Here is a 142,862-nt window from a genome sequence, read left to right as displayed (position 1 = left end):
CTGACCCCAGCTGATGAAAATAAAGGACATTTAAACATCAAACTCACAGCCCTGTTTTGTTCAAATAATGGCTCTGTTTAGTATTCCAGCCCTGGCTGAGGGAGAGTGTTTATTTTATTCTGGAGTTTAATTGAATCCCCACAAGGCTGTCCATGGGCAAAATCATTGGAGAGCAGGGCTCTAAATATAGGAAGTGTGGGGACACGTCTGGGACAAGCATTGAGAGAAGGTGACTTTTCAGAGCCATAAACTCTCCCTCACACCCACTCGAGCTCCAGGCTCTGCCAGCTCCCTGTGAGTCAGAGCAGGATCCTCGTGTGCCTCTCTCCACACTGCCAGGCAGGCATAGCCTGAGCCAGAACCAGCTCCCACTGCCTGCCCACGGTCAGTAACCCAGACTTGGCAGGGTTTGGTCTGGGTTGTATGAGCAGAAAAGAAGAATTGTTCCCACAGTGCTGGTCAGGATCAGGATCATTTTGGGGGAAAATCATTATCATGGTGTCATAATTATAATGATCTCATAATCATTGGCATGATTTCATAATCATTGTCATGATTATTCCATGTGAGGGAATCATTGTCATGATATCATAATTGTTATCATGGTGTCATAATCATTGTCATGATGTCATAACATTATAATGAATATTCCATGTGAGGGAATGATTGTCATGATATCATAATCATTATCATGATCTCATAATCAATACCATGATATCATAATTATTATCATGAGATAATAATCATGATTATTGTACAGGGAGGAATCATTGTCATGATGTCAAGATCATTATCATGATCTCATAATCATTACCATTATGTCATAATTATTATAATTAGATCATAATTGTGATTATTTCATAGGGAGGAATCATTGCCATGATGTCTTAACCATTGTCATGATCTCATAATCATTACCAATAATCATAGTCGTGATTATTCCATGTGAAGGAATCATTACCATTATATCATAATTGGTATCATGATGTAATAATCATTATAATGATATCAAAATCACTATTAGTCCATATGGAGGAATCATTGCCATGATGTCATAATCATTGTCATGATGTCATAATTGTTACAATGATGCATAATCATTATAATGCTATCACAATAATGATTAGTCCATATGGAGGAATAATAGCCATGATGCCATAATCATTGTCATGATCTCATAATTGTTACCATCATGCCATAATCATTATCATGATCTCATAATAATGATTAGTCCATATGGAGTAATCATTGCCATGATATCATAATCATTACCGCGATGTCATAATAATTGCCATGATGTCAAAATCATTGCCATGATCTCATAACCCTTACCATGATGTCATAATCATTATCATGAGATCATAATCATGATTAGTCCATATGGAGGAATCATTGCCATGATGTCATAATCATTGTCATGATTATTCCATGTGAGGGAATCATTGTCATGATATGATAATTGTTATCATGGTGTCATAATCATTTTCATGATGTCATAATCATTATCAGGAATATTCCATGTGACGGAATCATTACCATGATAACATCAGCAGCATCAGCAGCATCTCATAATCATTACCATGATTTCATAATTATCATGAGATAATAATTGTGATTATTCCATAGGGAGGAATCATTGTCATGATGTCATAATCATTGCCATGATGTCATAATCATGGTCATGATCTCATAATCATTGCCATGATGTCAAATCATGGTCATGATCTCATAATCGTTACCATGATGTCATAATCATTATCATGAGATAATAATCATTATCATGATGTCATAATCCTTACCATGATGTCATAATCATAATCATGATTATTCCATTTGAGGGAATCATTGTCGTGATATCATAATTGTTATCATGGTGTCATAATCATTGTCATGATGTCATAATCATTATAATGAATACTCAATGTGACGGAATCATTACCATGATATCATCAACAGCAGCAGCAGCAGCATCTCATAATCATTACCATGATTTCATAATTATCATGAGATAATAATTGTAATTATTCCATAGGGAGGAATCAGTGTCATGATGTCATAATTATTGCCATGATGTCATAATCATTATCATGAATATTCCATGTGAGACAATCATAGTCATGATATCATAATTGTTATCATGGTGTCATAATCATTCTCATGATCTCATAATCATTGCCATGATGTCAAATCATGGTCATGATCTCATAATTGTTACCATGATGTCATAATCATTATCATGAGATCATAATCATTATCATGATATCATAATCCTTAGCATGATGTCATAATCATTATCATAATTATTCCATGTGCGGGAATAATCATTATCAAGATTATTCCATGTGAGGGATTCATTACCATGATGTCATAATCATTAGCATAATTATTCCATTTGAGGGAATCATTGTCATGATATCATAATTGTTATCATGGTGTCATAATCATTGTCATGATGTCATGATCGTTGCCATGATGTCCTAATCATTGTCGTGCTCTCATAATCAATACTGTGATGTCATAATCATTATCAAGATTAATCCATGTGAGGGATTCATTACCATGATATCATAATCATTATCATGATGCCATAATCATTATAATGATATCACAATAATGATTAGTCTGTATGGAGGAATCAATACCATGATGTCATAATCATTGCCCCAATGTCATAATCATTACCATGATATCATAATAATGATTAGTCTTTATGGAGGAATCATTGCCATGATATCATAATCATTACTGTGATGTCATAAAAATTACCATGATTTCATAATCATTGCCATGATCTCATAAACCTTACCATGATGTCATAATCATTATCAAGAGATCAAAATCATGATTATTCCATGTGAGGGAATCATTGTCCTGATACCATAATGGTTATCATGGTGTCGTAATCATTTTCATGATATCATAATCATTATAATGAATATTCCATGTGAGGGAATCATTACCATGATGTCATAATCATTATCATAATCTCATAATCATTTTCATGATATCATAATAAAGATTAGTTTGTATGGAGGAGTCATTGCCATGATGCCATAATCATTACTGTGATGTCATAATCATTGCCATCCTTACCATGATGTCATAATCATTATCATGTGATCATAATCATGATTATTCCATTGGGAGGAATCATTGCCATAATGTCATAATAATTATCATAAATATTCCATTTGAGGGAATCATTACCATGATATCATATTTGTTATCATGATGTCATAATCATTACTATGATGTCATAATTATTATCATGTGATCATAATCATGATTATTCCATAGGGAGGAATCATTGTCATGGTGCCATAATCAATATCATGATGTCATAATCATTACAATGATATCACAATAATGATTGGTGTGTATGGAAGAATCATTGCTATGATGTCATAATCATTGTCATGATGTCATAATTGTTACAATGATGTCATAATCATTATAATGATATCACAATAATGATTAGTCCATATGGAGGAATAATTGCCATGGTGCCATAATCATTGTCATGATCTCATAATAATGATTAGCCCATATAGAGGAATAGTCGCCATGATATCAAAATCATTACTGCAATGTCATAATCATTGCCATGATCTCCTAAGCCTTACCATGATGTCATAATCATTATCATGTGATCATAATCATGCATATTCCATAGAGAGGAATCATTGTCATGATGTCATAATTGTTATCATGGTGTCATAATCACTGTCATTATATCATGACATTATAATGAATATTCCATGTGAGGGAATGATTGTTATGATATCATAATCGTTATCATGATCACATAATCATTACCATAATGGCATAATTATTACCATAATGAGATCATAATCATGATTATTCCATATGGAGGAATCATTGCCATGATGCCATAATCATTGTCATGATCTCATAATTGCTACCATGATGTCATAATCATTATCAAGATTATTCCATGTGAGGGAATCATTACCATTATATCATAATTGTTATCATGATGTCATAATCATTATCAGGATATCACAATAATGATTAGTCCATATGGAGGAATCATTCCCATGATGCCATAGTCACTATCATGATCTCATAGTCACAGTCATGATCTCATAATCGTTACCATGATCTCATAATCATTTAAATGAGATCATAATCATGATTATTCCATAGGGAGGAATCATTGCCATGATGTCATAACCATTGTCATGATGTCATAACCATTGTCATGATGTCATAATCATTGTCATGATCTCATAATTGTTATGATGACCTCATAATCCTTATAATGATATCACAATAATGATTAGTTTATATGGAGGAATCATTACCATAATGTCATAATTACTGTCATGATATCATAATAATGATTAGTCCATATGGAGTAATCATTGCCATGATATCATAATCTTTGCCGTGATGTCATAATCATTGCCATGATGTCATAATCATTGCCATGATCTCATAACCCTTACCATGATGATCATAATCATGATTATTCCATATGGAGGAATCATTGCCATGATGTCATAATCATTGTCATGATTATTCCATGTGAGGGAATCATTGTCATGATATCATAATTGTTATCATGGTGTCATAATCATTGTCATGATGTCATAATCATTATAATGAATATTCCATGTGACGGAAATATTACCATGATAACATCAGCAGCAGCAGCATCTCATAATCATTACCACGACTTCATAATTATCATGATATAATAATTGTGATTATTCCATAGGGAGGAATCATTGCCATGATGTCATAATCATTATCATGAATATTCCATGTGAAAGAATCATAGTCATGATATCATAATTGTTATCATGGTGTCATAATCATTGTCATGATCTCATAATCATTGCCATGATGTCAAATCATGGTCATGATCTCATAATTGTTACCATGATGTCATAATCATTATCATAATTATTCCATGTGAGGGATTCACTACCATGATATCATAATCATTATCATGATGCCATAATCACTATAATGATATCACAATAATGATTAGTCTGTATGGAGGAATCAATACCATGATGTCATAATCATTGCCCCAATGTCATAATCATTACCATGATATCATAATAATGATTAGTCTTTATGGAGGAATCATTGCCATGATATCATAATCATTACTGTGATGTCATAAAAATTACCATGATTTCATAATCATTGCCATGATCTCATAACCTTACCATGATGTCATAATCATTATCAAGAGATCATAATCATGATTATTCCATGTGAGGGAATCATTACCATGATGTCATAATCATTATCATGATCTCATAATCATTACCATAATGGCATAATCATTATCATGAATATTCCATGTGAGAGCATGACTGTCATGATATCATAATTGTTGTCATGGTGTCATAATTATTATCATGATTTCACAATCATTGTCATGATGTCATAATCTTATAATCATTACCTTGCATCATAATCATTACCATGAGATCATAATCATGATTATTTCATAGGGAGGAATCATTGCCATGATGTCAAAATCATTATCATGAATATTCCATGTGAGGGAATGATTGTCATGAAATCATAATTGTTATCATGGTGTCATACCCATTGTTATGATGTCATAATTTTTGTCATGAATATTCCATGTGAGGGAATCATTATCATGATATCATAATTGCTATAATGATATCATAATTATTGCCATGATGTCGTAATCATTATCATGAATATTCCATGTGAGGGAGTCATTACCGTGATATCATCATTGTTATCATGATGGCTTAATTATTATCATAATGAGATCATAATTATGATTATTCCATACGGAGGAATATATAATGATTATGACATCATGGTTCTGACTCTGATTTCAGAAGGTTGAACAATGCTTTATTGAGCTATTTTATATTACACTAATACTATACCATACTAAAGAGATACTATAGAAAAACCTGTGACTGTCTGTGACAGTCACAACATAGCTTTGACTTAATTGGCCAATCAATCTAAACAACTATTAGTAGAGTCTAATTTACAAATCACTCTCAGTAAACAATCTCCAGAACACCTTCCACGTGTGCCAAACAAGAGCAGTGAATAGAGATAAGAATTGTTTTCTCTTCTCTGAGCTTCCTATTGCCTTCCCCAAGAAAAATCCTAGGAGAGAGAATTTTGTCTCTCTCTGTTCAGAGAATGTGAATTCCACATCCTGAGGGCACCCAAAGCTCAGCTCAGCACTTGGGTCAGCTCCTGGCACACCAGGCTGGGCTTTCCCAGGAGAACAGAGGGGTTTGGGGGTTCACAGGCAGCACCTCAGCCCCAAAATTCCCAAGGACAGGTGCCAGGCATGGGGAGGGTTTGGAACAGGCACAGAAACAGGAGAGTCACTGGTGTAGTTGGGATGAGTTTAGTGGGTTTTTTGGAGAGGAGTTTAGCCCCACAGCAGATTTTGTTTGGTTTGGCCCAGCTGAGACAGGGGTTGGGTTGATTTTGTTATTTGTTTTTAGGTTGGAAGAAAAAAGAGGAAGCTTTTGGTTGTTTTTTTTTCCTTTAACATGTGTTTCTCACAGAGGCATGTCTAGTTTTTTAGTGGTTGGAAGCTTTTTATTACTTCTTTAAATGTTTCTTATGTAAAACTATGATATTTTGCTTTTTGCCTCTGTGAAATACACATGTTCTCTCATGTCTCCTCAGTCCTGAGGATCTGAGGGGTTTTCCATTCCCAGTGGGAGCTCTTGCTGACATAAGGAGTGGGAAGAAAGGCTCCATCCACCTTTCCCTTGAAGTCACCTCTGACTCCAGCCTGAAGCCCTGACATGGCAGTGCCTGTGGTCCCTCTGTGACTCAGGGCTGAGCTCAAATTTCCTGCCTGGGGTGAACTCCCCAATGAGCTGGATTGATGCCAGGGACCCCAAATGTCCCTGTGTGCCCAGCACGAGGTGACACAGGTGTCCCAGGAGCAGGGACGGAAGGCGGGAGCTGTGCAGGACTCATCCCCAGGCAGGATCTGAGTGGTCACAGCTCCCCACAGCCACACCTGTCCAGGGCCCCCAACTCCAGGGGCTGCTGTGCCCTGGGAGTGGGGGCCCTGCTGCCACCCAGGGCTGTGCCACCACCCAGGGCTCGGACCTAGTGCCATCCAGGGCTCTGCCACCATGCAGGGGCCTGCTGCCACCACCAAGGGCTCTGTCACCATGCAGGGGACCTTCTGCCACCACCCAGGGGCTGTGCTGTCACCCAGGGGACCTGCTGCCACCACCCAGGGGATCTACTGCCACCCAGGGATCTGCCACCACCCAGGGCTGTGCCACCATCCAGGGGACTTGCTGCCACCACCCAGGGGACTTGCTGCCACCACCCAGGGCTCTGCTGCCACCATCCAGAGGCCCTGCTGCCACCCGGCTCTGCCAGCACCCCGGGCTCTGCAGAGCTCCCAGCACTCTCCATCCTCCTCAGGGAAGCTGTCAGACACGAGTGAAAAGCCAATCAATTAAAATGCTGCCTGTTTCAGTCTCCTCTAATTGTTCTCATCGGCTGAGGTGACGGGTGGTGATTCATCTCCCTGGCAGCGAGAGGGATGCTGGGGATGCAGGAGGAGGTTTTGGATGAGTGATGGCTGCTGGGGCCGTGCTGCTCCTGCACCAGCACAGGGACATTCAGCCTGAACTGATTCCTGAGCTGATTCCTGAGCTCATGGGATCAGCTCAGTGCTGGGCTGTGCCCAGGAGCTGCTGCACAGCCACATCCAGGCTGGGCTCAGGGTTCAGCCACATTCCCATGTCCTGGGCTGTACCAGGGTTAGAATTGACATTACATGAGGACCCAGCAGGGTCAAAGCTGCCTGTGCCAAATTCTCTCTGCATTGACACCCTGGGGCTGAATAATCCCCACCTGAAGGGTGGAGAGGACAGTGGGATCATAAAAAGGACATTCCTGCATGTGAGGTACCTGTGAGGAGCACAGCTGGAAGAAAAACTGGAGAGGAAGGAACATGTCAGTCCATGGGTGAAAAATGGAGAATTCTCCAGGATGAATGGAAATGGAGAAAGGCCAGGGCAGAGAGAGACCTGGGAAGTGCTCGGGATAATCTCAGTGACTGTGTGAAGGCAGTGCAGCCCCGTTTCAGAGAGGAAACAGTCCTGGGGGGAGGAGGCATCATCCACCTGCTGTGCTGTCCAAGGGTCCTGCCAAGGCCTCCTGGAAACACTCACAGGGAAACTCAGTGGGATAAAACCCAGGCCATGGATGGACACCTGGCTAAAGGTGGGAAAGAGCAGGACAAGGGCTCTGCTCCTGCAAAGAACCCAGCCCTGGGGAGTTCCTACAGCTCCCAGAGGGTTTGCTGCCTTCCTGATGATCAGGAATCACCCTGAGCCAGGGGATCCTGGTGTCCCACCAGGCTGGGCAGGGCTGTGTCACATCCCAGGACAGGGCTGTGTCACACCAGACTGGCAGGGCTGTGTCACATCTCCAGGCTGGGCAGGGCTGTGCCACACCTCTGGGCAGGGCTGTGTCACAGAAGGCGCCGCAGAATGTGACAATTGTGCCCAGGCAGTGCCAGCCAAGCCCTGTCTGAGTGAGAACTTCCCAAACATGAGGAGCTGGTTGGAAGCAGAGGCCCTTCCTCGCCTGTCTGGGAATTGTCCTGTCCTGGCACTGCCAGGGGGGATCCCCTTTCCCATATGGAGAAGTGTCCCTGGAAGCTGCAGGAAGGCCCCACCATCCCCATCGTGCAGCTCAGAGCTCCTGCCCCGGGGCAGGGGTGCAGAGCACTGGGAAAATCCCCCAGGACTGGGGTTGAGGGAAGAGGAGCCCCTGCTCCCTTTCCTTCTGCATCCCACAGGAAGGTGGAGATGGCCTGGCAAAGGATGGGCCTGTTCTGGTGGGCTGGGAGCAGCGTCTGTGCCTGTGGGAGGGCTGGGCCTGTCCATGGCTGTCACTGCCACCCCCACATCCCCGGAGCTCGGATCGCTGAGGAGTTGAGAGTTCAGCCGAGCACAGATTGACTGCGGGGATCAGCAGTTCCTGAGCTCCATTCGTGCCTCATTACCTCAGATCTCCCTCTGCAGCCTCGGGGTGCAGCGAGCCCGGGGTGACCGCGCTGGGAATGTGCAGGACAGGGAGGAGAAGAGCAGCAAAGGGCCGAGGGGAGGGAGGGCTTTAATTAGCTTAATTAGCTTAATTTGCGGTGCAGCACCTGCCCCAGCCTCCAGCCTACGCTTCCCTGGCCCGGGGCCGGGTTTATCTGGGAGTAAATTCAGGATTTAGTGATGATCTGGGCGCTGCCATGATGCTGATGGGGAGCAGCGCCCGGAGCACCTCCTTTCCCTGGGCATCTCCCGACAGCTCCATGTGGCCGTGTCACGAACTGCCAGGCGGTGACAGCGCCATCTCTCCCTCCTGGAGCCTCCCCTCATTCCCATCCCTCCCTCCCGGGGCTTCCCCTCATTCCCATCCTTCCCTCCCGGGCCTTCCCCTCACTCCCATCCTTCCCTCCCGGGCCTTCCCCTCACTCCCATCCCTCCCTCCTGGGCCTTCCCCTCACTCCCATCCCTCCCTCCTGGAGCTTCCCCTCATTCCCATCCCTCCCTCCCTCCCTCCCAAGCCTCCCCTCACTCCCATCCCTCCCTCCCGGGCCTTCCCCTCACTCCCATCCCTCCCTCCCGGGCCTTCCCCTCATTCCCATCCCTCCCTCCCGGGCCTTCCCCTCACTCCCATCCCTCCCTCCCGGGCCTTCCCCTCATTCCCATCCCTCCCTCCCGGGCCTTCCCCTCATTCCCATCCCTCCCTCCCGGGGCTTCCCCTCTTTCCCATCCTTCCCTCCCGGGGCCTTCCCTCCCTCCCTCCCCTCATTCCCCTCCCCTCATTCCCCTCCCCTCCGCTCCCCTCCCCTCACTCCCCTCACTCCCTTTCATCCCTCCATCCCCTCCCCTCACTCCCATCCCTCCCTTCCTCACTCCCATCCCTTCCTCTCGGGGTCTCCCCTCACTCCCGTCCCTCCATCCCCTCTCCTGGGGCTCCCCGAGTGAGGAGGGGGAGCTCCCCAGCCTGGGGGGGACAGGGATGTGTTCTTCATTAGCGTGGTGCTCTTACTCAGAAAATGGGTTTGTGTATTTCCTCCTCGTTTCAATTAAAAAAAAAAAAAAAAAAAAAAAAAGAAAAAAAAAGAAAAACAACAAGTTGTGGAAGGCTGGTTTGGAATAAAAGAGGCAGCAGCGAATCTTGGAAATGATTCTGGAGGAGCTGAAGCCCTCCCTGGCCAGGAGGCATCAGTGTCCCCTGGTTTGCAGGGATTCCCATTCCCTGTCTGTTGGTTTTTGATGTGAAGACGGCGCTTTGAGGCGCCCAGAAAAGCTGAAATATTTGCTAGATTTTGAGGGAAGATGTGAAATATCCCTGCAATCCTAGCGCCAGCCAGCAGCAGGGAAGGGAACATTCCCGAAGCGCTCCTGGGCTGAAGCTGTCCCGGTGCTGATGCTGCCTCAGGCCAGGTGGGAGCTCTGGATTTGGGATCCTGGGAAGGAAGACACAACCCTGCTGTGCAGAGGTGCTGGGCAAGCATGGAAATGTCACCAAGAATGTCCCCCCGAGCTCGTGAGACCCCCAGCCCAGTGGCTTTGTGTGACCCAGCTCATCCCTGGGCCCTTTGTGTGGCCCAGCTCATCCTTGGCTGGGCTGGTTCAGAGCCCGTGTCCTGAGCACCAGCAGAGCACTGAGGGTTTTACCCAGAGCAAAACCTAAATGTGTAACTGAGATTTTGCCTCTTGGGAATTCTGCTGAGTGGTTTTTGGCTGGGTTTCATGAACACTTTTTCTTTTAGGGCTACAAAGCCCCCAGGGTGATGTTGTGGCTGTCCAGGCTGGAGCTGTCCCTCAGTGTGGTGGGACACTGATCCCTGCCCTGCCCTGGCAGCACCAAGAACGGCCTCATCTGGCAGAGCCAGGAGTGCAGCAGAGCCCTGGTTCCAGCAGCAATCAAAAAAGGGGGAGAAGGAAGGGAAAAAGCCAATTACGTGTAATTGGATTCAGTAAACTGAATTATCTCCCCATTAAAGCCGGGCTTGTTTTTAGATAGTGGGACATTCAAACTATCAAAGGCATTAATTGATTCATCCCCCTTTTCAAGTGCTTTCTCAACAGTGCCTCTATTCAGGAGCTGCAACCTTTTGTTCCCGGGGGGAATGGGAATTATCCAGCCCGTGTTTATATCTTGGGAGCTCTATTCACTCTGGCTTTTTCGTCCTGGTGCTGTTTTAACTCAAAAAACCGAGGCGAGACTTCTGCAAAACATAATGGAAGGTTTATTTCTTCTTTTGTGCTGCCTTCAGTGCTGCTGGAAGTGTAATTTAACCGGGGAGACAGGCAGAGGGGAATTTGGGGGCTGGTTTGGAGGCAGAGGAGTGTTTAGAGGCTGGTTTGGAGGCAGAGGGGAGTTTGGAGGCTGGTTTGGAGGCAGAGGGGAGTTTGGAGGCTGGTTTGGAGGCAGGCAGAGGTTGGGGGCTGGTTTGGAGGCAGAGGGGAATTTGGGGGCTGGTTTGGAGGCAGAGGGGAGTTTGGAGGATGGTTTGGAGGCAGAGGAGTGTTTAGAGGCTGGTTTGGAGGCAGGCAGAGGGGAGTTTGGAGGCTGGTTTGGAGGCAGAGGGGAGTTTGGGGGCTGGTTTGGAGGCAGAGGGGTGTTTGAAGGCTGGTTTGGAGGCAGAGGGGAGTTTGGGGGCTGGTTTGGAGGCAGAGGGGAGTTTGGGGGCTGGTTTGGAGGCAGGCAGAGGGGAGTTTGGAGGCTGGTTTGGAGGCAGGCAGATCCCAGACGTGGGATGAGAAGGAAGCCAAGGAGCACCAGGAGCTCCTGGTGGTGCTGGGCTGGACGTTCTCCACAGCTCCAGGCTGCACCAAGGCACTTCCTCAATTCCTGTGCCCTCTGCAGCTGCAGGAAACACTGAATGAAGGATGTTCCACACCCAGAGAGCATCCCAAAGGATTCCTGGGCCGCTGCTGACCCCAAGGCTCGTGCAGTGCCATAAATAAACATTTCTGCACTGCTGCCAGGGCGTTTCCAAAGGCAGGAGTGGCCAGGAATTGTCCTGTGCCTCTGCCCCTGTGCAGGACTGGGGATGAGGCCCCTCCTGTCCCTGTGCCTGCCCAAGTGGCTGCTGGGTGCTGGGAGAGCCTGGGGAATCAGTCAGCTCCCAGGAGTTATTTAGGCAAATTGAAGCATTATGTCAATTCGATGGGCAACATTTCAGGCCCGAATGGTCCTATTGGCATTTCCCTCCTTTGTAATCAATAACTCCTAAAGGATTACAATTTAATTTTTAAAGGGTAATTCAATCAAGAATTTGAAAACAGAGGACATTCTTAAAATTAAACTTTAATCCAATTTAGTTCTTTTAAAAAATTATACTTGCAGAAGAAAGGAGAGCAATTTCCAAACTACCCCTCACCTTGGACTGAAAGGGGAAACTTCTTCTGTACTCCTGGTAGGAATCTGTCCTTTGCTTACCTTGAGTTGCTCTTGCCTTTAATTCTTCAAGGAACTAGTGTTTCCATTAATTCCTTGAAGAAACATCTTCCCAAAATCCCAAGGACCAGGCTGAGTTTGTCACTGGTGACACCACCAGCACCCACTGATTCCTGTGAGGCTCCCCACAGCAGAGGCTGACAGGGAAAAGCTGATTTTTTCCGTGAAAATATTCCTGCTCTTTTCCATCTTTTTGCCTCTTTGGGCCAGTCCCAGGCAGCTCTGAAGGGGTTAAAAGAATGGATGGCACAGAAATGACACAGAAATGGCAAAGAGCAACTCTGAAACTTCCCCGATTAACTTGCTCATCTTTTCTCCAAGAAGAGAAACTTCATTACTATTTCTTCTCCTGTTTTTCATCCCTTGTTTCCGAGGCCCCAGTCCTGCTGCCCTTTGGGATGAGGAACCTCTGTCCAGTTGGGGACAGCAAATCCTAAATCAAACCATGGGTGACCACAGCAGATCCCACTCTGCAGCACCACAGTGGCACTGCAGAAAGCAGAGGGTGACAAAGGGTGACAGAGGGTGACAAAGAGCTGCTGCAGCCCAGGAGAGCAAGAGGGGTGATCCAAACCCCACAATTCCTTTGGATTTCCTTAGGAAAACCCATTAAGCAAAGCCTCCCCTAAATAACCCTGGCTGTCGAGGACACTCCAGGTGGAGCAAGTGACACCTGGCCCAGGCTGACAAGAGTGAGGATGATGATGATGATCAGGACAAAGCCCCACTGTGCTCAGAGCTTCCCAAAGCTGTCCCAGCAGAGCTGTCGCCATGAGGACACTGCTCTGGAAGAAGTTCTCCCCCTCCAGAACGCTGAGGTCAAAACATTTCCTGCTCATTATTGAAGATAATGCTTTTCTGTAGAGCTCTGGTTTCTGATCCCAGCTGGGTGTGTTGGTTTGAACAGCCAGGTGTCTGCTGAGGAGGGCAGGAACCTCCCTTGAAATGGGAAATGCAAATCCCCTATGCAAACCCTGGCAGAGTGAGAGCAGGCCTGGCACGCTGTGGGTCAGGGGGTGGCACAGCCCCATCCCATGGGGGCTCAGCCCTCCTGCAGTGCCAGCTGTGCTTCTGCTGGAGCAGGGATCCTGCACAAGGGGGGAGTTTTCCTCTGCAGCTCCAGGGCTGCTGCAGATGGGCCTGGGCTCCCTCTGGCCATGCAGGGCAGCAGAAGCTGCTCCTCTGGCAATGCCCTGGGCAAAGGCTGCTGGGCTGTGCCAGGCTCCCATTGGATCCAGGTAGGAATGCTTGGCTCCTGCCCTGGGCAATGCAGCATCTCCCCATGGGATGCTGGAATTGGATCAGCCCTGCAGGGACACTCAGTGGCCATGGACAGCAGAGATCTCCTGCAGGGAGGATTGGCTGGGGCAGAGATCAAGAAAACTGCCCCAAGAACAGCACAGAACTGCCCCAGCTCTGACACATGGGGACAGGACACACAGCCCCATTTCCAGCCTAAAGCACAGCTGGCCATGGATGCTCTGAGGGAATTGTGAAGGAAAATGCACAAGAAGCCCCAAAGAGCTGGGAGGGAAACGGCCAGTGAGGGGTTTGTGGAGGTGCCATCTCAAGCCTGATGAATTAATTGCTGTAATTAACCATGGAGGGAATCAAACACAAGGACCCTGCAGAGATTTTGTGTAGGATCTGAAGCTCCTGCAGCCTGAATTAAAGCAGAGCACAAGAAATGGAGGGGAGGGAGTTCTGCTGAACCAGGGGGTGAGAGGGGCCAAGAGAGGATTTGCCATGATGAAGAAATTTAAGGAAATATCATCATATCCATAGGGGCGATAAAACCTTGAAGCAAAATCCAAGGAGAGAGGCACAAGTTTAGGTGGAAAACAGTCTGGGACAGTGAGCAGGTGATGCCCATCCCTCAGTCCTTCATCCCTGAATATTTCCTTGCTCTCCACTGAGCTGAGTGCTCTTCAGTCAGAGGGGTTTGGGTGTCTGCACCTCCTTGTGTGAATATATCCAGAATTGCTGTTTTAAATGTAAAAATAATTAACTAAATCATTAATTAGTTAAAAACTATATGTATAAAAGAGTGAGAGAAGGGGTAGAGAGAGATGGGTTTGTGGTTTTCTCAAATTATCAAGAAATGAATTTTTATAGTTCTCTTTTTTCTTTATGCGCCTGGCACTATTCATCTACCAAAAACACCCCCCAAACCCAAAAAACTACTTAAATTTTTTATACATTTCTCTTTCTTGCTGATTATCTGAGTGTGCTGTCAGTTCTTGGCTGCAAACACAGTTTTGTCATAATCCCTTCAGAATAAAAACCACCCAAAAAGCCCCAGGAAAGCACAATATGAATTCCAATGATTTCTTCTTTACAATTCATGGCTCAAACAAGCATTTGATTTACAGTCATGGAGACACTTGCTGCAGGCTAATTAAAACCAACGTATTGTTGGCAGATCATTTATTGAGGGAAAACAAATTGACAAAGGATAAATTAAGTTGCCACGCAATTAACTGGGAAAAAAAAATAAAAATATGCCCAGCTGAAATAGGAAATGAATCCAAACATTTATCAATATCTCAGCCAGGGCTGAATGAAGTTTCAAGTTCCCTGGAGAGAAAAGGAAGAAGATGGTGCTGAAATAATCTTGGAAGAATTCTGGGACTTGAATTTGCAGGGATGGTGGTGAGGGACACCAGAGCAGGGTGAGGTTCCATGAACTTGGCTGTCCAGGGATTTTGTTGGTCCAAGGACAAGAAGGAATTCCTGCCTGAGAGGGTGGGGAGGGGCTGGGCTGTAATTGCCAGAGCAGCTGTGGCTGCTCCTGGAGCCCTGGCAGTGCCCAAGGCCAGGCTGGAGCAGCCTGGGACAGTGGAGGTGTCCCTGGGGTGGCACTGGATGGGCTTTGAGGTCCCTCCTCAAAATACAGTAAAACAGGTGACCCCCAGCTTGGGGAATCATTGGCATCTGACTCCATTGATTCAGAAGGCTGAACAATTGCTTTGTTAAACTCTACTCTTACATTATACTATACTATATTAAAGAGATGCTATACTACAAAGAGTACTTAAGAATACTAAAAGATACTAAAGAAAATTGTGACAGACAGCCAGGACACAACTTTGAGTGATTGGCCAAGGAAACAAAACAATCCTCAGCAGAATCCAATTGGCAAATCCCTTCAGATAAACAATCTCCATAACACATTCCACACGTGCAACAGGAGCAGCAAGTAGAGATAAGAATTGTTTTTCTCTTCTTCTTTCTGTGCTTCTCCAGAAAAAAACTCTGAGAGAAAGAATTATGTCTCTCATGTGAATGCCACATCCCAACCCATGGTTCCATGATCTGTGTGATCCCAAGCCATTAAAATCACAGATTTGACCAGGGAACCTGTCCCAGGCTCTGAATTGTCCTGAAATTTCACTCTCGGACACATTCCCAGCAGAAATCCTCAGTGTAGGGTTGCTCTGGGCAGGGGAAGGAGGAGCTGCCCGGGCAAGGACTCCTGTGGAACACCAGAAATCCCTTCCAGGTGAAAGCTCTCCTCCCTCTGCAGATTTGAGCTCAGCTGGTGGGAGCTCCTGGGAATGGCAGCCCCATTTCCCCTTCCTGATCCCCAGCCCTGGGGGGAATTTGTGTTCAACACCTGCTGGGAGGAGCTGCTGGAGCTCCATGAACAACCTGGAATTCCCTGGCTCCAAAAGCAGAAAATGTTCTCTGCACCAGGAAGGGACCAGCATTGGGTTTGGGTGGGACACACTGGTTTGTGGTGGGATGCATGGGTTTAGGGTGGGATGCACTTGTTTTGGGGTGGGTTACACTGGTTGTGGGTGGGACACACTGGTTTTGGGTGAGATACACTGGGTTTTGTGTGGAATACACTGGGTTTGGGTGGGACACACTAGTTTTGTTTGGGATGCATTGGGGTGGGATGCACTGGGTTTGGGGTAGGACACACTGATTTTTGGGTGGGATGCACTGGTTTTGTTTAGGATACACTGGGTTTGGGGTGGGATGCACTGGTTTGGGGTGGGATGCACTGATTTTTGGGTGGGACACACTGATTTTGTTTAAGATGCACTGGGTTTGGGGTGGGATGCACTGGTTTTGTTTAGGATACACTTGGTTTTGGGTGGGATTCACTGATTTTTGGGTGGGACACGCTGGTTTTGTTTAGGATGCACTGGATTTGGGTGGGATACACAGGGTTTTGGGTGAGTCACGCTGGGTTTTGGGTGGAATATTCTCCCACCTTGCCCAGAGAGCAGAACCTGAGCTGTGACTTCTGAATCCAACCTTTCCTCCAAATCCAACCTTTTCTGCCTTGCTGAGCTGCTCTTTCCTGCTCTGCTGCTTTCCCTTGGCTTTTTCAGGTGTGACCATGAATGAAATAACAAAACCAGCACCAGGATCGTGCAGCTGCAGCCACACTGCAATGCTGTGGGCAATTCTGGATCATTTGGGAAAAACAACTTCAAAAAAAGAAGAAGAAAATTTCAAAAAAAAATTTGTTTTATTTCACCAGGAAAATGAGAATGCCTGAATGAGAGTGGCTTCCAAAGATGGAAACTCCTCAGGAAGCCACCTGGGATGTTGTGTGCTGACCTCAGCCCTGCAGCTGGCAGAACAGTATCCTGAACTCAGTGGGAATGGAAATGATACTGCAAATTATGGAATTGCAGCCAGCAGAGCCCCTCTGCATCAGCAGCCCAGCTCTGGAATAATTTGGGTGGGAATTCGAGGAGTTCCATGGGAGCACCAAGCTCATTCCTGCTTTCAGCTGCAAATGAGAAGGAAATTCAGGGAAACAGTAAAAATATGTGAGTGCAAGGAGGGTGTGAAGGGAGATGGAGCTCTCTGAGATTCTGCCCTGCATTAAAAATTCATCCAGGACGTGACCTGAGAGCAAAGCCCTGAGCCCCCCACACACCTGCAAGGGGAGGTTTGGAGTTCTCTCTCCCACCTGGGACACCCAAAACGCCCCCAAATCCCAGCACCCCCCTGGCATCTGCCCCAGGAGAGTGTGGAGTTTGCTCTGCCTCTGCTCCTCATGCATTTTTTCTGAGGATGAAACAATTTTGAATTATTCTTTCCCTTCTGCTTTTGATCTTTGGAGGTCTTGGTGGAGCTTTTTGCTCAGGCTGGGAGGGCTCACCAGGGGCTGAGTGATTGCAATGATCTGGAGGAGGAGAAGTGGTTGAATATTGCAAAAACCCCGAGTCTGAAGGATTTTTTAACAAGAAGAGTCCTGGTTTTAATGGATTCAACAAGAAAATACCTGATTCTGCAAGTCTGACATCATTTTTTTCCATCAGAACTCCTCCACCATCTCCACTGGAACTGTCTCTGCACGTGAGAGGAAAATTAAAGCCCAGATTACCTGAGAGACAGAACCTGAGCCCACAGGTGAGATGTTCCCTAGGTGGGTTTCTTGGTTAGTTGAATTTCTCTATTTGTGCCTTCAGCCTCTGTTGAAAACTGCAAACAGAATTTGGGGCAGAAAGGTTTGGGTTTATCAGAAAGAAAAAATGGATTTTATCATTTCAAAGCAGCTTTTCTACTAAAAAATAAAAAGTTTGGAGTAGTGAAAGAAAAGTTTTTTTGTTTAGTTTTTTCAGGACTAAAGGTGCTTCAGAAAAATGGCTGTTCTGCATGAAAATGCAATTCTTATCAAAATAAAGAGATTCTGTAAAGAATGACAAAAAGAGATTCAATAAAGAATTAAAACCAGAGACTCAATAAAGAATTAAAACCAGAGATTCAATAAAGAATTAAAACCAGAGATTCAAGGGGGTCCCTTTGCCCTGATCCTGGCTGGCAAGGGGTGACAGACCCAGGGTTTGCTTCCCTCTATTCCCAACCTCTGCACCTGGACTTTCCTTCTGGCCATGCCTATGTGAAGGTTGAGAAACACCAAAAATCAGACAGCTCAAACCAGATCTGAGCCTTGCAGCTCCGATCTAATGGTGCCAGGAGTCCCTGGGAATTTAAATCATCTTTATTCCCTCCCATGACTCATTCCTGGGCCTGACTCAGCGTCCTCATTAGGATTTTTTCCCCTGTGGAAAACCCAGCCGGGTTTGATCCAGAGCTCTGCCTTCCATTTGATTTAAGGTCACTATCAGGGTTTTTCTCTGCAGCTGCTCTGGCAGCTGTCCCTGCCCTGGCACAGCTGTGCCACTGCCCTGGGCGCAGCTGGAGCCAAATGTCACCAAGCCCTGCACTGTGTCCCCAGGCCCTTCCCCTTCCCGAGCCCTGCCACCATTCCTGCAGCTCCTGCTGCTCAGAGCCTTCATCCACACCCACAGGGACGTTTGGGAGCAGAGAGGGGAGAGAGGAGAGCCCAGCCAGGGGACAGCAGAGCCTGGGCTGCTCCTGTGCCCTGCTGGTGACACACTGGTGGCCACAGCCTGGGCATGCTGGACACTGTGCTGGGATCAGACTGACCAGAGGGGTCATTCCCTGGACACTGTGCTGGGATCAGACTGACCAGAGGGGTCATTCCAGGGCCTGGACACTGTGCTGGGATCAGACTGACCAGAGGGGTCATTCCCTGGACACTGTGCTGGGATCAGACTGACCAGAGCCTGGACACTGTGCTGGGATCTGACTGACCAGAGGGGTCATTCCAGGGCCTGGACACTGTGCTGGGATCAGACTGACCAGAGAGGGTCCCAGAGCCTGGACACTGTGCTGGGATCAGACTGACCAGAGAGGGTCCCAGAGCCTGGACACTGTGCTGGGATCAGACTGACCAGAGGGGTCATTCCAGGGCCTGGACACTGTGCTGGGATCAGACTGACCAGAGGGGTCATTCCAGGGCCTGGACACTGTGCTGGGATCAGACTGACCAGAGGGGTCATCCCAGAGCCTGGACACTGTGCTGGGATCAGACTGACCAGAGGGGTCATTCCACAGCCCCGGACACTGTGCTGGGATCAGACTGACCAGAGAGGGTCCCAGAGCCTGGACACTGTGCTGGGATCAGACTGACCAGAGGGGTCATTCCCTGGACACTGTGCTGGGATCAGACTGACCAGAGAGGGTCCCAGAGCCTGGACACTGTGCTGGGATCAGACTGACCAGAGAGGGTCCCAGAGCCTGGACACTGTGCTGGGATCAGACTGACCAGAGGGGTCATTCCCTGGACACTGTGCTGGGATCAGACTGACCAGAGAGGGTCCCACAGCCAGGTGGGCTCTGAGGCCACCAGGAAAAGGAAAGGATCAATGGCAGTCCTGTCAGGGTCATTCAGGCTGGAAAAGCCTCTGAGATCAGTGAGTGCAGCCACCCCCAGCACTGCCAGGGCCACCTCTGGCCATGTCCCCAGTGCCAGGGCTGGGGACTCCCCACTGCCCTGGGCAGCTGTGCCAGGGCTGGATCAACCTTTCAGTGAAGGAATTGTCCCCAGTATCCAACCTGAGCCTCCTTTCCTCCAGGCTGAGCCCCTTTCCCAGCTCCCTCTGGAGCTCTCCAGCCCCTTCCCAGCCCTGCTGCCCAAGGAACAATGAGGATGAATCCCCTGAGCCCAAAAATTCACCAAAATTTGACTCTGCTGCTCAGAGCTGAGAGCGGCATCCCTGAGTCACACAGGTGAGCGAGGCTGGAGCCACCCCCAGGTTCACCTGCAGGGAACCTCCCCCAGGAATTTCTGACCTCTGGGATGGCACTGGCAGCCATCAGGGAAACCCAGTGACCCAACACCAATGGAAAACCTGCTGGCTTCTAATTGGAATATTCCCAATATTGGGGAGAGGATGTGCCTTGGCTTGTCTGGCCCTTGGTGCTGAACCAAACAGCAGCACTGTGGTGTTTCACCCACAGACACTTTTGGCTGGCTGGGTGTGTGGTGTTTCACCCCACAGACACTTTTGGCTGCCTGGGTGTGTGGTGTTTCACCCCACAGACACTTTTGCCTGGCTGGGTGTGTGGTGTTTCACCCCACAGACACTTTTGGCTGCCTGGGTGTGTGGTGTTTCACCCCATGGACACTTTTGGCTGCCTGGGTGTGTGGTGTTTCACCCCACAGACACTTTTGGCTGCCTGGGTGTGTGGTGTTTCACCCCACAGACACTTTTGGCTGGCTGGGTGTGTGGTGTTTCACCCACAGACACTTTTGGCTGCCTGGGTGTGTGGTGTTTCACCCCAGAGACACTTTTGGCTGGCTGGGTGTGTGGTGTTTCACCCCACAGACACTTTTGCCTGGCTGGGTGTGTGGTGTTTCACCCCACAGACACTTTTGGCTGCCTGGGTGCTGCAGCTGGGCCCTGCAGACAAGTCCAGGCCTGCAGGAGCTCTGGTGGTGCTGGGATGGAGCTTCCCCCCATAACAGGGGCTGCTCCTGGGGTTTCCCTCTGGCAGAGAAGCTTTAAGGGGATGGTGAAGGAAAGGAGTCGGTTCTGATGGAGGCTTTGGATCCAGAGCTTTATTCTGGCCCTCAGGCCTCTGAATGCAGCACCAGCTCCCACAGAACTCCCTGAGCCCGTGGCTGCTGCTCCTTTAACCCCGGGGAGAGGGGCAGGGAAGGGGCAGGGAGGCACCAAGCAGGGACAGGAGGGGAGGGACAAAGGGACAAAGGACACCTGGATGGCCCAATGCCCCCCAGGGGTAGAGGGCATCCTTTGGATCTGCCAATCACTCGAGGCCCTTCTGGAATGCCAGGAGTGCCAGACAGTGCTGGGAGGGGAGAGGAGAGGGGACTGACACAGCTGGGAGGGAATTATCAGGGGAGGGACCCGTGGTTCTGAGGTAAACCCTGGAATCACACTGCAACAGGCTTTGGTACTGATAATATTTATTCCTTACTTCATCCTGGCAAACTTCTCTCCTGGAGTATTTCGGGGGAGAAAAGAACCCGTGGCTTCGAGCAGAGTGGTGAGCATCAGGACAGCGTTTCATTAGCATGGTGATCAGATCTGAGCCCTGATAAACCCGAGCAGAGAACAGCTCCAAATGAAATCCCCGCAGCAGTTCGGGAGTGCGAGCGTTTGAGGAGAGCAAGCAGCTCCAGGCAGCACAGGCCTGGCTCTGATGAATTTAATCAGCAGTGGGAACTTTGTGTGAGACAGAAGGAACTGCCCAGAGCCAGTTGCTGGAGCATATTGTGCTGGAACATATTTTATTTATTACCGAGTGCTGTATCAGAAAGAATTTTCATCAGATCCTCCCTTTGCTCCTTGTTTTTATTTTGTTTCTCTCATCTGTTCATCTCTCCTCAATGTTTGATGCATTTTTCATCCTCTGCCTTCACTGAGCTTTGCCTCTCTCACTCTTTCCCAAAGTTTTCCTGTGTGGCTGTGGTGCCCGGAATTTGGGGCTCTCACGGGGGCTTTTTTAGGGAAAATTCTTCATCAGGAAATTCCTCTCAGAGCAGACCAGTGGGACCAGTGGGACTCTGAGGGTGCACCTGCCTTGAGCTGCATTTCCATGAGAGAGCAGCTCCACCCAGCCCAGAGCTCCATGGACACTCCAGGCACTGGTTCCATGAGGCAGAAGAAGCGGTGAAGGAGACACGAGGGGAGCTCAGCTGCAGCACAACTCGAGCCAGGTCCAGCCATTCCTCCTCAGGACCCCAGGAGGGCAGAGGAAACATTTGGGCTTTAGGATGGGTGTTTCTAGAATCAGTTCTGTGGCTGTGTTGGGAAACCCCCAGAAATTGTGGATATTTCCCTTCACTCCAGGCACTTCTAGGGAGCACAGGCACCTGCTGAGCCCTGTTTGTGTTTTATCCCAAGGCTGTGGAGGCCTCCTGAGCCCTGGATTTTGGAAAAGCATCTCCTGCTCAGGCTGGGCTGCCCGTGGTGAGCTGAGCACCCTGGAGAAGTTTTTCCTTCCACCATGGATGGCCAGAGATTTGGAGATGTTAAAATATCACAACAATTCAACACCAAAAAAAAAAATCTTCATGATGAAGCAGCCAAAGTCTTTATCCAAGTCACTCCAAAGTCTGTGAGAGAATCTGTGCACAGGAAAAGTCCAGCCTGGATCTCCTGGGGATGGTCTGGGACTGAATTTCCTGTGCTCAGGTTGGGAAAAGTCCAGCCTGGATCTCCTGGGGAGGGTCTGGGTCTGCCCTTCCCATGCTGAGCCTGGCTGGAGCTGCACAAGCAGCACCTTTGGGTGGCCTCAGCTCTGCCCTCCCCAGGCTCCTTCCCGGGGCTCCCCAGCCTGAGGCAGCTCCAGAGCAGGTCTGTGAAGGAGCAGGGGCTGAATTAACTGGGGGTTGAGTGGGTTTGGCTTGCACTCAATTAGCACTGTTAATGAGTGTGACCAGCTCATGGCCTCCCTCCATCCCGGGGTTTCCCTGCACAGGAGCCTCAGGTGCTGGACCAGGCACCCCTGGAGGGTTCCATGGAGCCTCTGGAGCAGGAGGTGCTCAGGCTGTGGCTGTTCCTGATCCAGCTGCAGCATTCCCAGAGCTGGGAGGGAAGCAGAGGAGGCTGCAGCATTCCCAGGAAATGAGGGGGAAGGAGAGGAGGGTGCAGCATTCCCAGGAAATGAGGGGGAAGGAGAGGAGGGTGCAGCATTCCCAGGATTGAGAGGGAAGGAGAGGAGGGTGCAGCATTCCCAAGACTGAGAGGGAAGCAAAGGAGGCTGCAGCATTCCCAGGATTGAGAGGGAAGGGGAGGAGGGTGCAGCATTCCCCGAGCTGGGTAGGAAGCAGAGGAGGGTGCAGCATTCCCCGAGCTGGTAGGAAGCAGAGGAGCCCAGCCCCAGAGCCCAGCCCCAGAGGTCACACCAGGCTGGGTCCAGCCCCTGGGGCTGACTCAGGCTCAGGGAACAAACCCCGGAGCACTGGGGATCCTGACCTGAACCCTCCTGCACAGGGCAGCTGCCTGAGGAGAGGAAGGAAGAGCAGAGGAGATTTGTTCTTGTTTTGAAAGCGTTTGTTCCGAGGGCACAGCAGCTGCTGAGCTGCTCCTGCCCTGCTGGAGGATATAAATAGGGGCAGTGCCGAGCCTGGGGCTGCTCCTCAGCTCCTGACAGGACCCAGCGCTGCCGCCTCTTCCTCCTCAGGCCTGGCCACCGCAGAGATGAGGTGACTCTGCCTGGCTTTCATCCTCTTTCTGTTTCATTTCTCTGTTCAGACATTGACTCTGCATCCACGGGGGTCCGGCTTTAGTTGCTTAAATCTTGGTTTTGGTACAGGGATGGTCCTGCATCCCTCGAGAGTCCTTCTGATTGGATTTCTTCATCCAAGTCCTTCCCCACCCCAGATTTCCATCCCAATCCCTGCTTTCCCTCAGCCAGGGGGGAATGAAGGTCATTTGGGTGGAATTTTAAAATCTTGGTGTGATGTGGGGAGAAATGACTGGCAGGGAATCAGCTCTGAAGGCTCAGAGTGCTTTATGGGAGCAAAGCTTGCTCTCATTAGGAAAATCCAGATTTGTTGTGGCACTGCAAGGCTGAGCTGGGATGCACACAATATTTCCTTGGGATATCTGGCAGCTGGATCAGTGTTTAATATATCCATTAAATGCTACATCGAGATGTAAGAGCAGCCAATAAAACTTGTTTATTTACCTCTGAAACCTCTGGCAGAGCAGAGCCCATCACTCCCTGGATATATTTCCCCGTTCCCATCTCCCAGCTATTGGGAATGACAGCAATAAAAGGAAGAGCCATAGATTTTCTCTCCTAGCCTGCATTTACTGTGGACAAAACAAATCCTATCAAAATGCATTTATTTATTTATCTCTCCCTGGAACGCACCCAGAGTGCAACTCCTGATGTGTTTCTACAATTGTCTGGAATATCCAGGAGGGACCAATCACCCCCATCCTCACAAGTCCTTCCCTGGGATCCATCTCCAGGAAAAATGGAGCATTTTGGCTTTATTGACGTTTATGGCCGTGTTTATTGTCCCCGTGCTGGGACAGCCAAGGGTTTCCTTGGCTGGCACCTGCACAGTCCCCCACTTCCAGCACCTCCCAACTATCAATTCCCCAAAATTGCCTCCAATTCCAAACCTGTAACATTTCAAACAGGGGGGAGGGGGAATAAAACCGAGAACTAAATCAGGCTGGTGGGTTCAGACAAGTGCACAGCCAGCAGGAAAATCTGGAATAAAAATATTTCTCTACTTTCCCTCTTGGTGAAGGTGTTAAGAAAATTAATCCACAAACACCAGAGGTTTATGTCCAAAAAGGAGACAGAGGAGTCCTTTTACTTTATTCCAATAAAGAGAGAGGCCATGGGGCATCCCCTGGGGTCTCTCCAGTTTTTGGAGGGTGCAGCCTCCTTTTTATCCCAATTTCCAGCTGCATTTCCCTTCTCTCTTTCCCCATTTCTGAGGTACTTGAGAGGTTCAGACTTCCCAGAACACCTGATACCAAAGATTCCCTCTAATGTAGAACCCTCCCTTTTCATTTTTAATTCTTATGGAATTTAGGGGTTTTCCCCATTGTTTCTTTCATCTTTCAATGTCTAATTTCATTTCTCAGCAAACCTAAAGTTTATTTGTAAAAGCAAATATCTTTTTCCATTCACCAATCAGTGGAATCCTTCCCATTGTTTCTTTTATTTCCCAGTGCTGGTTTTATCCACCAGCAGACCCACAGCTGGTTTGGAAAGACAAATCTGACATTCCTCTCAAAGGTGACAGTCTGCCAGTGCCTTGTTTCAGAGTTTTAACACCTTCTGATATTTTCCCAGTGCTGTCTCAGGCTCTGGACACAGGGAATGGGCTGTGGGTGAGGAGGAGCAGAGGGCAGCTCGACCTTGGTGTAAAATCCCCAAATCCCCACAATTTGTAGGGAGCTGGATCCTGCTGGGGGCTGGCAGAGGGAATGCGGGCAGGGGCTCCTGGTGATTGCCTCCATCTCTCCCAAGAACTGAAGTGCAGTAATTACAGATCCTGTGAACAGAGAGAGACGTGGTTCTCCCAGGAAAATCCTGGGAAGCTGTGTGGAAGCTGTGGGAAACTTAGGTGAAAGAATTCAAACAATTATTAACTCTCTTTCTGTAACCATTGTTTGCAGCTATGGTTCTCCAGAGTGTGCTATTCATTGTCACCAATAGTGTGAGAGGTTTCTACTTTGAGACCAATCAAGTCTCACCTTAGTGAGTCACATTATAAAAAACCTGCTGCTTTCATTAAACAAAAACCTGCTACTTTCATTAAATGCCTTTGCCTTCTGATCCTCCTCAAGACTGGAGCCTTCTCTCCATCCCTGACTCAACAGCATCACTGAAGGAACACTGGGACAAGGGGATTTTTGTCAGTTTTTTCCATGGCAGAGGGACAGAGCTGTGATCTTCCCTGGCTGATGCTGCTGATCCAGAGCCCAGCTGGGCTGAGCTGGGCCCATTCTGATCTGAACCACTGACAAAACAGATTTTATGAAGACCTGAAACGGTTCCTCCTTTATTTTCCCTGCTCCTGTTTGTTTGTGTGGCTTTACAGGGTCACTGCTCACCCAGGGAAGGAGGGGGACAGGACAAGGTGCTGATCACCCTCCCGGTTTCTCTCCAGCTAATTAGACAGGTGTTAATCACCAGCTCAGGGCTTGGAGCTGCTAAATGTGCTTATGAAAATGAGGGCAGGGTAAACGCAGACTGGCTCTGCACAGGGGTTCTGTCAGGGGGAGGGAGTGAGGGAGGGAGGGGGATTTGGGTGGGTGCTGGAGGCAGGGAATGTCCTTTCCATGTGTTCCCTGGGGTGCTCAGCACGGAGTTCCCAGTGTGGGAACATTTTCCATTTCACAGCTCCTGACATTGCAGGATCCATACCTGGGCAGCATTTGGCAAAGCTTTGGGATGGTTCCTGCTCTGCAATTTCCTGATGGGAATGGTGGTGGAGACAAAGGCATGGAGGGAGTGAGGCTGAGGGGACACCGAGATGAGCAAACTCCAAAGGTTTGTCCATAACCAGGCCAGGCCAGAGCCAGGGATGAGCCAATAAAACCCATGGTCAGGAGAACTGGAAACATTCCTGTCCCCCTGTTCCTCTAAGTTCTTCAAAGCCTTCTGATGTTTACTCTCTTGTAATGGAGTTTCTCATGCACTTTTATGTAAATAATTATTGGTTTTATTCTGTAAATAACTATTGTTTTAAAATAATTATTGTTTTTTCTTTATGTAAATAATTATTGTTTTATTGTTTTTCTTCCCCTCTCTGGAGGAGAAGACATTTGATGGGCTGTTGGTTTGTCCAGTGTCATTGGAGAGGTGGCACTTTCATCCTCTAATCCACTGTCACTTTTGAAAGCATATAAATATTGGAGTCAGGAAATAAACTTCCCTTCTTCTTACCTTGGAATTTCAGTGTCCCTGTTGTTTTATTTCGTGTCCTATTGTGACACATTCCCTGCAGGAGCATCCATTGTTCAGGAATGGGGAATGCATTCCACCAGCCCCAGGTATTCCAGTGGTTATCCCAGGATTCTCAGTCCTGCTGGAGCTGCACATCTGGACATTTGTCCCTGTGGGAGCCCTCAGATCCCACTGAGCCCCTGGAAAATCCAGCTGCTGATTGTGCTGCAGAAATAACAATTCTGGGATGGTGCCGTTTGAAGGAGAAGGATGTTCCTGACTCCTGGGCCTGACAGTGGATTTATCACCTCTCCACATCCCCTGTGAGGCCGCATCCACATGGGAAAATCCTTGGGAACAATTATCCCACCCAAAGCGTGCCTCCCTTCCCTGGTTCCCAGCTCACCTGGGGGCTCCTTTTCCATGTAAAACATTCCCGGTGCTGACAAGGCTTCTGTCACTGATGAGGTGGAAAATGGCCCCTGCCAGCAGCAGGGAATCATCAGAGGGATGAAAAATGAGCCGCGGAGAGCAGGGCCCGGCCAGGACTGTGCTAATTGCTGTGCTAATTACAGCCACAGCACGTGGAGGTGAATTCCTGGTGGGAAGGGGATGCTCTGAGCGTTCCTCGCTGCAGGGAGGGAGGGATCAGCTCTGGCTGCTCTCCTGGAGCAGCTGGGTGAGTGAACAGGCAGGAGGAACCACCTGCCACGCTTCAACCATCGCCTTCCACCCTGCCAGGAGCTCAAAGAGCTGAGAGGGGCAAACTGGAGGAAAATCCCTCTTTTGAACCACCCTGTGTCCATCCTGCTGCTGTTCCAAGGCTCGAATTCCACATGGCTCCAAGCCCTGAGGAGATGGGGGATGAGGGCAGCTCTGCTCTCTCTGTTCCTGCCCAGGTTATAAATAACTATACATATAATTAACTATATAAATATAGTTATTTGTAACTATATATAGTATATTAGTATCTATACATAGTATGTACAGTATATATATAATTATATCAATAACTATAAATAACTATTTATGAGTCTGAGGTTTCCAAGCAGAAAGGAGAGAAAGAGGCAAAGAGAGACAACAACACATAAAAATGTGAAAAGTCCCTTTCTACCCTGGCAAAATGAACACTTGGCCTTGGTGTGGTGCAAGGGGGTTTGGCTTTGATAGTGACCTAAATTTAACTTTTCTAAAGGTTCAAAGAAGCCTCAACCCTGAACTGATTCCTCTCAGTTTAAACCCAGAGTGCTCAGTGATCTCCCAGCTGGCTCTTGATGCTTTTCTCATCCTGGGAGGGGAGCACCAAACCTGGAACTGTCAAACCTGGAATTGTCAAACCTGGAATTGCCACACCTGGAATTGTCAAACCTGGAACTGTCAAACCTGGAATTGCCACACCTGGAATTGTCAAACCTGGAACTGTCAAACCTGGAATTGTCACACCTGGATTGTCAGACCTGGAATTGTCAGACCTGGAATTGTCAAACCTGGAATTGCCACACCTGGAATTGTCACACCTGGAATTCTGGGGGTGCTTTGGGTGAGGGGAGGATTCCTCAGGGCTGACCAAGGAGCCAAACCCTTGATTGATCGTTGTCACTTTTTCCAAGTGGGGTTGGCATTCATTGCACCTCCAGGGAGACTCCCAGGTTCTGCCTGTCTCCCTCCACCTCAAGGAAAAATGGAACCATTAATTCCCTTCAGAGTTAATGGTTAACCAGAATTCCCTTCAGAGGTCTTTCATGAGGATGGGAACAAGGGACAGGAATGGTTTTCCATGGGAATACAGAAAACCTCACTGAGGGCTGAAGGGCTGAGTGCATATCCAATAAGAAATACCCCAAACCCCTGAATTTGACCTCATGAATGACTTTCTAGGGAGTGATAAGAGCAAAGCAGGAGGAGAGAGAGGGAAATGGCACCGAGGAGAGCTGGGGCAGGTTTCCTTCAGCTCCAGGGAACCAGGCCTTCCCTCAGAGGTGTTTCCTCTGGGATGTTCACCTGGAAACGCCTCCCAGCTCGGGACATCCTGCAGGAGCAGAACCATCCCTTCCTCCTCTTCCCCCGGGATGCAGGAATGTGGCTCTGATGGAATGAGGATCTCAACTCCCACCAAAAAAAACCCCAATAAAAACCCAACCTCTCCTCAGTACACGTTTGAGCAGCTCCGGGAGCGCGGCACAAACTCCTCATGAATATTCTGGCAAGCGGCAGAAGGGCGAGATTGCTGCCTCATCAGCCGGGTAATTAACGGGGGCACAGCGCTAATTGGGGGCAAATCCCGAGCACGGAGCAGAGAGGGGAGGGACAGGTCCCTCCTGTCCCAAACTCTCCTGCCTGAGGTGTTCTCTGCTGGGCTGGAGCCAGGGACAGGGTGTGAGGGGTGGGTGAGCCTCCCTCACCCAGCTATGCCCACAGAGCTCCAGGTCCCATCCCCAGGTGTGGAATGAAGACAAAACCCAGCAGGAATTCCCTGCAGACACCTTGGGTCAACCCCAGCCAGGAATCTGCAGGAATATTTGCAGTGAAAGGAAGCAGAGTGACCAAGCCCCTCAGGGATGGAGCGAGAAGGGCAGGACAGGGGTTCCAGGAAGGTTTTGGGGTCACAGTGTGGAACAGGCTCACAGGCTCAGTGTGGGGTGGCCCTGAGGCCCTGCAGGGTTTGGAACTGAGCCATGGAACAAAGGGGTCAGAGGGCAGCGCTTTGGGCCAGTTTCCACTTTTTGTTCTTTTTCTCTTTTTCTTTTCTGCGAACATTTCAGCCCAGTTCTAAGATCTAATCAGGTGATAAAGGTAAAAACTTCGAGGTGAGTTGATCTCAGACTCCTCCACGCTGCTCCAAGCTCTGTCCACCCTGGCCTTGAACACTCCCAGGGGTGGGATGGAATGGAATCCCATGGAATCTCATGGAATCCCCTGTGCCAGGGCCTCCCCACCCTCACAGGGAGCAGTTTGTCCCCAGTATCCCCTCCAAATCCACTTTTGGTCAGTTTAAAACCACCCCCCTCACCCTGTCACTCCATCCATTGTAAAAAGCTCAATTTTTAGCAGTTTCCAATAAAAATATGGCAGATCTGGGGGTTGATGGTCAAACATCTGATGGGTGCCCGTTTTTTGCCCCAGATCAGAGCTGCACAGAGCTCAGAGCTCTCTCCAAGCCTGGGGTGTAAATAAATATTTATGCTTTACATGGCAGGGCTGTGCCCTCACCCTGCCCCTCCCACAAAATCCCCCAAACCTCCCCAGAACCCCCCAGATCCCTGCAAAATCACTGTTCTACAGGTAGAGTCACAAATCCCCCCATTTATACCTTTATACATTTCCCATTTCTCCCCCTTTCCCCCCTTTTCCCCCATTTCTTGTGTTTTCCTTCATTTTTCCTCTTCTCTCCCTGTTTTTCCCTTCCCTCCCATTTTTCTCTCTTCTCTCTTCCCTGTTTTTCTGCTTCAGTTCAGTCTAGCAGGGAACTCTCAGGGGATGCCAGCAGGAAATTCTGAGTGATTTTGGAGACAGGAGCACCTGAAAAAGGGAATAGAGTTGTTCCCCCAGCCCTGCTCCTCCCTCTGGGCTGTCCCTGTGGGGCCCAGGCCTCGTGTCCTGTGCCACCACAGCTGCCAGGTGCCAAATCTGACTCAAGCTCTTGTTGCTCCTCCAAGACAGATTTTCTTTTTTTTTTAGACTCAGTTTTTTTGTTTTATTTTGGTATTTGGGGGTTTTTTGGGTTTTGTTTTTTTCTGGTGGAGCTGCAGCAAATCCCAGGAAACGTGGAGCAGATGTGAACATCTGGGGGCTCCCCCTGAAGGAATCCCAAACTGCTGCATCTGCATTGAAATGTCAGCCCCGTGGTGGGGAGAGGCCTGGCACCATTTGTGTTTAACAATTTTGCAAATGTGTTAGGTTGGCAATCACCCTGTTCTGGGTTTAAATTCTAATTTCACCTTTTTTATTTTTTTTCCTCTTTTCCTGCCGTCTGCTGGATGCAATATTCATGTACTGTTAAATCAAACACTCCATTAACAGCAGCAGAGATAAATATTGAATTAATGGAATTATTCAGGTTGATGGGAGATTCATGGGATGGTGCTGGAGAGCGCTGGGTGTGAGCTCTGCCAGCAGCTGAATCCCTGCCCTGGCTGAGCTCTGCCTGCAGGAGCCACAAAAGCAGACCCAAATGCTGAGATCAAACTGGGGGAGTGTTCCAGATTGCAAAAAAGGCAAGACGTGTTCTATTACCATCTGTATGGCAGATTATCTTTTGTCAAGTGGGCAGTTTGCCTTATCTCTCTCTTTGAGTGACCACAATCACTCCTCCCTCCAGGGACACACCTGCTGATACCAGCTATGGAATGTCCCTGCATGGCTGATAAGAACTACAGCATCCCATTGGCAGATGGGAGCCCAGAGGGAGGAGCCAAGCATTCCTACCCGGATAGAATCTGGAGATTCTGGAACACCAGCACGGCTTCTGCACTGCATTGCCCAGAGGAACAGCAGCTGCTTCTTGCCCTGGATCTGCAGAGGCAGAGACTGCACCTTTCTCCAGGATCCCTGCTCCAGCAGAACCAGCCCTGGCACTGCAGGAGGGCTGAGCCACAATTCCAATGGTTCTGCTGCCAACAGCCTGACCCACAGGGTGTCAGGCTGGGTTCTGACTCTGCCACTGTTGCTTTAGTTCACTGCATTCTTTATTTTATCCTTTTGTTTTCTTCCCTATTAAAGAACTGTTATTCCTGCTCCCATATTTTTGCCTGGGAACCCCTTAATTTAAAATTTACAGCAATTCAGAGGGGTGGGGAGGGTTTACATTTTCCATTTGAGGGGAGGCTCCTGCCTTCCTCAGCAGACACCTGGCTTTCCAAACTGAGACAATGAGATTTCAGCATTCACTGGGAATGCGTTGAGGGTGTGGATGTGAGCAGATGAAGACAGGACAAGCCCTGAGCATTGAATATTTGAGGCTGTCCCATCCTTCTGAGGAGGAGCACAATCTACTGGTTCCTGCTGTGGACCAAATTCCCATTTTCCAGCCCCAAAATCCATCATCAGCTCCTCCAGCCCTTGGCGCTGCCTGGGGCTGAGCAGGCAGAGCTCACTCCAAAGGAGTGGGAAGGGAAACAATCCTGGAATGGTTGGGGTTGGGAAGGAATTCAGACTCCAGTTCCATGGCAGGGCCACCTCCCACTGTGCCAGGTGCTGCCAGCCCCAATGCCCAGCCTGGCCTTGGGCACTGCCAGGGCTCCAGGGGCAGCCCCAGCTGCTCTGGCAATTCCAGCCCAGCCCCTGCCCACCCTGCCAGGGAACAATTCCCAATTGCCAAGATCCCATCCAGCCCTGCCCTCTGCCACTGGCAGCCATTCCCTGCCTCCTGGCCCTCCATCCTTGGCCCCAGTCCCTCTGCAGCTCTCCTGGAGCCCCTTCAGGCCCTGCAAGGGCTCTGAGCTCTCCCTGAGCCTTCTCCTCTCCAGGGCAGCACCCCCAGCTCTCCCAGCCTTACCCAGGACATGTTTATGAACCACCTCTGTGTCCCTAATTTTATGTTTTGACAACACTCTCCAGTCACTTTCCATATTTTTATGCCTCACTTCATGAATATTCTGAGCTGGAAACTCATCCTGAAATTGTTTCCTTTTTGTCTTCTCTTCGAGGAAACATTTGTGTGCAAAGTCTCCCTAATTTATGTAAATACGGAGGCGGCAGAGTTTTCATTTCACTGTTACAAATTAAAAGTTCCCCAACATTTCCAATTAGCTGGAGAGAAAAGCACCTCTAACAGCATCCCAAAGCCAGCGAGGCTGGAGCAAAGGGAGCGTTCCCATTGTGACACCAATGGAGGAGGCTCCAGGGGAAGGGAATGAGGATTCCTGCCAAGGGGTGGCTGAAAACTTGGGGACAAGGGCAAGGAAATTTCTGTCAGGGTTAAACCCAGCTCAGCATTGCCCCCATAGAATCCTGGAATGTCCTGAGTGGGAAGGGACCCACAGGGATGATCAATGCCAAATCCAAATCGTGCTCAGACCCCCAACAACCCCACCCTGGGCGTCCCTGGAGCTCTGGCAGCCTCGGGGCCGTGCCCATTCCCTGGGCAGCCTGGGCAGTGCCCAGCACCCTCTGGGGGAAGAGCCTTGCCCTGAGCTCCAGCCTGAGCTGCCCTGGCTCCTACCCTAGCAGTCTCCAGGAATGTCCTTTTCCACTCCCTGGCTGCAGACAGCAGCAGTGCACATGTTCAGACACCCAGGGCAGCAGAACTCTTCTGACAGGGATGATTTTATTGCCTTCACACCCCAGAGCTCGGCCCTCTCCTCCCCAGGGCCAGATAAGAGCTCAGTACTGCTGTTTAAGAAAAAAATCCCATTTTGGCACCGTGGCTGGCAGAAATATCGAGAGCTTCATTCCTTCCCTCCTCCCTCCCTCTCTCCCTCCTCTTTTAATCTTTGATAAAGAAAAAAGTGTTCTCCCAGAAAGGGATGCTAATTAACAATTAATTCTTTTATCTTCCAGCGCCGAGACTGGGAGACCTGAAGAAGATGTAGAATAAAATTAGTGGTAATTAGCTTTTTAGAGCATTAAATAAACAGCGACATGAACGATGGAGAATTAATGTTATGCATTTATTTTTAACAATATTTATCCAGGCGGTTTTTGAACAAGGCCCCGTGGCATTGGCTCCCTGTAACACAGGCAGCACCGAGGAATAATCACATTTTGGCTGCCTTCAGACAGCACCATGCAAATCAAAGAATAATGAAGAGGAGCCTCTTAATGGGGGCCTGGTGGCTGTGTGCTGGAATATCATATCAGGGTTTGCATTCCTCTGGAGAATTCAGGAATTGCCACTCTGCATCATTCCCAGCCACAGGCCCTGCCCAGGAACCACAGCCCTGGGATGGGGCAGCTGCCAGCACAGGAGGCTGCAGGGCCGGGGACACCCTGGGGACACCCTGGGGACATCATGGGGACACCGTGGGGACATCATGGGGACATCATGGGGACACCATGGGGACATCCTGGGGACACCATGGGGACACCATGGGGACATCATGGGGACATCCTCGGGACACCGTGGGGACATCCTGGGGACATCCTGGGGACATCATGGGGACATCATGGGGACACCCTGGGGACATCATGGGGACACCGTGGGGACATCCTGGGGACACCCTGGGGACATCCTGGGGACATCCTGGGGACACCATGGGGACATCCTGGGGACACCCTGGGGACATCATGGGGACACCGTGGGGACATCCTGGGGCTATCCTGGGACCATCCTGGGACCATCCTGGGGACACCTTGGAGACATCCTGGGGACACCCTGGGGACACCTTGGAGACACCCTGGGGACATCCTGGGGACACCCTGGGGCTATCCTGGAACCATCCTGGGGCCATCCTGGGACCATCCTGGGGACATCCTGGGAACATCATGGGGACACCCTGGGGACACCCTGGGGACACTCTGGGGACATCTTGGGGACACTCTGGGGACATCTTGGGGCCACCCTGGGGACACTCTGGGGCCATCGTGGGAACATCCTGGGGACCCAGGCCCACAAAGTCCATCCCCAGTGGGGCAGAGATCATGGGATAGCAGAATATTCCAGGCTGGAAGGGACCCACAGGGACCATGGAATCCAGCTCCTGGCCTTGCAGGACAGGGACAACCTTGGGGACTGTGGCTGGGGGTGACACACACAGGTCATAGGATACCAGAATATTCCAGGCTGGAAAAGGAGCCACAGGGATCATCCTGTCCAGTTCCTGGCCCTGCACAGTGAGGTGGATTATCACAGAATATCAGAATATCCCAAACTGGATTTACAGGGATCATGGAATTCAGCTCCTGGCCTTGCACACAGGACAGGGACAACCTTGGGGACTGTGGCTGGGGATGACACACACAGGTCACAGGATATCAGAATATTCCAGGCTGGAAGGGACCACAGGGACCATGGAATCGAGCTCCTGGCCCTGCACAATGGAGTAGAGGCCACAGGATATCAGAACATTCCAGGCTGGAAAAGGACTCACAGGGACCATGAAATGCAGCTCCTGGCCCTGCACAGTGGGGTGGAGTATCCCAGAATATCCCAAACTGGGTTTACAGGGATCATGGACTCTAATCCCTGGCCCTGCACACAGGACCTTGGGGACTGAGGCTGAGGGTGACACACACAGGTGACAGGATATCAGAATATTCCAGGCTGGAAAAGGAGCCACAGGGATCATCCTGTCCAACCCCTGGCCCTGCACAGTGAAGCAGAGATCACAGCATCCCAGAATGTCCTGGGACAGAAAGGGACCCACAGGGATCCTGAGATGGAAAAGGATCCACAGGATCATGGAATCCAACCCCTGGCCCTGCACAGACACCCCAAAGTCCCACCCTATCCCTGAGAGCATTTTCAAGGCATAATTCCATGTTTCTGTCTCAAATCCCTGCTGGAACACCTGAATGTTGTGCCCTGATTCCCTGTGGGGTCCTGGCTGTCCCCTGGAGGTGACAGGTGCAGCGATCACAGATTTCAGCCCCAGCACATCCATCTCTGACTGACTGCATTCCTTCTTTTCCCTGCTACTCTGGGCTTTTGGGGCCCCTCTGGAAAGGATTTCCCAGAGTTTCTGTGCCCAGCATGTGTCCACTGCCACCCCAGCCATTCCAGGGACACTGACACCCCTGGAATGTCCCCCATCCACACACTGGGGACACTCAGGCAGGAAGGGCTGTCCCAAGATCTGGCTCCAGTTCAGCTGAACACACCCGGGCTCCTCCCTGTCCCACAGCCTGGAGGGGTGGAAAGTGTCACACCCTATCTGGGGACAGTTTTACTGCCCAGGGCTGTGCTAATTAAAAAGGAGCCTCAGCTGATGAACCTTGGACACTATTCTTAATTAAGACTCTCTGCAAAGGTGGAATCAGAGGGGATGTATTGTAAATGCACGGCAGGCCCTGTGGCAGGGAAGAATGATCAATCTGGCTCCGTGTTCTCAGAAGGCTAATTTATTGCTTTATTATACTGTATTATATTAAAGAATACTATCCTAAACTGTACTAAAGAATACAGAAAGGATGCTTACAGAATGCTAAAAAGATAACAATGAAAACTCCTGACTCTGGAGAGAGTCCTGACACAGCTGGGCCCTGATTGGCCATTGAGTCAAAACAATTCACATGAATCCAATGGAACAATCACCTGTGGGTAAACAATCTCCAAACACATTCCACATGAACACAGCACAGGAGAAGCCAATGAGATAAGAATTGTTTTCCTTTTCTCTGAGGCCTCTCTTGCTGCCTTTCAGCTTCCCAGGAGGAAAACCCTGGGCAGAGGAATCATGTTCAGAGGATGTGAATGCCACAGGGACAGAGGGGACAGGGCAGGGTCCCCCAGCCCTGCAGGGACCCGGAGCCTCCTGCTCCACATCCAGCTCCCACCATCCTGCCTTAATTAAGGGAAACCTCATCACTGACAGGCTTCAATCAGGCACCTAATGAGGAGCTGACGGGTGCTAATGCCATCAGCCCATTGTCACCAACTGAGGTGACAGCAGGAGGGTGGGAACGGCCCCAGTTCCCTCCCAGGGTACCACAGGGAGTGGGAAACCTTCACTGGGATTTGGGAGAAGAGCCCTGCTCTGGGTCAGGGTGAACACAGGGGCGGGCAGGGCTGTGGCCTGGGAGGGACACGGGGACAGGGACAGCCCTGGAGACTGTGGGTGACACACACAGGGCAGGGGCAGGCCTGGGGACTGCAGCTGGGGGTGACACACACAGGGACAGGGACATTGTGGCCATGAGTGACACACACAGGACAGGGACATCCCCATGGGACTGTGGCCATGAGTGACACACACAGGACAGGGACATTGTGGCTGTGGGAGACCCACGTGAGGCAGGGACATCCCCGTGGGACTGTGGCTGGGGGTGACCTTGATGGGACAGGTCGAGGGACTGCAGGTGACCCTGGAGGGCAGGGACAGCCCAGAATTTCCTCCTGCCAGGTCACTCTCACCTGGGAGACAGCAGCACCTCCACTTGCTTTGCATGGATTTTCCAGTTTTAGATAAAACTTTACCCCAGCCATGGACTGAGCCCACAGCAGAGCCGCGAGGGGCTCGGTCACTGCAGCAACTCAGCAAATATTTAACATTTGGGTTTTTGGTTCCTGTTTTGGGTGCCAGGGAGGGGCGTTTGGCTGGCTCAGTAGTTATTTGTTTCATAGAGTTGATTTTTTTCCAGTAAGAGAGCAGAAATTTGGGAATTCTGGGAGGAGGCATGGATAATGTGATAGGCTATTAACCCTGCAGGAGTTAATTGGCTGGGGATAAATGATGGACAGAGCAGGAGGCAGGGGAGGGCCCTGTTCCCCTCACATTATTAACCCCAACATGATTAAATCCATTTTTATCCAATTCATGGCCCAGCTCTCTCCAAGGACAAGTGAAGTGAGGGGAATTGGCTGTGTCCTCTCTCAATCTCGAGTATTTCCATCAAACTTGTAATTCCTTCCTGTCCTGATGAAGAGAGGGCAAAGCTTTCCCACTCCCACCTGAACCCAGCCGTGGGTGGCCAGAGCAGCTGGAATCCACTGGGGAATTGGGGCTTTGTGAAAAGTTACTAAAATAATTTCTCTTAGGCAACCTGTTGTTATCAAAGCACAAGTAATAGGTCACAAAATTTCATGTTACATGTAAAAATAAAATAAATTCTATAAAATTTTGTAGAATATAAATTTAAAAATAAAGGGGTAAATAGAGGAGGGAAAAAAAGGAAAAGGCCATTAAAATCAATCAAGCTGAGTTAAGGAGCACGGGTGAATAAAGCAGCGCCGGTGCTGCTTTACACCCTGAGCCGGCATTGAAATGCAAAATAACCCTCAGACAAACGAGCCCTCCCAGCTGCCCTGCTCGCTCAGAGAGGTCTGAGCCCTGCCCAGACATAAAAGCCGTGATTCAGTTTGCAAACAAGCTGGAAAATCGGACAGGAAAGACCAAAGGGATGGCGGGGGAAGCCAAAAGCCACCAAAGAAAGCAATGTGTCACCTGGGGTGAACCGTCCCTAAACGGGGCCGGGAGGAAGGCTGGGGTTCGAGAATCTGGAAAATGAGAAGATACTCAGGATTCCCAGAGAAATCTGTGGCTGCTGGAGCGGTGGAGGGAGTGAGGGACCCCCAGGGATGCAGCAGGACCAGCGGTCCTTTCTCCTGGTGTGATTTATGAGAGAAATCCGGGACAAATTGCTGCAAATTCGGCTGAGGGAGCTGGGAAGGGTCTGGAGCCCCAGGAGGGGCTGAGGGAGCTGGGCAGGGGCTCAGCCTGGAGCAAAGGAGGCTCAGGGGGCCCTTGTGGCTCTGCACAGCTCCTGCCAGGAGGGCACAGCCGGGAACAGGGACAGGAGCAGAGGGAACGGCCTCAGGCTGGGCCAGGGCAGGCTCAGGGTGGATTTTTGGGAAATTCCTTCACTGAAAGGTCGGTTAAGCCTTGGAAGAGGCTGCCCTGGGCAGTGGTGGAGTCACCATCCATGGGAGGGCTCTTTTCCAGCCTTAATTAATTAATTAATCCCATGGTGGTGGAATCCGTCAGCCCCAGAGTGTCAGTGCCATCCTCCAGGAGCTGCTCCTGCAAGGAAAACTCCTCCAGCCCATGTTCTGTGAAGGGAATTTCACTTTCCTCAGGGACAGAGAGAAGTGGCTTCCCCCCTGAGGATGTCTGGGCTGAAGTCAATCCATCCCTGCCCTGCAATATTCCAGAGTGCTGGTCCTGGAATATGTACCGGGAGTTGGGAGCAGGGATCCAGCTCCATCTGGCTGAGCCATCACCATTTCCACAGGAGAGTGAGGGAATGTGAGTCATTCCAGAGGGAATTGGGAGTTCTACCCTGACTTGGATTGAACAGCCAGGTGTCTGCTGAGGAGGGCAGGAGCCTCCCCTGAAATGGAAAATGCAAACCCCCTCCCTCTGAATTATTGTCATTTTGAAATTAAAAAGCTCTCAGGCAAAGATATGGGAGTAGGAATAACAGTTCTGTACTAGGAAAATTAAAAATGCAAATGCAAGAGTACAAACCAACCCTGGCAGAGTGAGAGCAGCCCTGGCACGCTGTGGGTCAGGGGGTGGGACAGCCCCATCCCATGGGGGCTCAGCCCTCCTGCAGTGCCAGCTGTGCTTCTGCTGGAGCAGGGATCCTGCACAAGGGGGGAGTTTTCCTCTGCAGCTCCAGGGCTGCTGCAGATGGGCCTGGGCTCCCTCTGGCCATGCAGGGCAGCAGAAGCTGCTCCTCTGGCAATGCCCTGGGCAAAGGCTGCTGGGCTGTGCCAGGCTCCCATTGGATCCAGGTAGGAATGCTTGGCTCCTGCCCTGGGCAATGCAGCATCTCCCCATGGGATGCTGGAATTGGATCAGCCCTGCAGGGACACTCAGTGGCCATGGACAGCAGAGATCTCCTGCAGGGAGGATTGGCTGGGGCAGAGATCAAGAAAACTGCCCCAAGAACAGCAGAGAACTGCCCAGCTCTGACACATGGGGACAGGACACAGCCCCAGACACATCTTGCATTTCCAACCCAGGACACTCACCTGTGAGGGGAATGGCCCTGGGGCACCAGCCCTGCTGGCCTCAGCTTCTCCCTCCACTGCCCCAATCCTTCACCCCATTTCTGTCCCACAGCTCTGGCTGCTCCCAGCTGCTCATTTCCCTCACAGTGACACCAATTGCTCTGACAGGAGCTGTTCCCTCTCCAGGCAAACCTTGTCCCCGTGGAATTGTCAGAGCATCCCTCTGAGTTTTCCTGCAGTGCCTCCATCTCATCCATCCTCCTCCAGGAGAACTCCGGCCTCTGCCAGGGCTCCCTGGGGCTGTCACACCTGGGATCATTCTCTGCCACCTTCCCATCCCAGCAGCTCCTCAGAGGGGTCAGGGTCAGTGTAGGACCTTTTTTACAACACCTCATGCAAGAGTTTGAAGTCTCTCACCTCTCACCTGCCATCTCCACCTTTCCCTCTCTCCCCTCTCCTTCCCCCCTGGTCTTCACAAACCCCCAGGGGTGAGGACCAGCACCAGATTCTCTGTCAAGGACCCAAGTGCAGCCAAATTTCTTTGGTTTTGTGTTTTCTTTCAGCTCCCACCAGCCAGGAATGAGCTTTGAGCCTGGAGATCCAAGCTCCAAGCACAGCCCCAGGAGCTGCTCCAGCGAATCCAAACCCTCCTGCCTGGGCTCATTTGTTCCACTTCCCTCTGAAGGCAGCAATCAGAGCGCTCCATCTTCCTCCAAATTGAAACTCGAGGGGAGATTGAAAAGGAGATGCTTGTACCACATAACCACTGACATTCCCCAGGAACTTTAATGCCTGAAACATCCTCAGATTTGTTTTGGCTCAATTCAATCTCACCTCAGCACAGGGCAATCTCTGCACCTGCAGAAGCTGCTCTGAGGCAGCCTGGCAGAGGGGCAGGCTTGATTCCACTTCTCCCTAATGGGATTGATTAAAAGCTTTGCTGCATTATCCCTGACATGGGGGCACTTTTATCCAGGGATGTGCTGGGTTTTATCCCCCTGGGGCTGCAGGTTCATCACTGGTGCTGCTGCTGCTGGGAATCCCAGGTCCTGGCTGGCACCACAGAGCTCCACAAATCCTTTTACCCTCGAGTCCAGCTGCAAATGGCTCAGTCCTCAGCAGCAGAGTGGATGTGGTGCCTCAGTCTGAGGAGTCCTTGCAGGATGCTGGAGGGAATCTGTGCCACGCAGCCCTGGGGGGGTTTGGGGTGAATCTGGCCCTTTGCTGCAGATTTTTACCTGTAGAAGTGCTCAAACCTGCTTTCCCTGACCCTTTTTGCCTCCTTACCCTTCAGAATCAGCTCCTCCAGATGATTTGAGTGGTCCCTGGTGCTGGTCTGGGGCTCTTCTGCATCTCCACCCACCGAGGAGTAGCAGGACCTGAACTCCTGCTCCTTGTCCCCTCCCTGGATCCTGGGTGCTCCTGTGTCTGCTCCTGCTGCCCCCTGCAGTGCAGAAATTCCCATTCTGATCCCTGGATCTTCTCCAGCTGCCTCCTTTCTGAGGGGAAGGTTTTCCTCCCTGGCAGGCCTGGGAGAAGCTGCTGCTCTGCAGCTGAGCCCACTGGCTTGTCAAAGCAATCTCAAAAAAAAAAAAAAAAAAAAAAGGAAAAAAGAGGGAAAAAATAAAAAAAATAAAAAAGGATAAAAAAGGGTGGGAATGATGAGGGATGGCAGCCTGGCAGTGAGCAGCAGCAGTGCTGAGCAGTTCTCACACTTGTGGAATGAGCTCAGGGCCTGGGGTCACCGCAGGGTTGTGGGGGCACACTGTCCCCAGTGCCACCTCCAGGGTCTCTGGGCAGGCAGCACAGTGCAGGCTCAGGGATCTCCTGGGTCAAACCCAGCCCCAGCTCGGTGCTGATGGGTTTGGGTGGTGCCAAAGCAGCCGGGTCACCTCCTCCTTGGCTGTGACAAGGACCTTCTGACAAGGCTGTGACACGGCTGAGACTGGTCCTTACTGGTCCTTACTGGTCCTTACTGGTGCCAGCACCACCGCACGAGGAGCTGCTGGTGCTCTGAGTTCCCGGGATCAGGCTGATCCCTGCCCCAGCTCTGAGAGCAGCATCGCTGCCCTCATTCCTGCACAGACATCCTCATTTTATCCATTCCCTGGCAGCGAGCTGCAGCTGCTTTCCCAGCGCTGCCAGGGAGCATTAGGAGATCTTTGATTGCTGACCTTGCCCCTGCCTGGCTGATTTGCTCTTCCCTTGTACTTCCTGACAGCTGCCTCTTTTCCAGCCTGCTCCGCCCGGGGCTGCGCGCTGCCCTCGGGCAGCTCCGCTTCGCTGGGAGCGCGGACGGCTCCGGAATCGCTGATGCTCCGAGAGCTCAGCGCTCCTCTCTCCCTGTCCTGCTCACGGATCGTGGATCATCCCCGCGGGCAGCCGGGCAGAGCTCTCCAGGAGCCTCCAGAGCCCTGGCATTGCCAAATTGAGTCCCTGGGGCTGCTCCTCCAGCAGGTTCCGGAGCCAGGGGAGCGGCGCCCGGCGCTTCCCGGCCCCTCCGGGCTGCAGGATGGCTGCGGAAGGGAGGGGGAATTTCATCAATAAAAGCGGCGATTTTGCCTCCCCCGCTCTCCTCCCTCACGCCTGGCGTTTGAAAGGCAGGATTGAGAGCTCGCAGCTCGGGGGCTGTGCAGATGTGGAGCGGGGCCGCTCCCCGGGAGTGCTTCCAGCAGCAGAATTCCGATGGGAGGAAATGGGCCGGCGACACCCCGCAGACAATGCTCCATTGGAAGTCTCCTCTGCAGATGTGCTTCCTCCTCATCAGCACTCGCGATCCGCATTGAGGCTCCTTCCCTCCTGCCCCGCGCTCTAAAGGGGCTGAGATTTCATCTTGGGTTCCTTCCCAGAAGGATGAAAGAAAGGAGTGAAAGGGAAGAAAGGGAAAGCAGCCGCTCTGGGTGGGACCGGCTCCCGCTGAATGGGAATTCTGGGTCACACCGGTTCCACTGAAGGTTCGCCAGACAGCCTCTGGAGCTCAGATGGAGCTGGGGTGGGTCTGGGCTGGATTTTGTGCTCCCAATAAAAGGACAGAGCGTTTTTTTCCCTTCAGAACTTCCTGCGAGTTGGTTTTCATTTCTTCCCCAAGCTGAGAGTGGCTTTGAGAATCCCAGAATCGCTGAGGTTGGAAAAAACCTCTGGGATCATCAAGTCCAAGCTGTGCCTGATCCCCTCCTTGTCCCCAGCCCAGAGCTCTGAGTGCCACATCCAGGAATTCCTGGGACACCCCCAGGGCTGGGCACTGCAAACCTCCCTGGGCAGCCCCTGCCAAGGCCTGACTAAAAGGAAATCTCCTCCAATCCTCCTTTATCCTGGAGCAAAGGAGGCTCAGGGGGCCCTTGTGGCTCTGCACAGCTCCTGCCAGGAGGGCACAGCCGGGAACAGGGACAGGAGCAGAGGGAACGGCCTCAGGCTGGGCCAGGGCAGGCTCAGGGTGGGCACTGCAGGAATTTCCCCATGCAAAGGGGGCTCAGGCCTTGGCAGGGGCTGCCCAGGGAGGTTTGCAGTGCCCAGCCCTGGCGGTGTCCCAGGAATGCCTGGAGGTGGCACTCAGAGCTCTGGGCTGGGGACAAGGTGGGGATCAGCTGGGACTCGATGGCCTTGCAGCTCTTTTCCCACCTCAGCTCTGGCATCCTGAACACCAGAATCCCAAAGGCTTTTCCCACAAGGGAATATCCATCCAATGCAAGCCCCAGCAGCAGAGGTGGCCCTACCCCAGCCCCTTCTGGCAGGGAACATTTCCTGTTCCCCCACAGCTCCAAACCCCTCACACCAACAACAGAAAAGGAGCCATGAAAGTCCTTAAAATCCCATTTTTGCATTTTGGGGGAAAATTTCCCCATAGAAAGGGGGCTCAGGCCTTGGCAGGGGCTGCCCAGGGAGGTTTGGAGTCCCCATCCCTGGAGGTGCCCAAGGAATTCCTGGATGTGGCACTCAGAGCTCTGGGCTGGGGACAAGGTGGGGATGGGGCACAGCCTGGACTCGATGGTCTCAGAGATCTTTTCCAGCCTCAGTGATCCCAGGATTCCGTGATCCCATGAAAGGGATGGTGCCCTGGGGCACCTCCAGCATTTTGGGACCTGCAGCAGAGCAGGGCTGGAGGCAGAGCTGGTGCAGTGGGGATGGAGCTGCACTGGAGCAGTGCTGGAATGTGGGGAATGGTGATGGGTGGGATGAGGGGAACAGAAGGAAATCAGCAATTCCCAGCTCCTGCCACAGAGACCTTCAGGGAGTAGAAATTCCCATTGCTGGTGGTGGTCCCTGTAGGGGTGTGGAAGGTCTGGAGCTGTGGAAGGGAGAGCCCCAGAGCCCATCCCAGAGCTTCCCAAGGAAATGAGGCAGGAAAACCTCACCTGCCTCTGGCTGCGAGAGTTCCAGGTGAGGGGAATATTTTGTTCACCTACAGCACCTTTTTAAGGGTGAGGAACAGGGAGCTTTGGAAAACCAAACACAAGGAACTCCCTTGGCTCTTCCAACACCTTGAATGGTGCTGGTTGTTTGTTTTCACCCAAATCTGTGCATTTTGATTTTTTGTTTGAAGCAAAAAGCATTTTTTAAATGTCTCTGTCTGTGCCCTTCTTCCCCATTGTCTGCAAACCCAGCTTCTTTTTCCCAAATAACATTATTTTCAGTCCCCAAATCCCAACCAAAACATGCTACATTAATTTGAATTCTGAGTTATTTTCTGATGGTTCTTTCTGGAAAGTGTTTTTTTTTTGTCTCTTTTGTACTGGAGTTCAAATATTTTCAGAGCAAAACAGTGGCTAAACATTTTTAATAGGGAGCTCTTTTATCCAAATCCTTCGTTGAGGAAACAGCTCCGGTGTGGTTTTATTTCCCTGCATCTAATTTAATGTATTAAACCTTCTGAGCACTGGCTTTCATTTAAATGACCTTTTTTCTTTATTTGATTCAGGGAGGGTGAGTGGGGGGGAAAAAAATCCGATTCTTTTCTGATGAAACAACTGCAGGAAAAGGTTTCTGTCTTGAGCAGAATGAAAATGAGGATCTGAATGCTCTCTCCCACACTGGGACTGGTGAAGGAGCTTTAAAAAACACAAAACCAAAATAAAACAAAACAAAAAGAAGAGGCGACCTCAAACAGTTGTTTCTGTTAGAAATGGTTTGGTTTGTTCTTCCCTGAAACAATCCCCAGCTTCTGAGTGCCCAGACTGCTGGGGAAATCATGGAATGAGAGAGCAGTTATGGCTGGAAAAGCCTCCAAGAGCATCAAGGCCAAACTTTGACTGAATCCCTCTGAACCAAATCTCCAAGTGCCACATCCACGCATTTTTTGGGCACTTCCAGGGATGTGGCTCCAGCACGGCCCTGGGCAGTCCCTTCCTGTGATGAACGCCTCTTTCCATGAGGAAATTCCTGCTGATGTCCAGCCCAAAGCTCCCTGGCACAACCTGAGCCTGTTCCCCTCGTCCCACCCTCACCTTTGCAGCACACCAGGGCTGGCTCTGACTTTTGGGAGCTCCAGGGACCCAGGAAGGCCTTGGGATGCTCCATGAAGATATCCAAGTGGTCCTGAAGGGATACAGCTACTCCAGCTCCTGGGGATGGATGGGGGCATCCTTTGGGTGCCACCATCCCATGGACACCACATTCCCTTGGATATTGGGTTCCCTTGGACACCTTGATCTCTTGGACACCACATTCCCTTGGATATTGGGTTCCCTTGGGTGCTACCATCCCATGGACACCACAATTGCTTGGATTTTGTGTTTCCTTGGATGTCATGATCCCTTGGACAGCAGAATCCCTTGGATTTTGTGTTTCCTTGGATGTCATGATCCCTTGGACACCACATTTCCTTGGATATTGTGTTTCCTTGGATACCACACTTCTAGCTGGGCAGAGGCTGGGCTTTAAACAGCCCCCAGGCTCTGGCTGCACAGCCCCAGCCCTTCCCAAGGGATTTTCCCTGATTCCTCCAGAGCAGCTCCCTGCAGGAGCCCTGGGTTGCTCCTGTCACAGCAGCCACCAGGATGGACCACCTGGGATCCCTTGATGTGGGCAGAGGATGGAAGGCAGGAAAATTTGATTTGTTTTCCCCACCTTTTTTCTCCTCCTGGGTGCAGATTTCCAGCCAGGACCAAGCAGATGATCCCTGGGATCTGAGCTCCAGCCTCAGCCTGGTGATCCCAGAGTTCCAGCAGGCACAGGGGTGACCCAGAGCTGACTCTGCTCTCATCCCACCCTGCCCAGGAGCTCTCCTTGGATCCCTGTTTTCCTCCTTCTCCTGCTGCTCTGGACACAACAAAAACCAAAGCAAAACAAAAAAGAGCACACAGCTTCATTTTGCAATCTCCAGAGATGTCGGAGCAGAGGCAGCCATGGAATGAAGATCTCGCATTCCCCAGAAATAAATCAGATGTTGATTGGCAAGTGAAATCCTGCCCAGCCTGCCTGGAATCCCAGATGAGCCCACCTGCAGCACGGCTGGGGCCATTCCTGCTCTCCAAATGCATTTCTCAATCCTCTGAGCCTGCAGGACCAATCCCACTTCCCAATTCTCCTTTGGACAGAAGCACTGAGCTCCCCCTGCACCTTGGGCTCGAGTCTGGGATTTCTGGGCAGATCAGAAGGGCCTGGGGGTTACCAGAACCATTGGCAGCAGATATCTGCAGATATTTAATCTCTATTTTTTCCCCTCTGATGGCTGTGGGCCATTTTCCTGTGATGTGGGAAACCATGTCATGTAGTTCCCAGACATTTTATGGGGTCAGACTTGTCACACAGCCCAAGCACCTCTGTGAGCTCTCTTTGGACGGAGGAAGAAGCAAAATGTGCCCTGAGGACATCGAGTGTGACAAAATCAGGCGCTGGAGAGGGAATAAACCCTGAGCCCAAGGATCAGCATCCCTAAAGACCAGGCATCCCAAAGACCAGCAATCCCAAGGAGGGCAGGAGCAGGAGGAGTATCTCCCATGGGATCATCCTCAGTTTCCCAGGAAAACTGAGCTCCCAGCCTGGAGAAATGAGAGCAGCAGCCCCAGCAGAGAAATGGGGAGCACAAAGCCCGAGGATTGATCAGCTCCAGCCACAGTCTCCACTGTCCTCTCCTCAAGGAAATAAAGCAGCTTTAATGAGCTGGGACTTAATATCCCAGTATTAATATCCTGCTGCTGGACCCCTGAGCCCTGAAATTGTCACATCCAGCCCTCACCTGTGCCCAGTTCATGCAGTTGGGTCCCTTTCCCTCCCAGCCTGTCCCTCTGCCCATCCTCATTCCCTGCCCCCAGGGCAATCCCCTAACCCTGGGAATTCACATCCCTTCCTTCCCTGGCCTGCCCTGGTCACCTCAGGGTTCACGAATGCTCCAGGCACAGGCAGGGCCGTGGGAGCTGTGGTTATCACAGGATCATGGAATCAGCTGGGCTGGGAAAGATCTTTGGGATCGTCAAGTCCCACCTGAGACCCAACACCCCCTTGTCAGCAGCCCATGGCACCGAGTGCCACATCCAGGCTTTCCTCAAACACCTCCAGGCACGGGGACTCCACACCTCCCATCCCAAACACCTCCAGGCACGGGGACTCCACACCTCCCATCCCAGTGCCCAGTGTTCCCATCCCAGTGCCCGGTGTTCCCATTCCAATGTTCCCAGTGTTCCCATCCCAGTGCCCAGTGTTCCCAATGTTCCCATCCCAATGCCCAGTGCTCCAATTCCAATGCACAGTGTTCCCATTCCAGTGCCCAGGGTTCCCAATGTTCCCATCCCAGTGCCCAGTATTCCTATTCCCATGTTTCCCATGTTCCCATTCCAGTTCCCAGTGTTCCCATCCCAATGCTCCCCAATCCAATGCTCAACATTCCCATTTCCATGCCCAATGTTCCCAATGTTCCCATCCCAATGCCCAGTGTTCCCATTCCAGTGCCCAGTGTTCCCAGTGTTCCCAGTGTTCCCAGTGTTCCCACCCCAGTCCAGCCCATTTGGGCTCATTTCGGGAGGATCCAGCCCCATTTCCCAGCTCCCCGGGCAGGGCTGAGGAGGCGGCTCAGGGCAGGGCATTCCTGGGGCCCGGCAGTGCCCGGGATGGCCGGGGAGCATCCCTGGATCCCGGCAGCGCCTCCAGCCTCCCACAGCCTCCGCCGAGCTGCCTATTTCATTATTTATTTCTTTATTTCATTATTTATTTCTTTATTTCCTTATTTATTTATTTATCTGTCCGTTCCACTGTGTTTGCGGCGGGTTAAACGAATCAAACTCCGCGCTGCGGTGCCGATGAGGAGCGGCTAATTGCTGCTTTCATTAATTACCGTCAGTGTCACGGACAGGAGCCGGGCGCGGGCTTTGGGGGATGCCAGCCGTGATTTGTATTCGCGTGGGGACATCTAGTGACAGCGGCGACAAGTGCGAGCATCCCGAGAGTGGCAGGCCTGGATCGCAGCCGCTCCGGCCTCCCGCCTTCCAGCTCTGGAATCCCTGCTGCTCCCGCTCCCTGTCACCCCAGGGCAGCCTCGGGCCGTGTCCCCAGATGGGTTTGGTCTCGAGCAGGGCACCCCCAAGGCTGTGTCACCCCTCGGGATCCCTGCCAGGCTCCAGCCAGCGGGATGTGATGGGAGCAGGGATAAGCCTGGCACAGCTTTGGGCCCCTCTGGTGCCCAGGGGCAGCCACGGGGACAGGGGACAGCCCTGCGCCCCCACTGACCACAGCGGGGGTGACACCGGGCAACAGGAGGATTCCAGTGCTCCCAGTTCAACTCCTGCAGGTCCCAGTGCCCCTCAGCTCCGGATAAACCCCAACCCCACGGCAGAGTCAGCCTGGCTCCTGCTCCTGTGGCCCCCCTCAGGGCTGAGCCTCGTCCTGTGCATGGCCTGGGCTGTGGTGTCACCTGGAGCTGGTGTCACCTGGAGCTGGTGTCCCCTGGAGCTGAGTGTTACCTGGAGCTGAGTGTCACCTGTGCCTGGGTATCACCTGTGCCTGGGTGTCACCTGTGCCTGGGTATCACCTGCGCCTGGGTGTCACCTGCAGCCAGGTGTCCTGTGGGCACCTCTGACCCTGCAGCTGCTGCTCGGGGGCTCCCCCTGTCCATGCTGTCCCAAACGGCCCCTGCTCACACAGACTCACCTGCAGAGGACAAACCCAGCTCTTGTTTCATTTTTTGCTGCTCCAGGCCTGGATCTTTTCCCCCCTGGATCTGTCACTGTCCCTGTCACTGCCCAGTTCCCTGTGCTCTGGGCATCTGCTGTTATCCCAGAATGGTTTGGGTGAGAAGGGACTTAAACCCCACCCAGTGCCACCCCTGCCATGTCAGGGCCACCTCCCACCGTGCCAGGTGCTGCCAGCCCCAATGTCCAGCCTGGCCTTGGGCACTGCCAGAGCTCCAGGGGCAGCCACAGCTGCTCTGGGAATCTGTGCCAGGGCCCAGAGAAATAGAGCAAAGTGTGCCAGGGTAACAAATTCTTATCCCTAATAAGAAATGAGTCTTTGGCTCTTTGCAGAGCAGGCTGGTGTATGGACAGCTGGAGGGTTTGGTGAAATGAACGTGCCCCATGACCCCACAGAGCAAGAGGTGGGAACAGAGCTGCCCTCCAAGCCCCAGTGCCCATCTGGAGCAGCACTTGGGGCTGTGACAAACCCATGTCCCTGTCACTGTCCCTGCCCTCTGGGACCTCTCTCTTCACTCTCCCATTTCCAGCAGGAAAGGCTCTGTGGGCTGAGGATTTTCCATCTCTGCCCTAAGGGCTGCACTGAGCTCCAAAAGCACTTCCACCATTTTATCTCCCTGCCCCAATTTACATCCACCTTAAATTTTTTCACTTGCACCTGCTGCAATCAAGATCTCCCCCATACAGGTCTGAAATTAATCCTTTATTTCCCAAAGCAGACCTTGCTATCAGTAATTAACTTTTTTCCAATTAGCTGCTGAGACACAGTGGCTAATTTATGGGCACGGTGATAAAATCCCAAATCCAGGTGATTGCACTGGAGGTGCAGGAAAGGGCAGGGAGTGATTTTCCCATGGGAATGATTAATTTTGTGCTGTTCTGGAAGGTCCAACAACAGAATCCCTGAGACTCCAGGGGTAACCTCTGAGATCCCCCAGAGCTGTGGGCCAGGAGCTCCCTGTGCCACCTGAGCCCTGCCAGGCTGTGCTGAGGTGCCAAATTCCCTGTTCCCAGCTTGTGAAGAATGTGGAGTTCTGAGTTTCCAGCCCTGACAGCAGCTGGGTCTGGAAGGCAGGAGCAGCTTTTATCCTGCTTTACACTCTCCAGAGTGGGAACTGCTTCACCAGAGTAAGGTCACACCAGGGGGCACAGGGAGGGGGACACAGGGAGGGGGACATCCCTGCTGTCACCTCAGGGCCATCCCTGCCACCTTAGGGACATCCCTGCTGTCACCTCAGGGACATTCCTGCCACCTCAGGGACATCCCAGCTGTGACCCTAGGGACACCCTGTGACCTCAGGGCCATCCCAGCTGTGACCCCAGGACCATCCCTGCCACCCCAGGCCGTGCCAAGAGCTGCTGCTGGGGTCATGTTCAGGTCTCAGCAGGCAGGATGGAGAACCAGAGGGTGCTCAGGAGCTGCCTCAGGACAGCCCTTGGTCCCCAGGGCAGGAATTCCTCGTTCCTGCCCATCCCTACAGCCCTTTCACGATGCTCCCAGCACTTTCCCACATGCTTGGAATTCTTGGGATTCACTTCCTCCAGCCAGGATGGGGGAAAGCAACCTGATCCTGCCCAGGAAGCTCTGAGGGCAGGGAACTGCTCCTGTTTATTGGGATCCCAGCCTGATTTGTGCAGGGTGGTGGGAGCAGCCAAACACCAGAACCGCTGCAAACCCCACTGAACAGCTCCTGCCCTGAGCAGTGACTAAAACACCCATAAATCCCAGAGACTACTTGCAGTACAGAGCCACTTCCAATCTCTGGCCAGAGCTCTGATCCTTGGGAGGTTCCTCACTGCAGGAATTCCAGGGTGTGTTCTCAGACCTGGGGAAGCTTCTTGCTGAGTGAGAAATAATAATTTGCACATGGCTTGGGTTGGAAATGCAAGATGTGGCTGGGGCTGTGTTCTGTCCCCGTGTGTCAGAGCTGGGCAGTTCTCTGCTGTTCTTGGGGCAGTTTTCTTGATCTCTGCCCCAGCCAATCCTCCCTGCAGGAGATCTCTGCTGTCCATGGCCACTGAGTGTCCCTGCAGGGCTGATCCAATTCCAGCATCCCATGGGGAGATGCTGCATTGCCCAGGGCAGGAGCCAAGCATTCCTACCTGGATCCAATGGGAGCCTGGCACAGCCCAGCAGCCTTTGCCCAGGGCATTGCCAGAGGAGCAGCTTCTGCTGCCCTGCATGGCCAGAGGGAGCCCAGGCCCATCTGCAGCAGCCCTGGAGCTGCAGAGGAAAACTCCCCCCTTGTGCAGGATCCCTGCTCCAGCAGAAGCACAGCTGGCACTGCAGGAGGGCTGAGCCCCCATGGGATGGGGCTGTGCCACCCCCTGACCCACAGCGTGCCAGGCCTGCTCTCACTCTGACAGGCTTGGTTTGTACTCTTGCATTTGCATTTTTAATTTCCTAATAAAGAACTGTTATTCCTGCTCCCACATCTCTGCCTGAGAGCCCTTTAGTTTCAAAATGACAATAATTCAGAGGGAGGGGGTTTGCATTTTCCATTTCAAGGGAGGCTCCTGCCTTCCTCAGCAGACACCTGGCTGTTCAAACCAGGACAGCACAACATAAATCCAGCAGCACCTTCAGCTGCATGATCACTGAATTCCCTCACAGGAGTGAGGAGAGGAGCGTCACTGCTGTTCCCAAAGAACAGGAATTCATTGCTGTTCCCAAAGAACAGGAAATTCCTCCAGCCTCAGACAGATTCCAGGCCCTGGAGAAAAACCTGGATGCTCCCAGCACTTCCTGATGCTCTGAATTCTTGGGGTTCACTTCCTCCACCCAGGAAAGGGGAAAACCAACCTGATCCTCCCCAGGAACCCTTGGGGACAGGGAACTGCTCCATTTATTGGGATCCCCGCCTGATTCCAGGGCCTGGGGGAAAGCCACAACAGTGCCTGGTGCTCCCTGCCCGTTCATTAGCAGCAATTACAGGGTGTGAGTGTTACAAATTGCTGCTGAAAGATGTCAGCGAGCTCCCAGCCCTGGGTTTAATTGAAAGCACGTTTTAATTTGATTACTAATGGCCCTGTGTTATGATATCAGTGCCCTGCAGGAGGAAATGGCTTCTCCAGAGGGAAAAGAGCTTCCCTGTGCCTTGGGGAGCTTCAGGCTTCCTCTGGCTTCAGCACCAATGGGAGGCAAGGGAAAAGCGGCCAAGGATTTTTCTTCCATGCCCAAAGGACAATAATTTATAAATTATTTTTCCTGAAGACCAAAAGGAACTTGGGACTTTTGGTGGGACAACATTTTATAAATCATTTGGCCATGAGATCTAAAGGAGCTTGGGATTTTGGGGACAATATTTTATAAATAATTTGGCCAGGAGATCTAAGGGAACTTGGGATTCTGGGAACAACATTTCATGAATCATTTGGCCTGAAAATCTAAAGGAACTTGGACATGGTGGAAAAGTGAAAAGAAGGAGTGGGGCATGGGTAAGATCATGAAGTTATGGAATGGTTTGGATTGGAAAGGGCTTTTAAAGGTCAGCTGGTCAGTGAGCAGGGACATCCTCAAGGAGTTCAGTTTGCTTCCAACGCCACCCAAACTGGCCTGGAATATTTCCAGGAATGTGGCATCAGCCACATTTTTCTCTGGAAAATCTCCTTTAGGAATGAGGCAGGAAAGGGAAGGGAAAGGAGTTCCCTGTGTGCAGTGGGATCATCTCACCCTCCTGCACCCAGACCTCTCCCAGCCCATCCCATTGGGATCTTGTAGGTACATATTATAATATTGGCTTTTCACAAATATTGAAGTGGATTTTATCTGGGTGGTGTTAAATAACTTTGTTCTAAAGACAGAGATTTTGTTTCTGTTGTTCATTAAGCTCAGTGCAGTAGCTGATATCAGTGTGCTGTGTTAAAATGCCTGCTGGGATGGGATCACACCCAATGCACACAGGATGAGCACACCTGGACAGAGCTGCCAACCATCAGCACTCACCGGCTGAAGGCAGGGAGGGCCAGGGCCCAGAACTGCAGGGGATGAGAATGGACTGAAACCACAGCCAAGGAATTCACAGGCTCTAAAAAGGCAGATCCGAGGAGGAGCCAGGCTAAACAATTATTGGAACATGTAAACTAATTTGGGGAAAAGTTTACCATGAATAATTGTTTATGAATATGGATCAGGCTGATGCAATAGAAATGGTAAATAAAAGGTTTCCAAAATAGCAGGGGGGCTCCTGGCTGAGTGCCAAGATGCACCCGACTGCAATCTTTGCTTTATTGTCTTTGTCTCCTATTGCACTTTATTAAACTTTTAAACTTTCTTTTACTTACTTTAGTTTTAACTTAAAAACTTGCAAAACTTCTAAATGTTAAACTTTGTAAATTTTCACAGGACAGTGGAGGTGTTTTCCACAGGACACCAGGTTGGGTTTGGCTGTGCAGGATCCTTTGTTTCCCAGATCAGCCACACTGAGCTGAGGATTCTCCTCTGCCAGCTCCATCCCACTGCCCTGGGCAATCCATTAATGACGCTAATTAGGACATCAGAACCCGGTGACTAATTGACTTCTAGGCTGGCTTTTGTTGTTTTAAGGGGATGGGAGAAGGGAGGAAGAAGGATTGTTAATTAGTTTAGTTCTGCTTTATCTGAACCACAATATTCCTCACAGAAACTGTTCTGGGCCTGACAATGGATCTTGGCCCTGGAGCACTGGGAGGAAAATTCGTTTAGTTTTTGTTATTTATGGCCAGTTCTGAGGTTGGGCTCCTTGAGGGGGATTTTCCTGGGGGAGGGGTGATCCAGAGTTTAGCTGGGATTGGGGTTTTAATGAGTAATAACCAGGGAAATCTGGAGATTGCTCCTTGATTGATGGAGGGGATGGATGGGCAGAGAAACTCTGGGGAAAATGCAGAGCAAAACATGGATAGAGTGGTCTTCTCTCTGTAAACAACCACAGGGAAGAAGATCTGCTGTGTCTGCACTCCTGAAACAAGGAACTGCAGGATTTAGGGAGGATCCAATTCCCCAGGTCCTGCCTGGAGGCGCCTTGAAGGAACAAAGCTCAGGATCAGGCCGAGAATTGGGATTGCAACCCCTGCCCCCAGGAATGGCCCTGCCTGGCTCAGCCTCCCCAGAAAGGGCTGGAAATTGTTTTCTTTCCCCAAAAAATGAGTTTCATGGGAGTGTTTGGGTTCAAAGTGGGCTGAGTGCTGGAGGCAAAGATCCAGCCAGGAATTTTTCCCATTTCCTGAAAAATCAGGGAAAAGGCTTCAGCTGCAGGATGGCAACGGTGAAACCCTCTAATGTGGGCACTTTCTTGCTAAGACAAGAACTAAAATCAAATCCATCTTCCAGATCCTGAGGACGTTAAATTTTTACTTTTAGGGTGTTTAAAGAATAAATAAATAAGCACATAAGGAAATTACCCACAGGAGCTCATTTCCATGATGGACAAAGGGGTTATAGCTGGAAATAAAAGAAAATTAATCAATGATTAACCTCATCAGATGGGGATGAATTCTGACCAGCTGATTGAAGAGAGAGGGAAATGGAAGAGGAGAAAAACAGAGTGAAGGATAAGAAAAAAGCTGAGAGCCAGAACATGCAGAAACAACTCCTACTGTCCTGCAGGGGTTTTTCTGCTCCCATTTTAAATATATTTAAGATGGGAAGTGATTCCACATGAGGAAAAGGATTCCTTGGGTGGCAGCAGGGGTGACTTGCTCCCGTGGGAGAGGGGTTCAGGAGGCACCTGCACATCTGAATTTGTTCTAATTTATCAAGAGAAGTGGCTCAGGGGCTCCCAAAGGTGCACTTGGAATAATCCCACAAATGATCACAACAGGATCTGCTCCTGTCGAGACACAAAGGTGAAACATTTGCAATTTATGTGGAAAAATAGACAAGAACTCACCCCAAGGAGTTCAGGAGCTGGAGGGTTACCCTGGATCTGGGATATTCAGGATTTGCCTGCCAGGGTGAGGTTTGGCCATCAGGAGCTGCCTGCAGCCCGTGACTTAGGGCCTGACTCATCCCTGCATCTCCAGGAGTGAAAGAAATGATTTTTATTGTAGAAGAGGCTCTGTTGGGAGAGATAGGGTGTCACACCCTGTTCTTCTAAAGTTCTTCTAAGCCTTCTGATGTTTACATTTTTGTAATGGAGTTTCTCATGCACTTTTTATGTAAATAATGATTATTTTGCATTCCTTTCTGGAGGAGGAGAGAATTGATGGACTGTTGGTTTGACCAGTGTGGTTGGAGAGGTGGCAATTTCATCCTCCAATCCATGGTCACTTCTGGAATTCTATAAACATTGAGATTCAGAAATAAACTGCCCCTGTTTTGCCTCGGACATCTCAGAGTGTGAGCGTCGTTCCTTTCATGTTGTATTGCAACAGAAGGGTCTGGACCCTTCTCTCTGGACCCATTTCTTCCCTTTCACAGAGAGAAGAGGATGTGACATGAGATGATTCCCTCCTGCTAATGTGCTGCAGTGTGATTCCAGGGTTTCCCCAGAACCCCGGGTCCCTCCCCTGAGGATTCCCTCCCAGGTGTGTCAGTCCCCTCTCCTCTCCCCTCCCAGCACTGTCTGGCACTCCTGGCATTCCAGAAGGGCCTCGAGTGATTGGCAGATCCAAAGGATGCCCTCTACCCCTGGGGGGCATTGGGCCATCCAGGTGTCCTTTGTCCCTTTGTCCCTCCCCTCCTGTCCCTGCTTGGTGCCTCCCTGCCCCTTCCCTGCCCCTCTCCCCGGGGTTAAAGGAGCAGCAGCCACGGGCTCAGGGAGTTCTGTTGGAGCTGGTGCTGCATTCAGAGGCCTGAGGGCCAGAATAAAGCTCTGGATCCAAAGCCTCCATCAGAACCGACTCCTTTCCTTCACCATCCCCTTAAAGCTTCTCTGCCAGAGGGAAACCCCAGGAGCAGCCCCTGTTATGGGGGGAAGCTCCATCCCAGCACCACCAGAGCTCCTGCAGGCCTGGACTTGTCTGCAGTGCCAACTGCAGCACCCAGGCAGGCAAAAGTGTCTGTGGGGTGAAACACCACACACCCAGCCAGCCCAAAGTGTCTGTGGGGTGAAACACCACACACCCAGCCAGGCAAAAGTGTCCCTGGGGTGAAACACCACACACCCAGCCAGCCAAAAGTGTCTGTGGGTGAAACACCACACACCCAGGCAGGCAAAAGTGTCTGTGGGGTGAAACACCACACACCCAGGCAGGCAAAAGTGTCCCTGGGGTGAAACACCACAGTGCTGCTGTTTGGTTCAGCACCAAGGGCCAGACAAGCCAAGGCACATCCTGTCCCCAATATTGGTAAAATTATCAATACTAATGAGCCTTTGGGGAGGTGCTGTTGTCAGGCAACCTCCTCAGCACTCACACAAAGGATGACACTGGCTTCCCAAATTTCCAGCAAACTTTTAATATTCCCCCAAAACCGAAACGCATCTGCTCTGGTGACACTTCTGAACAGGCCAAGTCACCCCAAAAAGCTTTTCTCACGTAGTCTCAAGTATAAATATTTTGATACAAAAAATAAAACCCCATAAAGAAACCCATAAACCCCATAAACCTCCCCCAAGGCATCCGTGGGGATCCATGGCCAGGTACAGCTGCAGGGACAGGCAGCCTGAGGTGCTCCCAGCCCACATTGCCAGGGAATCCAGGAGCAGCAGGGTCTGCAGGGTCTGGGCTGAGCCTGGGAGGGTGCAGGGACCAAGACTCCGATTCCAGGGCAGCTCCAGCAGCGTTCCCGGGGTGGGGGATGGCTTGGAGCTCCAGCTGAGGGTGTGGGGACACAGCAGGGCACATCTGGCTGGTGGCAGAGTCACACAGGGTCCCTGAGCTTCATCAGGGTCACCCAGAGCAGGGCACATCTCCTGCCTGGTGGCACTCAGGGCCACAGACCTGGCACAATGTCAGGGTCACCCAGAGCAGGGGAATCTCCTGCCTGGTGGCACTCAGGGCCACAGAGGGTCCCCTGCACGTCACCCAGAGCAGGCTCAGCCCAGGCACTGGGACACTGCCACCATTCCCTGCTGGGAAAGCTTTTCCCATTCCAGTTCCACAGCTCAGGAGGAGCCCAGGCAGGAGCAGCCTGGCCCAGCCTGCCTGCAGAGCACGCTCAGGGTCAGGACTAAACCTCACCTAATTACTGACAACCACCAGGAGCTCAGCCTTGGCCTTTCCACCCGGCAGCTGAGGGTGAGTCTAAGTCACTCTGACTTTTAAATTAAATTATCTCATGCATAGAAACAAAAGCTGCAGCAGAGGATTCACAGAACTCATCATCAAGTACTCAGTAACACACTGTATATATATTAAGCTTTAAATAAAAAATCTTTCAAGGTTTTTTTCTTTGAATATATGCACTCTATAGGATGCAGCAAACTCGAGCCTGGTCTAACTCTCAGTCACATCCTGTGCTCTGCCCTTTATACAAAGTCTGCTCTACTGTAATAATTCTTCCTTTTAAACAAATGCAGGTAGCCTAGACCTTAATAAAAGCTGCCCAGAGCCCTGGGGCTGAGCTGCCCTCCCTGAAAAATGGAGCAGTTCTGGTTCTGTTACTTTGGGAAGGAGGTGAAAAACTGCTGGAGTGGGGTTTTAGATGATCTTGTTCTCCAGGGCTTCAATTCTTTTGGCCACAGCTTCCAGTGAGGAGGAGTTAAGGAGGAAAAGCAGCAATTTTTCTGGGAATGTTGGTAGGGAGACTTTTTATGTGGGCACAGAGTGATGGGCCAAGGTTTGAACTAAAAGAGGAGAGATTTAGATGGGATTTGGGAATTGGGAATTGTTCCCTGGCAGGGTGGGCAGGGGCTGGGCTGGAATTGCCAGAGCAGCTGGGGCTGCCCCTGGAGCCCTGGCAGTGCCCAAGGCCAGGCTGGACATTGGGGCTGGCAGCCCCTGGCACAGTGGGAGGTGGCCCTGGGCTGCAATGAGCTGGCATTGAAGATCCCTTCCCACCCAAACCACTCTGGCATTCCCATTCCTCAATCCAGGATGGAAACCAGCACCAAAAACCATTGCAGCAAATGGAGAAAGGCAAGGAAAGAATGATTTCCTGCATGGTTCCAGGTGCCCCCAGTGCCATTTGCCACAGGGGTTTGTAGCCTGGCAAGGCCTGGTTGGAGAGGTTTGGGCTCTGCCAGGGTGCCCAGAGCAGCTGTGGCTGCCCCTGGAGCCCTGGCAGTGCCCAAGGCCAGGCTGGACATTGGGGCTGGCAGCACCTGGCATAGTGGGAGGTGGCCCTGCCATGGCAGGGGTGGGATGGGAGGAATTTTAAGGCCCCTTCCACCCAAACCACTCAATAATTCCCCAGTCCCAGGCTGGGGTAAGGATGGGATCTGTGCCCGTCCCCTCTGGCGCTCCCAGAGCTCTCAGGCTGGTGGAGCTCCCTGCAGGAAGGAGCTGCCTGTGCTCACACATCCTCCCACTGCCACGGGCTCACTCCCAGAGGAGGAGGGAAAGGAGGGGCTGACAGAGCCCCTGACCCTGAGGAGAGGAGCAGGAGCTTTTCCTGGCGTGCCAGAGGAATTTTCTGCTCTTCTCACTAATTCCTGTTGATGATGTGCCTGGGAGAGCCACCCACCAGGTGGGAGCTGTGACTTCCCCTGACCTCTGCACCACACAGGTCACAGATCTCACCCGGATCTCACTCCTGGGAGGAGGAACAGAGCTGTGCCACAGCAGGGCCCAGAAATGTGGGAAGAAATCAGAATGTTCCTTTTAAAATTAGATCCTCTCCTGATCCTCAGTGGTGAGACATCTCCCCTGCCCTTGTGAGCCACCCTGAGGCTCCATGAATTCTGTTTTTCAAAAGTTTTAATCCTACTCACAAGTTTTTGGTGGATTTTTTTCTCTTTCTGCCACTTAGGGAAAAGCCCAGCGTGGCAGAACTCAGTCCCACCAGGTGGGTTCTGATGGGATCCAACTCACCTGGCTGGAGCTGCTTCCAGGGAACAGTCCCATCAGGATTTATCTCCCAGCACTGAGTTCTGGCCAGCTGGGACAACCTGGGATGGGTGTATGTGTCCCTCTGGATTATGCACACCACCCTCCTACAGTCTGAGGTGCTCTGATGTCCCTCTGTCCCTGCAGACCATGAAGAATTCGGGCAGTGTTGGATGTTGGCTCTGAAGGAACCCCCTGCCTCCCATTCCAGCTGCCTCAGGACCCATCTCCCCACAATCCCAGAGCTTGGAAAAGCTTGGAAAAGCCCTCCAGGGCCATCAAATCCACCTTTCAACCATCCCCTACCTTGTCACCAGCCTGGAGCTCTCAGTGCCACATGTGATCCCCAGGTGCCTCATTCCCACCTTCCTGAACCTTCCCCATGGTCCCTCTGGACCAACCCAGCCAGTCCTGGCCAAGCCTCCAAAGGATATGTTTCTGCTGCAAGGAATTGATGAGCTCTTCTACTTTGGTCTGGAACTTCACGATGGACTTGCACTCACACGGATCTTCCTCTGTGGGTCACAACAGCAAGAGGATGAGTGGCACAAAAAAATGGATTTAATCAAAATCCCTGAGTCCAGTGAAACAGCACAATTCTTGTTTTCTATGTCAGAAATGGGAAGGAAATCAAAATATAATTATTTCTAATTATCTGATTGATCTCTTCTGGCTTTAAGCTCAGATGAACAGAGAATGTCACATTTTTCTGTTATTCCAGCCATGGGAAGTCTTTCCTGGATTTCCATCTCTCTGGAAACCCACTGAGCTCTGCTCCTCATGCTTCAAGTTTGCCCTAAAATTGGAGTCTGCCTAAATAAAACCAACCTCTGTCTCCCCAACAAGATCCAGTGAAAACTGGAGGCACTGCTGCCATCAAGAGTGGTTTGAGCTTTGCTTCAGTAACTCCACTCCTTGAGGGGGTGGAACCATGAGCGTTAATCACTTTGCTAATTTATGTCACTAATTTACATCTGTTCTTCAAGGAAAATTAACTCAGACTGGAACACGAGGAAAAAAATGCCTGGGAAAGAAAGGGAGGGGTTACAAGGCCCCTCTGAGCTGAGCAAAGGAGGAGTAAATAAAAGACAGAATTTTTAAAAGAAATTAATCACTTATACCAAAACTCAACAGGTTTAAACCAGCCAGGTGTAACCTAAAGCTGGAGATTAACAGAAGATTTTAAGGCAGCTGTTGAGAAATACAAGCTGGTACTGGGAATGAAAAAAAATGCAACTATCTCCTTGCCTTCATTTTATTTTTAATACTCAAATGTAAACATATTTACCCAAATTGATATCTTACAAACAAACAGTTTTTCTGAAATTTGCTTTTGTTTTTGAAGGCTGAAGCTTAAGTGTATTTGAATGATTTTAAAGTACAATTTGTTGGGGGTTTCATATAGATCCCATCCTTTGTTCTTGGATTGATCCTAATTTCTTGATGAGACTTGTCAAAGAGTCTCTGCCTTGCAATCCTGGCTCTGCAGACACAGGGATTATCCCCCTCCAACTTCTCCAGGAGGAAAGGAAATCCCATCTTAAGGAACCTGGAGACAAATTCATCATTTCTGAAGAAAAAGAAGGGCAGAAAGGTGCAGGAGAAAGGAAGGAGAAGGGGATTTGGGAGAGGGGGATGTGGCTGAGGTGTGGGGATTTCTTTGCCTCAGGTAACCACCCAAAATACCAATGTCTCCTGATGCTCCCGTGTGTTCTGCCAGCTCCACACACTGGGAACAGGAGATTTTTATCACATCCACTTAAAAGGGAATTTTCATCCTTCTATTCCAGGCTGCAAATGCTGTGACTGAACCCCTCCATCCCAAATCCCCCTCCCACCAGCACAGAACTTCAGCTGCAGCTTCTCCAGGGGCATTTCCACCCCTCCAGTCCAGCCTTGAACACTGACTGAACCCCTCCATCCCAGCTGTGACAGATGAGCAATGCCATGGCTGACTCTCACAATTAAAGGCAAATATCCTGGATCTCTGTCAGGAGCAGTTTTATAGATTTATAGTTGTGTTTTACCCCCCTGTGCTGTTCTCAGGGGTGCCCTGGGTTTGGGACATTTGGGAGGGTCACTCGTTACCATGGCAACAGCTGCCCCCACTCCAGGTGTCAGGCAGGGATCTCCACCCTGGGCAGGGAAGGAGGAGTCCATGGACAGAACTTTGGGGGGCAAAGGGTTAAAAGGTGAAACCTCCATGGTGTGGGTGAGCACATGGTGGGAACATCCTCTGCTCCTGGTGCTGTGATATTTTCTCTATTCAGTCTGCTGTTGATGTTCAGTCTGCTGTCTCTATTCAGTCTTGCTGATGGTCCTGTGTTTCTGATAAGGCTTTAATAAACCTTTTACATGTTTGGAAGTGAGGATCATTTTTCACACCAGTCCTCTCTCACCAGCACAGATCTCCATCTGCAGCTTCTCCAAGGCCATTTCCATCCCTCCACTCCAGCCTTGACTGAACCCTTCCATCCCCAATGCCTCTCACCAGCACAGATCTCCATCTGCAGTTTCTCCAAGGGCATTTTCTTCCCTCTGCTCCATCCCAATCCCCTCTCACCAACACAGACTGATGATCTGCAGCTTCTCCAAGGGCATTTTCACCTCTCCACTCCAGTCTTCAAACACTGGGACCAAACCCCTCCATCCCAGTCCCCTCCCACAGCACAGATCTTCACCTGGTGGTTTCTGGAGGGGCATTTTCCCCCCTCTGCTCCACCCTTCAGATGCTGTGGCCGAACCCCAGTCCCCTCTCACCAACACAGATCTTCATCTGCAGCTTCTTCCCGATCTTGCTGATGGTCCTGAAGTCGGCAGTGTAGAAATAATGCTCAGCCACGGGTTCTGAGGCGATCTCCCTCAGCTCATCCTCCACAGCATTGCCCACTCCCACGGCAAACATCCGAAATCCTGCCAGGAACGGGACCCTGTGAGCACCACGGAGCTGGCACGGGGCCACCCTGCCAGGCTGGGCATCCCCTGAGCCCCCAGGCCCTACACAGCTCCAGATCCTCACTGAGAATCACCCCCTCCACCCCCACCGTCCCAGACTCCTTTCAGCCAGGTTAAACAGGCCGAAAATAATTTCACAGGCAGAGATTTTATTAAAATTTACCAGACCATGGGCACCTGGGCCACAAGAACAAGGTTTTGGAGTTGTTCCTTTCATCCAGGTCAAACAGGGGCCAAAATGTTTTTGCAGGCAGAGTTTAAGTAGAATTTCCCAGCCAATGACAACAAGAGCAAGGTTTGGGAGATGCAAGAAAGGACAGGTGATGGTAACATCATCCCATTGATGTGGAAGTGATAATGTAGCAAAAGGGACCTGTGGGAGTTTCCAGAACAGCTCAGCCACTGTTAATCAACCCCTGTTAACGAGCCCCTGAGTGGCAAAGTCCCCCTGCAGTGGAGCAGAACTGAGCTGAGTCTCTGTCCAAAACTGCAGCCCCCACTGGGAGTTCACAACTTGTCCTGCTCTGTCAGGAGATTGATCTGCTTTAAACCTGTTTCTATTGAACTGAAGTGCAAATTTCCCATTTTGGGAGGTATTAATTAGCCCTGATTTGAAATACTTGTCTCTACTTGTCCATGCCCAGGCACTGGAAATGTTTCCCTGCTCCCTTTTGTGCTTTTCTTTCTCTGGATATATCCAATATGTGTTGTTTTTCCGAGGCTCAGCTCACTGAACAATTTTGCAGTCTCATTTTAAGCACTTGTTTATCCCACAGCAATAACTCATGGACAGATAAGAGATTTCCTTGCAGGGACAAGAGAGACAAGGCACAAAGTTTTATCACCAGGGAGGAATAAATTCTATAAATACACTTTATAAGAACCCTTTGTTTTATAAGAGCTGAACAGCCCCATAAGATGTCAGAGTGCTTTGTAAACATTGGTTTTTCACGAGCTCCCTGACCTTTCTGGTTATGTGCTGGCCCCGAGTCCCATCTAGTGGTGGAGAGTGAAGTTAAAAGGAAGGGAAAGATTCAGCAATTCCTGAGTGAATTCCCAGGGCTGGATCCATTTAACACAGGGGTGTCAGAGCCTGGGAACGTGCTCAGCAGCTCAGCAGAAGGGCAGCTCTCGAGGCATTAATATTTCATGGGGCTGAGGCACAGGAATCCATCAGTGTGTGGCCACTGAGTGTTTTTCCTACAACAGCAGCTGAGGAAAGTTCCTTATTAATGTGCCTGGGGTTCCTCCTTAACCCATGTCTGGGCTTTGTTATTGTTTTGTTGCTTTTTCTCTGCCTTTTCCAGGCCTTGAGGCTGATGCAGCCAAGCCACACTTGGCCCTACAAATCCTGGGGTTGGTTGTGTTTGCCCCCATGTGCCTCTGGTGCTGGGCTGGGCTTCCTGACCAACCCCAGACAAATCCCAGAGTGGAGAAGGGCTGGGTTAGGAGGGGCCTTAAACTCCTCTTGCTCCACCATCTTCCACCATCCCAGGTTGCTCCAAGCCCTGTCCAACCCTAAAGGTGCTGAAACCTCCTAATTCCAAATTCCCCCTGCAGCTTCCTTCCACATTTGTGTGGAGCAGCTAGACCTGGGTGCATCCCATTCCACAGGGTGAAACTCCATCCTTTCCATACCATTCCAGGGGGTGCAACTCCATCCTTTCCATCCCATCCCAAGGGATGGAACTCCATCCTGTCCATCCCATTCCAGGGGGTGCAATTCCATCCTGTCCATCCCATTGCAGGGGATAAAACTCCATCCTGTCCATCCCATTCCAGGGGATAAAACCCCACCCTGTCCATCCCATCCCAGGGAGTAGAATTTCACCCTGTCCATCCCATCCCATCCCATCCCATCCCATCCCATCCCATCCTATCCCATCCCAAGGGATGGAACTCCACCCTGTCCATCCCATCTCAAGGGGATGTCCATCCTGTCCATCCCAAACTCCACCCTGGCCAGCAGAAACTCCTCTAAAGACACAGAGGGGAACTAAAACCAGCTCTTGGCAAATCAAGGTGCCCCTGACGCCCAGACTGAGGTGTTCCAGGCTCTCTGTGAGCAAGGATAGCCAGGGAATATCTCCCCAGAGTTACTCAGTATAACCTGTGTACATCCTAAGAGACAGATCCAGGGAAAAAGTCCTGCCTGGGCCAAGGGAGAAAGAAGCCCAGGGAGCTGAGGAGCCCTACCTGAGTCCTTGGCTTTCTTGGCAGCATCTGAGATATAATCCTGTGAGCGCCCATCAGTGAAGACAATCCCCACCTTGGGGACGCCGGGCCGGGCTCCGTTGATGACAGAGAAGGAGCTGTCAACGAGGTACTTGAGAGCCTGGCCTGTCATGGTCCCCTTCTCCATGTAGGACATTTTCTTCACTGCTGCCTTGATGTCCTTCTTGCTCTTGAACTGCCCCAGGGGGAACTCCTGCCGGACGGAGCTGGAGTACTGCACCAGCCCCACCTGGGCCTGTTTGTCCGACACCTCCAGCGAATCCACGATCTGGTTGATGAATTTCTTCACCAGCTCAAAGTTCTCAGGCCTCACACTCTTGGAGCCATCGATGAGGAACACAAGATCCAGAGCAGACCCCAAGCCACCATTGCAAGCTGAGGGAAAAGACAAGAAGAGGGCAGAAGAAAAGAAGAAAAAAACAGCAGCAAAGACCTCAATAAATCATGTAGGAAAATAGAACCCTAATGCCATTTATTGCTGAGGAAATGGGGTTAATCAATGAAAACCCAACGGGAGAGCACAACAATGGTTTGAAAGTGATTCTGGCTTCTAAGAGAAGGGTTTCCCTTTCTGCCTTCCCTGAGCAGAACATCCCAGTGCTGTCACCACAGTCCCCTCAGGGACCCCTCACGTACCAGTGCAGGTCTTGCCGTCGCTGTTGAGGCTGAAGCCATCCCTGCAGGCACACCTGTAGGCCCCTGGGGTGCTGACACACACCTGCTCACAGTCGTGGTCCCCCGTGGCACACAGGTCAGACACCACTGCAAGGAGAGGAGGGGGTGGCTTCAAGCAGGGGCCTCCCGACCCACACCCAGCTCTGCACAGCCCCACATTGGCCCCATAACTAAATCTGCTTGGCAGTGGGACACAGCTCATTGAGCCTGGACAGTGCCTGAGGCAGAGTCTGAGGCTGGAAATGGGGCTGTGTGTCCTGTCCCCATGTGTCAGAGCTGGGGCAGTTCTCTGCTGTTCTTGGGGCAGTTTCCTTGATCTCTGCCCCAGCCAACCCTCCCTGCAGGAGATCTCTGCTGTCCATGGCCACTGAGTGTCCCTGCAGGGCTGATCCAATTCCAGCATCCCATGGGGAGATGCTGCATTGCCCAGGGCAGGAGCCAAGCATTCCTACCTGGATCCAATGGGAGCCTGGCACAGCCCAGCAGCCTTTGCCCAGGGCATTGCCAGAGGAGCAGCTTCTGCTGCCCTGCATGGCCAGAGGGAGCCCAGGCCCATCTGCAGCAGCCCTGGAGCTGCAGAGGAAAACTCCCCCCTTGTGCAGGATCCCTGCTCCAGCAGAGCCACAGCTGGCACTGCAGGAGGGCTGAGCCCCCATGGGATGGGGCTGTGCCACCCCCTGACCCACAGCGTGCCAGGGCTGCTCTCGCTCTGCCAGGCTTGGTTTGTACTCTTGCATTTGGATTTTTAATTTTCCCTGTCACAGAACTGTTATTCCTGCTCCCATATCTTTGCCTGAGAGCTTTTTAATTTCAAAATTGTAATAATTCAGAGGGAGGGGGTTTGCATTTTCCATTTCAGGGGAGGCTCCTGCCCTCCTCAGCACACACCTGGCTGTTCAAACCAGGACAGGCACAAAAACAAGGAAGAAATATCTATGAGTCTCCCTGCTCCAAGGCACAGCCAGGACTGGAAATCTTCCCTGAGGGCAAACCCAGCTGGGTGTGGGGCAAATCACAGCACACCTCACTCTGCAAAGCTCCTGGGTGAGGTTTGGGTCCCAGCTGCCCTCCAGGCTGGCCAGTGCCCAATTTTTGCAGCTCTGCAGTGCAATCCTGAGCAGGGAGCTCAGCTGCCCTTCCTGGCCAGCATTCATGTGTGAACACACCTGGGATTCACCTCAGAGCTCTCCCTGCATGTGCAGCTCTCAGATCCCTGCTCTCCAAACCCTCCTGCTGCCCCTCCTGGCCTGGCTGTGGCTCCTGGGATGCTGAGCAAGCAGCCCTGAGTGGCAGCACCGGGAGCCAGCGGCGCTGGGGGTGACAGCGCTGTCACACTGAGGATGGCAAACAAACTCCAGAGCAAACGGGGCTGGGGAGGCAAATTCAGCTACAAACACCAGGGAAAATGTGCAGAAATCCAGGCCCTGGGCTGGAGTGAACGGATGGGAGGTGGAGTGAGTCTTTCTGAGTTCAGATTTGTTATTTTGAGCCATTTGTGTTCTGCTCTACTCATATTCTGTACATTTTTTTGGCCTTTCCACTTCCCGTGGCTGTGCCAGCACTGGTAGATTGTTCCAGCCCAGATCATTGGGAATTTCAGTGCCCCTGGAGCTGCCTGTGGTTCAGTGCTCTGGTGAATCTCAGCCCAGGCTGGAGCACCAAGGGTTCCCCGTTTCCCCATGAGTTTGCTGGGCACTGTGGGAAGCACTTTTCCCTGCAGTCAGTCCCACAGATCCTGTGCTGTGCCCCAGCAGAGGGTCTGGGTCCATCCCTGGCATGGTTTAGGGCAGCTGCATATGCGGAGCAGGGCAACAGGGACTTGGACAGAGCTGTCCTCTGCTCCCTGCAGCAGCCCCAAGGGCTTCCCTCACTCCCAGGGCTTCCCATGGGCAGAGCTTTGCCATCTGCACAGGGAGGCACAGAAAGGATTTTTCCCCACAATTTCAAATCATGGGGTGAGGCCTTGGCACCGCTGCTGCCTCCCAGTCCCAGGGCAGCCAATACAAACTCCACAAATATTCATGGCCTGGATTCCACTCCTCAAATTCTGTCTCTCCCTCCCTTTGTCTGAGGTGTTTGTTCCCTCTGCCATGAGCTGCTGCTGCAGTGACACCTGATAATACCTGACTCATTCTGTGCTATCACCTGAGGATAATCCACAGCTCACTCTGTAGCTGAAATTTCCCTCCTTTCCACAGAGGAGCCAAATTTCCATGACAAAAAGCTGCTCCCCTTCATCACTTTCAGCCTGGGAGCTGGACCAGGAGATTTTACACCTGTCAGAAACTGGGAGATCTCCAGGCCCAGCCGAGTGTGTTTGGAGTTCCAGGTGGATCACACCTTTCAGGAAGTGTTGCCACAGGTTTTTCCTTCCAGGGAAAGGCCCCTGGGCCTCTCCTGCTGACAGAAAAGGGGAATTTATGGCCCATTCCTGCTGCCTTGGGGCACATTTGGAAGCAATAAAACATTCCCAATCCTTCAGCAACTCCTGTAGGAGCAAAGCTGCATTTGTAGGATGGTGTTGGTAGGGTGGTGTTTGTAGGGTGGTGTTTGTAGGGTGGTGTTTGTAGGATTGTGTTTGTAGGGTGGTGTTTGGAGGATGCTGTTTTGTAGGATACTGTTTTTGTAGGATGGAGTTTGGAGGATTGGGTTTGGAGGATGGTGGTTTTATAAGATGGTGTTTTTCTAGGATGCTGTTTGTGGCATGGTGTTTGTAGGGTGCTGTTTGTAGGATGCTATTTTTATAGGATGATGGTTTTAGGATGCACTTTTCATAGGATGGTGGTTTTAGGATGCTGTTTTCATAGGATGATGGTTTTAGGATGCTGTTTTCATAGGATGATGGTTTTAGGATGGTGTTTTCATAGGATGGTGGTTTTAGGATGGTGTTTTTAGGATGCTCAGGCTCCTTTGATGTGCTGTGCAGACAGGAATCAGATCCTGCTCCAGCCAGGAGAGATTCCTGCCCCACATGGCTCCCAACCCCAAAAGCAGCATCAGGCAAAGGCAGCTCAGCCTCTGACAGGACCTGGGACCATCCCAGCTGAACTGGGAATTCTGGAGGCAATGCTGACGGGGGGAATGCAAAACAAATTCTTTCCACTGCCCCAAAAGGGGTGGGATTTCAGTGTGCTGAAATTCTCTTTTCCAAGTTGCTTTCCAGTGCCTCCAGGAGTGTGTGGATCGTGTTTACAAACTCTCCAGTGCCAGGGAAATCTGGAGATTTCTTTAACCAAAACCTGAAATCCCCTGGACAAAACCCTGCAGTTCTGGAAAGACAACTTCAAAGAGCCCCTGATTTCCACAGGGCTCTGAACATGCAGGGCTTGGAGCAAGGAAGCAGAGGGGTGAAGGGTGGTCACAGGTACAGCTTCCATGGGAAAGGCTGGAGGAGGACTTTGGAAAAGGGTCTGGAGGGCCAGGAGGCAGGGAATGGCTGCCAGTGCCAGAGGGCAGGGTCAGATGGGATACTGGGAAGGAATCCATCCCTGTGAGGGTGGGCAGGCCCTGGCACAGGGAGAAGGCTCCAGGGAGAGCTCAGAGCCCTTGCAGGGCCTGAAGGGGCTCCAGGAGAGCTGCAGAGGGACTGGGGCCAAGGATGGAGGGCCAGGAGGCAGGGAATGGCTGCCAGTGGCAGAGGGCAGGGCTGGATGGGATCTTGGGAATTGGGAATTGTTCCCTGGCAGGGTGGGCAGGGGCTGGGCTGGAATTGCCAGAGCAGCTGTGGCTGCCCCTGGAGCCCTGGCAGTGCCCAAGGCCAGGCTGGACACTGGGGCTGGCAGCACCTGGCACAGTGGGAGGTGGCCCTGGGCTGCAATGAGCTGGCATTGAAGATCCCTTCCCACCCAAACCACTCTGGCATTCCCATTCCTCAATCCAGGATGGAAACCAGCACCAAAAACCATTGCAGCAAATGGAGAAAGGAAAGGAAAGAATGATTTCCTGGGTGGTTCCAGGTGCCCCCAGTGCCATTTCCCACAGGGGTTTGTAGCCTGGCAAGGCCTGGTTCGAGAGGTTTGGGCTGCCATGGCAGGGATGGGATGAGCTTTCCAATCCCTTCCTACCCAAAGCATTCCAGGATTCTCTGCAGAGCTTTAAGGTCCTTCCCACCCAAACCATTCCCAGCTCCTGGCTGGCAGACCCACAGCCCCAGGCTGGGCACAGCAGCACTCACCACAGAAAGCCTCCTGGAACTTGTGGGTCAGCTTCTCGATGACGCTGTAGCTCTCCACATAGTCCACGTGCTCGTCCAGGGGCTCGCTGGCCATCTGCCTCAGCGTGCCCATGTCCACCCTGCCCACGCCGATGGCGAAGATCTCGATGCCCGCGGCCCTGGCCCGGGCGGACACGTCCTGTACCCCGTCCTGGGGCCGGCCATCCGTCACCACGATGGCCACCTGCAGGGGGAGGGATGGGATGGCCTGCCTGGGCACTGGGATCCTGGTTTGTGTTCCCAGAATGTTGGTGGGACAGGCCGGGGTAGGAGGGGAGGGTTTGCATTTCTAAAATTAAGGGAAAAGGGAATCAATCCCACAAGCTTTTCCCATTCTTTGGAGATCACACCAACCATAGTTTTTTGAGGTGGAATTAGTTTCTTTCTGAGCTTGAAAAGTTAAACTGCCAAGGATTGATGGTTTCACTAAGGGATAAGTGCCAAGGATCGATGGTTTCACCAAGGGACAACTGCCAGGGATCAATGGCTTCACCAAGGGAACAATGCCAGCAATTGATGGTTTCACTAAGGGACAAGTGCCAGGGATCAATGGCTTCACCAAGGGACAATTGCCAAGGATTGGTTTCACTAAGGGATAAGTGCCAAGGATTGATGGTTTCACCAAGGGACAATGCCAAGGATTCGTGGTTTCACCAAGGGACAGCTGCCAGGGATCAATGGTTTCACCAAGGGAACAATGCCAGGGAGTGATGGTTTCACCAAGGGACAATGCCAAGGATCAATGGTTTCACCAAGGGACAATGCCAAGGATCAATGGCTTCACCAAGGGACAGCTGCCAAGGATCAGTGGCTTCACCAAGGGAACAATGCCAGCAATTGATGGTTTCACTAAGGGACAAGTGCCAGGGATCAATGGCTTCACCAAGGGACAATGCCAAGGATTCGTGGTTTCACCAAGGGAACAATGCCAGGGAGTGATGGTTTCACCAAGGGACAACTGGTGCATCCCCCTCTAAGGAGACTGAATTAAAATTTATGTTGTTCATAGCCAAACTTGAGATCAAGCCGAACTAAAGATCTTCAGAGACACTCAGGACAAGCCCAGCTGAGTGTGGGGCTTCACAGCATCTCAGGAATGCCATGGAAACATGGAACCCTTTATAGGATGGAACTGGAACCATCTCCATGGGGAGACAGGGAAGAGGCCTGAGGTCATGCTGTGTGTCAGGGCATGCCAGGATTTGTGATTCTCTGTTCCAACTAAACAGCAGGGATTAAACCCCACCCCTGCTAACCCCAGCATTAAAGTGGCAGCTGGTTTAAGTGGGAACTGGATTTCAGCTTGGATTAAACGATGCCCTGAACCAGCTAAAAGCCTCCCAAAGTCCTGCTCCTGGTTTGTCCCTTTTCCTCTTTATTTTTCTTCTGAAAGAGACTTTGTCACAAGACCTGAATTCTTGCTCTTTGCCAATTCTTCTGCCCCTGCCACTTCTCCTTACAACTGATTTATTGTGACACCACTGCTGACTCCAAAGGAATGGCTTGGGCTGGAATGCAGAATGGGAAAAGAGCTTCCCCTCTGTAAAAAACAGGAGAAACAAGAAAAATGTGGAGCTTTGCAATCTAATTTCAGCTGTTTATCCGCACTTCCTAAGGGCTGCACAATTAAAAATTCCCAGGAGCATCATAATTCTGCAACTGGTGCTTCCACGGGGGAAAAAATAAACAAATTCAAACCTTGCTCTTCTAGCGTGGCAAAAAACAAAACAAAACAAAACAAAACAAAAAACCAAAAAAAAAAACCCCAAAAAGGCAAAGCAGCCCCTGTGGCAGGTGTGGGGGAATGGATGTGCCCAAGGAGCTCCGGGAGTGGATCCATGCGTGCAGTGGAGCCTTTTGCCAGGAGAGAGAGCCCTCGGCTCAGCCTCAGCTCCAGCCGGGCTGCTCCGCCTGAGCAGCGCCAGCAGCACCGCCCGGGGCTGCAGGGAGAGGAGGAGGGAGCCCAGAGCACGGCTGGCAGGAGCAGGGAGCCATCACATCAGGGATCGCAGGAAATATCACATCAGGGATCAGAGGGGTTATCAAATCAGGGATCACAGGACAGATCACATCAGGGAATGAGGAGATATCAAATCAGGGATCACAGGAGATATCACATCAGGGATCACAGGAGCCATCACATCAGGGATCACAGGACAGATCACATCAGGGATCACAGGAGATATCACATCAGGGATCAGAGGGGTTATCAAATCAGGGATCACAGGAGATACCACATCAGGGATCACAGGAGCCATCACATCAGGGAGCACAGGAGGTATCAAATCCGGGATCACAGGACAGATCACATCAGGGATCACAGGGGCCATCAAATCAGGGAATGAGGAGATATCAAATCAGGGATCACAGGAGATATCAGGGATCAGAGGGGTTATCAAATCAGGGAATGAGAGGAGATATCAAATCAGGAATCAGAGGAGATACCAAATCAGGGATCAGAGGCTTTATCAAATCAGGAATCAGAGGCATTATCAAACCAGGGAATAAGGAGTTATCAAATCAGGGATCAGAGGCTTTATCAAATCAGGGAGCAGAGGCGTTATCAAATCAGGGAATAAGGAGTTATCAAATCAGGGATCAGAGGCATTATCAAACCAGGGAATAAGGAGTTATCAAATCAGTAATCAGAGGCATTATCAAATCAGGGATCAGAGGCATTATCAAACCAGGGAATAAGGAGTTATCAAATCAGGGATCAGAGGTGTTATCAAATCAGGGAACAAGGCACTATCAAATCAGGGAGCAGAGGCATTATCAAATCAGGGAATAAGGAGTTATCAAATCAGGGAGCAGAGGTGTTATCAAATCAGGGACCAAACCCTGCCGCAGGTCCTGTCAGCAGCCATGTGTCCTCCTGCAATTCTCTTCCTAAATCAAGAAATTCTCCAGGTTTTATCAGCTCCTCTCCATCTGCAGCCAAGCCCAAGGCCAGCTAAACCCAAGCCCAGATAAGGCCGAGCCCAGATAAACCCCAGATAGGGTGGGGCTGCAGTGTCCACCACTGGATGTTACTAAGATCCTCATAATGCCTCTGTGTGGAAATCTGCCATAAAGGACTCAAAATTCACATTGCTTTCTGCTCTGCTGTTGGAGAAAACAAAACTTCTAGATACAGAGTTGGGATTGGGAATTAATCAGAGAACCCATAGAGAAAATGACTGTAACAGTGAGAGGAAGGCAGGGCACCTGTCTGTTACAGCCTGACAGAAGAGTGTAAAAATATCTCTTAATATCACATTTGGTTAACCCAATCATCAGGAATTCCTGTTTTTTTCCTAGGATTCCTACCATAGATATTTTCCCTGCATCCAGCCTGAGTCAATGTGAAAAAATGTCCCTTTTTTACTCTTATTATTTTCAAACCTACCTCCAAATTATTTGCAGTCTGAGGATCTCTATAATTCCCTGCCATTGAAAAAGCTGAGTCCTGGTTTGGGAAAGGCTTGGAGGGAAGGAGCAGCCTCTGGATCCTGGGGAGGCTGGCACTGCTCAGCCATGTGAGGGGAATTATGAAAAGGTGAAGCTTCTCCTGCCTCCAACAGCTGGATTTTTCCCTGATCCTCAGTTTTACCCTGGGAAAATTCAGAAATTTTGCTTTTCAAGGTCAAACCTTTTGCTCATTTAACCAGCAGCTTTCCCTGTGAATTCCTGACATTCTGGATCCCTCATCCTCCTGTCAGACAGAAATCCCAGGTGGTCTGATACAATTTATTCCTGGTTATCTCAGACACCCGAGCATTCCTGAGCATTCCCGAGCATTCCCAGCTATCCCCAGCCCGGGCTGGCATTTCCCAGCTAATGAGGGAGTGATGGCTCATTATGCCCTGGGAACGTGATGTTCCAGCAGCACTCCAAGGAGAATCAGGCAGGAAGCTGCATAAAGCCCTGGACTTGCTCAGCAATTTGCCAATTTATTTGTTGTTCTTCCCTAAAAAATAAGGTGGAAGTAATTGGGCTCCCCGCGGGTTTTGAGGAAGGTGGGAGCAGGTTTTTCTCGGAGCTCCTCCAGAAACAAATTGTGCTTTTCCCTGCCCCGGGGTGACATTTGCTGCACAAAGCAAGAGCAAAGCACCGTGTGATGTTTTGGGATGTTGACAACCAGATTTGCACGAGGATTTGTTGGATTTCTGCTGTGGGAAGGAGCAAAGACCGTGTCCGATGTTTCTAGAAACTTCACCTCCCTAAATCCCTGTATGATCTGTTTATCCTCCCAGGCAGGAGATGGGGTCACCCTGAGCAGAAGGGAAAAGCTGGCTGGACTTCAAGGTAGAGGGGAAAAGTGAAAAAATAACCAGAACCAAGAACACAAAGGGTTGTGGAGTTTTCCACCTTGCGGACATTGAAAATCCACCCGGGCATGGTCCTGGGCAGCCCCACTGGAGCTCAGGGTCAGCTCCAGAGACCCCTCCCCACCTCCTTCTGTGATTCTGCCTCTTGGATCAGCTCCAGAGTGGAAGGAAGGAGGGAAAAGCAAGAAGTTATTTCCTTTTTCCCCTTTTTTTTAATGCCTCAGATAAATCATTCCAAAGCTCACTGCTCCCAGCTCTTCCAGCTGTCGAGGAAATCCAGGAGAGTTTGTTCCCCACAACCAGAGGTGACAGGGAACAGCAGGGCCTGGGGGAGCTGTCTGGCAGCAGGGAAAGAGGGCACGAGGAGAGGGATGTTGGATGGTGTGGAAGAGATTCCAGAGATGAGGACCCAGCACTTTCATGCACAGCTCAGTGGAAATGTCTCTCCAATCTGCAGGAGTGGCCAATGCTGTGTGCAATTGTCAGACTGCATTTAGAACAAAAACTGAGACTAAGACTGACTATGTTATAATGAGTTTTGTATTTTCTTTCACTAAGCCCCAAAGATGAGCTTCAAGAAGAATTAAGATGTTTGAACCTCCCACAGATTTTTCAAGAACTGAGAGATTTGAAGCTCCCAGAAGTTTTCAGGAATTTAGAAGTTTGAACTTCCCAGAGGATTCCAAGCAGAATTGAGAGGTTTGAACCTCTTGAAGGTTTCCAAGAATTGAGAGGTTTGAACTTCCCAGAGGCTTCCAAGAATTGAGGGGTTTCAACCTCCCAGAGGTTTGCAAGAAGAATTGAGAGGTTTGAACCTCCCAGATATTTCCAAGAAGAGTTGAGATGCTTGAACCACCCAGAGGTCTTCAAGAATTGAGAGGTTTGAACCCCTCAGAGGTTTCCAAGAATTGAGGGATTTGCACCTTCCAGAGGTTTCCAAGAAGAATTGAGAGATATGAATGTTCTGGAGATTTTTAAACCTCCCGTTTGCACCTCCCAGAGGTTTCCAAGAAGAATTGAGAGGTATGAACTTCCTGGAGGTTTTCAAACCTCCTGTTTGCACCTCCCAGAGGTTTCCAAGAAGAATTGAGAGGTTTTCAAACCTTCCTGGAGGTTTTCAAACCTCCTGTTTGCACCTCCCAGAGGTTTCCCACCTGCAACAATCAACCCTCAGGTGTTACACACAACCAAAGCCCAGAAAAAAACACCTTCCTGCTTTTCCCAACCACTCCACGACAAGTCCCAAGCAAGGAGCTGGAGGAACCAGCCCCTTTTTACCTTTTTGAAGTTGGGCGCGCTGCCCCTGGCGCCCTCAGCGGCGCTGAAGGCGCGGCTGATGGCGAACTGGATGGCCAGGCCGGTCATGGTGCCCGTGGAGAGGGGCTGGATCCTGCGCACGGCCTGCAGCAGGGCTGCCTTGCTCTGGGGGCCCTGCAGGGACAGCTCGCTGCGCACGGCGCTGGCGTAGTTGATGATGCCCACGCGGGTGGCGTTGGGGCCCACGTCCAGCGCCTCGATGACGCGCGACACGAACACCTTGATCTTCTCGAACTCGTGCGGCCGCACGCTGCGCGAGCTGTCGATGATGAACACCAGGTCCGTGGGCTTGGTCCTGCACAGGGTGCCTGGGAATGCCAGGGACAGAGGGGAAGTCAAAGGGAAAGTGTCAAAGGAAAATTGTCCCAAGAGGGAGAGATCAGTGCTGGTAAAGCAGCACCAGGCGGAGAGGAGCCGCAGGTTTTGGTCCTTTCTCTGTTTTACAGCTTTAACAGAATATTTTAAATGTTCTTAATGCTTTTGTAGGGAAGCACCTTTAGGAAAGCAGAGTTCCTGGGGACTGACACTGACTTGTGGTGGGTAGGGTCTCCCTTGTCACCTCAGGACAAATGTGTGTCCCTTGTAGCTGAGGAAATATCATCCCCCAAGGACAGCACAAAGAGAAGGAGGGATAAATGTGTGGAATGCCAGCACAGAGAGAGGGAGGGAGGGAAAAACAGAGGGAGGGAGGGAGGGAGGGAACAAGCTGCGGAATGATGGGAGGGAGGGAGGGAGGGAGGGAGGGAGGGAAGGAAGGAAGTGGTGGAAGGAAGTGGCGGAAGGAAGTGGCGGAAGGAAGTGGCGGAAGGAAGGAAGGAAGGAAGGAAGTGGCGGAAGGAAGGAAGTGGCGGAAGGAAGGAAGGAAGTGGCGGAAGGAAGGAAGGAAGTGGCGGAAGGAAGGAAGGAAGTGGCGGAAGGAAGTGGCGGAAGGAAGTGGCGGAAGGAAGTGGCGGAAGGAAGGAAGGAAGGAAGGAAGGAAGGAAGGAAGGAAGGAAGGAAGGAAGGAAGGAAGGAAGGAAGGAAGGAAGGAAGGAAGGAAGGAAGGAAGGAAGGAAGGAAGGAAGGAAGGAAGGAAGGAAGGAAGTGGCGGAAGGAAGGAAGTGGCGGAAGGAAGGAAGTGGCGGAAGGAAGGAAGGAAGGAAGGAAGGAAGGAAGGAAGGAAGGAAGGAAGGAAGGAAGGAAGGAAGGAAGGAAGGAAGGAAGGAAGGAAGGAAGGAAGGAAGGAAGGAAGGAAGGAAGGAAGGAAGGAAGGAAGGAAGGAAGGAAGGAAGGAAGGAAGGAAGGAAGGAAGGAAGGAAGGAAGGAAGGAAGGAAGGAAGGAAGGAAGGAAGGAAGTGGCGGAAGGAAGGAAGTGGCGGAAGGAAGGAAGTGGCGGAAGGAAGGAAGTGGCGGAAGGAAGTGGCGGAAGGAAGTGGCGGAAGGAAGTGGCGGAAGGAAGTGGCGGAAGGAAGGAAGGAAGGAAGGAAGTGGCGGAAGGAAGGAAGGAAGGAAGTGGCGGAAGGAAGGAAGGAAGGAAGTGGCGGAAGGAAGGAAGGAAGTGGCGGAAGGAAGGAAGGAAGGAAGGAAGGAAGGAAGGAAGTGGCGGAAGGAAGTGGCGGAAGGAAGGAAGGAAGGAAGTGGCGGAAGGAAGGAAGGAAGGAAGGAAGGAAGGAAGGAAGGAAGGAAGGAAGGAAGGAAGGAAGGAAGGAAGGAAGGAAGGAAGGAAGGAAGGAAGGAAGGAAGGAAGGAAGGAAGGAAGGAAGGAAGGAAGGAAGGAAGGAAGGAAGGAAGGAAGGAAGGAAGGAAGGAAGGAAGGAAGGAAGGAAGGAAGGAAGGAAGGAAGGAAGGAAGGAAGGAAGGAAGGAAGGAAGGAAGGAAGGAAGGAAGGAAGGAAGGAAGGAAGGATAAAGCTGTGGACTGAAACTTGAGCTGAATTTCTGCATCCAAAAAAGTCTGGAAAGGGATTACTGCACCTCAGACCTGGAGAACCAATCCCTATCAGTATCAGTCAAAGGGAATGGGACCAGAACCAGGCACAAGACTCAGCAATCCCAAACCTGGGATTGGGAACAACATTCCCAGGTTAAGGGATAACATTCCCAGCCCAGCGGGAGTCAGAGCCCTGTTCCACAGTGATGGCACCAATAATAGACCCCAGTAACAGGACAGAGCTGGTTCACATCTGTCAGGGTGAAACAACAGAGAAATCTGGAACCCAGAATTGATAATTAATAATAGATAATTAATCTCTACAGCCCCGTGAATACCCACAGTGAAAAGGAGAGGCTATCAGGAGGCATCAGCAATGCAACAAACTGAATAAATTGTTTTTATTATTATTTTTATTTATTATTATTTTAATTATAACAATATTTATTATTTTTATTATTTTAATTTCTCGCTTTCATGCCATTTTCCATCTTCATTTTCAGCTGTGACAAGACATAAAAAAAAGCCTGGTGTTTTTTTATGATTTCCTAAATGAATGACCCCATTTCCCCCAGCAGATCTATGGCATCCTGTTCTTTTTAATTTTTTTCTTCTCATTTAGCCTGTCTCTGTCAAGTGCTCTGTTAATATTTGATTTCTGCAGGGCCCAGGGAGTTCCTGTCATAAAGGAGATTTCTGTGGACAGATTTCTAAATGGGAGCTTTTGGGCCAAAAAATCTGCTCCAAATGATGGCATAAATATTACAGCTGGTCCTCAGTGTGAGATCTAATGGGGCTTTCAGTCTTTGAGGCAGATAAAAATAAATGCTCAGTGATGGATCTGTAAATGAAATAATCAGGTTTGTTTCCTGAGGGGCATCGAGGCTGAATCTGCTCCAGAAAGGTCTGGGAAGGTGGGAGCAAAGCAGGCAGTGGTCACTTTGTCAGGAGCTCTAATTCCCACTACAATCCAATCTAACATTTCCCCATATGGAAGAATTTCATTTTCCCCCATAATTCATTGCAGAGGAAGGAAAACTCCCAGGGAGATCCATCTGCAGCACTGGAAATCCCTGTTCCAGGGGTGCCCAGTTTACAGGTGAGAAATGAAGGTCCAGGGAAAGGCTCAGTTAATTTCTCCAGAAATAAAACACAACTCCCCCTTTGTGCTGATGAATCATCCCTGGTTTAGTGACAAACCAAGCAGGAAAGGTTATTTTATTTCCCTAAGAACAGCTGGAGCCAATAGAAATTTTGAAGTCTATCTATTTTATTTATTTCTGCTCTGTGATTTGGCCCTAAATAACATTTTCAAGCTCTTTTTATGAGAGTGGAGTTTATTTCAGAGAAGAGAAGAGTAAAGGAGGGATATCAGGTGGGAGATTTTTGGGATTTCAGCCTCAGTCAGGGTCTGCAGGACAGGCCCATTCTCTCCAGGGAATCACTTGCTCTGATTGACACCTTGACCCAGCATAGTTTAGTTCAAACTGGAATTAAACCAGAAATAAAAGCTTACCCTATATTTACAAATATCCACACTAGGGATCATTCAGGAATAGCTGAATTAATGCCCTGACTTAGCAGAAAATTCCTCTCAGGGCATCTTTTCCATATCCATTAAAGCACTGGGAGAAGAGCACAGTAACCCAGGAGTAAAAGGGTTTATTTTAGAGAGCTGACTGCTCACAGCAGGGCTGAGCTCAGTCACTGCTCTGTTTCTCTTTGCACAGCAAATAGAACCCTCCTTTCCCAATTCCTGTGGAGAAAGAGCTCAGTTTATCTGGAATCCCCCTCCCTCAGCCCCAGGTGCCTCTGCAGTCACTGTCACACCTGCACAGCTCAGGCTGCCCATGGCTGTGGCTGAGCCGTCATCATCACACTGTCCAAACATTTTGAATTCCCACAAGTCTGTCCTTGCAGCTGAGTTTGCATCTCCTGCAGTGATTTCTGGAGAAATCCAGGAATCCCTGGGCTGCCTGGAGCCCGGGGAAGAGCAGAGATTCTCCTGAAGACCAGACCCTCCCTGCTCTGGGCATCCATCCGTCCATCCTTGCCCTGGGTGTCCATCCCTTCCCTGGGTGTCCATCCCTTCCCTGGGTGTCCATCCCTGCCCTGGGTGTCCATCCCTGCCCTGGGTGTCCATCCCTGCCTCAGGTGTCCATCCCTGCCCTGAGCGTCCATCCCTTCCCTGGGTGTCCATCCCTGTCCCAGGTGTCCATCCCTTCCCTGGGTGTCCATCCTTGCTCAGGGTGTCCATCCCTTCCCTGGGTGTCCATCCCTTCCCTGGGTGTCCAAACTTGCTCAGGGTGTCCATCCCTGCCCTGGGTGTCCATCCCTGCCCTGAGTGTCCATCCCTGTCCCAGGTGTCCATCCCTGCCCTGAGTGTCCATCCCTGCCCTGGGTGTCCATCCTTACCCTGGGTGTCCATCCCTGCCCTGGGTGTCCATCCCTGCCTCAGGTGTCCATCCCTGCCCTGGGTGTCCATCCCTTCCCTGGGTGTCCAAACTTGCTCAGGGTGTCCATCCCTGCCCTGGGTGTCCATCCCTGCCCTGGGTGTCCATCCCTGTCCCAGGTGTCCAGTCCTCCCCTGGGTGTCCATCCCTGTCCTGGGTGTCCATCCCTGCCCTGGGTGTCCATCCCTTCCCTGAGTGTCCATCCCTTCCCTGAGTGTCCATCCCTGCCCTGGGTGTCCATCTTTGCTCAGGGTGTCCATCCCTGTCCTGGGTGTCCATCCCTGTCCTGGGTGTCCATCCCTGTCCCAGGTGTCCAGCCCTTCCCTGCATGTCCATCCCTGCCCCAGGTGTCCATCCCTGCCCTGGGTGTCCATCCCTGTCCCAGGTGTCCATCCCTGCCCTGGGTGTCCATCCCTGCCTCAGGTGTCCATCCCTGCCCCAGGTGTCCATCCCTGTCCTGGGTGTCCATCCCTGTCCCAGGTGTCCAGTCCTCCCCTGGGTGTCCATCCCTGCCCTGGGTGTCCATCCCTGCCTCAGGTGCCCATCCCTGTCCCAGGTGTCCAGTCCTCCCCTGGGTGTCCAGCCCTTGCTGGCACTCATTCCAGGCTGGGGTTTGGAGCCCATGCAAGCTGCAGAGCAGGCAGCTCCCCTGCTCCTGGCTGCCCATCTGGGAAGCCAAACAGAGCAGGACTCGCTCAGGATCGGATGAAGGAAATCCAGGGAAAGTCCCGTTCCCAGCAGCCCGACCCAGACCTCGTGCTCGGGAGGTGACCCCGGTGCCCGGCCAGCTCCTGCTCCACCTGTGGAGCTGGAGAGGGGAGGGACGGCAGCGCCCTTGTCCCACCTGGGCCTCCTCCAGCGCCAAGGGGTGACCCGGGGCCACCCGTGCTGTCCCCACGGGAGCCATCCCAGCCCCAGGTCCCGCTGCCTTGGGGACACACCGGACACAGCTCCTGCCCTTCCCTGGCTCTTGCTGGGCATTCCCTCCCCTTCCCCGTCCCCAGCGTTAGGCCGGAGGCACAGAGGGACCCCCAGCGCCCCCAGCCCCCCCAGCCCCCGGTCCCCACTCACCGCGGGGCTGCGGCGGGGCCCCGCAGGCGGCCGGGCTGTGCAGGAGCAGCAGCAGCGAGAGCAGCAGGGCACAGCAAATCCTGGCCATGGCTGAGCCGGGCTGCGAGTGCGGGGCAGAGCGCTGGCCCCGAGTATTAACCTGCCCTTCTGCGGAGGCTCCGAGCCAGCCCCTGACACGGCGGGGCCGGGGGGGCAGCGAGGGGAGAGGGGCAGGGAGAAGGAGCAGGAGGAGATGCTGCTGCAGGGTGGGGAGGGGGCGATGCCCAGCCCTGCCCTGCCCCCGGGGCCCCAGCCCCCCACAATGGCCCCATTGCTGCCGAGGGCACGGGGAGCTCTGGGGAGCGGGGGAAGGTGGGGAATGCGGGGCTGGAACAGTGGCAGCACTGAGAGCAGCCCTGGGAGGGGCTGTCCGCCGGCAGGGCAGGGGAACAGGGCCGAGGGGACAGCGAGGGGACAGCGGCGGCGTCACACGTCCCCTGTCAGCCCCCGCTGTGCCAAATCCGGGACAGCATCCTGCGGGACCAGGGGCTCTGCTCAGAGCAGCAGCAGAGAGAGGCGCAGAAGGGCTCGGGGTGCCAGGCTCGTGTCCTTCCCCTGGCAGAGCCCAGCGAGGGGACAGTGCCAGTGTCACACGGGTCCCCTCTCAGTCCCACCTGTGCCAAGGGCAGGGCTGGAGATCCCTTTGGGATCCCTGCCTTGGGGGAAGGCTCAGAGCAGCAGTGGAGATAGGCACAGCAAAGCAGAGGGCTCAGGGTGCCAGGCTCGTGTCCTCCCTCCTGCAAGCCCAGCAAGGGGACAGCGGCAGTGTCACACGGTCCCCTCTCAGTCCCCTTGTGCCAAGCCCAGGACAGCATCCTGTGGGACCAAGGGCTTTGCTGCCCTCAGAGCAGCAGAGGAGAGGCTCAGGAAGGCAGAGGAGGGTTTGGGAGCACGGTGACAATCCGCCATGCAGAAGAATTTTCCTGCAGGGAACAGGCGCTGCTCTGTGTGGCTGAGCCCCTGTGAGCAGAGCGGGCTCCACAGCCCACAGCAGACAAACAGGAGAGGCTGGGGACGGACAGACAGACAGCTGCGGGCTTTGACTGAGCTGGCAGTGCAGCGTTCAGCTCCGCACACACGAGGGAGATGCAGCTCCTGACAGAAAGCCACCAGTCCCGATCAGCCTCCAAGGCTGAGGGTGCTGCAAATGAGGCGAAATTTCCTTTGTGGAGGAGCAGCAGGGAGATTTGGGAGCGGGGGAAGAGAAATCTAATGATGGATTTGTCACAAAGCAGTGCATCTTTTCCTGGTTTTTTAACGACTGTTTTACACTGCTGTCACTTGATTAAAGCCCTGCTCCTCGCATGGATTGGGTTCTGCTCACCTTTTCCAGCAGCACATCCTTGGATCCCTCATCCATTTAATCTGCATTGTGTGAGTGCAGGGCCATGCAAAGTACCTTTAACTCAAAGCACACTTTCTCTTCCCTTATCCAGAGTCTTTCTTCCAAAAGCTCTTCAGCAGCCTGGGAGCTCCCTGGGAGAAAGGCTCTTTGATGAGGGGAAAGAAGGACCTGTCCTCACTGAAGCTCCCAGGCCCCTCTTAATTCTTTAACATTAAACATTTTAATTAAAATATCAAAATCTGGCAATGTTCTCATGCAAAATCAGCATGGAATTGTCCCACTGTCTCCCACAGCATCAGTCCCAGGCTTTCAGCCAGCTCTGGAGCTGACAGATTTTCAGCCAGGAGGAGGAAATGCTGCAGGTGAGGATGGAGCAGCTGTACCATGAGGAGGGGGTGGAAGGATTGGGATTGCTCAGCCTGGAGAGGAGAAGGTTTGTGGTGACCTCATTGGGACCTTCTGGTGCCTGAAGGAGCTGCAGGAAAGATGGAGAAAGACTTTGGACAAGGGATGGAGGGACAGGACACGGGGAATGGCCTCAAACTGAAAAAGAGTAGGATTGGATGGGATATTGTGATGGAATTGTTCCCTGGCAGGGTGGGGAGGGACTGGGCTGGAATTGCCAGAGCAGCTGTGGCTGCCCCTGGAGCCCTGGCAGTGCCCAAGGCCAGGCTGGACATTGGGGCTGGCAGCACCTGGCACAGTGGGAGGTGGCCCTGCCATGGCAGGGCTGGCACTGGATGGGGTTTAAGGTCCCTTCCACCCCCTTCCCTTCCTCTGTGGATGCTTTCATGGTTGTATTTATAAAATCAGGGATTTAGGGCAGTGCAAACACAGCAATCCCCTCACGTGTTCACACATGCACAGTTTGCTCCCCAAATACATAAAACTGCCCCCATCCATTTATGACTGTCAGGACCCAGAGTGAAATAAAAGCCTGAAATTTGGGAGATTTTGCCCTGGACCCGTCTGGGCTGGGGTTTCTCCTGTTTTCCTGCCCTGCACACAAGGATCTCTTGGTGCAGACAGCACTTGCTCCCCATGAATGGGGATCATTCAGAGCCCTCTGTAAATGAAGCCTCTATGGCTGTTCTTGCGGGGAAAATATAAAGTTGCTCTGTGTCATTCTGCTGTTAATTAGCAAAGATAAATACATTTCAGGTGGATATTTTCACCAGCAGAGCTTGTGGCACACAAGCAGCATTAAAGCTTTGAAAAAAGGGCGAGAGGCAAAGGTGTGCTGGGAGCTCTGGGGCTGCATTGACGCCTCTGGAAAAGCAGTGTTTATTTTTAAAATATGAAACATCATTTCTCCCCAGGCCCCTGAGAAGGAGAACACTGGAGTCAATATTTCAGGAGGAAAATATGCATTTTGAGCTCTTCCTCAGCCTCCTGCAAGGTAAACACACGAACTGTGAACGGCCCGTGCTGGCCCCAGCATGGCCCTGCTGCTGTTGTGGCCTTCACATGTCCTGGCAGGGGGAGGCTTTGCCTCTCCTCCAACACCCTCAAACCCATGGGCCCTGACTCCAAAAGTGATGCTCTAATGTGGAAACCCAGGGCACTGGGAATATTTCTCTGTCTGCTCTGGGGTGCCCTGACCCCCAGGGCAGCACTGACTTTGACCCTCATCCATGGAGAAAGTTTCCCAGACTTCAAGATCGACTGGAATCCACAAAAGTGTGAAATAGATTATAGAGATCAGTGCAGGTGTATCACTTGGTGAGAAATTTGGGTTTTGGGATTTTAGTATGTTGTGGATGGAAGCAAGATGGAGGGCACAGGGTGTTGTCCTGGATGTCTTCTTCATGCTTCTTCTTCCTCCTTCTTCATGGGTGGCATTTGGTAATTGGGCAGAAAAGTCCCATTGCAGGCTCTTTGGGATCAGTTATTGGGTTAAAAGGGAAAATAATCCAGGTGTCAGTTCTTAATTGGATAGTTTAGTCTTAAAAGACCTTGGAACCAGAGATTGTTGGCCATTTTGTGCCTTCTAATGAAAAGGTGCCAAACTCACAGCAGTGACACTGTTTTACTGATCAGAAATAACAAACACCTGAGTCCCAACATGAACTGCTGTCTCAAGTGCCTTCGATGCAGACCCAGAGAAACCCACAACTGGTGTCCCGCCACTCTAAAACACCAAATCCTCCCTTTCCTTCCACTGATGGAGAACCAGAAAATTTTGGTGCCACCTTGCTCCTGCTGGAGGCAAGAGGTTCAGAGTCCCCCATGCTGGGCATTGGTGAGGTCACACCTCAAATTTTGGGGGCAGTTTTGGAAAAGAAGGACCTGGAGGGGCTGAAGAGTGTCCAGGGAAGGGAACGGAGCTGGGAAGGGGCTGGAGCCCCAGGAGAGGCTGAGGGAGCTGGGCAGGGGCTCAGCCTGGAGCAAAGGAGGCTCAGGGGGCCCTTGTGGCTCTGCACAGCTCCTGCCAGGAGGGCAGAGCCGGGGGGGGCCGGGCTGTGCTCCAGGGAACAGGGACGGACAGGAGCAGAGGGAACGGCCTCAGGCTGGGCCAGGGCAGGGTTTGGGTATTTGGGAACATTTTCTCAGGAAAAGGGTTGTGAAGCATTGGCTCAGGTGGAATCAAAGAAGTGCTGGAGTCCCCATCCAAGGAATGTCCTAAGAGGCCATGGAGGTGGCCCCTGGGGACACAGTCAGTGGTGGCTGTGGTGGTGCTGGGGGACAGAAGGTTTTGGTGATCCCAGAGGTCCTTTCCAGCTGAGGAATTCTGTGATTCCAAGATTCCAGTGTGAGCTCAGGAGCTGCAGTTTGTCCTCCCCAGCATGGACAGCTGGGAATCATCATCTGCACCCAGGCAGGACAGAACTTTGGGTTCCCCTCACTTCCAAAGCTCTGCAAGATTCCCCAAATTCCTCACGGTTTCCCCGGTTGTCCTTCGGCTCCTCTGTTGTTTTCCAGACAAATTTCCTGGTTTGCAAATCCCTGGTTTGCCAATTCCCCATGGTAGAATTCCACACTGCTGGACCCCTTCACCTCTAAAGTGCCAAATCTGCCAGTCTTGGGGCAGGGAAAGCAAAGCCCAGCTTAAGGATAAGTCCTGAAAGCACTAAAATGAAAACATTAAAGCAAAATTAAAGCTGGGAGAGGTGGCAACTCCTCATTTGTCATCACACAAATAACTGATGGAATAAATTATGTAAATGAAGATCTTCCTCCATCACAGCCCTTCCCAGGAATGCTGATCAGCTGGGAAAAGCTGGGAAAAACAACAATCGATTTTTCACGGGACTGGAAATTCTTGTTTAGAAGCAGCATTGCACTCATGCCATTTGTTCTGCTCGAGTTTTAGTTCAAAAGTGCATTTTAGCTTTGGATTTCCCTATTTCCAGTAGACACTCCTGACTGCATTCAATATCTCCCTGTAAACTTCACCCTGCAGCGAGCCCAAGTGTTAAAATCAAAATGCAGCAGCAGTCCCTGAGGCACTGCTGTGGAACTGACCCAGAAAAATGGGAAGGTTTTCTTGGGGGGAAAAAAGGGAAATCAGGGATCTCAAGACATTCCCAAACTTCCAGTGGAGCTCCAGCAGAAGGAAGGATTAGGAAATCATGTCAGGTTGGACCAGGAGAGGTTTTAAATGGATACTGATAAAAATTTCATCATGGAAAGGATGAAATTTTCATCATGGTCAGGAATTGGCACAGGCTGCCCAGGGCACTGGTGGAATCAAATCCTTGGAATTGCTCAAAAAATGTGTGAATTGGGCATTTTAAGATGTGGTTTAGTGCTGACCATGGCTGGACATGAGGATCTAAAGGTTTATTCCCACCTTAACAATGCCATGAGTTAAATACTGGGTTTTTCTTTATTCTTTGTAGCCCTGGACCAGAAATTCTTCTCCAAAGGGATCTGGAGGGTGCCTGAGTCCCACAGATGAGGCAGAATGAAAAGGCTGGGAAGGGAGCAGCAGCCAAACTCTGAGTTGTTTGCTGTTGGTTCTTATTTCATTCTAAACAAACCTAGGACTTGTAGTAAACACAGCTCTGCTGCCCTCCAGCCTCCAGAAAGCTCCAAGGTTTTACAAAATGGTCTGTAATTTCTGCCTGTTTCTGGTTTCCTTTGATGTCCCAGGTGAGTGTTCCAAGCTGGATTCCCAGCTCCACTTTTCACCCACACAGAAATGATGACAAAAGCTCCAATTCTTGTGTTTTACTCCCACAGTGTTTCTATTTCACTTTGAGGGATGGAGGGACCCCTCCCAACCTCCTGCATCCCCATTTCCCACCCTGGCAATGTGGAATTACAGCAGTGGGGGCAGAGCAAAGCATCCAACAAATGATGCAAAGGAAAAGCTGGGGAGGCAGGAGTGGCTTTGAAAATAACCCCTGCACCGAGTCAGGATCAAAGGAATTTCTGTTTATCCTTCCAGCTGCAAAGAGCTAGCAAATATCCCTGGGGCTGCTGCTGGAAATAGCAAATGCTGTTTATGGCTGGGCCTTGTTTGTGTGTTTTATGGGTCACACTTATTTCACAGGGATTACTTTTTGTTTGTTCCCCGTGCCCACAGCTTCCCCTGGGACTGGGCTGCCTCCTGGGCATGGTTCCTGCCTCTCCTGCTGGCCACCTGCAGGGCTCTGCTCCTCCATCCCTGCCTGCAGTTCTGCACCTGTGCAATTCCTCACTTCTGGCCTGGACCAGGAGGCCCTGAGGTTGTTTCTGTGCTAAAAACGGCTGGGATGGCACCAGAACTTTGTGCAATTTTGGGTGGCACATTAGAAAAAAGGTCTAAAGGTGTTAGAGAGTAGTGAAGAAGGGGCATGGAGATGGGGAAGCATTTGGAGGAGCAGCTGAGGGCACTTGGAGTGTCCAGCTGGAGCAAAGAGCTCAGGGATCTGCAGCTCCTCCCGAGGGGCAGCTCCCATCCCTGCTCTGGGCCAGGGACAGCAGCCAGGGCACGGCTGGAGCTGGGCCAGGGCAGCTCAGGCTGGAGCTCAGGGCAAGGCTCTTCCCCCAGAGGGTGCTGGGCACTGCCCAGGCTGCCCAGGGAATGGGCACGGCCCCGAAGCTGCCAGAGCTCCAGGGATGCCCAGGCTGGGCTTGCTGGGGGTCTGGGCAGGAACAGGGTTGGATCCATGATCCTGTGGGTCCCTCCCCACTCAGGATATTCCAATATTTGATGATCCTATGAAAGAACAGCAGGATAAGATTCACCAGTTGCAAATGTGGTCACTGTGTGGGCAGCTCCTTTTCTCCAAGGGGAATGACCCCAAACACCTGATGGATCAAGGCAAGGTACACAAAAGCCCCAGGAATCAGAGGATCCCAGAATCCTGGGGTAGTTTGGGCTGGAAGGGATCTTAAAGCCCGTGCAATGCCACCTCCTGCCATGGTAGGGTCACCTTCCACTCTCCCAGGTTGCTCCAAGCCCATCCAAAATCACTGTAAAATGCTTCCATTGGCAGGAATGTTCTACAAAATCCTCTTTTCCTCTGGAGCTTTTGCTGGGTGGAAAAGCCACAGGGAATTTAATGGTCATCCCTGGAGTCCAGGAACATCTCAGACTCCAAGAGATGTTGTTGGTTCATTCAAGACCTTCTCATTTATCTGTGCTGAGATCCTCAGCTCAATCATCAGCTCAATCTTCTCCTACAGCAGAGAAGTGCTGCTCATTTCTCCTCTGCCCTGACTAAATCCAGCTTGGAGCAGCACTGAGATCTTTGCGTGAGCTGGGCCTGGGCTGGGGACACATCCATAAATCAGTTTGGAGAAGCCAAACCAGAATAACAGGGGCATTTAAAAGGGTCTTTTCTCAGTCTCCAGCCCAGCCCTGGTGGGGCTGTGGTGGGGCTCAGGAGCAGCCTGGGCCAGGCTGGGCTCAGTTTGTGTTGGCCGAGCCCTGTGGCATTTCAGAAACCCAAGCCCACGTCCTGTCTGCAGCTCAGCCCTGGCCTGGCTGGGAACTCACAATAAATCCACACATTTTATCAGGGCTGGGGAAACTGGAATGCTGGAATGCTGAACCCTGGAGGGAAAGCTCTGCCCCAGGCAGGAGATGGGCTGGCTTGGTTAGAGCCAGGCTCAATTAGACCAGGTGTGAACCCACACTGAAACCAGCCCCAGCTCTGCCAGACACGTCCTGGCCATTTTTTAGCTACTGCAGCTCTACTATCAAAGCCAATTAAAGCAAGAGGCCCAGGGACTGATTTACCCTGCTGCAGCCACTCAACAGCCAGGAACATTCCCCATTATGAGCAGGAATTTAATTAGAGAGAGCATCTGAACCACTGAAAGAGGCGGAGGAGGGGTTTGAACAGGATTTAGCAGGACCACACTGAGCAACCCTCCTGTGGTTTGGAAACCAAGAAAATTGCCAACATTTCACATTTGGGCAGCCCCAGTTAATGGGGTTTTGGTGGGAGGAGCCTGGTCAGATCTCCCAGAGCTGTCCCACAGCATCCCAGGCTCTGACAAGGAATATTTAGGGCAGGATGTGCTTTTCCAAAGGGAAGACCCATCCTAAGGCCTCCTCCAGGCCTGGCTTGGAGCAGCCAAGAAGGGAAATGAGAATGGCTCCAGCACTCAGCCTGGTTCCATGGCTGTGACCAAGAGGAGAAGTGTGGAATGTTCTGTCCCAGAGCTGTCCCACAACATCCCAAGCTCTGATAAAGAATGTTTAAGGCAGGATGTGCTTTTCCAAAGGGAATCTCCACCATGACTGCCCATCCCCAGGCCTCCTCCAGGCCTGGCTTGGAGAAGCCAAGGAGGGAAATGAGGGCAGCTCCAGCACCCAGCCTGGTCCCGTGGCTATGACCAAGAGCAGAAGTATGGAATGTTCTGTCCCACAGCATCCCAGGCTCTGATATGGAATATTTAGTGCTTTTCCAAAGGGAAGGCCCACACTGAGGCCTCCTCCAGGCCTGGCTTGGAGCAGCCAAGGAGGGAAATGAGAACGGTCCCAGCACCCAGCCTGGTTCTCATGGCTGTGAGCAAGTGATCTGTAGAATGTTCAGAAACCAATTAATAATTCAGAGATCACATTTAATCTCTCCACAGAGTAAAGCAGGAAACTGGGCTGGGCCTTGCTGCAAGGATCTGGGCTCTCCTGCGAAGTTTCCTGGTGGAATTTCGAGTTGCTCTCTTGCTCTTTGGTTACAGTTAAACAATTGGCAGACGTGGGGGCAGAAAATTGATTTTCTCCTAGGAGAATTTGAGTGGTTTGAGCTTTTGGGGGGATTTCTGAGCATGTTTAAAAGTGCTGGAACCACTGAGATGTCAGCTGGGGCACCCTTCCAGACTCCAGGTCTGCTGTGGAGCATCCTGGTGCCCAGAAAAAGGAGATGGATCACAGAAAAATGGAATTATCCTCCCTTAATGGGAAAATCAGCTGGAAAATATACAACCAACATTATCCTCTCCATCCCCATTACAGAAATGCACATTGAGTAAAAAGAGCAGGGGCAGCAGCACATTTCTTATTCATCCTCTGCAAATATCCCATTGAAGTTTGCTGATAAATATTCCATTGAAGCCTGGTTTGTGCTGGTTCAGAGTGGAGCAGCCCCCCCAGGCTGTGATCTGAGCTCTGCATGAGGCTGGAATGGAGATTTTATTTAAGACTGAGAAAACCCCACTTTTTTCCCACCGTGATGTTTGAAAAGAGCAGGAAATTATCCCGAAAGGGGAGCAGGTGTGGAATTCCAGGGACATCAGCAGCGCCATCGGTGACATCTGCAGGGCCTAAGCTGTGCAGAGTCACTGGTGAACAGGCCACAGATCCTTATCACTGCTGATAAGGCAGAGAGGCAGGTTTTGAGAGGAGATTGAATGAGAAATATCAGCTTTTCCTTTGCAAGCAGCACAAGCATGAGAAAGATCAGGCCAAGGTCAAAGCACCATTTTTTGCTCACTAATGTTTTTTAGAAATCAAATTATTTCTCCCTTCGCTCAACAATCAGACACGCTCCGAAACCAGACTCACAGTTTGGAAGCCATTAACATTTTTATTTTAATTGAAACTCATCTTCCAAGTGACATAAAAGCACAGAAAAATGCACCCACTCAGGTATGAAATGGCAGAGCTGGATATTCTGGGTTGTGTCAATCACCACAAGCAGACAGGGTGAGAGCTGCAATTCCTGGGGAATTTTTGGCTGATCCCTTTGCTGTAGGAATTCTGCTGGAGGAGCTGCAGGGCTGGGTTATCCCAGAGAAAATTCCTTCCCTGTTCATCCCTGTCATAGTTTGACATGGGATTTCCATGTCCCATTGAACATTTCCATGTCCCATGGAACATTTCCATTTCCATGGAGCATTTCCATTTTCCTTCCATGTCCCATGGAACATTTCCATTTCCATGGAACATTTCCATTTTCCATTTTGGCCAGAGGGACTGATAGGGGACTGAGCCAACCCACCAAGGGGACTTTTCTGAGTTTGTCATCTCTTTTGGAGTGGCAAGAAGTTTTGTTGTTTAATATTGTTAATTTTTTGTGCTGATGAATGCTTTGCCTATTAAATAAACAGTTTTTTCCCACTTTTCTCAAGGAAATATTTTTCCTGAGCCAGTTAGGGGAGGAACCACTTGAATTTGTTTTTCTAGAAGAAACCTCTTTAGAAGTTTTTCTCCCAAAGTTGCCCTAAACCAGGACCATCCCTTAATCCCACTTGCTAAAGGTCTCCCTGTTCAGCCAGAGGAGAGCCACCATGGCACAGGGCAAAGCTGGCAGGGCTCAGGCCAGCCCTGCACCCACAGCAGCCAAATCCCAGATTCCAGGGATGGCAACCAGAGCCAGAGTCAGGAAATTGGGGTGCCAGAGTCAGGAAATGGGGGTGCCAGAGTCAGGAACTTGGGGTGCCAGAACCAGGAAATTGAGGTGACAGGGTCAGGAAATTGGGGTGCCAGAGTCAGGAAATTGGGATGCCAGAGTCAGGAACTTGGGGTGCCAGAACCAGGAAATTGAGGTGACAGGGTCAGGAATTTGGGGTGCCAGGGTCAGGAAATTGGGGTTCCAGAATCAGGAATTTGGGGTGCCAGAGTCAGGAACTTGGGGTGCCAGAACCAGAAAATTGAGGTGACAGGGTCAGGAAATCAAGGTGCCAGAGTCAGGAAATTGATGTGCCAGGGTCAGGAAGTTGGGGTGCCGGAGTAGGATAGGACTCCGGCAGTTCCCTGGCAGGATGTGGCTGGGAAAGGCTGGGAACTGCTCTGGGTGAGCACTGGGGCTCTGCTGGGAGAGGCAGCAGCAGCACCCAGGGTCAGCTCCCCCAGGCTGGGCTCAGATGGCCACGTAGGGAGGGGGACAATCCTTGGAAGGCAATTCCAGGGCTTCCTCATAGGATGGCAGCACGGCCTGGAAGAGATCAAAGGTTATGGGATCGCAGGGAATTCATCCTGGAGTTCATTAGGAGTTAGAAATTGAACTTAAAGTAGAAACTAATTTTAGATTTAGCTGAAAAGTGCTGTTTCAACTTGGTTAGTCTATAGTTTGCTAAATGTATTTAATCTACTAACTTACTGTGCTCATAAAAAGCCTACAGAAAAAACCAAAAAAACCTAAAGTTACTTAAAAAAATACAAGTTTCTAATCTAAAGAGAGATAAGGAGGGGCCCCACTGACCTTAAAAAGAAAACTAAAGCTGAGTTGCAGACACAGCAACGTTACTAGAGAGCTGCACAGGCTCATAAAAACTGATGAGACAGTTTTAATATGAAATGGGAAAAAAAATGGAAATAAATATGCATGAACCTATAGTGAAACTTTATGCATATGCAACAGGTTAGGGGATAAACTAGACTCAGGAATTCTCAGAGGTACACGTGTCCTTTGGGGGAGCTATCCCACATGTGTCCAACCCTGAAAGAAATCAGACCAACTTTACAACTTTTACACATTGTAGAGTTGGTTTTTACTGCAAATCATGGTTCCTCTGCCTGGTTCCAAGCAGGGACAAAGAACTGCTTGGGATTTAGGGCACAAAGGGCAGAAATCCAGCAGGGTTTGGATGCAGCTTGTGCCAGTGCTGCCCCCATTCCCTGGACAATGAATGGCCCAAGGCTCCAGAATGTGCAGAATCCCAGCCTCATTCCCAAGGAAAGCTGAGGAATTTTGTGGAGGGGCACAGCTGGGGCACTGCTGCTGGCAAGGGAGGGCCCAGCAGATTGGCTGAGATAAAAGCCAAACCACAGCATTCCCCATCCCTCAGCATTCCCTATGCCTCACCATTCCCTATCCCTCAGCATTCCCTATCCCCTCACCATTCCACATCCCTCACCATTCCACATCCCCCAGTATTCCCTACCCTCAGCATTCCCTATCCCTCACCATTCCCTATCCCCTCAGCATTCCACATTCCTCAGCATTCCCTATCCCTCACCATTCCCTATCCCTCAGCATTCCCTATCCCTCAGCATTCCACATTCCTCACCATTCCCTATCCCTCAGCATTCCACATTCCTCACCATTCCCTACCCTCAGCATTCCCTATCCCTCAGCATTCTCTATCCCTCAGCATTCCCCATTCCTCACCATTCCACATCCCCCAGTATTCCCTACCCTCAGCATTCCCTATCCTTCAGCATTCCCTATCCCTCAGCATTCCACATTCCTCACCATTCCCTACCCTCAGCATTCCCTATCCCTCACCATTCCACATCCCTCACCATTCCCTATCCCTCACCATTCCACATCCCTCACCATTCCCTATCCCTCACCATTCCCCATTCCTCACCATTCCCTATCCCCTCAGCATTCCCTATCCCCTCAGCATTCCCTACCCTCAGCATTCCCTATCCCTCAGCATTCCCTACCCTCAGCATTCCCTATCCCTCACCATTCCCTATCCCCTCACCATTCCCTATCCCTCAGCATTCCACATCCCTCACCATTCCCTATCCCTCACCATTCCCTGTCCCCTCAGCATTCCCTATCCCTCAGCATTCCCTACCCTCAGCATTCCCTATCCCTCACCATTCCCTATCCCTCAGCATTCCCCATTCCTCAGCATTCCCTATCCCTCACCATTCCCTATCCCCTCAGCATTCCCCATTCCTCACCATTCCCTATCCCCTCAGCATTCCATCCCTCACCATTCCCCATTCCTCAGCATTCCCTACCCCCATCATTCCATCCCCTCGGCATTCCCTATCCCTCAGCATTCCATCCCTTTAGCATTCCCTACCCTCAGCATTCCCTATCCCTCACCATTCCCTATCCCTCACCATTCCCTATCCCCTCACCATTCCCTATCCCCTCAGCATTCCACATCCCTCAGCATTCCCCATCCCTCAGCATTCCCTATGCCTCACCATTCCCTATCCCCTCAGCATTCCACATCCCCTCAGCATTCCCTATCCCTCAGCATTCCCTACCCTCAGCATTCCACATCCCCTCAGCATTCCCTATCCCTCAGCATTCCCTATCCCTCAGCATTCCCTATCCCTCACCATTCCCTATCCCTCACCATTCCCCATTCCTCAGCATTCCCTACCCCCATCATTCCATCCCCTCAGCATTCCCTACCCTCAGCATTCCATCCCTTTAGCATTCCCTACCCTCAGCATTCCATATTCCTCAGCATTCCCATTCCTCAGCATTCCCTACCCCCATCATTCCATCCCCTCAGCACTCCCTATCCTTCAGCATTCCCTACCCTCAGCATTCCCTACCCTCAGCATTCCATCCCCCAGCATTCCATCCCCCAGCATTCCCTATCCCTCACCATTCCCTATCCCCCAGTATTCCATGTCCCACCCATCCATACAACACTGAAAATCCCATCGTCTCAGAAGAAAAGTGAAGAAAAAGCTGATTTTAAACACTTTTAGCTATGGAAACCAAAGTCCCACTGGAATTGCCCCCAAATTCCTGGGTCAGGGATCACAGGGAATCCATTCCCATTTATCTGCTGTGTCTGACTTTCACCTTCTTTGCACATTGACTTTAAAGATTTTATGCAGAAAATAAAGAAGTAAAATTAAATGGATATATTGTAATTAAAAGCTGATTATTACCACTTGCTACTGGGGATTTAAAGGGTTGGAAATTCTCTCAGATCCCAAAAAAGCAGAGATAAGGATCACCAGTCTGGAGGATTCCTGTTCACGGAATAAATTCACTTTTTCTCACCTCTCCCACTGCTTATGAGTCCATTTTCAGGAATAAATTCACTTTTATGCCCCTTTTCCACTTCTTGTGGAAGAGGAAGTGCAATTCCTGGGGAAATTTTGGCTGATCCCTTTGCTGTAGGAATTCTGCTGGCAGAGCTGCAGGACTGGGTTATCCCAGAGAAAACTCACTTTTCCACTGCCTGTGGCTCCACTTCCAGGAATAAATTAATTTTTTCTCACCTTTTCCACTGTTTTGGGTCCACTTTCAGGGGTAATTCACTTTTCCTCACCTTTTCCACTGTTTTGGGTCCACTTTCAGGGGCAAATTCACTTTTCCTCACCTTTTCCACTGTTTTGGGTCCACTTTCAGGGGCAAATTCACTTTTCCTCACCTTTTCCACTGCGTGTGGCTCCACTTTCACCTCCTCCCTCCTGCTGGCTTTGATGAACTTGAAGCAGCTCAGGACACACTTGAACATGTAGGCCTGGAAAAGAGGGAAAAGGGAAGGAAAAGGGCATTTTCCCATGGCACTGCAGGGCAAAAAGGGCATTTCCCCTTTTGCCACCAGCCTGGGATTTTCCTGCTCTTTTCTTGGGAGAGAGAAGTTTGGGACCATGATCCCAGGGCCTTAAATCAGAGTCTCCATCCTTCCCTGGGAATGTGATGATTCCATGAATTCAGAACAGCACTGGGTGGGACTGGGATCAATAATTCAGTAAATATGAAGTGATTAAACACAAACCCCATTCAACTCAGCACTGAGAGCTCTGAGAGCACAATATCCTGAGCAGGAAAGGAAAGCGTGGCCTTGATGTCATTTTCCAGAGCAGATTATAAAGTCTGGATTCCATGAATTCAGAAAAATAAAAGTAATATAAAGTGATTCATTAATAGAAATAGAAATTTATAAAAATATAAATTGATTAAAGTGATTCATTCCATGAATTCAGAAGAACACTGGGATGGGACGGGGATCAATAAAATAAATAAGTAAGTAAATAAAAAGTGATTAAACATAAATCCATTAAAACACAACATTAAGACCTCTGATATCACAATATCCCAAGGTAGGAAATGAAATTGTGGTTTTGATGCCACTTTTTGGAGCAGGTTATGAAGTCTGGATTCTATGAATTCAAAACACTGAGGTGGGACTGGAAATCCAGTAAAATAAAAAATGATTAAACATAAAATAATGGGACTGGGATCAACAATCCAGTAAATATAAAGTGATTGATCATAAAATCCATTAAAACACAGCACTGGACACCTCTGAGATCACAATATCCCAGGTTAGGAAAGGAAATCGTGGCTTTGATGTCATTTTCCAGAGCAGGTTATGAAGTCTGGATTCTGTGAATTCAACACACTGAGATGGGACTGGAAATCCAGTTAATATAGAATGATTAAACATAAAATAATCCCATTCCAACTCTGGGATGGGACTGGGATCAATAATCCACTAAATATAAAGGGATTAAACATAAAATCCATTAAAACACAACACTGGACACCTCTGAGATCACAATATCCCCAGGTAGGAAAGGAAACAGTGGCTTTGATGCCATTTTTCTGAGCAGATTATGAAGTCTGGATTCCATGAATTCAAAACACTGAGATGGGACTAGAAATCCAGTAAATATAGAATGATTAAACATAAAATAATCCCATTCCAACTCTGGGATGGGACTGGGATCAATAATCCACTAAATATAAAGGGATTAAACATAAAATCCATTAAAACACAACACTGGACACCTCTGAGATCACAATATCCCCAGGTAGGAAAGGAAACAGTGGCTTTGATGCCATTTTTCTGAGCAGATTATGAAGTCTGGATTCCATGAATTCAAAACACTGAGGTGGGACTGGAAATCCAGTAAATATAGAATGATTAAACATAAAATAATGGGACTGGGATAAATAATCCAGTAAATATAAAAGGATTAAACATAAAATCCATTAAAAACTCAACATTAGACACCTCTGAGATCACAATATCCCCAGGTAGGAAAGGAAATCGTGGTCTTGATGCCATTTTTCAGAGCAAATTACAAAGTCTGATGCCTCAGGAAAGCACCAGAGGCACCACAGAGATCCAAGGATTGCCCCAAAAATCCCTTCATTCAGCAAAATCCCATTTTTGCACTTCCCTGACAGGACCTCCTGGCACCCCACGGGTTTATCCATGCAATAAATGGATATTTATCCATGCAATAAATGGATATTTATCCATGCAATAAATGGATATTTATCCATTTCTGAGGAAAAAGGGCTGATTGAGGGGCTTTGGCCCAGGGAAATAAGCGGGGTCTGTGGGGCTGGCCCTGTTAAATCAATATTTTCCCTGCTCTGAGCAGCACCAGTCGTGTGCCTGGTGTTTGTGTTGGCCTGGGAAGGGGCTGGGCGCAGTTGGGATTTCCAGGGAACACAGGGAGCCACAGATCCCAAAGCAGGGCTGTGCAGCTGAGCATGCCCAGGACAATGAGGGCTCTTTGTGCTGGCCCCAAGCCAAGAGAAAGAGAAACAAATGAATGAAATATCTGAGGTGAAAAAATCCATCTCGACATTGCAGAGATCGGAGGCAAATCCAGACTTTGGGCATCTTTTGGGAATGTTGCAAAACCCTTCCTGCTTCCAAAGCCTCTTCATGCAGGGAGCAAACCTGGAGCTGCCATAGAAACTGGGTAAAAACCTCCACTCATCCATGGGGAAAAAACCCAGAAATCTGAAAAATCTGAAAAATAAATCTAAGAAATGAATAAAAACTACACGGCAAAGGAATGCACTTCCTGATTTTGGTTTTCAAATAAAAACTACACAGAAAAATGATGCACTCTCTAATTTTGGTTTTGAAATAAAATCATACAAAGGACTTCATTATTCCCTGATTTTGGCTTTGAAATAAAATTGTACAACAGAAGAATGCATTCCTCAATTTTGCTTTTGAAGTATATAAAAGTCACTCAACGAAGGAATGCATTCCTTGATTTTGGTTTTGAAATAAAATCATACAAAGGATTTTATTCCCTGATTTTGGTTTTGAAAATAAAATCATACAACAAAGGAATGCATTCCTCAATTTTGGTTTTGACATAAATAAAAATCACTCATGAAGGAATGCACTCCTTGATTTTGGTTTTGAAATAAAATCATACAAAGGACTTCATTCTCTGATTTTTGTTTTGAAAAAAATCATACAACAGAGGAATGCATTCCTCAATTTTGGTTTTGACATATATAAAAATCACTCAATGAAGGACTACATTCCTTGATTTTGGTTTTAAAATACATCAAAATCATACAACAAAGGAATGCATTCCCCCATTTTGATTTTGAAATAAATTAAAATCATACAACAAGGAATTCACTTCCCAATTTTGGTTCTAAAATAAATCAAAATCACAAGGAATATTTTATTCCCCTTAATTTCTGCTTTTTTATCCCCGTGGTGCTGGAGGTCTTTATGACTCCAAAGTGAGATAAAGATTATTGTGGAATTATTATATCCCACAAATTATTGTGGAATATTTGCCCACCTGCCACCCCTGGAAGTGTCCAAGGCCAGGCTGGAGCATCTGGGACAGTGGCAGTGAGATGAACCCAAAGGTGCCTCCAGCCCACCCCACCCCATGGATTTAGGATCACTCATGGCTGCAGAGTGGAGTTGCCCTAATGGCAGCATCACACTGCCCTTGGAAGAATTTGTCCAAGGAATTTTGAACAACAGATCCTGTCAGAGCCCTACAGGCAGCAAAGACCCAGCCCCACACTGCCCTTGGAATATTTTTTCTATGGAATTTTGAACTGATTCTGCCACCACAGATAATGCAGAACCAACCCCATGCTGCCCTGGGCCAGGAGGCTGCAGGGAGAGAATTCCACGGGATTTTACCCATGGAAGAGAAGGATTGGCACTGGGATTAAAGGATGGGGGTCCTGATGGCTTTTTGGGGTTTTATTATCCCACCTCACCCCTCCTGCTACAACCCCAGCACGAAAACCCATTGAAATTCCAGCATTTTGTGGGTAAAGCTGTGGAAAATTCCACTGAATCCATGTGCCAGGTCAGGGAGATTCCTGCCAGCTGGGGCTCGGGGTTATCTTCACTCCAGCTGCACACTCCATGCAAATATTAAAAGAGATTTTAAAGCCATGCTTGAAATGCATCCACACAAAACTCTCCACTCCCCACTGGCTTATCTGGCCCACCTGGAGGGCTCGGAATATAAAATGGTTTCCAGCTTACAAGCAGCACTTTCTGTCCAAGCACCTGCAAGATTCTGGTTTTCTTCATGGGGCTGAAGGTGAAAAATCAGTTCTCTGAGCCACTGAAGCAATAAAAGAATACAACTCCTCTCTAGTGGAGCTTCCTGAGGCACCAGCAGGGTTTAGCTCCTGGCTTTAATGAACTTTGGGAGTGTCAGGGTGGAGAACCCTGCTCCCATCAGAGAGGACACAGCCACTCACCCCGTGAAAGATCTCACCTGCTGCTCAATAATCTCATTTATTTGGGCACTTTACAGCAGAGCACTTTGCTGTGGTTTTTTTCAACCTTTTTCTCCTTCTAGACAGGAATGGACAGTGATAATTTGGGGCTGTAAGAGGGATTTTGCTTGGTAACTCACAGAGAGGAGCAAAGGCAGGGATTTGGATAAATGTGCACATGGAGGCACAGCTCCCACTGTGCCCGAGTGTCAGATTAAGCTTTTTTCTGACCTAGAGATGGGGTAACTGAGAGGTGTTTTAAAAAGTTTCATTTTATTTTCAGTCTCATGTGAGGGGTGAGACAATACAGATGTTATAATTCACACCATCACAATCAGAAGCCAGCTATTTCCTAATTAATAAATATATTACAAGCCTTTCTTGGCTTATCAGCTTTAGCCACACTGTGCTGTAAATGCCTTAAAGCCAATCATCTAAAATTACCCCTCATGGGTCCCACTACAATGCATCTTTCACAGTTCTGTTTCTCCAAAGTATCCAGCCTTATTTGCCAGGCCATTCTTTGAAACTTGTTCCCATTTCCATTCCTCTCTCAACAGCGTCTGCCCTATTCCATGGCATTTCTACATCAGCATTTCTCATCTCAAAGTTTCCCACACCCAAGGAGAGCCCAACAGGGCAGATCTGGGAGAGAATTAAAGCTGAGTTTCCTGGGGAAGCCTCAGTTCAGAGCCTTTTACCTTGAGGACGAGCACAGCCACGAAGGCGATGGTGAAGGTGATCATCACTTTGGCATATTCCTCTGCTGGCAGCTTCTCCAGGGCTGGCAGAGAGCCCTGGGGGAAAAGGGAGAAGGTCTCAGCCCAAACCACTCAGGTCTCAGCCCAGAGCACTCATTCCCTCTGCCAGGGGCACCCACAGAGAGGGGTTCAGGGTTCAGGCAGAGCAAGGAATGAGGGATTTTCACTGGCAGCAGGATCACAGGGATATTGTCTTCCACCTGCTGTTTACACTCCCTGGGCAAAGCCCTGTTTAAATGAACTTTTAAAATTTTAATTTCCACTTTTGCCACCAGCCTGGGATTTTCCTGTTTTTTTCTCTGGAGGGAGAAACTTGGGACCGTGATCCCAGGGCCTCAAATCAGTGTCTCCATCCTTCCCTAGGAATGTGATGATTCCATCTGTTCATAACAACACTGAGGTGGGACTTACTAAATATTATTAAATATTAAATATGACTGTTTAATAAAGATGAAATTTGAGGCATTTTTCATGCCAGCAGCTCCACAATTTGCATCCATCAGATTCCTACAAGGAGAAACAAGGTGTATTTTTAAGGAACACGGGAGCTGTCAGTCAGGAGCAGTGCTGGGGAGAACACAGAAAATCCTCTTTGTTGTCAGGCTGAACAGTTCTGGATGCTCCAGAGGAGCTGCACAGCCATGGAATGGGAATTTATAGGAGTTCCAGGGTGGGAAATGAGCAGAGCTGGCTCCAGACCTACCCCGCTCTCCACAGGCTTGAGGCTGAGGAAGGTGGGCACCTCCATGTAGGAGCTGCACAGGGTGAGGATGCTCAGGCAGAAATCCAGCAGCTGCAGCGCCAGCAGGGGAGTCCTGGAGTGGCCCTGCTGAGGGGACAGGAATTGGGTTACAATCACAGGGTTGGGTCACTTCTGCACGTTATTCACACTTTACACAGAGCCTGTGGCTGGTTCACATGGAGTCTAAACCACTACATTCCCTTAAATTCAGCCCAAAGCTCCCCTTCTGCTGGCCCAGAGAGTGAGCAAACTGTGGGGCTTCATCCGAGCTCCAGAGAAGCCTCTGGCCAGGGCAGTGACAATGTCAGTTTGTCTCCAGTGATGCCTTGGGAAGGCTGACCTAGAACAGAGACTGGACAGAACTAAAGAATAAAGCAGGGATTTATTCAAAGGCCTCAATGGATCCACCTTGGGCAGCACCAGAGCCCAGCCAGGGCTGCACCCAAGATGAACCAAAATGGTCCCAAAATGAACCCAAAATGAACCAAAATGGCCAGAAAATGAACCCAGGATGAGCCAAAATGGTCCCAAAATGAACCCAAGATGAACCAAAATGGCCCCAAAATGCTCGACCGGGCACGGGGTCTCTCCCTGGGATCAGTTCTGCTCCATTTGCACCTTGCAGTTCATTGTCCCATTCCAGCTTTAGCCCCTGCAGTCCCATCCTTGTTTTTCTCTCTCCAGCCCACGGGGTTTGTGCTCCTGGGCTGAGATTTGGATCATTTGTCCTTGGTGCCCAGCTGGAGCAGGAATTGTTTTGTCTCCCTGCTCTGTGCACAGAGCTCAGCATCCCATAATGTGAACCCAGACCCACACACTAAAGCAGAACAGAACCTGAAAAACAGAAAAGCTGAACCTGAGGTGTCACCAGAAAACCCTTCCTGCTGGGGGCACACCCAGAGCCACCTCCCTCAAAGCCAGGAGAAAATCAACATTTCAGGACAGGGGAAGATAAATATCCCAGCTGCCACTGCTTTCCTTCAGCCTCCAAGTATTGCATCCTGTCTAGCCAGGAGAAACCACCTCACATCTGGGTTCGGGATCCTAAAAGTCTTTTCCAAACTAAAGGATTCCATGACAAACCACAGCCCAAGATAACGATCCTTTATTCCAACCTTCCAGGATCCTAAAGGTCTTTTCCACCTTAAATGATTCCATAACAAACCACAGCCCAAGATAATGATCCTTTACTCCAACCTAAAGGATTCCATGCAGAACCCCAGCCCAAGGCAATGACCCTTCATTCCAACCTTCCAAGATCCTAAAGGTCTTTTCCATCCTAAAGGATTCCATGAAGAGCCACAGCCCAGGGTAACCATCCTTTACTCCAACCTAAAGGATTCCATGCAGAACCACAGCCCAGAGTAACCAACCTTTATTCCAACCTTACAGGACCCTAAATGTATTTTCCATCCTAAAGGATTCCATGACAAACCACAGCCCAAGATGATGATCCTTTATTCCAGCCTTCCAATATTCTGAAGGTCTTTTCTACTCTAAATGATTCCATGAAGAATTGTAGTCCAAGATAATGATCCTTTATTCCAAACTAAAGGATTCCATGACAAACCACTGCTCAAGGTAATGATCCTTCATTCCGACCTTCCAGAATCCTAAAGGTGTTTTCCACCCTAAATTATTCCATGAAGAATTGCAGCCCAAGATAATGATCCTTTATTCCAAACTAAATGGTTTCATGAAGAGCCACAGCACAGGGTGGTGATCCTTCATTCCAACCTTCCAGGATCCTACAGGTCTTTTCCATCCTAAAGGATTCCATGCAGAACCACAGCCCAAGATAATAATCCTTTATTCCAACCTTCCAGGATCCTAAATGTATTTTCCAACCTAAAGGATTCCATGACAAACCATATAGCCTGGGGTAAAGATCCTTCATTCCAACCTCAATGATTCCATGAAGAACCACACCCCAAGGGAAGGATCCTCCATTCCATGCATTCCCCACCTCAGAAAAGCCAGGAGCCCCCAGAAGGTGAGGAATCTTTGCTTCTTTTCTGCCAATTTTGGGGTTAAATTGTGAGATGGTGTTTCTCATTTGGACTCAGATATTTGTTAGTTCTTATCTCTGTCACAGTCCCACAAACCCTGAGTTCTGCAGCACTTCACTCTCACACACTGAAAATGGAGCCCTGTCTCTTTCTACAAGGCCTTTGAAGGATAAACTGTCCAATTAAGAAATGGCACTTAAATTTTTTTTTACTTTTAACCCAATAACCAACCACCCATGCCCTGCAATGGGGACTTTTTATCCAATTACACAAAACCACCCAAACCCATGGAGGAGAAGGAGAAGGAGAAGGAGAAGGAGAAGGAGAAGGAGAAGGAGAAGGAGAAGGAGAAGGAGAAGGAGAAGGAGAAGGAGAAGGAGAAGGAGAAGGAGAAGGAGAAGGAGAAGGAGAAGGAGAAGGAGAAGGAGGACCAGCCTCTGCCCCAAAACCTCCATCTTGCTTTATATCTATCACGATATTCTAAGACTTTAAGTCTCCCACCCTGTGATGTGATTCCACTTCTATTCAAACCCCACACCCACAATCCCAGCTCTGTCATTCCATTCTGGAAGCTTCTCCACAGCCTCAGGTCAGTGCAGTGTTCTCTGGGGGTCAGTGCCTGGCAGCACAGAAAGTCTGGAATTCTCAGTGACCAGGGTTCCAACAAGGAGGAGGAGCTGTCACCCACCGTGTGGCCCAGGGAGGACATGGAGATGATGGCTGGCACTTGGATGTAGGAGCTGAACATGGTCAGGAGGCTCAGGAGGAAATCAATGACTTGCAGAGCCAGGAAGGGGATCAGGAGCCGCTCCCTCATCTGAGGAGGAAAAGCAGTGCTAGTTATTTATTATATAACCATGATATATAATGGTTATTTCCATTCCAAGTGGGAAATGAGACCAGCTGGCACCTTAGATAGTGCTCCAAGAATTAACACTTCCCTGGAATTTCTGATTTCAGTGACAACCGATCCAGAGAAAATTATCAGAGCTGATTTTTTTTCACCCCTTTGGAGAATTCCTGTGAATTCTCACTCCGTGACATTGGCACTTCCCATCAGAGCTGTCATCCCACAGTCCCTGAAGTTCACCTGTGCAGAGGGAGAACTGGGTTCAGATTCCTGGGATTTCCAGCCCCAGGCCTGGCCGTTCCTCCTCCTGCCCTGGGAAATGAGTCCCCACAGTTCTCTCACAGTGACAGTTCTCTCTGACTTGCAACAGGGCAAGGAAATGAGGCAAGAAAACCTTTCTAAATCATAAAATCTCCTTCCTTTGACATCAAACATGGCCCTGATGGAAATGCTGCCCAGATTTGGTAGATCTGGGTGTTTGAAGCTTTTCCCAGGAACTTGAGGCTTCAAACCAGTCCCTCTCCCCCTCTGGAACCAGAAGACATTTTCACCTGCCTTTTTTCCTGTGTGATTTTGTGATTCTGGGATCTCTATCTGCCTTTTTTTTTTAATGTCTGATTCTGGCATTTGAATCTGCCTTTTGTTCCTGTGTGATTCTGGGATTTATATCTGCTTTTTTCCTGTGTGATTTTGTGATTCTGGGATCTCTATCTGCCTTTTTTTTTTTAAATGTCTGATTCTGAGATTTTAATCTGCCTTTTGTTCCTGTGTGATTCTGGGATTTTTATCTGTCTTTTTTATCCTGTGTGACTCTGGGAATTTTATCTTTTTTTCCCATATGATTCTGGGATTTTTATCTGCCTTTTTTCCTGGGTGATTTTTGTGATTCTGGGATTTCTATCTGCCTTTTATCCCTGTGTGATTCTGGGATTTTTATCTACCTTTTTTCCCTATGTGATTCTGTGATTCTGGGATTTTTATCTGTCTTTTTTCCTGTGGGATTCTGGGATTCTGGGATTTCTATCTGCCTTTTTTTATGTGATTTTGTGATTCTGGGATTTTTATCTGCCTTTTCTTCCTGTGTGATTCTGGGATTTTAATCTGCCTTTTTTCTTTGAGTGATTCTGGGAATTTTATCTGTCTTTTTTATCCTGTGTCACTCTGGGAATTTTATCTTTTTTTCTCATATGATTCTGGGATTTTTATCTGCCTTTTTTCCTGTGGGATTCTGTGATTCTGGGATTTCTATCTGCCTTTTTTTGTCTATGTGATTTTGTGATTCTGGGATTTTTATCTGCCTTTTTTCCCCTGTGTGATTCTGGGAGGTTTTCCTGCTTTTTTTGACCACAATTCCAGTGATCACCATCCAAACCCTGAGTGTCATTTGTGGGGAACGTACCTTGAGCACCCCAAGCAGGAGGTGGAAGCTGATGACAAACAACATGAGGATCAGCAGGAAACTGGTGGTGATATCAGCTGAAAAAGATAAAAATTATAAAATGAATCACCACATCCCCAAAAGATGTCCCAACTCCATCACACCCCTAAGGGAGGGTTCAACCTGGCACAAAGAATTGTGTCTGTGCAGGAATTATTGCCACACAGCTGGAATTAACCCTCTTTTCCATTTTTACACCCATTTTTATCTCTCTATGAAGTTCCTGTTTCCATCAGGCACTGTGGGTTGTGAGCTTGAGGGAACCAAGGCCTGAAATGTTAAATACCCCCAGGCTACAAAATGAAGAATTAAAAAAACCCAGAGGGCTTTTGGCTCATAGCTCTGAGCTGGAAATTCTTTAGAGGCTGAAAGGCAGATAAAGGAACCAGCAGTGAAATGCTGAAGGAGCTTCAGAAGCTCTCAGAGAAGAGCAGGAATTTCCACCCTTGGGAGGGTCGGGGGATCTCTCCCCCAGCTCTGCAGCTTTGGGGTGCAGGGGACACCTCAAAATGCCATGGGAGGGGCTTTAGGGTGATTTTTGGCAGCTGCTGTGGGTGCAGGGGGTGATGTTTTATATCCACAGAGTTCCTGCTCAACCTTTGCCTGGAAGCAGCTTTCCCTCCTGGAATCACAGCCTGCCCTGCTGCTGATTCACCTCTCCAGAGGCAAAACCCTGCTGCTTTTTTTATCTGTCTCTGCATAACCTTTCCCAGAGCTTCCTCCAACTCCTTTCCTTCTGTTTCACCTGGGTTTAAATCAGCACTGGCCAGTTTGGGTTCTTCAATTCCTAAGTGCTTCAAGAAAGGTTTAATTCTGCTAGAAATGAGCCAAAGTTTTAATTTTTCTGTTTTTTTTTTTTTTTTAAACAGCTGATCCTTCCCATAGGTGCACAGGACTGATGGTCCTTGGGAGTCCCTTCCAGCTAAGGATATTCCACACAACCATGAATAAATCCAGTGCCAAACTCTGTTTTATCCATCACCCCACCACTGTTTTCATAAAGAACTCTGGGAATTGTGCTTGTAGAATCCCTGCCACATTCCAGCTGCTCTGAAATCCTTAACTGCTCCATATCACCCTTTTTTCCTCAGGAAAATTCATCTCCATCTCCCCCAGCTCGGAGTGTTCACCTGGACCTTTGGTGAGGAAAGATTTCAGTGCTTGGGCAGACCCCAATTCATCCTTTATTCCCTTTCTAGAAGTGGATATTCTTTATTTCAGTGAATAGTTCTTAATTAAATATATTTATTTTTTGTTTGTTGGTTTTTGGTTTTTTGTTTTGTTTTTTTGGGGGGTGTTTATTTGTTTTGGTTTGGTTTTGGGGTTTTTTTTTGTTGCCAAGAGGATAAAATCATTCCTAAAGAAGTCAAGGCAGACAAACCTGTCCCTGCTTTTCAGGCAGGTGACCCCAAAAAAGATAACTTTATCAGAATTTGGACATTTACTGTGTTTAGGGGGAAATGCAATGATTTCCCATAGAGTAAAGCAATTCAAATTTACCCCCAGCTCCAGAAAGGACTAAAAATGTCACTGAGAACCTCTGGAACAATTCCAGGTTTGCTGAAAACCTTCCTGAGCCACATCTGGGCAGGTGGCAGCAGCAGTGCCACCCCTCCCATCCTCCCTCTGCTGACAGAGTTCATTTAAATGCAATTCAAATTCATTTCAATTGATACAAAAGAGATTTTCAATTCCCCTGCTGTCTCCTCCAGAAATGAGCTTTGCTGATGGGAAATTTCAGCGAGCAAAGCCCTGCCCAGCACTTCCTCCCCCCAGCACGAGGAGCCTCTTCCTTCCTCAGGCTCTGGGGAAGCTGCAAACCCCCAGGAACCAAAAACGCTGATCTGGGGGGGGACTGGAGCCATCTGGAGGGGTGGGATACAGGGAATGATCCAAATTCTCCACCCACCTTGCACCAGGAAAGGAGGGCTGCGATGGTGCAAAGCAAGGAAAAGGATTTTCATCATTACCTGCTAAAACCCCAGTGAATTCAGAGCAGCACTGGGTGGGACTGAGATCAATAATTCAGTAAATATGAAGTGATTAAACACAAACCCCATTCAACTCAGCACTGAGAGCTCTGAGAGCACAATATCCTGAGCAGGAAAGGAAAGCGTGGCCTTGATGTCATTTTCCAGAGCAGATTATAAAGTCTGGATTCCATGAATTCAGAACAATAAAAGTAATATAAAGTGATCAATTAATAGAAATATAAATTTATAAAAATATAAATTGATTAAAGTGATTCATTCCATGAATTCAGAACAATGCTGGGATGGGACTGGGATCAACAATCCAGCAAATATAAAATAATTAAACATAAATCCATTAAACACAACATTGAGACCCCTGAGCTCACAATATGCCCAGGTAGGAAAGGAAATCGTGGCTCTGATGACTGCTCTGTGATGGCTGCTCCTCCCCAGGCCGTGGGAATTGAGACCCAGAGGAGGAAGAAATCTCCTTGAACAATGAAGAGAGAACCCCAAACCCAGCAAACCCCGAGGAGAGGGGGAAAGGGCTTTGTCTCCTGGAGAAAATCAGGAACACAAAGGGCAGCTCCCTCCAAAGGCAGCCAATGCTGCTTTCCTTCTGCTCCCACGGGTGTGGGAAAGGGAATTCCAATTGGAATTCCAAGGCAGAACAACAACCCCAGCTTTGAGGAGCAGGGGAGTGGAACCAATGCTGGGATGTGGTGCACAAAGAGCCAAAGATTAACAGGGAACAGCCTAAACCCAAAACAGATCTTAAAAAAAGGAGCCAGACTCAGCCTTTGTGAGACCAGTCCTGAAGGAGCCAATCCCAATCCCATTAAAAGCCAGGCTCCCAAAGCCTTTTCCCTAAAGGAACCGATCCCATTAAAGCCCAATCTGCCAAAACCTAGTCCCTAAAGGAGCCAATCCCAATCCCATTAAAACCCAATCTCCCCAAGACTTTTCCCTAAAGGAGCCAGTCCCAATCCCATTAAAACCCAATCTCCCCAAGACTTCTCCCTAAAGGAGCCAGTCCCAATCCCATTAAACCCAATCTCCCAAGGTTTTTCCCTGGGTTTTGACCAGCACCAGCACTCAGGAGTTTGTCCAGAGAGGATTTCCCTCTTTATCCCAGGATTTTCTGGGGTCCAGCACAGCCACATTTTCCTGCCTCTCTCTCTCCATGGGCTCCTGCTCCAGCTCTCTGGCAGGATCCCTAATTAATTGGGAAGCAGCCATTGCCAGCTAATTGCCCAGCTGGATTTTCCAAGCAGAACCTGGAATAAACCCCCCCAAACAAATCCCCCACAAACACAAAGGGATGGAAAGAAAAGGAAAATGAAGGGAAAACAACTTTCCATGAGCTGGCTGCCTCCTGTTTGTTCCCAGGGAACAGAGTCATCCTCCCTGCTGGCAGCAGGGGTGGGTTGGTGCCATGGACAAAAACCCAAAAAATGCAACAAAAAAAATCCCCACCCCCCTCCAAACAAACAAAACAAAAATCCCCAAACAAACAATAAGCCAAACAAAAACACAAACAAAACCCCAAACAAACAAGAATCCAAACCAATGAACAACAACAAAAAAACACCAAAAACAAAACCAAAAAATCCAAACAAACAAACAAAAATGCAAACAAACAAAACCCCAAATCAACAAATGAAAAAACTCCAAAAAACAAAACCAAAAAATTCAAGGAAACAAAAACCCCAACAAACAAAAAACCCAAATACACAAGCAAACAAAAACCCCAAAGGGACATAACCCCAAACCAACCAGCAAAAAACCCCAAAAAGCAAAACCAAAAAATCCAAGCAAACAAAAGCCCAAATATACAAACAAATAAATACCCCAAATAAACAAAAAGCAACCAAACAAAAACAGAAAGTCAAACAAACAAACAGAACTTCCAAATGTACAAACATGAAAAAAATAAAAACACCAACCCAACCCAAACCAAAAACCAAACCCTGAAAGAGGAAGGAAACCCTTGAGGTCACACTTGCAACAAGTTCTTCAATTCCCATCAAAAAATGGAAGTGGGAACACATTTTACAGGAATGGATGGATGGATGGATGGATGGATGATGGATGGATGGATGATGGATGGATGGATGGATGGATGGATGGATGGATGGATGGATGGATGGATGGATGATGGATGGATGGATGATGGATGGATGGATGGATGGATGGATGGATGGATGGATGGATGGATGGATGGATGATGGATGGATGGAGGGATGGATGGATGGATGGATGATGGATGGATGGATGGATGGATGGATGGATGGATGGATGGATGATGGATGGATGGATGGATGGATGGATGGATGGATGGATGGATGGATGATGGATGGATGGATGGATGGATGGATGGATGGAGGGATGGATGATGGATGATGGATGGATGGAGGGATGGATGGATGGATGGATGATGGATGGATGGATGGATGGATGGATGGATGATGGATGGATGGAGGGATGGATGGATGGATGGATGATGGATGGATGGATGGATGGATGGATGGATGGATGGATGGATGGATGATGGATGGATGCTCCTGGTTTCCTTGTGCTGTTCCCAGCCCTAGCTCTGGAGCCTGCTGGATCATTCCCTGCTGGGTCATTCCCTGCTGGGTCATTTCCTGGGAAAACTCTGCATGAAGGGTTTGCACTGCAGGAAGGGGTTTCCACCCTGAACTGGGGGCTGAGCTGAGCAGAGTAGCCTCCAACCCATCCACAGGAATATTTGGGAATATTTCTCCATGGGAAACGTGGGAACCATTGCCCTGCCCCTTGCTCGGGTTCCTATCAGCAGGACTCACCCAAATTCCCATTTTTTGCTCACTGCTGATGCCCTTCCCCTTGGAACCAGGTGATTTATGTCCATTCCAATCCAGACACTCCATGATTGTGTTGGATGAACCAAACCTTTGCGTGCTGATGTCAAACATCCCTGGGGGATCCCAGTGTTCATTTTTCCTTGGAAAAAACTGAAGCCAGTTTTTATACCTTCACCAGGCAGTACCTATTCCTGGTGTGGTGCTTTACCCTATTTCTGACTCCTGTCCTGTGGAACAAGGTGCAGGAACCTGTACTCAATCTCCTTTTCCTCCACGTACAGGGAGTTTTCGGCCCAGGAACAGCCTCTGGAAAACCAGGGAACAGCAATTCCTGCCTACCAGGGGTTGTGTTTTCCCTCCATGGGCATGCACAGGGCAGGGAGGGGGCCTGGCTTCCTGATTTTGCTCCCAGGCTTCTCTCAGCTTGTGGTTTTTGACAGAAAATGACTCAAGAAAGGAAAACCCCCCCTGCACTTGTTTCCAGACAGCTCCGGCAGAACATCCTGGTTGGGCAATATTTGAGGGCTTTGGTTTTTAGATGGCACCTCATGAGACAGCTCTGGGTCTTTTCAAGGATCTGAGCTGGATCCTTCTGGAGAAATTCAATCCTTGAGGAATTGTGAGCTACGGGACAGCTTGGCTGCCTCTTGCAGCCACCAATGTTCTGGAAAAATACACCAGGGGCTGGGAAAATCTGGGAATGGGGGTCACAGGGGGAGGAAGGGGTGGTGTGGCTCTGTCCAGCTGAGAGGCAGGAGATCCACAGGAATGGCTCCATGGGATTGGTTCCATGGGGATGGCTCCATGGGATTGGTTCCATGGGAATGGCTCCATGGGGATGGTTCCATGGGGATGGCTCCATTGGAATGGCTCCATGGGAATGGCTCCATGGGGATGGCTCCATGGGAATGGCTCCATGGGGATGGTCCCATGAGAATGGCTCCATTGGAATGGCTCCATGGGAATGGCTCCATGGAAATGGCTCCATGGGAATGGTCCCATGAGAATGGCTCCATTGGAATGGCTCCATGGGAATGGCTCCATGGGGATGGTCCCATGGGAATGGCTCCATGGGGATGGACCCATGGAAATGGCTCCAATGGGAGTGGCTCCATAGGAATGGTTCCATGGCAATGGTCCCATGGGAACGGCTCCATGGCAATGGCTCCATGGGAATGGTTCCACAGGAATGGTTCCATGGCAATGGCTCTATGGGAATGGCTCCATGGCAATGGCTCCATGGGAATGGCTCCATGGGAATGGCTCCATGAGAATGGCTCTATGGGGATGGCTCCATGGCAATGGCTCCATGGCAATGGCTCCATGGGAATGGCTCCATGGGAATGGCTCCATTGGAATGGCTCCATGGAAATGGCTCCATGGGGATGGTCCCATGGGAATGGTCCCATGGGAATGGCTCCATGGGATTGGTTCCATGGCAATGGCTCCATGGAATGGCTCCATGGGAATGGTTCCATGGGGATGGACCCATGGAAATGGCTCCAATGGGAGTGGCTCCATAGGAATGGTTCCATGGCAATGGTCCCATGGCAATGGCTCCATGGCAATGGTTCCATGGGAATGGTTCCATGGCAATGGCTCTATGGGAATGGCTCCATGGCAATGGTCCCATGGCAATGGCTCCATGGCAATGGTTCCACAGGAATGGTTCCATGGCAATGGCTCTATGGGAATGGCTCCATGGCAATGGCTCCATGCAAATGGCCCCATGGCAATGGTTCCATGGCAATGGCTCCATGGGAATGGCTCCATGGGAATGGCTCTATGGGAATGGCTCCATAGCTATGGCTCTATGGGAATGGCTCCAGAGCAATGGCTCTATGGGAATGGCTCCATGGCAATGGCTCCATGCAAATGGCCCCATGGCAATGGGTCCATGGTAATGGCTCCATGGGAATGGTTCCACAGGAATGGTTCCACAGGAATGGCTCTATGGGAATGGCTCCATGGCAATGGCTCCATGGCAATGGCTCCATGGGAATGGCTCTATGGGAATGGTTCCATGGCAATGGCTCCACGTCATGGAGGCGTGTTGGTGTGCTGGTGGCAGTCTCCCACAGCCCACACGTCCACGGGATCAATATGGGGTGCGATTTGTCCCCTGTCTCCATTGAGGAGTTCTGGGACACTTCAGTGTTTCCCTGGAAATGGCCAGAATGTGAAGGAAGTCAGGAGTGTGTGTGAGGCTGGAATGATCCACACCTGGGGAAAAGGGAGAGGAAGGGAAATCAGGATTGCCAGGGGAATCCCAGGAGATTCCAGAGGGAGCTGAAGGACTCTGTGAGTGCTGCAGAGTTTGGACTGATCCTCTGAAATAAAAATTTCTCTGGGCTCCACACTGATCTCCAACACAGCCCTGGCCTAAAGCAAACCCCAAACAGAGCCCAAATTCCTTCCTGAGCTTTTGACCAGAATTCCAAACTCTTTGATGGAAAAAGCAGAGGGAGCAATGCAAGACTGAGGGATCCCTCCCTGCCCCTCAGCTGCTTCCCAGCATTCCCAGGACCCACCAATTCTGTAGTAATCCTTGTCCAGGTCTTTGCAGAAGCCCTTCCCGTTGGCCACCTCCAGGGAATACTCAATCAGCAGCAGGACACTCATGACCTGGAGAACAAAGCAAAGAACACAATTCAGGGGCCTTGGCCCAAATTCCCAGCAGTGAATTTATTTCCAGGGGATGCTGGATGGACGAGTCTCCAAGTGAGCCAAACACAAAGGGTTTAAATCCCAGGAAGTTCTGAGACAGCAATTATCAGTTTATGAATATTTTGGATTTAACTGCCAGCAGAAGGAAGATGGAGAAATGACAGAGGCAGTGAGTTTTGTTTCAATGGTTTTTATCCTGGTTTTGTGTTTGGAAATTCCCTTTTGCTCCAGAGTTGAGGAAAATGCAACACCAGTATTCCAAAGAGTAAAAAGAAACACAAAAGAGATGAAAGATCTCCCTGTAAGTGCAGCTTTGCCACTCCACTGACAAACCATCACTTTCCTTCTTTTATTATTTGAGGAAAATCTCCAAATGTTCTTTTTTCACATTGAACTGGAATGATTTTCCCCAAGTTTTCCAAGTGGACCATCAAACCCCAGCCTCCAGGGCTTGTTCTGTCTGGAGTTTAATGAGCTGAGAGATGGAGGGAGGTCCAGAGCTGTGGGCTCAGTCCTGGCCCTGAACTTCTGCACTCAGCCAGGAATGTCTGAGCCCAGCTTAGGAGATCTCCATGGAATCAGGGAATCCCAGAAAGGATGGAACTTGCTGGGGTATTCCCTGCTGGATCATTTCCTGGGAAAGCTCTGCAGGATGGGGTCTGCACCCTGCACTGGGGGCTGAGCTGAGCAGAGTAGCCTCCAACCCATCCACAGGAATATTTGGGAATATTGCTCCATGGGAAACCTGGGAACCATTGCCCACATTGGAAGGGATTTGCCCATGGGCTGGAAGGGATTGGAAAACTCATCCCATCCCACCCCTGCCATGGGCAGGGACACTTCCCACTGTCACAGGCTGCTCCTGGCCTGTCCAGCCTGGCCTTGGGTACTGCCAGGGATCCAGGGGCAGCCACAGCTGCTCTGTCCATCCCTGTGTGTCCCTGTCTGTCCCTGTGTGTCCCTGTGTGTCCCTGTCTGTCCCTGTCTGTGTGTCCCTGTCTGTCTGTCCCTGTGTGTCCCTGTGTGTCCCTGTCTGTCCCTGTGTGTCCCTGTCTGTTCCTGTGTGTCCCTGTCTGTCTGTCCCTGTCTGTCCCCGTGTGTCCCTGTGTGTCCCTGTCTGTCTGTCCCTGTGTGTCCCTGTGTGTCCCTGTCTGTCTGTCCCTGTGTGTCCCCATCTGTGTGTCCCTGTGTGTCCCTGTGTGTCCCTGTCTGTCCCTGTCTGTCTGTCCATGTGTGTCCCTGTCTGTCTGTCCCTGTGTGTCCCTGTCTGTCTGTCCCTGTGTGTCCCTGTGTGTCCCTGTCTGTCTGTCCCTGTGTGTCCCTGTGTGCAGGGCTCAGAGCAGCCCGTGGCTCTGCTCCAGGCCCAGCCATGGCCCCAGAGCCACGGGCAGGGCCTGAGCGCAGGAGCTGCCCCTGCCCAGGAGGCAGAGCTGCCCTGGGCAGTGCCAGCCCTGAGCAGAGCCCAGAGAGGGGCTGGAGTCTCCTCCCTGGGACATTCCAGAGCCACAGGGACACTCTGCTGTGCCCTGAGCTCTGGGATGGCCCTGCTGGAGCAGGGGGTGACACCAGTGACCCCCTGGGGTCCCTCCAGCTGCCCCTCTCCGTGACCCTGAGCCCTCTGCCCCGCAGCGATGCAGAAGCCAGGCCCTATCTGCCACCCACATCAGCACCAGCTCGGGCAGAGATGAAACGATTTTTCCACCAGAGCTGCACCAACCTTTCACTTCAACCACAGCCTGAGCAGCACCGTGGGCGAGGAGGAAGTGGCACCGCTGTGGTCTGGGCTTGTGTTTGCAAACTGGGGCTGCTGGAGCAGCACAGAGCCAGCTGCTGCACGGGCTGGGCTGGGCAGAGGATGGGGATTCCAGAGGGATCCAGACACACTTTGGGCAGCCGGATGCCCAGCCAGGGGAGCTGTGCTTGCAAAGGAGCTATGGGAGGGAAGGCTCTGCCTTGCCCAGAAAGGGGAAGGGAGGCTGGGAGGTGACAGGAGCTGAGCACAGCCCCTCCCTCTGCCTCTGTGTCAGCTGCAGAAGACCTAGAAATAATTTCAAACCGAATTCATCAACTTTCTGAGCCCCCAGCTGCAGCTCCCAGAACTGTGGCACCCACCAAGCCATGCTGTGAGGGGACTGGGAGCCCCTGTCCACCCTGTCCCTCTCAATTTAAAATCCTGTCCAGAGTCTGAGCGAGAAAGAAGGATGTGTCAGGTTTTCCCTGGGCCTGTCTGATACCAGCTCGTTCAAGAGTCACTCTGCTGTCTTGCCTTTTTTCCAATTAAGTAAATGAACTTTGCAATTTGCTCATGAGCTGGCAGCAAAAGGAGGAATATCCAGATCTCATTACACGAGGACACGACAAAGTTAACACGAGTTCAGCTTAATGGAACAGCATTTCAGCTCCCAGGGCAGCTCTGAACCCTGTCAAGGATGAAATTGCATTGATCCAAAGTGTCTTTACAGCTGCTGGTGCCCCTTGGGAGGAGAGGGATCTCTTAATGAAGACACATGGAGATCACACCTGACTGCAAGGTGGCTGAGAGGTTTTGTGTTCAGGCTCCCAAACACATTTTGCTTCCTTTATTTCTGCTGTTGGTCCAACCCCTCAATTGCCAGCTTGGGAAATACCGGCAGAAATGGCTTTTTCAGGTTCCACTTAAAAGGAGGCCTGAGCAAAAGGGATGAGCTAGGCCCTAAATATCAGTTTTGTTCTGAAGGAAGAGTGGGTGAGAGCAGGACAGCAAACCCCAAATTCCCCCATCCCATCCAGCAGATCTGGAGGCTGAAGCTGAGCATGAGGAGCCCTCTCTGATGTGTGCCAGAGAAGAACAAGGCCTGGTTTCCTTTCTGGAGGAAGTGAGCCACACAGCCCAAGTGCAGTCACACAAGATAAGGACATGGCAGGAAACCCCAGCCCAGCCTGGGAGATTCAGGAGACTTTTAAGGCAAAAGTTGGTTTAAATTTTTCCATTTTGTGTAGAAAGAAAGAAGCCCTGAGCTGTGAGCAGGCAGAGACCTCCAGGCCTTTCCCTTGGCACGGAGAGCCAGGCTGGCACAGGACACCTCTGCAGCAGCTGCCTTTGGCACGCTGGGATGTGGAGCCTTCCTTATTCCTGCAGGGAATGCACATCCAAGGGATGAACCCTCTGCAGAGGAGCCTTTTGGGGGAAGGCAGAGGAGGATGGATGTGGTGCCTGCCCTGCACTCCTTGCTCAGCTGCTCCCACTGCAGATCCACTGCTCAGCTCCAGCAGGAACCAAAAATTGCTCATTTCACACAGAAAAATACCCAGTTCCCTTTCCCTTTGCAATGCCACAGCAGGACAAATGCAGGTTTAAAATAGAGGATTTCACTTCCAGGTGCTCCATTCCCAGCCCCTCTCCAGCCCCTCATCCCTGATCTCCTCGAGCTGGATCTTTTGTTGCTGCTTGTCTGTAAAAGGAGCTTCACATTTCTGGGTGGAAGAAATTTGAATCCTCAGAAAATGAACAGCTGGAGATGGACCAGGGCAGCTCAGGCTGGAGCTCAGGGCAAGGCTCTTCCCCCAGAGGGTGCTGGGCACTGCCCAGGCTGCCCAGGGAATGGGCACGGCCCCGAGGCTGCCAGAGCTCCAGGGATGCCCAGGCTGGGCTTGCTGGGGGCTCTGGGCAGGGTTTGGGTTTGGGATTGATCATCCCTGTGGGTCCCTTCCAGCTCAGGGCATTCTGGGATTCCATGATATGCTGAAATAATGTAGGACTGAGATAAATCCAGTCATTAAATCAAGGGAGATAAATTAGGGTGCCTTGAAGGCAGAATCTGACACACAGAGCCCCCATTCCCTGGGACAATCCTGCTGCAGCTGCAGTGGGGTTAAACTGCTCTTTGAGGTCACCTTCTGCCAGGTTTTTTTTCTGAAATATTTGCAGCTTGACTGATCTCCAGGTGATTTATCTTTGTGCATATGGCCCTGGTGCGAGGCTGCTCCTCTGCTGCTTCACAGGAGGGGTTTCTGCCAGGGGAGCTTGAAGGCCTGGGGAACAGGGGCCCCTGGGGACAGGGACAGGGACAGGGACAGAGACAGGGACAGAGACAGGGACAGGGACAGGGACAGGGACAGAGACGGGGACAGAGACGGGGACAGAGACGGGGACAGGGACAGGGACAGAGACAGGGACAGGGATAGAGACAGGGACAGGGACAGGGACAGGGACAGGGACAGGAACAGAGACAGGGACAGGGACAGAGACGGGGACAGGGACAGAGACAGGGACAGGGACAGGGACAGGGATAGAGACAGGGACAGAGACGGGGGGGACAGAGACGGGGACAGAGACAGGGACAGGGACAGAGACAGGAACAGGGACAGAGACGGGGACAGGGACAGGGACAGAGACAGGGACAGGGACAGGGACAGGGACAGAGACGGGGACAGGGACAGAGACGGGGACAGAGACAGGGACAGGGACAGAGACGGGGACAGGGACAGGGATAGAGACAAGGACAGGGACAGGAACAGGGACAGGGACAGAGACAAGGACAGGGACAGGGACAGGGTGCACTGGGTGCTGGGGTGTTCTGGGGACACCAGCACAAGGAGCACCACCCAAAAACGCTGCCCTGTCAGAGCTTCTCCTTTTCTGTCTTGAATTTCTGAGTGCTCTTGTGGCAGCTGAGGGTGAAGTGAGGAGAGCTTTGAGTTCTCATCTGGTTCCCTTTCACATTTCATCTTCTCCTGCTGCCTCCTTGGTTGAGCTGCTCCAGGGGAAGCAGCTCAGGTTCTGTGGGGCCCCTGGGTCAGCCGAGCCTGGTGAGAGCTCAGTGAATCCCTCTGAGTTCACCTGAGTCATGTCCAGAGGTGAGGACAGGGCCTGGGAGGGCTCCAGAGGGGAATTTCTGCTCTGTGAGTTACAGAGCTGCTAAAAGAGGAGCTGGAGTGCAGCTGAGGCCAGACCAGGTGCAGACGCTGCTTCCCGAGGCTCCTCTGGCTCCAATCAAGGAGCAGCAGGAAGGGAATTCTGTTCCTGCACTGGAGCAGGTTTCCAGCCCCGACCTTAAATCTCTCTGTCAAACACCTTGAGGCCTGAGGAGCAGGACAAGCTCCCCAGTGCTGTCTTTGAAAGTCACCTGCAGATCACCTCCCCACACCATGGAGCTTTGCTGATCACACTCTCCTCACTCCCCCCCTCCTTCCCTGTCTGTTCCAGAGCACCCAGGATTTATTCCAGTTGTCTCTGAAGAGATCAGCAGCGAGGCAGAGCTGATTTATGGGAGGAGAAGACCTTGCCACAGAGCCTGAGAGCTCTTTGGTGGTGGGACTGCTGTCACCCAGCATGGCTGGGATTCATCCCTGGCACCTGCAGCAGGAATTTATCCTGACCCAAGGCCCCAGCGCTGATGCAGCAAATCAGCCAAGGTATAAATCCCTTCTCCCTTTCCCTCCCCCTGCCCAGCTGCAGCTGCACCATCAGAAAGGGAGAGAAGAGGCAGGGGTAGAAATGATGGGTATTGTGTGACAGCTCTTAAAGTATGACAAGACCTATCCAAAAATCACCCTGTTTTCCAAGGGCAAGAGAGATGGTACAGCTCTTGGACCTTGGAATGTCCTTCCTGTGCCACAGCTGCCATTCCCATGGGATTTCTGCAGGCTGCAGCTCTCCCCAGTCCCCTCTGCTGGGCAAGGAGTGCTGAGAGCCCCAGTATCACCCCAAGGGCCCAAAACCCTGACTGTGCACACCCAGAGCTGTGGGGAGACCATGGAATGTCCTTCCCGTGCCACAGCTGCTGATCCCAGGATTTCTGCAGGTGCCCAGCTCCCCCTCTGCTGTCCCAGGAACCTGTCCCAGCCCCGTTACCACCCCGAGGGCTCCCAAACCATGACTGTGCACAGCCAGGGCAGCACGGGGTTTATTTTAATAACCCAGCCATGCAAGAAACCACATCCTCAGGACGGTTGAAAACACCTAAAGCTCCTCAGTGCCACCCGGAGCGTGGGAGAGAGGGGTCTCCAGGCTGTTGTGCTCTGCCATCCCTGCCCTGAGCAGCTTCTAGACACTGCCATGATCCCAATGGAAACCAAAAGAGACCCAGAGGAGGCAGCACTGCCCATCACCCTTTGCCTGTCCTGCTCCCAAATCCCTCCAGTGCCCCATTCCCACATTCCCACTGCCAGGGCTGCCCATTCCCACCCAGCAGGCTCTGGATACACTCAGGTAGGAGCTCCTGCACTGAGCAGAAAATCAGGAAGCAGAGCGAGTTTCCCTGAGCTCCAATTGGCAGAGCCAGGAAAAAATTGTTCAAAACCCCTCCCAGTGCAGCAAATTCCACTTCTCCCTGTCCCCCCTCACCTTTTGTTCATCCCTCTAAACTCATTGGGTTTTTCCTCTTGGGAACAGAGAACATTCCAGTGTCAGGGAACCCTGTGAACCACAACAATGCACCCTCCTGGAGAGGTTCCACCTCTGTTTTCCTGCCTCCCTGTCCCCCGTGCAGGACTCACCATGTGGAAGATCCCCAGGGCCACTGTTGCTGTCTTGATGTTGAAGCAGCAGCATTTGGGGGGCTCAGGGGGAGTTTGGGGGGTCATTTTCGGGTCTCTGAGCGCTCCTGAGATAATGAGGTTGGATTTGCAGCTGCCCCACGGAACACAAAATGAGAGCAGCTCGGCTTCCTTCCTGCTCTCTGAATGTGTGAAGTCATCTACAAAGTCACATGAGGCCTTTGGGTTTCTCAATCACAAAGAAAGCAAAACTGGGGGGCTTTTTGAGCACATCCAGCTGGGAAATCGCAGCCCCAGTTCTGTGTCCAGCACGGGGTGTCAGGAGAGGACCATCAGGAGCAGGACAGGGCTTTGTCCTGCAAAAATCCTCAGGAACAAAACAGGGGCCAGGAATTTCACCTCAAACTCACCCTGCTGCTTTTGCTGTTTTTGCAAAGTTCCTCCCTTTGGAGCTGGCGTTCCCTGCCAGCAAAGGCTCCGTTCCCTGGAGCTGCTGCTGGAGCAGCCCTGGGCTCTGCAAGGAGGAGGAGGAGGATGGCAGAGGGTGTTGGTGCCTCTTTGGGGCTACCTAAAAACACAGGCCAGACAAAATTAAGGGAATAAAAAGCAGATATATTTATTGAAGGGCCTTTTGGGCAGAAAAATTCCCCCAGGGGCTATACCCAAAAATGGACCAGGTGTCATGGATTTGCACAATTTTATAAATTTGGGCCATTTGCACATCGGGGGTTACTCTTCCAATTACAGCTTCAGGTAATGAAGTCATTTACCCCAACTTTACTGCCCCCAACTCACTTTTGTTTCCATCTCTCGGGGCCTGAGGCAGTGAGGTGTCCTTGCTTTCCAGGCCTGGACAGGAATTGCTGTGTCTGCCCAAAATGGGGAAGCAGCAGCTCACACTGTACATGGAGTTTAGAGTTACACACTAAGGAACTGCAGGATTACAAATGTATGAAAAATATAAAAGCTAAAATCCTAAGGCATCAGTGTTGGCTGGAGGATCTGCAGCTCTGGTCCCAGCTCCTGGGGATGTGATCTGTGTCCTCATCTCCTGGAAGGGAAACCAGCGGGATCTGAGTGTGGTGGCTTTGTCACTGTGCAGGACATTGGGGTGTCCCCCTGCTAACTGAAATGTGCTCTTTGACAAGAGACTTTTTACTGTTCACATAAAAAAACCCATTTTTAATTCTCTTTTCCTCTTCCCCCACCCCATGGGACAGAAATTCCCTCTTTAGACCCCTGTGGAGCGGATTGTTCTGAGTTTTGGGCTTTCTGACAAAGGTTTGATGTGTCCCAGCAGGGGACAACTCTCCAGGAGGGAAATGCAGGTAAATAAAATGAGAATTGGGCTCACATGAGCTCTTGTGGGTATCAGATCCCAAAAATGCTCCCTGGATTTGCTGTTTGATGCCTCCAGGAGCGTTCCCAGCACAGCATCCCCACAGTGATGCAGCAGAGGGGCTTCTTGGTGGTTTTTATGGAATTAAATGCAGAGATTCCACCTGGGTGCTTCATAAATACAATCCAGCTGCAAACACTCCTTGATGGATCCTTGGCAGAGCAGGAAGGTGAAATCTCTTCACCAGCAGGGAAAGCACAGAGCTGAGGTGAGGACTGAGGGCACCGCATCCACCAGCACCCCTGGAGCTGCATCCACCTGTGAGAAATAGCCTTAAAAATCTGGTTTATTTTTACAAATAGATCATTTTGAGCATCTCTCCTTTACAAACCAGATGCAAACACGGGCATGGTTTTGCCTTCCCCACATGAAAAATGTTTTCTTTAGGGGCTGCCTCCACCCCTGATAAATAGGGCTAAAAATAAGGTTTATTTTTAAAAATAGATAATTTTGAGCATCTTTCCTTTACAACAGGCTTGGCTTTGCCTTCCCCACATGAAAGGTGTTTTCTTTAGGGGCTGCCTCCACCCCTGATATATAGGGCTAAAAAAAAGGTGGGTTTTTTTTTAATAGATAATTTTGAGCATCTTTCCTTTACAACAGGCTTGGCTTTGCCTTCCTCACATGAAATGTGTTTTCTTTAGGGGCTGCCTCCCCTCCAAGCTGGTTTGTGGAAGGAGTTGCAGGAGGATGAAGGATTTCCTGCAGATCTGAAAAGCTGGTTTATGATCTGCCCCTGCCCCTTATCCCCGCAGGGGCACACAGAGCTCTCCTTGTGTGCCCGAGCATTCCGGACCCAAACTGAGCTCTGGCTGTGGAAAAACAAACACAAACAGACACAAGTCTGTTCCATTTCTTTTTGAGTTGGTGCTGCAATGAGCAAGTCATCCAAGGTTTGGGTAGGAAGGGACCTTAAAGCTCTTCCTATGGCCCAGGGCCACCTCCCACTGTGCCAGGTGCTGCCAGCCCCAATGTCCAGCCTGGCCTTGGGCACTGCCAGGGCTCCAGGGGCAGCCACAGCTGCTCTGGGCACCCTGGCAGAGCCCAAACCTCTCCAACCAGGCCTTGCCAGGCTACAAACCCCCTGTGGCAAATGGCACTGGGGGCACCTGGAACCATGCAGGAAATCATTCTTTCCTTGCCTTTCTCCATTTGCTGCAATGGTTTTTGGTGCTGGTTTCCATCCTGGATTGAGGAATGGGAATGCCAGAGTGGTTTGGGTGGGAAGGGATCTTCAATGCCAGCTCATTGCAGCCCAGGGCCACCTCCCACTGTGCCAGGTGCTGCCAGCCCCAATGTCCAGCCTGGCCTTGGGCACTGCCAGGGCTCCAGGGGCAGCCCCAGCTGCTCTGGCAATTCCAGCCCAGCCCCTGCCCACCCTGCCAGGGAACAATTCCCAATTGCCAAGATCCCATCCAGCCCTGCCCTCTGCCACTGGCAGCCATTCCCTGCCTCCTGGCCCTCCATCCTTGGCCCCAGTCCCTCTGCAGCTCTCCTGGAGCCCCTTCAGGCCCTGCAAGGGCTCTGAGCTCTCCCTGGAGCCTTCTCCTCTCCAGGGGAGCTCCTGGATGTAGTGTAAAATGCTTGACCATGGGTGTTTTGTCGGGCTGGAGACAAAGATTTTGCCATGAAATATTGACAAATAGTGGCAAACTTTTCATCCCTTGAGGCAAAACTGTCCAGTGGTAAAACCTCGCGGTAAAACCTTTGCAGCGGTTCTCCTCTATTGATGGCTGGAACCAAAAAGGCAAATCCAGGAGCATCCTCTGGATGCAGTGGAATGTTGAGAACACAATCTTTTAAGTTGATGACAAGAAGAGGCCAGTCTCTTGGCACTGTTAAATCAGAAATGACACAGAGTTAGTCAGAAGGCTGAGTTGAACGAGCTCACTGTTTTCACTGAAACTGCTTCTTTTATAAACTGGTCGATACAGGTGAAGCTGATTGGTCATTTAATCAATACATTTCACATGATTGGCTAATTAACAAGACACCCATTTGTAAACAATCTTATGAGAATAACAGGAAACAGAAAAACATGACCTGCAGGTTGTTTTAATAATTGGCTATCATTGTTTATCTCCTGCTCCCTAAAGCTTCCCAGGCCCATTCTGGGAAACTTATGTGGCTTTCTCTCTCTCTGATCAGGCTGCCACATCCACATCTTGGAATCTTTGAAAGAGAGGGAAGTCCAGGCTGCAGAGGCCCCATGTCCTCTGTGAACTCACTGATGTTCCTCAGGCCATGGAGCAATCTCTGGGAATCAGAAGTCTTCATAGAATGATGAAACCTGGGAAAAGCTGGGCCTGGGGTCCTGCTGGAGCCTGGAGGCCACTGAGGCCTGGCAGTGCCACCCCCATATCCCTTCTGGGGACTCCAGGTTTTAGGAGGTTGCTCTGCTCAAAGGGACACAGCCTTGGCTGGACATGGAATGCCGGACATGGATTTGAGGCATTTGGTGCTGCTTTGTCTGTGACTCCCTCCTGGCAGCAATTCCAGCTGGAATTTCTCCTTGGAGAGGTCATCAGAGTATCTCCCACCAGGAGAGGCTGGGACCAGGTGCTGTCCCTTTGTCCCTTGTCCCCAGAGCAGGGAAGAATTCCAGCCCTGTGTGATCTGCTCCTCAAGGAAAGCTGGGCTAGAGGGTGGGGCAGCCATTGGGAATAAATCCAATAATAAATAAATAAATAGATAAATAAATAGATAAATAAAAACATGCCAATAATAAAAAATAAAATAAATAAGGATAAAAATAAATATAATATCATTATATGATAGAATATGTGTGATATAATAGTTTCTATATAAATATAAATATAATATAAACATCAATATAACAATATAAATATACATAAATATACAAAAATATATAAAATATAATGGATATAATAGATATAATACCTACAGTATGATATTATTGAAATATGTTGATATTTTATATTTATACAATATAAATAGATAAATATTCGTAAATATAATATGTCAAATAAAATAAATATAAATAAATATAAATATATGTCTTGGTTTAGGGCAAATTTAGGAGGAAACTTTTGAAGTGGCTTTCTTGAGAAAATAAATTCAAGCTGGCTCTCCTCTAACTGGTTCTCCCCTCTTTGCTCTTGGAACCGGGCTTAAATGTTAAACTTGGTATCCAGCATGAACAGAACAGAATGGGGATACAAGTGTCATAAAGTCACCCTAAGACAATATAATAATGCATTTTGATAGATATATTTATCATATTATCTAAAGATATGTAAATATAAAACTACAAATAAATATCTATGCCAAAAAAGTAAAGAACTATAAAATCTGTGGGGGGATTTGAGGGAGATTTGGGGTGGGTTGGGGGGTTCAGGGGGATTTGAGGGGGGCTGAGGGGTGTTTGTGGAAATTTGGGAAGATTTCTGAACTTTTGGGAGGGCTTAGGGGGATTTGGGGAGGATTGGGGCAAACTGAGAGGGTTAAGGGGGGATTTGGGGGGCATGGGGAGGTTTAGAGGGGATTTAAGGGGGTTTGGGGGAATTTTGGGGAATTTGGGGAGGATGTGGGAGTAATTGGGGATTTGGGGGGCGTGGGGAGGTTTAGCGGGGATTTAAGGTGGTTTTGGGGAGTTTGGGGGAATGTGGGAGGGATTGGGGGTTTAAGGGGGGATTTAAGATATTTAGAGGGGATTTGGGTGGGGTTGGTGGAAAATTTAGGGGGACTGGGGAATTTTTGAGGGGTGGATTTGGGGGGAAATTTCGGGGTTTGGCAGGCACTCAGGAAATTTCCCTGCCTAACCCTTTCTGCCCATTTCAGAGGTGGTTTGGGGCATTCATTGCTCTGTGGAAGGGATGAAAGGTGGGGTTAGGACACAAAGCTTTGGGTCCATGCTGCCATCACAGGTGGGCAAACAGAGCACGGGGAAATTGCTGAGTTTGTCCCAGAGCTGAGCTGGGCTCAGCTCCTGCCCAAATCTCCTGTCCCAGCTCCCAGTCCCCACCAGCCCTAGGAAATATTTCCTCCGTCCTTCCTGTGAGAAACACAGCTCACTATTGAAAATTTTATAAAAGTTTATTGAGGGATAAAAGGGACAAAATCCAGCACTGGGACACTTGGCCCTTTGCCAGAAGCACACTTTAACTTAATCCATGTTCTCAATATCCTCTTACATCACAGGATGCACGTTCATAAAGTGCATATTCATAAAGTTTATACATATTCAAACATTCCTTCGAGTTTAGATTAGTTTTTAGTTTCGTTTTTGAGTTCTTTTGCTTCGTTTTAACTGTTGACTTGTCTTCATGCCATCCTGTAGATTAAACTGATACATTTTATTTCTTCTTGTGGTTCCACCCTGTTGTATTTTCACTCCCTGATAACGAGGGTCAATAGATTCTTCTTTTTCTTTTTCAGTGCTCTGGGTTTTGTTTCCATTATCTTGTCTTTCAGATAAGATAGTCCCCAAACGTGGGAAATCACCCAATTCTCTTACACCATTTCCTGAGTTATTATATGAAGAAGCATTTCAACATTTCACAGTCTATATTATGCTATGGTCTAAAATAATTATATTATTTTTGTAGTGTATTACACTGTATTTACACTATATAGTAGTATAACACTATATAACAGTATATATTACACTATGTTTACACTATGTAGTAGTATTACACAATATAATAGTATATATTACACTATATTTGCACTGTATAATATTATTACACCATATAATATAAATTACACTATATTTACACTATATAATCATAATACATGATATAATAGTATATATTACACTATATTTACACTATATACTAGTATTATACCATATAATAATATATATTACACTGTATTACACCACTATTTATAAAAGCTATACTGTGCATACAGAAACTGACAGATTATATCAAAAGCAGGAATTACAAATTGTACTAGATCAGGTTTTTTGTGATCAATAATAACTTGAAAAACAAAAGTTATATATATAAATTAAATATTTAAGTATTGGTGAGAGCCAATAATAATATTTACATTATATATCTTGTAAGATGATATATTAGATATGTATTTATATATAAATATATACTTAAGCATAATAGAAATATATATGACAAATAACAAATATATAATATATATTCTATATTTTTAATATTTATAAAATATATATCTTTATACATTTGTTATTTGATATATATATTTATATTATCCATAAATATCTATTATATATATCATATATATAATTATTTCTTATTATAGATAATTTCAACACAAATATTATAGAATTATATTATGTATATAATTATATTATTTTTAATTAATATATATATGCATATTTATAAAAAATATATGTTATATTTTTTATTTATAACATTCCTAATTGGTTTCTCCCAAGGTTTTGCTTCGTGGATTTACCCTCCACGAGAAGCCAAACAATGTGAGAGCCCTAATGAGGGGAATGTTGCATTTATTGCCAGCAATAAATGCAATAAATCCCTGCCAGAGCTTGGCACTGGGGCTGCCACCACAAATTTCTGCTCCAATTTGAGGCAGGCTCAGGCTCTGCTGCTGCCAGGGAAAAGGGAGAGTGTGGGGGAGTGGCTGGGAAATGGGTTCTGCTTCTTGAGTGCCCTAATTATATGAAATGGATGTTTTAAAATCCCAAATGGATTTGCACAGGGAGGTTGGTGCAAAGGGTGGGATGGAGGTGAGGAACTGTGCAGTGATGGAATCACAGGATCTGCCAGATCCCAGCTGGAAGGGTTGGAGGGACAGGGGGGGCAGGTGGGGCTTTCTCCAGAAGTCACAGAATTATAGGATCATGGAATGGTTTGGGTGGGAAGGGACCTTAAAGCTCATTGCAGCCCAGGGCCACCTCCCACTGTGCCAGGTGCTGCCAGCCCCAATGCCCAGCCTGGCCTTGGGCACTGCCAGGGCTCCAGGGGCAGCCCCAGCTGCTCTGGCAATTCCAGCCCAGCCCCTGCCCACCCTGCCAGGGAACAATTCCCAATTCCCAAGATCCCATCCAGCCCTGCCCTCTGCCACTGGCAGCCATTCCCTGCCTCCTGGCCCTCCATCCTTGGCCCCAGTCCCTCTGCAGCTCTCCTGGAGCCCCTGCAGGCCCTGCCAGGGCTCTGAGCTCTCCCTGGAGCCTTCTCCTCTCCAGGGCAGCACCCCCAGCTCTCCCAGCCTGGCTCCAGAGGGGCTCCAGCCCTGCAGCAGCTCCGTGGGCTCCTCTGGGCTCTCTCCAGCAGCTCCAGGTCCTTGATTTTGGGGGCTCCAGGGCGGGAGCAGCTCTGTAGGTGGGGTCTCACCTGAGAGGGCCACAGAGGCACAATTCCCCTTTTCCTGCTGCCCCCTGGGATCAGCCCAGGGCTGGGGGGTTTCTGGGTTGGGTCATGTCCAGTTTCACCCACCACCACCCCCAAATTCTTCTCCCAGGGCTGCTCCAGCTGGATCCATCCCAGGAGTTTCTCCATCTCAGGGGCAGCACCGGACTTGGCCTTGTTAAACCCAAGTGATTCCCATGGGGAGGGGACTATGCCCAGCCTGGATTTTCCAATATTCCCAGTTTTACCTGTGCATCTACAGCATGGCATAGCAAAAGCTGATAGGCCAAGAAACGCTTTTAGTGTACTGTAATTAGGAAATAATTGGCTTCTGATTTTAATAGCATGAATTATAACGTCTGTATTGTCTCACCCTTCTCATGAGAATGAAAATGGAATAAAAGTTTTTAAAACACCTCTCAGTTCCCCCATCTCTGGGTCAGAAAAGGGCTTAATCTGGCATTTACCCCCCCAGGACCTGGAGCTGCTGTCCTGTCCCTGCCCTGTGTCCCCAGCCTGTCCTGCTGTGTCCGACCCCCCCTGAGCCCCACACCAAACGTTCCCAGCCTGGCAGGGGTTTGGGGCTGCTCCTGACATCCAGCAGAAGGATTTGCAGGTGTCAGAAATCATTCATTGCTGAGTGAGAAATCCCAACCCCTCCCACAGCAGCCAGGAGCTCTCTGAGGGCTCCAAAGACAAAATTATCATTTTGCTTATTGGGAGTGACAACAGAACCTCTCCATTAATGTGACTTTCAGCCAGCAGCTCATTATGCTTTATGTCTGTGCTGATGTGTGTTTGGCCATTTATTATTCCTTTTCTCCTCACGCTGGGCCCTGCTTTAGGATTTATGGCAGCCTCTTCCCTGCTTTATTCCTTCATTATATTTTATGGCAGCTTTGCTATGCTTGATGTCCACACAGCCTCCCCGTGGATCCACCTTCCTGGATTTATCCATTACCTTGCACGCTCCTGCCTCACTCAGAGATAAAAAATCATAATCTGGAGGATATTTAAGTGCTCACAGAGGTGAAAGTCCATTGTTTTCATTCAGCTGGATGGAGGGAGCTGCTGCTTTGGCTTTCCCTCACACAGCTCTGCAAGGACAGGACCGTCCTCTGGTTTGAAGGGAGGCAGCAGCTTCCCTGCAATATTCACCCAGCAAGGATAAATCAATTAACCACTGCAGCTGTTTAATTGTTATTAATGGGGGATTCATGGAGAGATGCCTCCCACATTGACAAAACCTTAAAAAATGAAATGCTGGGTTCAGCTTCCCACACAGGATCGTGGGATGGTTGGGGTGGGAAGGGATTTGAAACTCAACCCATTCCCATGCCATGGACAGGGACACTTTCCACTGTCCCAGGTTGTTACAAAATGCTGCTCCTTCACCTGGAGTTGATTCCCATTCCGAGTGTCCAGACTGAGATATTTGGGATGATTCCTGCCTGGATGAGGAGCCTGGAGCAGCACCTTGCTCATTAACAACTCACTGGCAGAGAGGGATCCCTTTTGCAACGCCCCAGAGTCCATGAGCAGATCACCCCAAAATGGGGAGGATTTGGGGCTTTGAGTGTGTCCCACAACCCCTCAGAGCCCCCAGGGCTGGGAGGCTGTGCCTGGGAGGGGCTGGGACGTGGGGGATGATCCCATGGGCAGCCACAACCCCAAAAAGCCCTGCTGGAACCCAGCTCCAGGCTCCTGCAGCACCAGCTCATCCCTGGGAGCATCCACTGAGCTCCAGAGCACTGGGAATGCTGGGGAGTGCTGGTCCTGCTCCAGCACAGGGATCAGCTCGAGCCAGGAGACAAAACTCCACAAGAGGGTTCACATGCAGAGCCAAACTCACCTCATCTGAGGGCAAAGAGCAGCCCAGGGCTGGGCCCTGCCCGCTGCAAACCACAGGACATTTGCTCCATTAGTTCTTCCCACAGTGGGAAAACAAGATATTTCTGGGATTTAATCACCAGGGAAAAACCTTATCCCTGCCTGAGCTCTGTGCCCAGCCTGCCCTCCTCTCTCACTGTCCCATCTGCAATTCCCTCCCATTCCCACCTTTCCATCCCTGCTCTGCTCTGGAAAAGGGAAAACAAGAAACCAGTGGGTTACTGAGCTGGAGAGGGAGCATGGCTGCTGCTCTGCCTGCAAACCCCAAAAAAATTTATTAGGAGACACCAAAAAAGGTGAGAGTTCCTGCAGAAAGCTTGGCAGGACACCCTGTGTGGGTAACTCAGCGATCTCTCCAATGTTTCCACGTTCCTCAGGCCTGGGGGAGGGAGGCTGCTCCTGCCCCCATTCCCAAACAGATTCACAGCAGGGAGAGAAACTCCTGATAGGTTTTTACAACAAACCAGCCACAGCCAGCAGCAATAGCCAGGAAATGTAGGAAAACAGGGATTTTTGGGCAGCAGAGTGAAGCCTCTTCAAGCACCAGGAGCTGTAAGCCAAGCTAAGAAAAGCAAAAAGCTCCTGGAGCTGTCGTGCTGGTGGAGTTGTAGGGAAGGAGGGAAAATGGGTAATAAATCCCCCCTGTCCTGAGTGGAAAGGGAAGCTTTACTGTGCTAACATGAGCAGCTGGGTAAAATTCCACAGGAGAAGGAGGAGACTTCGCCCTTTTATCCCTGCACTGTTTTCTCCCGGGAAATGGGAAGAGGACCCAGCTGTGCACTTTGCAGAAACAACATCTTTTTTTCCCCTCAAAAGCTCGGTGTGAAATCCTTCTCCAAGGCTGGAGACCCCGCTGTGCCTCTGCAGGGCTCCATCTCCTGCTCATCCCAGCCTGCAGGGGCTCCCCATCACAGTAAATCCCATTTTTGGGGTATTTCCTCAGCACAGCCCCATCCCTGCTCTGTTTTCTGCCTCAGTGCAGGGGGTGCTGGAGTTGGCACCTCGGGGTGTGTCTTGGCCACAGGGATGTCCCTGAGTGTGGCACTGCTGTCCCCACCTCCCGCTCCAGGAGCTGGCAGAGTCCCCAGCACAGCAGTGGCTCTGGGTGTCCCCACACACAGCTGATCCCAGCTGATCCCAACCCTCTGGGTCTGCCTGGGAGAAACCTTCCCAGCAGTTTCACCCTCTCCTACAAGGAAACATCAACATTATGGGGCTGTGTTGAAGATTGCAATGCAGGATGTTTTCCATTACCATCTCTATGGCAGATTATCTTTGTCAAGTGGGCAGTTTGCCTTATCTCTCTCTTTGAGTGACCACAATCACTCCTCCCTTGGGAGAGGACACTGCTGATAACAGCTATGGAATGTCCCTGCATGGCTGATAAGAACTACAGCATCCCATTGGCAGATGGGAGCCCAGAGGGAGGAGCCAAGCATTCCTACCCGGATAGAATCTGGAGATTCTGGAACACCAGCACGGCTTCTGCACTGCATTGCCCAGAGGAACAGCAGCTGCCTCTTGCCCTGGATCTGCAGAGGCAGAGACTGCACCTTTCTCCAGGATCCCTGCTCCAGCAGAACCAGCCCTGGCACTGCAGGAGGGCTGAGCCACAATTCCAATGGTTCTGCTGCCACCAGCCTGACCCACAGGGTGTCAGGCTGGGTTCTGACTCTGCCACTGTTGCTTTAGTTCACTGCATTCTTTATTTTATCCTTTTGTTTTCTTCCCTATTAAAGAACTGTTATTTCCTGCCCCCATATTTTTGCCTGAGAGCCCCTTAATTTCAAATTTATAGCAATTCAGAGGGGTGGGGAGGGTTTACATTCTCCATTTGAGGGGAGGCTCCTGCCTTCCTCAGCAGACACCTGGCTTTCCAAACCAAGACAGGCTGCAAGTTCTTGTGGCTGTCCCTGCTCCCACTGATCCCAAATTCTTGTTTGAATTCTGTGTTTGTGTGCTCAGATCACACAAAGTCCATCTTTTCTGTGAGGATAAGAAATCCATGTTCTCCAAATATTCCCACAATTAATGCTGACAGAGCCCCTGTGCAGGTGCCTCACCTTTAGCATAGATCACACAAAATGTTGAAGTCTAAACCAAAATATTTGAAGCCCAAACCTCAGCTGAGGAGAAGCTGGGGCTCTCTATAAAAGCATTAAAACTTTGCAGAGTTTTTAAAAAGAAAATTCATCCACCCACAAGTACAAGAACGGGAACATTTTGTTTTGCAATTTTCCAAATGAAACATTTCACCTCCTCAGGTTGAGAAAACATTTGACCTCGGAATATGTCTCTGAGTTATATATGGGAAAAAAACCCTGCAGCAATCAACTCAAAACGTTTCACTTGACCAGATTTTGACAGCCTGGTTTTTCAAGACACCACAGCTTTGAATCCTTTCAGGCTGATTTTCTTTCTTTTTTAATTCCAAATTTCAGCGCTGCCCAAGGCCCCACAGTTGAGTCATTCCCAGCTGTAATTAGCCAGAGCTCTCCAGAACCCAATCAATGATTACACGAGTGAGCCACAGAGGCCTTGCAGGGATTGAAGCAGGGGAGAGGCCTTAAGCTGATTTCCTGGCCAGAGATTAATTCCACCTCAAGTAGAAACAAATGGAATTTATCCTGCAGCCCCCTGAGAAGGGGCTGAGATTGCAATTCCTGCTCCCATCAGGTTAATGAGGCCTTGGGGTGGGATTTGGATTTGGATTTGAATGAAGTGGGTGCAGCTCTGGGGTTTGCACAGAGCCCTCCTTTGTTCTCCTCATCTTACATCCCAAATATCCACATCCCAAAATCCTGCAGGGGTTTCAGTGGAACAGCTGGAGGTGCTCCCATCCAGGGCAGGTCCCACATCCCTCATGGGATCATGGAATGGGTGATGTGGGAAGGGAGCTCCCAATGCCACCATTGCAGGGACACCCTCACTGCCCCAGGTCACCAGAGCCCCAAAGCCACTCTGACACTCATTTCTGAAGGTGCTTTGCTGCCTGAAAAACACAATTTGGGTGAAATTTTGTGGAGAAATTTTACTCCAATAGGAGTTTTTCTAGCAAAATCAAGAGTTCTGTGTGGGGATTCTGGGTAATGTCCCATTGTCCAGTATGTCATGCGTTGGTTGTGCTGGAGAACAAGACAATGGCAGAAGCAGCTGCTTGGGTCACGAGTATTTAGTGGCAGCTTCAATGGCTCGTGAGTGGTGGGATTTTGAGATTGATGGGAGGATGGTGAGTGTGCTGATTTCAAGGCTGGTCCAGGCCATAATTCAGTGGTTACTTGAGATAGTAATGGCTGTTCTTAGGAGTGGGCTAATGATGAAGATTAGATTTGCTTGGGGGTTCATTAGCAGGGGAAGGAGTTGCACCATCATTTTCGGGGTATGGGCCCCATAGCTTGTTTAGCTGACCCTACTAGAAAATAATATAAGGAAGTCTGGAGGGTTTTGATTCCTCTAGTGTAGGTTCGCTTCCTGCTTTTGGGAATGGAGCACTCAGCCCTCACATGAGTACCTTTATTTGAGTCATTTTAGTGCTTTAACCTAAAGCAGAAACCTGAATGCAGAACAAAATCTAATTTGATGGTGAATTTTGGGATGGAGCTTGTTCAGATAAATTCCAGCTGGAGTCAGGCCGAGTGGAGATGTCAGCTTAGACTGGAACTACCTCAGGCTTAAACAATTCCTCATTAAAATGGACCTTGGCTTAAAAACCTCAGTGATCACAGGGAGTTTCACTGCAATGGACCTTGGGTGAAGCTCCTCAATGATCAGAGGCAGTTTCATCCCCAGGAATGGAATTTATAACAATAATTTTAAAACCATGATCAGGAGTTCTTCAAAATGATTGAAAGGAATTTCTGTGAGAGCTTCTCGATGCAGTTGTGGGACTGTGGAGTTGATTGGACCTTTTTTAAGATTTCAGTGAAGGAAAAGAAGGAAAAATAGCTGGAAACATTTGGCAATTACTGACCCATTCTTTGCAGCAGCACAGCCTGAACCAGAACAAAACACGGAGCTGCTTCTTCCTCTCCTTTCTGCACTCCAAGAAAAATGATCTGAGCAGAGTTTTTATAAACCCAGCAGGAGAAAGCAGTGGAGATTCTATGAAATTCACTGATGACTTCATTTGTTTTTATGGATCCAGTTGGGAGGGCCTAGGGGTGGGGCTGATGGGAAGTTTTTTTAATAGAAATATCCCTTCTTCATGTACCCATTGGCTGTTCCCGTGGATTTTCAATGTTCCACAGGTTTGGGAGCAGCTCAGGAGGAGCCCCATCAGCTGGAAGTGTCCTCTGAAGTTGGTGCCTGTCCAAAATCCAAGTTTGATTTACAGGTTTTCTTCTCAGAGGTTGAAACTCAGCCCAGGAGCCTTGGAAGAATTTAATTCTGGCAATTCCTCCTTTCCTGGTGCCTTTTGAACCTGAGGAAGGGTCTGGGTTTAACCCAACCTTGGCATCCCAATCCAGCCTTCAGGGCTGCTCCCTTCCCTGCTGGATTCACTGAATGAAAAGTTTGGCAAACCTAATCTTTAAATTCTAGAATTAAGTTTTTATGGGGAAAAGTTTTGTTCCTCTAAAGCAGCTGTAATAAAATGGGAATAAATGGAGTTTTTTTCCCCCCAATGGTTTGATCTCTAAGACCAAAAAAAAACTCCCTAAATTATTCCAGTGCCACCTTTGTGTCCACCTGCCTCTTTTTTGGGATGGTGCCTCAGGATTCCTGGCTTCTCTTGTTTCCAGGGATGAACCTTGGAGATCTGAGCCCACAGGACAAGTTCTCTGCTGGCTCTGGTGGTGCAGTCCCTGGGCACAAATCCACCCATCCCACGGGCACAGGGAATTCCTGCTGAGGGAAAACCCCATCCTCACAAGGGAGTGACTGCAGGAATTATGGACAGGGCAGGGAGGGGACTCTGTGCTCTCCCTGGGATTGGAGCCAAATTTTGGGAGCCAAATTTTCCCAACCTGGCTCAGCTCCACAGCTGCTCCACGGCTCCAGCAGGGAGGGTTTGGTGCCAGGGGCAGCTTTCCCTGGAGGAAATCCTGATTTATACTCAGAGGAGCCTCTGCTGGGAGAGCTCCACCCCTGCCAAGCCAAGGGGTCGGGGTGGGAATCCCGGGAATCCCTGAGCTGACCTCTCCTCACTTCCAGGCCACCCGTGGAGAAGCTGCTCTCCAAAACCCCACACACCGGGAGAGCTGCAAAATTCCAAAAACAAGACTCCTGTAGAGCTCCAAACCCCAAAGAGGAGACACCTGGATAGCCCCAAACCCCCACAGCGGACACTCCTGGAAAACCCCAAAGAGGATATTCCTGGATAGCCCCAAACCCCCACAGAGGACACTCCTGGAAAGCCCCACTGATACTTCCAAGGGAGGATCACAAATCCACATTACAGGAATCCTGGGAGGAGCCTTGGTCTGACATTCCCAATCACCACCACATTCCCCACAGACAAAACATTCTGGAAGGGTGACAGGAGCTGTTCTGCTTTGCTGATCCCAGATGGGCCCTGCTGCTGTCACAGCCATTATTTGGGGCTCCAATTTATCTAAAATCTGCTTTTGAGGGGCCAAATTCTGTTTATTTTCCATTGTTGTCCACCCAGTTCTTTTAATAGTGCTCCATGAAATCCAGGATTGGGAACACAAATGCCCCTTCTCCAATCCCAGACATCTGAACCATGAATTCCCTCCTTCTCCTCTTCCAATCCCAGATATCTGAACCCTGTATCCCACCTTCCCCCTCTTTCCCATGTCCTGCTTTAACGGGGAATGAACATCAAGTGTGTCTGGCACAGCTGGAGCTCCATTATCCTCTGGTGCCTTATTCCCAAAATCCAGAACCTCAGAAGTGGCTGGAATCTGCTCTGGAAAACACAGAGCAGAGCCTGCCCCTGGTGCCATCTCCACCTCCCCAAAATTCCCTAAATCCCAGCATTAATGGTGCTGCTCACAGAATGGGACTTTTTGGATGAAACCTTTTGCAGTGTCCTCAGTTGCAAGGTGTGGCTGGGGCTGTGTGTCCTGTCCCCATGTGTCAGAGCTGGGGCAGTTCTCTGCTGTTCTTGGGGCAGTTTTCTTGATCTCTCCCCCAGCCAATCCTCCCTGCAGGAGATCTCTGCTGTCCATGGCCACTGAGTGTCCCTGCAGGGCTGATCCAATTCCAGCATCCCATGGGGAGATGCTGCATTGCCCAGGGCAGGAGCCAAGCATTCCTACCTGGATCCAATGGGAGCCTGGCACAGCCCAGCAGCCTTTGCCCAGGGCATTGCCAGAGGAGCAGCTTCTGCTGCCCTGCATGGCCAGAGGGAGCCCAGGCCCATCTGCAGCAGCCCTGGAGCTGCAGAGGAAAACTCCCCCCTTGTGCAGGATCCCTGCTCCAGCAGAAGCACAGCTGGCACTGCAGGAGGGCTGAGCCCCCATGGGATGGGGCTGTGCCACCCCCTGACCCACAGCGGGCCAGGACCTGCTCTCACTCTGCCAGGCTTGGTTTGTACTCTTGCATTTGGATTTTTAATTTCCTAATAAAGAACTGTTATTCCTGCTCCCATATCTTTGCCTGAGAGCTTTTTAATTTCAGAATTACAATAATTCAGAGGGATGGGGTTTGCATTTTCCATTTCAAGGGAGGCTCCTGCCTTCCTCAGCACACACCTGGCTGCTCAAACCAGGACACCCAAACAAAAGCAGCTGCGCCGTCAGCATTGACCGGGGGAATCTTCATTGACCTCTCCAAACCTAAAATTCCTGAGCAGCACCTACAGAATAAAAATCAGAATTTAATGTTTGCTTCAATGAACATTGTGGAGTAATGGAAGGAGTTAATGTGGAATTGTAGGAGCCAGGGAATGGAGAGCACGCAGAGAGGAGATAATTCCCGATTTTAGCAGTGAGTGTCCTTAGGAACCACCAGTGGCGGAAGGCTGGGATGGAGCAGCAATTTGGGAAGGTTTGGGATTTCTGAGGGGATGCTTTGGGTGCTTCTGATGTTCCTGCCAAGGACCAGGTGATCCCAGCGGGATCTGGAGCAGGGAATGAGGGCTCTGAGTGCATCTGTGGATGCAGGAGTGCCAAGGTGGGGAATGAGACGCAAATTGGGGGAGTTGGAGGAGATAAAAGGGGATTTGAGGTGTACTCAGAGCTGTGCACCCAAGATAAGGCCACAGAGCTGCCAAAGCAACCTGGAACAGGAGTTATCCGAGATTTTCCTCTCTCAGAACATTCCTGAGCCCCAGGGCACAGCAGGTTCTGAACTTGTGTCCTGCCTGCCCGTTCTTCCTGGCTTTTATTCCAGCAGATCCAATAATTTTCCCGTGACTCTGAAGAAAAGGTGGGGTTTCCCTGGCCTGTGCTCCCCACAGCAGCAGGGACACTCCAGAATGGAACCACACACTTGGATGCAGGGATTTTCCTCAATCCCATTCCTGCAGCCAAGAACATAAAGGTGACAGAATTCCCCATCCTTCTTCCCAAAAAGAACCTCCTGTGATCCATAGGAACCTGGATCATGACCCCTCCTTTGCCCAGCTCTCCACACAAGGAGTTGCCTACAAATGGGAAATTCCTGATGAGGAGATCCCAGCTCTGCACATCCCAAAGGCACCAATCCCAATTCCAGCCTGGCTGTCACAAACCCCAGGGCTTTTCCAGGCTGCTCAACAAGTGGTGGTGGGCAAAGGAGAAAAGGCAGAGTTTGATTGGGAAAAAGGGATCCCAAATATCCACTGGTGTGGAACACACTGGAGTCAATGCTCCCAGGGTAGGGAATCCTATTTAGGATTTCTCCTATTTAGGATTTGCCCTATTTAGGATTTCTCCCTAAAGCCTTTCATGGTGCCTCAGGTCCTTTCTGGGGCTGCAGCTCAACACAGCACTGATAAAAAGGCAAGACTGAGGTGGAAATGACTGAAGAAAATGAGGAAATTTGGGGTTTTACATAAATTGGATTTTTTTCCACCACGATCTGACCTGTGACACCCACTCCATCCCTGGGGAAGAGGGAGCTCTGTCCCTCTGGGAAAGATTCCCAACATTTTGTGCCTTTCCCCAGAGCAGAGGTGACTGCCCGACCTCCCTGCAGGATCTCTCAAGGGCTAACAAGGACAGGTGAAGCCATTCTCTGCAGGTGTAATTAACTGTAATTAATTCCACCTCTAATGAAGCTGGGTTTGGCCATTTAGAACATCAAAAATTCCCTTCATAACAAAATCTCATCTGCTTTAATTTTCTGCTGGGGGAAGAAAGGGAAACAACCAGAAATCCACAAAAAATGAAGGATTTGGAATGGTAAAATAATTTTTTATGGCTTTATTTGGGATTTTCCCTTTAAGAATTCTCCCTACAACCACAACTCCTGAGTGGAAACAAATCCGACTTCATTTTCCTTTCCATGGGCAATCAGGCTCTATTTATTTCCTAAATTTTTTTTACCAAGCTAATTTATTTTTGGAGAGAGTTCAAGTTGTTCCTTTCCATTCCAAAAAGGGGTTCCAGTCTTTAATTTCTTCATTGGAAAATCCAATTTTGTCACCTCAGAGCAGGTCCCTCTGTTATCCCCCACAGCTGCAGGCCAGCACTGGAGATATGGAATTATTCTGGGGAAGAAAAGCCTGGAATATCAATAACTTTTCCTCCTAATTCTTAAGGAGTTTGAGGTTTTTCTGCCACAAAACCAGAGCAAATCCACTCTTTTGGAGGATGGAGTGTATCAGATCCTGTGCCAGTTCTTCCCTTGGTGGTGTGACCCTGGGGACACCAAACCTCCACCAAAGCTCTCTCAGAGCTGGACAGGGAGAGAAAATGGAACAAGATGTTGTGGGTTGAGAGGGTCAAGAGGGGTCAAGAGAGATCCCTCCATCATGGGGAAACCAGGCTGGAATTAGGGATTTTAATTGGATTTATTGCTAAGAAAATAATAATGAGAAGTAAAACCACCTTAAAACACTTCTCCCCTGCTCCTTCCCAGCTCTCCCTCTTCCCCATCATCAGTTCCACATCCAGGCTTGGCAGCCACAGGATTTTTGGGTTCCCAACCAGCTGCATTTGAGGTCTCAGGGGATGGGGGATGAGGAATTCTGTCGATTTTTGGGGTTTTCCTCACATTTCCTCTGTCACCCCCTTGTCCTGTGGCATCCCATGGGAATGCGGCACTCCTGTGCTGGGAAAACCACGGGAAAAATACACTGGAGAGGGCAGCAAAGGGTTTAATTTCCAGCCTGCTCAGACATTTCACCAAAACCCCTCATTTGCAGCCCTAAATTCTGCTTTTCACGGAGGTGAGGTGAGAACCTTGGCTGCAGGGCCAGCTTGGAGCAGCGAGGTTTGGGTTGGAGAGCAGCTCTTGGCCTCTCCACGAATTCTCACAGCTTTTCTTGGTTCTGCAGCTCAGGCTGGGAATTCACCTGGCATTCCCAGAAGCCAACAAGGACACGGAGGGTGGGAGTGGGTGAAAATGGATTCACAGGAGTTTGTTTGTGGTTAAGCACAACCAGACATGAGGCAGAGGGTCCTGAACTCACCACAGGGTTTTGGGGTTTTGTTTTTTCCTTCTGCTCTCACCCGCTGGGCTCACAGCAGAATTCCCTCTTCAGTACCTTGGATCCAAGCAGGACAAACAGGCTGACCCAGGAATATTTGGATTTTATTTGTGCTCTGACTGTACCAGCCAAACCTTCCTGGCCACCACAAGCCCCCGAGTGGCTTCTCCTCGTGCCCCATCCCTGTCAGGGATGGAATTCCTGCCCTTCCCAGTCACTCCAGCTTTCCCAGCTTCCCCCCAAGCCTTTTCCCTCAAATCCCAGAACTTTGCTGCCCCACAGCCAGAGGTGCCAGCTGTTTGCTGGCTCGGCCCTGGGCATGAATGAGCTGCCAGTGTTTATCAGCAGCCTCTGGCAGGAAAACAAGAGCCCTTCCCTAAAAATCCTGCACATTCCCAGGCCTCTGGAGCCCATGAATGGAACCTCAGTGTGGATTTTCCTCCGTGGTGCCTTTGACTCTGATCCCAACAGATCCCAGCTGTGCTCCCAGAGGGATTTGTGGCACTAGGAAAAGGTCCTAGAAATGCAAAGAAAAGTCCAAGAACACATTCCCAGGGATAGGGGCTCCTGGGGGGATATTTTGGAAAAGCAGCTCCAGGACACACAAAGGGGGATTTGTGTCGGTCCCTGTGGATGTCTGGAAGGGGCTTTGGGCCATCTTGTTCCATAATAAACCTGTTTGAGGAGGGAATTAACACCTCCTGCTGCTGCCTGCAGGGCAGGAGCACGTTCCTGCTGCTCTGGGCATTCTAAGATGGCTCAGGGACAATTCCAGCCCCAATTCTCCTGGAATTTCTGCTGAACCCTCACAGAACCATCTGGTTTTGCCCAGGGACAGGCCTTGATCCCATTGTTCCCACACCAGAGCCCCCTCCACACCAAGCACGTTCTTCCTGCTGCTCAGGGAGAATTGGGAAAAACATGGGAAAACTGCTCAGGAATGGATCAGCCAGTGCCTGATCCAAAGGGAGATCCAGACAGCATCAAAATAAGGGAGAAAGGAGCAAAGGAGAGGATTCTCCATGGACATGAGCAGCCTCAGGCAGAATTGGGAAATGAAACTCCTGCCATGAGTGTGGAGGGAAGGATGGACAAGTTCAGGGATGAGAAATCCACATAAATCCATTTTACAGGAGCAAAGGAGAGGTTTCTCCATGGATATGAACATCCTTGGACAGAATCAGGGTGTGAAACTCCTGCCACGCCATGCCATGAGTTTTTATAGAATCATGGACAAGTTCAGGGATGAGAAACCTACCTAAAAACCACTTTACAGGAGCAAAGGAGGTTTCTCCATGGATGTAAGCATCCTCAGGCAGAACCAGGTTGTAAAATATAGCAATGGAATATCGAATGGAGGGGAAGCACTGCTGTGCCTCCAGGAGTTTTGTGTATCAATGGGATTATCATGGAATATCACATTGTCCCAGACTGCAGGGCAAGGTGTTTTCTATTCACCATCTGCATGGCAGCCGTCTCCTGTTCATGGGCAGTTTCCCTTATCTCTTCCACACCCACTCCTCCTGCTGATAACAGCTCTGGAATGTCCCTGCATGGCTGATAAGAACTCCAGCATCCCATTGGCAGATGGGAGCCCAGAGGGAGGAGCCAAGCATTCCTACCCGGATAGAATCTGGAGATTCTGGAACACCAGCACGGCTTCTGCACTGCATTGCCCAGAGGAACAGCAGCTGCCTCTTGCCCTGGATCTGCAGAGGCAGAGACTGCACCTTTCTCCAGGATCCCTGCTCCAGCAGAACCAGCCCTGGCACTGCAGGAGGGCTGAGCCACAATTCCAATGGTTCTGCTGCCACCAGCCTGACCCACAGGGTGTCAGGCTGGGTTCTGACTCTGCCACTGTTGCTTTAGTTCACTGCATTGTTCATTTTATCCTTTTATTTTCTTCCCTAATAAAGAACTGTTATTCCTGCTCCCATATTATTTTTTTGCCTGAGAGCCCCTTACTTTAAAATTTATAGGAATTCAGGAAGGGTGTTTACATTTTCCATTTGAGGGGAGGCTCCTGCCTTCCTCAGCAGACACCTGGCTTTCCAAACCAAGACATACATCCAATGGAAAGGAAATGCAGCTGTGCCTCCAGGAACTCCATGTATCAACGGGATTATCATGGAATATCACATCCAGTGGAAAGGAATTGGTGTTGAGCCTTCAGGAATTCCATGTATCAATGGGTTGTCATGGAATATCACATCCAATGGGGAGGAAATGCTGCTGAGCCTCCAAAAATTCCAGGTGAGCTCCAGAGGGAAGAGCCAAGAACATCCAGCTCCTGGTGCAAAAATCACTAATTAGCAGATCCTGCCTTATTTTTGGAATGTTTTCCCAAAACTCTGCTGCTTCCTGAATCTTTCTTCCTCAGCATTTCTGTTTTTTGGGAAGGTCACCAGGAAAAATCAAAACAGGAGTAAGCAGCAACTTTTAAAGTAGCATTTGCTTCAGTCAGTGCTGGTTTTGAATTATTTATATTTATTAAAGAGGAGAAAAAGGAATATTTCCATGTCCTGTTCACCTGGGAATGCTGTGGGATTGAGGGATTGCAAACAGCTCCAGCACAACCCATTTCTTAGGGGGAAAAAATACATATATTTATATCTGTTATTTATACACATTCCCCAAAAATCTGGGGTTATTTCTTCCCTGGATATTTGCATTTGAAAGACAGGACTGAATTAATTCCAGACTAAATGTAAACATGGCATACCTGGATCTGGGAGGACAGGCTGTCCCTGGGATGTTTTTTTGGGAATCTGCAGGAGGACAAGCTCTGGCTGGCTCCCACCTCACTCCCAGGGCCTGGGCTCTTGTTCCAGCCCCTCCTTGGGAATGGAGGGAAGTGTGGACAGGGATGGGACACATCTGGGAAAACAAATCCTGAATGACTCCCAGGGAATGAAGGTGAAGCTCATCCAGGTTTGGCTGGAAAAGGAAAAAGGAGCCTCTTGTTCAGCCCTGAACCCACACCAGGAGGGTTTGGACCCAGCTGCCTCTGGATTCGGGATCTGGAGAGCCCAAATCCCTCAGTTTGGGGCTGGGGGCACTGCAGGGGGCTGGGATGGTGAAGGAGGGCTGGAATTTGTCTCGTCACAGGGACTTGTGGCTGGTTCAATCCCTGAGGAATATTCCTGATCTGGGAAGGGTTAAAGGCAGGGTTCAGACTTGAGTCTGGATTCAATCCCCTCCTTTTCTCAGGGAAAGGTCAAAGATGGGTTTGATTCCCTCCGTTTTCCAGGAAAAGGTCGGAAACATGGTTCAATCCCCTTGTTTTTCCGGGGAAAGGTTCCGGATCTGGAGAAAGGTCAAAGATGGGTTTGATCCCCTCATTTTCCAGGGAAAGGTTCCTTTTCTTTTGGTTCCTTGCTCCTCCCCAGCTGCTCCCATGGGTCTGCTGAGCCTCTCCTGGGGCCAAGGTCTCATCCTGAGCTGGTTCTGCTCTGAGAAGGGCTCGAACCCTTTCTGAACCCCAAGCTCTGCACATTCCACTTTTCCATGGGGGATATTTGGGGTCCTACATAGAGATCTCAGATGGGAACAACCAAAACTGCCCAAAATCATTTCCCTTTGCACCCAACAAGGGCAGATCCTTCTCAGGCTCTCTGGAAATGCTGATGAAAATCAGGAGGAGCCCTAAAAGCAGGAATTTCTTTTGGCCAACTCTGGAAAGCCCCAGATTGGTTTTCTGCAGTGTTCAAGCTCTGGGGACACTTCAGGGATAAGGAAAAGTCTCCAGACCTGGACGGGGAGGCCCTGGCATGGAGGAGCTGTGGATTCTCACCCCCGGCAGTGCCCAAGGCCAGGCTGGGCATTGGGGCTGGCAGCACCTGGCACAGTGGGAGGTGGCCCTGCCATGGCAGGGGTGGCACTGGGTGGGGTTTAAGGTCCCTCCAACTCAAACCATTCTGGGATTCCATGAGGCAGGAATGACAGCAGCGATGCCCAGATGTGATCCCTCCCCAAAGGATTTGGGAAGGGGGAATTTGGGAAGCAGCTCCTCAGCTAAAATGCTACCACTGTGGGGTCAGAGGTTTCAAGGGGACACAAAATGTCCCTCTCCACAGAGAACCCATTTATCCCGTGGGACTTGGATAGGATTTACCTGCAGATTAGGGGGATTTAAGGCCCATGGTCCCACAAGTGTCCAACTTCCCATCAGAGCCCCCAAGGATCCTGGGTGCAATTTAATTCCTTGAGAATTTATTTCATTTGGAGCACCCTGAGAACACCTGAGGCATGGACAGTGCCTGGGAAATGCAGGGTGGGATGTCAGGAGAACACTTTGCCTCTGGAGGGACACTGGGAGGCCCTGAGAGATCCCTTTGGGAAGCTGAGTTCTCCTGGAGATCCCAGAATGCTGGAATGGTTTGGGTGGGAATGGATCTTAAATCCCACCCAGTGCCACCCCTGCCATGGCAGGGCCACCTCCCACTGTGCCAGGTGCTGCCAGCCCCAATGTCCAGCCTGGCCTTGGGCACTGCCAGGGCTCCAGGGGCAGCCACAGCTGCTCTGGGCAGCCAGGGCCACACCAGAAAAAGGTAAATTTCACCAAAACACCCAATTTCCTCTTCGTGTGTTTGCTTTTGTAAACAAAAATGGGAACCCTCCATAAAAAGTGCTGTGGAATGACAGTTCCAAAATCCCTGTTTCTTGCAGGAAAAGTTTCCTGTATGCAGGACTATCCCTGTTATTCCAGGCACCCTTCAGTCCATGAAAAACCCTCAGACTGCAATTTCTGATGTCACTCAATCCCTCTCCCATCCCCATTCCCTTTGTCTGCTTTTGGAGATGAAGCTCTCAAACTTGTGTTCATTAAATGGAGCTGAATTTGGAAAATCCAAGAGAAATTTATCTTAAAAATCAATTAATTTAATTTCATTTAATCCCCCCAGTCTTTCAGTCTGATTCCTGAAGGCCCCAGCCCAGCCCTGCACCCTTCCAGGGAGACCAGGAATTTCCATGGAGAATTTCCAGATCTGGTTTTGAGTTGGAGATCTGGGAAATGCCACAACCTTTGAACTTGCCCCAGCCCCGGGGGTCTCCAGCACAGCCAGAGCAGGGAGCCAAGGGGAGAGCTCCCAAAATCCCAAAATTCCAAGGGCAGAGATAATTCCATCCTCTCCATGAGCCCTGATCGCTGTGGCCTCTCTGCTGAGGGAAGTATTCCCTCTGCTGACTGGACCAAGGAACTCTTTATGGACACAGCAAAATCATCAACTTGGGGAGGGAAGATAAGTAAGAATCATTTTCTAAATCTGCAGGAAAATACCTAAAGCCAATTTATTTAGGGATAAATGAGCCAGATAAAGTTTAGGATGAATTTTTCCTCATGGAAGAGTCCCAGTTCTCAATCAAGTTCTGTTGATAAAGTTTAAGATCTCGAAATTCCTCCAGGCTGTTTGAGGAGTGCAGCAAACCCTGGATATTCATTTCCAAGGAAATAAAACAACATAGGTGCTCTGTCAGAGCTCAGAAATGCTCCAAACATCCAATAAATTTCCCTCCTACTTCCTGTTTCCTTTAAAATTCCCAATTGTCCATCTCTTACTCATTATCTCTGTATTTATCTTGCCCCAGTTCCAGAAGCACTGATGTCATCAATCACCCGATTTCTCCACTGCTGCAAAAACTTTCAGAGTTTTGGGAGGAGGAAGGAATTTTTCATGGCTGTTTTTGGTCAGATTTTCAAGATTTATTCCTCCAGCACCCAAGGTTTAAGGACTTAGATGATGCCCCCCTGTCCTGGGTGAACAGGAGAGCAGAATCCCATCTGGATTGGGTTATCCAGCTCCTTGGCAGCAGCAGCTGTGCCTGTCTAGGATTAATTTGAGCTCAAATGAAATTATTTGATCCCTAAAATTTGGCTGATCACACTGTGGGGTTTTCCCCTCTGTGGAACAGCCCAACCATTCCTGTAGGAACAGCTCCATTCTTGAATCCACAGGGGAGAAAAAAAAAAGGGATTTTAACTCTCAGTTGTGTTTTGTGATGGTTCAGGTGGAGAGAACTGGTTGGAATAAACTTTTGGAGCACTGGGTAGAGCAATCCCACCTTTTTGATGGGGTTCTGAAGGAGTTCAGACTGAGTTACCTCACAGGGCCAGCCCTCAACCCCAAATTCAGCTGCAGAATATCTCAAATTCAGCTGCAGAATGTCTCAAATTCTGCTCCAGAATGTCTCAAATTCTGCTCCAGAACCAAGATCCAGAGCTGCAGGCTAAAATCCTCTTGTAAAGCTTTGGAGAAAGATATAATGGATACATCTCTGGTTTTGATACTCTGTTGATACTCAGTTGAAACTCCATTGATACTCCACTGATACTCCATTGATACTCTATTGATACTCTGTGTCCCTGTAGCACGTGAAAGCCTGAGGAGATGAAGAGTTTAAATTGACATCGAGCAAAGTCCCCATGCCAGAGTGAGCAGATATTAAAGTATTTGTGATCTATGAGAAGTTTGAGCAGAGAGAGAGGAGAGTAATGAAAACCCTGTGCCCCCATGAGGAGCAGATCTCTGTTCCCAGGGATTAAGATGATTTTAGAGATAGATAATGAGAATTTTGCCTTTGAACAGC

General features: G+C 49.9%; 2 protein-coding genes across 3 annotated transcripts; both read right to left on the bottom strand.

Moving 5' to 3' along the window:
- Positions 1 to 56,786: 56,786 nt before the first annotated feature.
- MATN1 (matrilin 1) lies at positions 56,787 to 79,521 on the bottom strand. Its single transcript, XM_054648406.2, has 8 exons — positions 79,434 to 79,521; positions 73,963 to 74,309; positions 68,336 to 68,558; positions 64,123 to 64,248; positions 63,448 to 63,861; positions 61,057 to 61,209; positions 58,731 to 58,811; positions 56,787 to 56,999 (listed from the first exon to the last, which is right to left on the bottom strand). Exons 1-8 carry the CDS (start codon positions 79,519 to 79,521, stop codon positions 56,950 to 56,952), a joined length of 1,482 nt encoding a protein of 493 aa, XP_054504381.1. The 3' UTR covers positions 56,787 to 56,949.
- Positions 79,522 to 88,755: 9,234 nt separating this feature from the next.
- Positions 88,756 to 117,349, bottom strand: LAPTM5 (lysosomal protein transmembrane 5). 2 transcript variants are annotated; one of them, XM_054648396.2, is made up of 8 exons: positions 117,140 to 117,349; positions 110,527 to 110,620; positions 103,138 to 103,214; positions 101,577 to 101,705; positions 98,841 to 98,966; positions 98,078 to 98,173; positions 93,280 to 93,372; positions 88,756 to 90,131 (listed from the first exon to the last, which is right to left on the bottom strand). In XM_054648396.2, exons 1-8 carry the CDS (start codon positions 117,224 to 117,226, stop codon positions 90,057 to 90,059), a joined length of 777 nt encoding a protein of 258 aa, XP_054504371.2. In that variant the 5' UTR covers positions 117,227 to 117,349; the 3' UTR covers positions 88,756 to 90,056. The 2 variants fall into 2 exon arrangements, with proteins under 2 accessions (XP_054504371.2, XP_054504372.2); XM_054648397.2 differs by having other exon boundaries at positions 98,841 to 98,963; positions 117,140 to 117,348.
- Positions 117,350 to 142,862: the final 25,513 nt, after the last annotated feature.

The sequence above is a fragment of the Agelaius phoeniceus genome, chromosome 22 (assembly GCF_051311805.1).
Source record: "Agelaius phoeniceus isolate bAgePho1 chromosome 22, bAgePho1.hap1, whole genome shotgun sequence".
In the NCBI taxonomy this organism is placed as follows: Eukaryota; Metazoa; Chordata; class Aves; order Passeriformes; family Icteridae; genus Agelaius; species Agelaius phoeniceus.
Note: the sequence above shows the minus strand (reverse complement) of the source record. Positions and strands in the feature narration are given on the sequence as shown.

Bases quoted from the DNA above. Each gene is read 5' to 3' on its own strand.
- MATN1 (XM_054648406.2), bottom strand. From the start codon at position 79,521: ATGGCCAGGATTTGCTGTGCCCTGCTGCTCTCGCTGCTGCTGCTCCTG. The intron at 63,862-64,122 runs GTACGTGAGGGG...CTTTTCCCTCAG, and splicing joins CGACGGCAAGACCTGCACTG to CTTGCAATGGTGGCTTGGGG. The intron at 57,000-58,730 runs ATATCCTTTGGA...ACTCCTCCTCAC, and splicing joins CAATTCCTTGCAGCAGAAAC to TGGAAGCTGTGGCCAAAAGA.
- LAPTM5 (XM_054648396.2), bottom strand. From the start codon at position 117,226: ATGACCCCCCAAACTCCCCCTGAGCCCCCCAAATGCTGCTGCTTCAAC. The intron at 98,967-101,576 runs GTGGGTGACAGC...CTGTCCCCTCAG, and splicing joins TGTCCTCCCTGGGCCACACG to CAGGGCCACTCCAGGACTCC. The intron at 90,132-93,279 runs GTGAGGAAAAGT...GATCTCTTCCAG, and splicing joins AGCCACACGCAGTGGAAAAG to GCCGTGCTGCCATCCTATGA.